General features: G+C 40.2%; 2 protein-coding genes across 2 annotated transcripts; both read left to right on the plus strand.

Moving 5' to 3' along the window:
* Positions 1-24,209: 24,209 nt before the first annotated feature.
* Positions 24,210-59,205, plus strand: LOC134633077 (protoheme IX farnesyltransferase, mitochondrial). Its single transcript, XM_063481937.1, has 7 exons — positions 24,210-24,311; positions 25,712-25,854; positions 26,041-26,437; positions 27,350-27,474; positions 52,200-52,270; positions 55,440-55,672; positions 58,146-59,205. The coding sequence occupies exons 1-7, from the start codon at positions 24,281-24,283 to the stop codon at positions 58,577-58,579; spliced, it is 1,434 nt and encodes a 477-aa protein (XP_063338007.1). The 5' UTR covers positions 24,210-24,280; the 3' UTR covers positions 58,580-59,205.
* A 3,629-nt stretch (positions 59,206-62,834) lies between these two features.
* On the plus strand, positions 62,835-79,365 carry hs3st3b1b (heparan sulfate (glucosamine) 3-O-sulfotransferase 3B1b). Its single transcript, XM_063481938.1, has 2 exons — positions 62,835-63,687; positions 78,554-79,365. Exons 1-2 carry the CDS (start codon positions 63,107-63,109, stop codon positions 79,170-79,172), a joined length of 1,200 nt encoding a protein of 399 aa, XP_063338008.1. The 5' UTR covers positions 62,835-63,106; the 3' UTR covers positions 79,173-79,365.
* The last annotated feature ends 64,814 nt before the right edge of the window (positions 79,366-144,179 follow it).

A 144,179-nucleotide genomic window follows, 5' to 3' on the forward strand; every position in this document is an offset into this window, starting at 1 on the left:
TTTGTCTCCAAAATACTCAACCTGCTGTCCTTCTGTCATTTGTCTCTATCCCCTCCAAGCTACCTGCACTCTCTTCTTCATCTCTATTGTGCACTCTTGGAGTTGGATGGTTGGTCCCATGCATTTCAACTCATCTACCATCACTACTTCTGCTTCTTGCACCTTCACTGTTACAGCAGTCTCCCCCTTATTCACACATGTATCACACACTTCTCTACCAGTTCCTTTCTCGGCACTCTATCATATGCTGAACATGCTAAATCCACAAAGTGCAACTCCATCTGCCCTTCTCTGAAGTTATCCATCAACATTCTGTTGTGCTCTTTCACAGCAAAATATTAGTACACCTTCAGTTGTTTATGCCACACTGCACCTATAGGAGGGTCTAATTACATTCAGTTCCTCCTAAAACGCCTAAAAATAGAAGAAACTGGCAACACGCCAACTCCCTTGGGTGTTTTGCGCCTTGACCACGAAACCCACAATTAACGCTTCACCCCTGCTAAGCACACCCTCTACACAGTCTCAACAAAGACAAAGAACAACTGATCTGCCCTTTCCCTGGCCACTGTGCTCATATCTGTTTATCGCCATGCTCTACCAGACCCTCCTTCTCCTGTCTGCTGTTGAAAAAGACCAAAATGATGATTAATGTCTTTACTCTAATTAATATACAGCTGCGGACTGAAAAGAACAGACTCATGCCTCCAAAGGGATTTGGAAGGTAGAACGTGTGCACATAAGTGTGTATTTGTGTGCCGAAGGGGGGATTTTGGTGTCGGTGTGTGAGGCAGACAGGTGGTGCTGATGGGGCTACGTGATTCACTTTGCTCCTTATTTGCATACATATGACAACCATCTGTGCTAATAGGCCTCCGCGATGTCTCTATTAGGCTCGATGCCACACTGTTTTGCCTGAGGACCGCGGCGTTGTACCAACATTGTGCTCATGTCCATTGGCTTTATGCAACTCACCAGCTGATGCCACCCAGTGAATGGAAATCGACAGAGATGCTCTGATTTGGTGGGACAAAAACATCAGCAAAACATATGGGCTCTAAACTCAAATCAAATTGCATTTTTAGAAGTTGTTTACGACAACTTGTAATACCAGATAAATGATGTTTTTCCTCATGGGAAAATACAGGCCAGAAAAAGGTTAAAAAGTCAGGCATTTCTTACCTTAAAACTCATCTCAGCATAATAATAAAAAAATAATTCATGGAGAAATAATGAAAACATTCCCAGCATTTAAAAAATGTTTACTACAAAAAGCTGAGGGCCTTTTCAAATACTGTATATTATGGTGCACATGCAATGTCAGCTGTTACATTAAAACACACACACACACACACACACACGCACACACACACACACACACACACACACACACACACAATCGCCTTGCATTTACCAGTGGGGAAAAAAATCCATAGCGAAGGTAAAAATAAACTGAGGGCAATGGTGGATGCCCCACACAGACCCGTGTAATAAGGCATTAGTCTGAGGAAAATGATGCGGAATTGTTCATGGCGGTGCTTTAGGAACTCCGGGGCGCTTAACTGTATTTCAGCTGAATGTGTCAGAATTGTTTTGCTATTTCAAGGTTTTCCCATAAAGTCCTTTATTACACACTGTCTGTGAACATTATGGCACTGACTGGGGAATACACACATCAGCAGTTTGCCGGTGTTAGTTAGTTAACACTGAGAAGAATCGGCATCTGTTCTTGCCTGATATCACTTGAGTTACAGGTAATTGACGATCATTCTAGTTTAGAAAGCTGATGATAATCGAAGACATCGTGCTGAGTTTTTAACCACTACTGGGCTCGTGGAGGATATATTTGGTTTTCCTGTACATTCAAGTGCATGATGCAAATGTGAGTTGTAAATTCGATTGCTTTTTCAGTACGACCTAATCTGGCTGGAAACATCTCATCAGTTACTAGACTCTTTTTATTAAATGGGTTGTTACCACAGACCATATTAAATATGGATATAGCCATGTGATATCACCCACTGAATTGGCTCTACATTTAAAAGACTGATGCAACTCACTAAAACTGATGCAACTAGTCTCTATCACACTATAAGCTATTATATTAGTTAGATAGTAATTCCATTAAAACTGCTTCAGAAGGTTCCAACAGCACAAACACAGTGGATAAGTCACTTTTAATGATTTGAATAATAGAGGTGAGGCCTAGCAGGCTCCAGCTGCCTGTGTCAGGACACCGTCAATTAAAGCAGCCACACCCCTAACTCCAGTACCCAGATGGATGGGTTATTTTAAAAAATAAATAAATAAAAAATTCCCTTCCTGAGAGTTTTTATATAGGAGACAACAATCCATAAAGTCCAAAAAGGGTTCTTGGTCCCAGGATACAAATATGTTTTTTAATACTGTAAAGGCTAGGCAGCGCCTGTACCACCTACGACAACTGGGGAAGTTCAGGATCTCTCCAGCGATCCTCAGGACTTTCTATATAGGCGCTGTGGAGAGCATCCTCACACAGAACATCACATCCTGGTATGGAAACAGCTGTGTCAAGGATAAAAAAGGTCTTCAGAGAGTGATCCGTATGGCACAATGCTGCTGCAGGACTGCTCTCTCTTCCCTACAGGACATTTACATCAGGAGATGCTGGACTAGAGCAACTCAGATTTTGAAGGACTCGTCACATCCCAGTAGCGAACTGTTCCAGCGAACTGTTCAGGCAGAAGGTTCCGCACTATCCGAACAAAAACAGAGAGGCTCAAGAGGAGTTTTTATCCTCAGGCCATTTGTGTGTTGAATTAGCACCTGCTACCACAAGTTGTTGTAGATTTTAAAAAAATTTCTGAATCCATTACTTTTTAACAATAAAAATGACTTATTTTTTTCCTTCTTTCTTGGTCTTCTAGGAAAATATCATATTCAAAAGTCACAAATAAAGAAATAATGTTCTTGAGTGATGGACTGACACACACACACACACACACACACAATCTGAGCTTCCGTATCTTGCCCGAGGACATTTTGGCAGGCAAACTGGAGGAGTCGGGATTAAACTGCCGATATTCTGATTAATGGACTCACCCACTCTACCTCATGAGCCCCAACAACCTCAGCTATCAAATGAAACGAGGACTGCGTGACGAACCTCAAAATGACGCTTGGCTAGCTGACAGTTATTGGTAGTAATGGGGCAGGTGAAACTAGTTGTGTGTGTTCACAAAGTTAAACAATGCAAGTTTGGTTTTGTAACTGTAAAGAAAATACATTTTAGCATTTGTCAGGCCTCCAGGACATAACAAGGTGTTTTATATATGAACACATTTTGTTAATATGCAACACCACAAGGAAATGGTCCTACAAGACGCCAGAAAGGTGAGGAAATAAATGTTGCTAGTCTGCTCTGGATGAGTAGTCAGACCAGTGAAACAATGGGCCAACTTATCCTCTTACAGTGAAACCTAATCTGGAAGACGGAGAACTTATTGCACACTGAACAAGATTAGTGGGGAAAGGGAAACAGCAGACAGAAAGGGAAAGAGAGAAAAAGAGAGACAGAGTACCACATAAGTGAACACTGCCAACGTCAACACTCTATTTTATAGTTGAATCCAAGCTATTTTTCTTAGATTTTCCTCCAGCGTGTAGAGAGGAAACAACTCAGAAGTGTATGTCTTGGAAATACATAAAAGTTGCTTAACTTGTTGAGATGCTGTGGCGCCTGCAAGATTCCAGGCGCTGCACTTTGAACAACTGTCCTCAGCTTTTCCATAAATTTACCAGTAGGAGCAGAGAAAAAAGAAGGGAATAATGAAATTGTGCCTGTTTTTTTTTGTTTATAGTTTTTTTTTTTTGCCACAATCTACTGTCCAAGCAGAGAGAATTAATACCAGCAGATTCATAAATCTGTGATATCAGCTGCTTCTGATAAACTGCACGGCGCTCTGTGAGAGTGCCATTTTTTGAGTGCTTAAAAAGGTCATGTAAATCACATAATTTCTCCCTTTTCTAACTTAATTACTTCCTCTGCCTGCCTCCTTGTATAGTCCAACCCAACAACATTATGACATTCTGACATTTTCATTATGAAGACAAATGAACGGGGCCGACTTTGACAGCCCTGTGCAGTTCTTGCGAGGCATTCGTGTCACGAATACTAGAAGATTTTCATCACAGTGTTTTGGTTTCATTTGCATTTTGAAGCTCTTGGTTTTCTTTCATCTTGTAGTCATGCTGTCAACGGCAAGCTGGACAGTCACAATGATCAAGTGACTATAAAAGCAAGGACCACTGAGCTAAACACAACAGTACCACAGACAATTTGCCCTCCTCGGCCTTCTTTCTCCACCTTTAATTTGCTCTTCTCTCCCCCCTCTGCTCCAGCCATTTGGCTCTTCCTCTCGCTGATTACTAAAAGCTTGCGTAGGTGTGTTCAGTACAAACACAATGGAGCCATCCCCTCATGTAATTTTCTTCCTCGCAGGTCCTCGTTCTCACTTTCCCTCCCGTAGTTTCTCTTTCCTCACTGCTAAGTTTTGACTCTTTAATTTTACCGTCCTCCTCCTTGTCCTCCCATTTATGTTAGCGCTGACAGCTTATGTAGGTGTGATTGGTTAACCCATTCTCTTTTACACTTTCCCCCTTCGTTTCCTGGGATTTTTTTCTTCCCCGGTGCTCCCCTTTGAAAATTCTCTTCTTCATCTTGCCGTTGCGAAGTGACAGCTTGCAGAAGTGGGATGAGCTTTGTGTGCAGCTGCTCCACTGGCCCCCTCCATCAGCGGCGTGATCCAGACAGCAGACTCCCAAGGCGGTAATGACCACAGAAGAGATGATGATAGTAGTAGCGAGACTACAGACACCACATAGCTCATCCTCTTCTCAATTTCACATTCTTCTTCAAACACTTGACATGTTTTGCGTATCAGTAGGATGCACCAATTGCTCCGGAAGATTCGCCTCTTGTAAAAGCAGTGTAGTTGAATAAGCTTAGACGAGGAAGGGGAGTAAACCTGCAAAGACATAAACTCTTCTAACATCCTCCTGAGTGCACCAGTGACGCATATGAAAGGCAGAATATTATTAACACTGGCCGCCAAACTCCATTTTGCTGAGGAGAGATTTAATTGGAGGTCTCCCCACCTACAACCGCAAGTGCCCCCAGGCCTCTCGTTGGCCCTAATCCTGTTGCGTAATGCTTCCTTAACGTTGTGCCTGGCTGAAAATCAATTAGTAAGTGCTGCAATCGCAGAGTGCAGGAAGACTCCTGGATGCCATCCAAACCTCTTAATTTGTTTCTAAACAGACAAGAATTATACTCTGCTTGTACTTTTGGGCATTGTATGCTTTTCCGTGTTATGGTTCAAAATGTACCAAGATGTTTTCACAGACCCTCCCACCCCAATCAGCCAATCAGTGTTGATTTTCCCCATCCAGCCATTTTCGTTCAATCACTCAAATGCCTCATCTCCTCTGTCTTCTGTCATCTCTCCCAATCCACTATGCACCGCTTTTTCCTTCGCCCAGGAGAACTGGTGCTGAACCGAGGGACTCAGAAAGAAGGTCGTATGAGGAGAGAAAGGCTGCTTAAATCCTACCCTCAGTCCAATGGGTTGTTCACTTACTGTAGAGTGAAGGACGGACAGGAGATAAATCATATCACCCAACGGATTAATATGGGTCTTTCTCGATGAGAGCAACAGACAAGGACAAGCACAATGCCTTAGGTTTACTCACTGATGTTCATCTGTTGGGAAAAAGCTTGTGCTGCTTTTTAATGGGTAAATGACAAATGAGAGTGTTGCGTGAAAATTAGCAATTAAATAAGCGAAGCAAAGTGTTGTGTAACACACCGTAATATATAACAGCTTAACATAACAGAGAGACAAACAGACTAACGCAGCCACACGTTGTCGCTGATGAGCTGAATGACCTCGCTGACACCAGGGATGCTTATCTTGGAAGTGTCATTTTTATGAGAGAAGGGATGCTGCCATTAATAAAGACAAGTGGCAGTGTCTCATTAGACTCAGAGTACCACTGCCAGCTCAGTTGGCAGCCTTGCAAAAGAACTAACAGGGTCATCAAACTGCAGGAGGACTTGGGCCTGACACAGCACGCTAACGGCCGTAATGACGTCTCCACTCAGGCAGAAGCCCAGCTGCCTCCTTGACTCAGTCTCTTCTGCGACAACATTTGTCTTTGATGACAGTCGGAAAGTAACCAAAACTGCACTACCCATAATGCAGCACTATCAAGTTTCAGTTTACAGACATTTCGCCCTCATAGATGTATGTTTTTTATTTTAACCCATAAACAAGAGAGAAGAAAATTGTTGTTCTGACTGTATGTTAAAACTCATTCTCTGTGTCTTTGCTTGTTAGAATAGTAAATCTATAGGTACGTGTATCAGTAAAGTTTTTCGTGGCAAACTGTATCCATAGCAAAATAGCGCTTAGCATTTGTTCAAGTCCTCTGTTGAGACTGAATATGAGTTACTGATGAAGCCATAGCACTGTGTAACTTTGAGCAAGCTAGTAGAAGTATGACTAAGTATGCAAGGCACACTTATTTGCCTGGTTATTTTTTCTATTTTATGCCCCAGTCTGTTAAAGTTGAGGCTTCTCTCATTTTAATTTAGATAGGGGCCTCAACATAACTGCCCAGAGGTTATTCAGGATGACAGCCGGATGGCGAGAAGCACGGCACAACTGCAACCCTAAAAATGCAGTCATTTATTTGACTCTCCATTGGTGAGATGAAAAATAAAAAAAGGCTATTTAATCTGAATCTACTGACGTCACAGTGAAAGAAAAACTTTACTATTAACTTTTCTATTTGTGTGCTTGGATTACAGACCAACCAAAATGCAGTGTGCCAATTAGTCGTCATTAGAAAGCATTTTTGAGCTTTAGAGATGGTAAAGCCCTGTTTACATGTGATTAGCATTACCAGGGGATGATGACATATTTTTGTTTCATGTTGTACAGTTACATGGGAGAAATGGAGTCTGTTATTAACTTGAAATTATCCGCATTATCCTCAGATGTGATGAAAAATATTGAGTTGGAAAGTGTGCAGTTGCTATCTATAAACCTAACCTGAGCCTACTATAAATACACAAATGATAAAAGACAGCAGAATGTTCCTTGATGCATGTTTCCATAAATATAATCCAGATGGTCATCTTCTGATATTCTGTTCTTTAGAGTTTATTTTTTCCATAAATATGTTTCCATGCTACATAGCAACCTGAATGTTCTTAATTATCAATGAGAGTGCTCTAAACTCTTAGGATAATTGCCACTGAGTTTGGTGAAACATGGTAGAAAATCTGCTTTACAAATGATAAATCAGATAAAGAATACAGATGAACTTTGCAATTTTTAGAAATTCCTAAGAGTTCCGAGCTAATACAAGTCCCATGTGACTTCAAACTGATTAATTAAGATCTTTTACAGTTTTGAATCTTTGTTTGTGAACTGGATGATTTACAGTTCAAAAGAATGTTTATTTAGCTGTTCTTTGACTGGACCTTGGTACAGTCCCTCAGTTCATCCACTGTATGAAACGAGGTATTTAGGACCATTCCTTTTAAGCAAAGCTTTTTTTTTTTTTCAAACTGGCTGTCTCTCCCAAAGAGAAGCATTGAGAAGTCAGTGTTTGGATCTGAATTATTTTCCCAGCATGACGTGTTAGGGATATCCCCTCTCTTTCATCATACAGAAAAAACTGAGAAAAAACTGTTGTCAACCAACTGTTTAGAACAGTCTGAAACCTGAGCTTTCAGCTCATATATATTACCTGAACTTTGATTTGAAAACCTGTCAATACTGCATATACCCAGAGACCAATGGCCAGTTTAAATATTCCCTTTTTACAACAAAATCAGTAAAGTCAGAACTTGGTAGTTGGTGAACTTCTCTGGTGAACAGATAAGTGTTTCAGAAGTGGGACTGGAAATGTTAAGGGGACTGCCAGACAGGAAAAGACAGGTTAGTGGCAGCAGGAAGAGTAGTCAGAATATTTTTCTTATGCAGATATTTTGAATTCCTACTTGTATTTCCTTTGCAGTTGGCACAGGTGGAATTTGACAGGCTGAGAGAATCCAACGAGCAAGAGGAGTGGAGAGTGAACAGGCAGGTGAGAAGCAGCAGAGTCGTGAATTTTTTCATTTAATTTGCAGGAGATGTGACCGACTTGAGAGCAAGAGGTGAGACCTTCGTCCACAGATGGAAGGATTTTCTTAGTCATGTCCCAAATGGGCAGTTTCACTCAGGAGATAAATGAGGGGAAAATGGAGTGAAGAGGAAAAGTTAAGGAGGCTGATTACCACCACTGGGGCAGCCATAACATATATTTAATGTAAGCCTTTAAAAAAAACATAGGTCAACTCTGTCTTGGTGCACTAATCACTTCAGCCTGATGCTGAGTAGAACTTTTAGATGTTAAGAAGAGAAATTAAACCACTTTATCAGTAAACTCAGAGTTTAAGTCACTTCTCATTTACTTAACATTGCTCTTTTCTGCACTGAAGTCAAGTTAACTTTGAAAATATATTACAGTGTGCTGTATTCTGCTGATAAGTAGAGAGGTTCCATGCAATACTGAGAGTGTCTTGCATGTGGAAAGCCTCCGCTTACCTAATGTTTGGATTAATTAGGGAATCTCATCCCTTGGCATCCTTTAGGAGGACACACTTTATCACTCCAGTCTGTGTCTGTTTACCAAAGGAGAATAAGCAATCCAAGCTGGAGGGGGGGAAAAAAGTCCTGTCCTTTCTTAGTTTTTCACCAGAGTAATTGAGCAATTAGCAGTGATTGATTGATTGGGGAGAGCGAGAAGAAGGAAAGCTGCCCGAGGACATTGAAGGAATCCATACAGTAGCTTTAAATTAGTGAGAGGAATAGCACTAAGCGACTGAGGCTGCCACACATCTGACTGCAAGTGTGGCTGGGGAGGTGCAGTCCCTTCAGCTTAGAAGGCAGATAAGAAAAATAAGACAGTGTGTTCAACACTGTGTGTGTGTGTGTGTGTGTGTGTGTGTGGACTCATGCATTTAACCACTCGTGGGAGAGATAGATGTGCGTTTAGAAAAAAGAAATCTGTGAGGAGGAGGAGAGGTGGAAGGGGAATCGACAGTGTAATTAGTCTCTGAGTGATAGCGAAGTAGCGTCCAACCCGGGAACACTGCAAGTCCAGCGTGCATTTTGGGAAGATATTGCTGTTACATGCTGTTAAATTCATTCGTTATCTGGTCAAGAGACAACTGGCACAAGGGGATTTCCTTTCTGCATAGTCGACCTGAGGCTTTAATCCCAACCTCCAGTGGACATTTTGAGGTCATTATTGATGAAAAGCTAAGAAATTCATACATTTGGTTTGTGGGGTGTTTTGTTTTTAATACCTGCCACTGAATCATGTCTAAATATGTCAGCCATTTAAAGGGACTTCGTCTTGAATATAATGCCATTATCTTTGCAAAAGAATAATAAACAGTTACACTGACTTAATGTCTAAAGAATTACACCAGCGCCATGTGATACTGATTAATATTGGTTATTTTATTAGTTGCCCAAAGAGAATGAACTAAGAGATAGAAAAAGGACTTAAATGTGCAGACAATTATCTCTAGGGATCTGTCTGAGCCTGTTCTGCATGTATGACTCCTGCCTGTTCTTTTCCAGCCAAGTATTAATATATGGGCGTATTAAATATGACACCTGTGCCAGAAACAAATCTCCCACACTGGGGTTCAACCATCGCTAGTTTATCTGCCGCTGATGGCAGCTGCGTGATAGAGATTACCTTGCAGTCCTTGGCCCACCCAGGCAGAACAATATCTATACATTAGCTGGGTCTTCACGGCTGCAGCTTCACACATACATACACTCATGCAGTCAAATGTTAACTATGTTAACACGGTAAAACGGAAAATGCCTGGATTTTACAAGGACTTGTGTCTGTAATTATGGAAAATGTGAAAATTGACCTGAAAGTTACTTTACATATGTTTAACATAACGTGATTCCAATCAGCAAGCAGGGGCAGAAATTACAGGCACTAATTCTCATTGCTGACAAAGCTCTTTGGTAATGGTCCCACTTTGAACACGCAGCAAAACTTGAAGCAAAAACAAAGTGTGTCTTAAATGGGTGATAAAGGGGTAATAAAAGTAACAGACAGTTGGCATAAAGTGTGGGTCAACAACTTTTCTGAGATTGAATTAAACATGAGAAGACTGGCTGAGTTATTCATGAACCAGGGGGGAACAACCAGAAGGCCGAGGACTCACCGTCGTGAGGATGTGCTGAGCGTTTAGCATGCAAGTGCTGCTTTTAGAGCATAATCGATATCTGGCCCAGTCAGCACTAGTGCAGATGTGCAAATATTGAATACATGGAAGGAACTCTTGTGAAATTACAAATGTTGCTCTTATTTGGCTGTAAAATTTTTTATTTGAGTTTCTTACTATATATGTACATATATTTTTTTTTTAAAAATGGAACCCTTTCTAAACAGAGTGTAGCATCAAGTCAATTAAACATCTAAGATATTGATCTGGTCAGTTAAACAGCAGAGGGGGTTACAACTCAGTTTCAGCTGCTTTGGTGTTAAGGAAGGTAAACAGGTGCACTAGAAGGACACCAATGAAACAGCCCCTAAAACAGGAATGATTTAAAAGGTGGAGGCCACTAACGCTTTTTCCTTCTTTACTTTTTCTGACTGTTTGTTCACTAGTTTTGCATTTGGCTAGTGTTAGCGTCACTACTGGAATGGTGAGGCGATCCCTGGACCCTGCTGAGGTTGCACAGGTAGCCCAACTCTTCCAGGATGGCACATCAATACATACCACTGCCAGAAGGAATTGCTGTGTCTGCCAGCACAGTCTCAAGAGCATGGAGGAGATTCCAGGAGACAGGCAGTTACTCTAATACAGTTGGACAGGGCTGTAGAAGGTCCTTAACCCATCACAAGGACCTGTATCTGTAACTTTGTGCAAAGAGGAACAGGGTGAGCACTGCCAGAGCTACAAAATGACCTCCAGCAGGCCACTACTGATGCTGATACTTTTTCACAGATGAGAGAGAGATGATTTAAGTTTTTGCTTAGTTTTGCCATTTACTGATTGACAATTGGTAGCACCATGTCCTGATCTTAGAGATATACACACAATATTTTGACATATAGACTTGGTCATGGCCTCTTGGAACCATGGTTTTTACGCAAGCTATAAACTTTTTTCTGAACCCTACTTTTGGTGTCTAAACTTAACACTAACTGAAAAAAAAGTGAAAAAGAAAAATTATGCAAAACAAACAGCTAAAAAATGTAACATTGTCTAACAGTAGAGTACAGTTAGTCTTGTGATTTACTCTGACAGTAACAGTTGTATTTAATGCCCTGAGATGAGAAGAGTAGTAATTTAAAGCTGCATTAACTGTTGCTGTTTTGTTTTTTAATTTTGGAGGCAGCACATCAAGCAACAAATACAATATTAAAATATGGATACAATAATGTAAAGATTTCATGACTTACTAGAAATAACACAGCCCATTTACCTATGTAGCTCACAGAAACATCAACGTTCACTCACATTTCTGTCCACTTGCAGCTCTGTTTGTTCTCCATCACCTCCTTATTTCTTTAAACTCCTGAGGAAAGTGTTCAACAGTTAATCTCTGACTTTATCTGTCTGTTGTTATGTAATAAGCAGATAGCATACAATCGATTTATCATTGGATTTTGGATAAAAACAATGCCTCATGCACATTTGTGGTCAGAAATTTAAATTCACAATTCTCAATTCTTACATCATGTCTGAGTTCTGGACTATCCCACAGATCTGAGTATTCATCAGTCCAGTGAGTGCTGTCAAACAAATCCTTTTCAGGCAAAGGGAATGAACCAGCTGTAGTCAATCATAATCACTAATGAGACGTTAATAGACCTAGACTGTGTCAAGGTAAAAGTAAAAAAATCTTCTGCACCAATTATTAAAAGATTTAAGTGAGTGTATGTACATATTTGAACCTGTGTGTATACTTTTGACCCTTTATGGATTGGAAAAAATCCAAAATAAATTCAAAGTTGTGCACCCAATTGTTGTTTTCTTAAGTAATTAAAGATTTATGCTGTACATTCATACTGCCATGGAACAAGAACAATTGAAAGAAATCATTAAAAGCCCAAAATTACCGTGACAATTAAGAATCAAACTGAAATGTGGGGCAGAAAACCAACACAAGAACCTCAAAGAGGCTAAAATGCACCACAAACGTTTTCATGAAAGTATTTTTCATATCAAAAATTGAAAGAACGTATATTTAGGGAATAAAAATTAATCAAAATTAAAGAATTCTGTTTGAAGACATATTGGAAATATTGGAGGTGGTGTAGTATGTTGCAGTTATTATTATTATTATTATTATTATTAATAATGTTGTTCATCCGAAGGTACGACCGTAGCTCCCAAAAGCAGTTTTGGTGTTGCCAGTTTTAACCCCAACTTTCTAGCAAAACTTTACACAAGCCAGGTGTCAGCATGGGAGGAAGGTTCTACAGCAGACAGCTCTTTAACACTCTGTTGTTTCTATTTTAAACATAACCATCTACTAAAATCTTCATTTCCTTGTCCAGACCTCTGTAGTCCTCCCTTTTGAAAGTGATACAAACCACTGGCAGAGAGTCATCCAGCACCTAATGACGGGCGAGTCCATAACAAGCTGGAATTCCAGCTGCAGTATTGCCCAATTAAACAGGCTAAACTGATCCAGTAATACCCATTTACAAACAAGCTTGCCCTTGGTTGAACCTTGTCTTTTTCATTTCTCCCATCCAAAAATCCTGTAGAAACTGTATGTATTTACTTATTTTAATTTTGCATCTGTGAAGATGCCGCATGTAATCACACCCTGCTTTGTTCTCCAGGCTGAGGTGTGACCTTGGGATGTTTTTTCTTTCCTTTTACACTTGAAATTCTTCCAATAAATAGTTTTAGTTATGGAAATATTCTTAGATGAGTGTAGCAATGAGAACCACTTAGTGAGTAAATGTTTATATAGTAAAACTGTTGAAAAATATAGTATGGTTTTGGACTTCGATATGACTAGCTACAAATAGCACAAAAGTTTTTTATTAGGTATACAAATGTTCCAGAGATAATGCAAGATAATAAAAGCATCATCTTGTCTTTCCAATTTCAGAGAAAAATATGACCCATGGGAAAAGGAAATCAATGTGTTCCCATACATCTGTGGCTGAGAAACAGCGATGGTCTGCATGTGATTAGCAACACTTGTCACTGAGGGAATGACTGACATTACTCTCGCTTAGCAGCAAGGTCAAAACAAATCTTAACAAAATATGAATGATTGTGGCTTGTGCGTCCCATCACTGATGACTTGTTTACAGGCCAGTAAAGGTCCCATAAGGGCATAATGTCCCGCATGGCCTGCAGTTGGAGGGAGAATAAATACACACCGTTCCCTCATCTTAATATCTGGACATGGATAAATCTAATTTATTATGTTAAATGGCCATGGTGGATTCAGGATTTTATCAGCAAATTTAATTTTGTGGAAGGTTTTAGATTAGAATTAAAATCAATAGGCAATATCAGGCATGAAGCAAGTTACTTAGATTGGCTTATGTAAATGGTTCAGTGGATTCACATCATTTTGCAGTTATTTGGGAGGTTGTTGGGAGGTTTAACAGTGCATGCAGTAGATTCATGTCTCCAGTTCCAGACAGTGAAAGCGTGACATTGGGTTCGTCTTTAAATACTTATCAGCAGCTCATCATTCTTCTTGTTTTAAGGGGGAAGATTATGACAAATGTTTGAACGCTCGTCTTTTCTCAGAGCTAAAGGATACAGACAGTAAAACAGCAACATCACATGGAGAAGTATAAATCACAGCTCCATTTTTAGTCATTAACATAGGAGCGGCATACCTGGATATGTGCGTGTATTCTGGACCGACTGGCAATTCTTTAAGTTTTTATAACCAGGAGGAAGCTTATATTATCAAAAGTGTCTGTATTGTGCTAAAAATGTATACAGCTGGAAATGAAGTGCCACTGGAGGCATTAGAAAAAAAACACACAGAAAAAGATTGCTTCTCAACCTGGCTACCACATCGAGCACACACATGGTTTTCATTGAGGGGTCAAAACATGTTTTCCATTTTAGTTTAAATCAAATTAGTCCGACAGTATTTATAGGCCCTTCAAAGTGTGCGTACACCTGAATCTGGATAACAGACATTTTTAACTGCGCACAGACATAAAATGGAGCATGCAACGACTTTCCTGGGCACATTTACATAAGAAAAATACAGCTTACATGAATGTGTGCTGTCTACGTCACCTCTTGTGATTTGTTGGGATACAGAATTCTGGATAAAGCTGAAACCATTTGGATTCACAGCCATTCTTTTCTTTTCCTTACATAACTCACAACTCGTTTTCTGGGCATTGTTTTTTTAGGAATGCTGATGGTTTAACATATATTTACAGCACAGCAGACCTATCGCAACAGCTCTCAAGACCTATAAAGTTTCCTGGGATTCCTGAGTACGGAATGTCCATCTAATCCTCTTGTCTTCCTTCCGCCCAAGTAACTATATAATGACTATTCCACCTGGCACAAATGGTCTAAAAAGGAGCAGAATCAAGTTGGGAATGAAAAAATAAATCAGTGTGATTCGTTATGCCGATGCTGATACAGAATCTAAAGGTATTAAGCAATTTCATATGGATTTCTCTTAAAACCATCTGTGACTGGTGACTGTCAAATGGGGGAGATTTAGGAAGGAAGGAGTAAAAACAAAACGACAGAACGTCTAAAGTGTTTGACTGACACTGTGACACATACATGCACATCATTTTTTTCCGCCCATTTGCAGAAAAAATGTTTAAAACTCAAAACGTTAGTTTAAAACTGTTTCATGTTTTTAAGTAGCAGAGCAAGCGTTTGGCATAAGGAAGCACTTGATTCAGGCAGGGTGATTCAAGTCAAGACACCGGATGGGAAGGGGACATAAAAGAGACCCTTCATGAATCCAACTGGCCCTCAGATCAAGTTTCAAACAACCATCCCCGTCTTTCTACACACTCAAACACACACACACACCCTTGTGTATACACACATTTCCCTTTAAGATGCACAATCAAACAGGCTCACACAAAATATACTCCACTGAACACCATGTGTAAAATGTCTTTAGGCTGGAGACATGTACCTCTTAATATCAGGCGATTGTAAAAACTCTTTAAAAGTCTGTAAATTAGATGAACCCACTGAGCTTTCGAAAGAACAGGAAGTTAAGGAGATAGACGACTATAGTGTTAAAGCTTGACAGTATAAAAACATTAGCTGTTCTGGGAATGTATTGTTTGCAAATCCAAAAACTGCATACTTATAGTCCAGGGACACTACTCAAGCTTGGTGCTCGCTTATTTGAGTGGTTTATTGACAATGTGTCTGTTTTTGGTAGCTAGAACATTCCTCTCTCTCTCTCTCTCTCTCTCTCTCTTCCCGTATCGGCATCTGACACTATAGCAGTGGCTAATATCTCCAGTTTTCTTCCAATTGCACATTTACAGTAGAAAATTGATGCACAGACTAAATGAATCTCATATCAAGACATAGGAGTTTGAATCCTTTCTGTGATTGCTATTTTGAGGCTACCATTTTGCTTTCATCTCCATCCAAACTGGTTTGGATTAAAAAACACCCATTCAACTTACAGAATCTCCCTAAGGGTCAAGAACCAGACATGGTTGAGTGGAAGAAATGTCTGGCTAGGGTCTGTCAGTTCTGTGCAATTGTAAAATGGCTTTCTGTCTGCTATTGCACTCTGTTGTAAAGGTAGTCCACTGTAATCTGGGCTCTGGTGGGCAGGCTGTGGTGCTCCTCTGCCATTTATTTCAACAGCAGATGACAAATTAGGCCAAGTGGGGGAGAGAGGGCATAACACTGAAGCTGATTTCAGCCACCTGTATTCCAAAGTGCCGTGCAAGATTTCCCCCAATGGTACACAGAGAACAGATAATTCCCTCTATGCAAATCTTTTTGGGTGAAAAGAAATTATTGATCATCGATCAGAGAAATGTGGCACGGTGTAGGAAATACAGAGGAGGGGCGAGGAGGCTAGGGCAGGTTGAAATGAGAAAGGCGAAATGAATTATGCAACTCTCTCGCACATCCACCTTTTCCTCATTATGTGGCGCCATCTGAGTGGTAATTAAATTCATGCACTGATAGGATTCCCTCGTTTTCTGCCACCATGCTTTTCTTATGCACTTTGTCATTGTGGCACTTTCCGAAAAAGGGAGGGGGAGTCATGTTGGAGGGTATGTTAGTAATGAAAGCAGCTATGGAAAGAGAATCGCCCTTCCATTGTTGTTCAAATTACTTACAAATAATAGTAATAGAATATTGCAGTGGACCATAATCCCAATTGGAATCTAATACAAGAGCTCTAACTCAATGTTTGCAGCGCAGGCAGATCACAAGACATCTTAACCGAGGCTTCAGTTCAACACATTAAAGAGTTATAATTAGGATTTAATTGGGTAATTTTAATAATATTGCATTTGATTGCGATGACTGCAATTAAGAGTATAATCCAATCCAATCAAATGCTATATTCATGTAAGGATAATGTTAGGGGTTGGGTAAGTGACATTTAGACCACCACCAGAGTAGCTGAGAGTGAAAGTGTAATGTGTGAAACAACTTTGTCCCCACAAGATAAGAAAGGCATCCAGGGGTGTTCAGTATTTCTCTGCCTTACAAAACCACTTAGACCACAGCTGCCAAGACTCTGTCATACACCCAGCCATGCACGCTGACCTGCAGAAAGGAAGGTCCTTATTTGGCCTTGAGGCTATCACATAGTGTGTGTAAAAGAACATTTTCTCAGAGAATAAGAGTGGGTGATAGTCATTACAGAAAGTGTATGAAAAAGACATTCGAAAGGTTAAACACTGAAAGTTTAAGCCATTTTTATGGCAGAGAGGTTGTGATAAAGCCACTTTACATGATTTGAAAAGACAGAGAGAGAAAAAATGAAGACACGAGCATGACCGTTTTGAACAATTCAGAACGAATATGCTGAATGATACAGTGGTGTGAAGAAGTATTTGCCCCCTTCTTACTTCTCATGATTTTTGCATATTTGTCACACTTGCATGTTTCAGATCATCAAATAAATGTTAATATTAGATAAATATAACCCAAGTAAATACAAAATGCAATTTTCAAATAATGATTTCATTTATGAAGGGAAAAAATATCCAAACTTAGCTGCCCCAAGGTGAAAAAGTAAATAGTTGTAATGTGATTGACTTCAGCTGCTTGATTGCTTAAGAACTTGGATGATTTGCCGCAAACGATGGAACGGCGAATATCCGGCCATCAGTTTGTGCCCAGAAGCTCAAGTACTTGTGGGTTATGCAGGAGGACAATGATCCAAAATACACCAACAAGTCCATCTTTCAATTGGTTCAATGTCCAGACTTAAATCAGATTGAGATGCTTTGAGATGACCTTAACCAGACAATTCATGCTTGAAAACCCTTTAATGAGGCTATACATTTTATTTATAAAGCGCCTTTCAAGACACCCAAGGACACTTAACAATAGAACGAAACACATAATAGAACAATGAAAAAATGATGAACAAAAAAAACAAAAGCACAAGATAAAAATAACAAACAGTGGGTTCACAGTGAACATGCAGATTTGAACAGATGGGTTTTGAGTTGAGATTTACACTAGGGGAGAGAACCAATGTTTCTTATATCTGGGTGTAGAGAGTTACACAGCCTAGGAGCAGCTAAAAGCTCTGCTTCCCGTGGTGGTGAGGCGGAAAGAAGGCACAGCAAGCTGGACAGAGCAAGAGGACCAAAGTGAGTGGGCAGAAGAGATAGTGCTTAACAGATCAGAAAGGTAAAGAGAAGCAAGGTTATAAATGACCTTGAAGGTAAGCAGAAGAAGTCTGTATATTATCCGGAATTTCACTGGGAGCCAGTGAAGTTCCTGAAGAACAGGGGTGATGTACTAGTAGGAGGGGATTCTGGTAGTTTTGAACCAGTTGAAGCTTATGGAGGGATTTTTGGGGGAGACAGTGCAAGACAGAATTACAATAGTCAAGGTGGGAGGTAACGAGACTGTGGACAAGAATGGATGTAGACTGGGTGGAAAGAGAAGGAGGTAATCTGTTAATGTTGCATAGATGGAAATAGGCAGAACGGATGAGATTATTGATGTGAGATTTAAAGGATAGTGAACTGTCTAGGCTCAAGGGAAAACTGTGGAGTTATCAATAGTGAGTGAGAAATGATTTGTCTTCAATAGGCTGGATTTAGTGCCAATAAGGAGGATTTCAGTTTTATCCTGATTGAGCTTAAGAAAATTAGAGATGAACCGAGATTTTAATTCAGATAGGCATTCTGTAAGGGAAGAATGTGGGAGGGAGGAATGACAACAATTTTGCACAAGAAAGCAGCCCAAAATTCTTCCACAGTGATTTGAAAGACCCATTGCAAACTATCACAAACACTTGATTACAGTTCTTACTTGCAAGGCTCGCACAACCAGTTATTAGGTTTAGTTAACTTTTTCACATAGAGCCAGATAGGTTTGGATAGCTTTGTTCCTTTAATAAATGAAATCATCTAAAAACTTCATTTTACATTGGCTTGGGTTATCATTGTTAAATGCTAAATTTAGTTTGATGAAACATTTAAGTGACAGATATGCAAAAAAAAAAAGAAAAGAAAAGAAAAGAAAAGAAAAGAAAACAGTGGGGAACAAATACTTTTTCACAGTCCTGAATATATAAAATATGCTTGAGGTATATTTTTATGGTATTCCTTGTTTTTAATAATTATACTTCAGAAACGGATTCAAGTCTAGGACTAAGATTCAAGTCTTCATCTGATGTTAAAAAATAGCATTTAAAACCCTGCATTATATCAGCAGGGAGGAAGAGACAGTCCATTTTGCAAATTGACTCCTTCAGGAGACGGTGGTCTTGAAATATCCTCGCTTCCCCCATATACTCCTCTGCTGAGAGATACACACAAAGCAGGAAACTGATCCCGCAAAGACGGGCATGGATTTATGATGCGAAGGCAAGTGCGACTGAACAAGGCCTATTCCCGTCTGGGCTGGGAGCCGCTGCTGCCCGGAGATTTACGACAAGGATGACACGGCTGATTACTCTTGGTTACTGAAGAGAATTGGACATGGACCAGCTACAGGGGTGTTTAGTATGTTTGTGTTTTTGAAAGGGCAAGGGGAACCACAGATTTGTTTGCAGTCCTTATCAGACTTGATCTTCAGCAAATCACCATGACCTTCATCTGTTCCCAGGGACGAACATTAGGAAAGACAGCTTGTTGTGGTGAATGAATGAATGAAAAGTATTAGTGGGGGGAAAAGGAAAAGGGAAATGGAGGAATAAATAAATAACACACCAGGACTAATGGAAAAAACACACTGAGTGTTGCGCATGTTGTCTGTGGTTGTGAAGAAATGTGGAGGCTCTGCTGTGACCCCATAAACCGCATACACTGTAGGCCTTTTTTTTTCCTCTTGACAAATTTGTGGGCTCTGCATTACACTGTGGCCAAATCATGGACTTTGAGAGTTCAGCCAAACCAAATAACTGCTGCACATTGGCTAGGGAGATGACCCATTTGACCCTGTCTGGAGTGTGCTTATGGACTGTGGTCCCAGACATGATGAACCGCTAAACTACCAAGCATCAAGTAGTTGGATGCTCTGTTACTGGGCTTTTAACTTTTCAAGCACTGCTATTCCTAAATAATTAGGTGAAAAAACAAAGTTCTTTGGTCAACACCTGGTTAACAATTCAGCCCAAGTTCAACAGAAGATAGCAAGGAAGAAAAAGCAAAGCCACAGACGTCCTCATCTGTTTTGATTGAAATCAAATGTAAATATATAATAAGATTTAGTTTATTGTTGGGGAAGGAATGTGTGCATGTCAGGAAAGACAAAGGACAGACACATACATTGCTTGACATGAGCTTGGAAAAAGCGTGGTTTTCTCACAAACCACTTGCCCCTCCCTAAGCCTACTTTTAGGCCTATGGGAGACATAGAGTCCATTCCATGGGTCTCTTTCCTCTTAGCTGTTTGGATGAGATTTTGGGTGAACGGGGTTGCTCTGTGTGATTGATGAGCCATGGCCAATTAGAAGCTTAACCGTGGAGGCCCACAAAGACACCCGCGATTTCAAACGTAAACACTGGTGGCCATAGGGCTTGAGAATACCTGTTGTTCATGGAAAGAGGGCAGGCATCCGGCAGGCAGCTGAGGATGAACACCGGTTCGTCTGAGGAGGTTTTGGATGCTTCACCAACTCAGACCGAGTCACCGTGTATTTTAAAATGGAACAAGTGTCTGTCCCAAAGGGAAATTCCATGGCTGATGTCAGTATTCCAGCATGGTGCCATCCCACTGGGGGTAGGGCAATGAATGGCTGGTACGTCTTACACTGTGTGGTTGACGAGCAACTGGGCGCCAGCCAGGAGCTCATTAGACCAACTATGACAACAAAATGTTGCCCTTGAAAATCAATTATAAACACAAAAGCGTCTCTGCATCTGTTTCTGCTTGGAGTTATGTAGCACTGTCTGCCTTTTTCAGTTTTTTTAGAAGGTCTGACTCCACAGTCATTCAGATGGCTATTCCTGTGGGATTAGTGATGGCACTAAAACCTCTGGGACAGTGCTTATAAATCCAAGCAGATGAACTGAGGTGATGACAGGTCTGTAAGACCTCTGTTATTGGACTAGGCCATTTATTGAGGCTTGGGAGGAGAGTGTTTCATTATATGTGGTCAGTTCGTGCGCCAGTGTGAAACATGTAAAACCGGGCCACATTTTTTTTCCAGCAGGCCTATTTGTAAGGAGCAACTGGCCCTTTGTTAGTAATGTCTATTAATTTTCTTTTTTCCAATTAATCTGTCAATTTTCATGTTTGTGAGTATTGAAAGCATATCCTGTGTTCTTTACTCTTACAGTAGTGCAACCACCATAGCATTTTTAATGTTTCTGGTTGCTGATGATCAGACACCAGCCAAACAAAGTTAATAGATGACTCCAAACTGTTTTCCTTCCATGTACGTGAAGGGCTGAAATGTACTCTATCCCTGGCCTACAAGGTCAGAGCCTAAAAGCTGTAATTGCAGCTGATTCAGTCAGGAATTATAGTCTGCATAGCATTGCAGGACTAAACCCTGTTGCAGTGGGTGTAGTACTTTCTTTGAAGCCTAATGTTCTCTGGCTGACATCACCCTGCACTCTGACAAACTATGTCACTCTGACAATGCAAGCCTTGACTCCTTTTGTTTTCTTGTTTCTCCCTGGAGAAGGTGTTTACAGCCACTTCATTCTTTTTTTTTTCAAAAAGCAGTGAAAGCATCATGACAAAAGCCCTCATACTGAGACCACCATCAGGGCTAGAATAACAGTAGAAATCCTTTGAAAGTCCCCAGTAGGTTGAAAAAACCCTTAGAAACCTATTGTTTCAGAACTATTCTACTCCACTTTGCCCATCTGTTCTTAAGATCCTGTCTTTTGGTCTGCCTTATGGACAGAAGGAGTTAAAAGCATGATTAGCTTTGTCTTTACCCACTGGAGTGCACCGTGCAATTATCTAAACAAGTGGAGCTTCCTGCCTTTAAGAGAACAACATCCAAAGTTTTATAAAACCTTATCAGTCTCGTTTTTCAGTATCTTAACACAAAGCCTGTATTTACCTTTAAGAAATGCCAAATTTAGCTGCCAGACTAATGATTAGGCAGAAGGCTAGGCGAGCTGGCTCCTTGGCAGTTACTCCCCTGTATCTGTGAGTTTGTACTCACTGATAGATCTTTAATATTCTCAGGTGCAATGAAAAATATTATTCAGTTCCAGTCCAGAAGAGCAGTTTGTCTTTCTTGCCTATTTGTTAATATTAGTCCCTTATATTCTATTAATAACGCTATTCACCGGTGGCATCTGTGACATTGCTGCTCCAAAGATTGAATTTGGATGCAGGGCACTGCGGTAGCTCTATACCTCAAGCATCTGTGTTCTTATAAAGCGGGCATGGAAAACTAGAGTTGTATAACTGTACCTAGATGTAAATTATAGGCCATAATATCAAGCAATAACCTCATCTTCACCCCTCACAACGAAACCAAATGTAAAGCTGCAGGATGGGTCATTGTGGAAGGAAATATTGAAGAACAGAACATAACAGTTATATCCTGTAATAAAGGTGCTCTCATGCTGGTACTTGAATGGCCTTGTGTGTACTGTTGGCATTTATCAGCCATTGCATCTTGATGGTGCATGAAGATTACACTCTATAATCTTAGGAGGGAAAGAGGAGTTGGCCGTACAGTGAAATGATTGGGATGAATCAGGAGAATTGGATGCTTAGCTTGGATTGCAGTAGGATTTCAGTCCTTCAACAATATAACAACTGCAAAGAATACTTGCATCAAGGCCATTCATAACAGAAAACATGCTTGTCAGATGAGTCTATGTACTCCAAATAATGACCCAGTCTTGTATCGTTCACAACTGCTTATAGTGCACAACTGTTAAGCAACAATGAATGTTTTTTCTTTACAATGAATATGAGCTCTACAATCAGCTGACCAATCAGTGTCCTCCTCTGTGATTAAAACTTTTTTATTAAAAAGTATTGACTAAAGCCAATCTGAAAAATAAGGGCAGTGAAGAGTACATTTGGCAGGTTTTTTAAGTTTTTTTTTTCCGTTTTCTGTCATGATGATTCCACGCTGCTTCAACACCACTCAGATCTGGGTACTGGGGAGGCCAACCCATGACTGATAGTATTCCCCAGTGTGTTTCCAGATATGGTTTTGCTGCATTGGCAGTGAGTTTGGGATCAATATCATGCTGACAAAAGAAGTCATTGCCAGTCAGACACTTGCCACATGGTGTTGTTCATCGGGATTCAAAATCTGATGGTACTTTTGCCCATTTATGATTCCATCATTTTAAACAAGACCTCCAAGTTTCAGATCTGGGTTCATTACTTTGTAAGACCTAGCATACCTCGGTCTATTCTTCCTATTTCAGTTTCCACAGCACATTATGTTAAGTTTTTGGATAACATGCCTTTCTATTTGCCTAAACCTACATAATGTGACAATGTGACAACTACAAATCTATTATCCACTAGTGAAATTGGGGTGCATGATGCTCTGTGCTGAGTCTGCATAATAAAAAGAGGGTGTGTATGAATGCAAAAACTTCAATATGAAAAAACTCTATTACTAGTTTGCTTTGTGTACAGATTTATGGAGTGGCAGGGTGATTTTCTAGTGTCTGTACTGAATAAAGCTACTTTTTATGTGCTTGATGATTTGGTGGACTGCCTCTATGTGATTAAGAAACTGAAATAATGTGCATGTTTCTCATCTGATCTGTTTTTTCTAAATAGTTATTTCTTTATACTTCTTTAATGACTGAGCCTTTGCAGGATTGATAACCAAAGGCTCCACCATAAAACGTGGAGATTAGATTGAAACGTCTGATTATTCATTCTGAATTATTCTTAGACACTAAAAGAGGTCATCCAACTAATTAGGCTGCCTTTGAGGGTAACATTGTGATGTGTATTCAACTGAATTGAGCTTTACAGATATTAAAAGAGCTGATTACATTTGCAAGTAGAATATTTCATTGATATTGATTACAAGGCACTGCATGCATGACATTATGACTGGGAACTGAGCCCGACAAGAAGTTTGAACCTAGAATCGCCCATGACATGAAACCTTACTTGCTTAAGTAATGCAGGTGTCAGAATATCAATGGGATGTTTCGCTCTCTTTATTCATATATATATATATATATATATATATATATATATTTATATATATATATATATATATATATATATTTATATATATATATACATATATATATTTATATATATATATACATATATATATAAATATATATATATATATATTTTTTAGCCTGAGTTTAAAAATATGTTACAAGTAATATATGTTAAATATTATTTGTTATACTAACTGCACCAGTTTTAGGTGAGGTTGTTGCTGTCTTAATACTAACTTCTTACGTGCCTGCGGTTCGTCCAATCTCACTTCCCTGTTTAACATCTCGTCCCCCGGAAGTACTTGTTTTTATCTAAGGAGGTCAAAATGGCGGCTCGCTGCATGTGAAGGGGTCGTAACGGGAGCCGGTTTTATGATTCGAGATCATGTATAAAACACCATGTAGCAGGCTGTCAGGTAACATGCAATAAAATTTGTATCTGGTTCAAAAGGACGTTATTTTCAGCGCCATTTTAATCTGCGGCGGCTTAAATCAGCTCTTGATGCTAAGGCATAAACTAGCTCACTAGCTTAGCATTTAGCTAACTAGATGCAACTGAGCTGTAGGCAATAGGCTAGCATTGACCTTGTTTATGGAGAGTATGCGCCCCAGGCAGAAGTCGGTCGCATCTGCAAAGGGAAAAAAGGCTAAATAGCGACTGTGGCTATTATTGCACCTGCGGTGTCAAAATACTGAAAGTTTACCCTTACGAAGAGTGAATATTGGATTTGAACATAACTTCGATGCTTCGCCAGTCGGTCTAAGGACACTGTCAACAGCAATTTAGGTTAACGTTTTATCCACAGTAGGATTTGCTGTGTTCGAGCTATCGTCTTTAATGAAAATAACATGTAATAAAAGTCATAAACATCACAATATGTAGTGAAACGATTAGATTAGACTGGCAGAGAAGTATATGAGACTACACATCCTGTTTGTTTTAGTTAATTTCAATACAATACGTGATTGCGTAGTGAGGAAGTGGAAAACAGTGAAAGTGTTATCACTAATGTGAAAGTAGTGAAAGTTTGTTGGGTCGGATTAATTTTTAGGAAGGCTAGTAGCATAACGAAATATATATCTCTGAGTTGTGGCATTGCATCAGTGGTATGAAAACCACGTCAAAGGCTGCTGATCGTGTTTTATTTTATCTGTCTGTCCATCCATTCATTTTATTTGGTCATTTCCCCCCCTGTCCATAGAGTAAATGTGCTTTTTCCTCATGGTTTCTAGTATTTCTCACAGTATTTGTGGCAGTAGGGTGTGAGCACAAAAAGATGAACACCCATGCTTTTTAAAACAAATAGTCAAAAAATAAGTAGCAATTAAGCAGTTTCCCTGCTAATTTCCAAATCCTCTTTCTTGAACTGCATGTAGCAACAAGGTTGTTTTCTGCTCTGCAGCCTTGGTTAAACATATAAACCAAGTCTCCGCCTGCTGCAAATGCAATTTAGTGATCTTAGAGCTTGCAGCAGACCTTCTGATCTTTACAGCCACCAGACAAGCGAATATGACCACAGGTAGCTGAATGACAAAGATCACCACCGCACTGAGCAGGTTACCTTGCCAGAGAAAGACACATGAGGTGGGACGGGCTAGCTGGTTAAATTTTCAAATAAGAGCAACGGGATTGTCCAGTAGTAAATTGTCTGTGGTGTTCTCTTGGATACTAAAATGCTGAAATGAGCAGCAAAATGTATCTGGGCAACAAATGTAGGAAAAATTTTGATTAAAGCATGTTTTAGTTTTTAATGACCAAGAAAATCTAACCAAACTGTGACTTTTTAATAATTTGAATGTCTTGCGTTTCTTGTAGGTTTTGTTGGTGTAAGTGTGAAACAGAAACTAGCTCGAAATGTTCCTCGATGTAACCAGATTGCTCGCAACCTTATTCAGTTGCACAGAAGAGATCCTTCAAACTGGCTGACGTATCAACATTTTAACTTCCTCAAACGTCAGGTATCATCTTGTCGTCTTCTAACGTATTGTATCTCGTAAAATCAATTTATTAAACATTTTTGCTTATCATTAATGCTGATTTATCCCAGTATTCTGAGGCTAGCAGAATTTCTTCTTTTGCCTCTTTTTTGCCATTAGAAAATATTTACCCAATAAGTCTCCTTGCTTTTGTATTTTTTCCCCCAGTATGTTTCAAAGAACACGAGTGAGCTTCACCAGCGAGCCATCCCCAAACAAGCACCTGTCCTGACTATTGTGGATGAGAGAGATGACAGCGTTGAAAGGCAAGTGGAGCGAGTACCAACCATCAATCCTGCAGCTACAGACGCTGGTCCACAGGCAGAGGATGCAACCCATAAGCCTCAAGATAAACTCTCCATCTTGAAGCACACTGCAGAAAATGCAGCAGCGCAGAATGTTTCCGTTTCCCATATGACTGGAACTCCAGATGAGCCTCCACATGTCCAGGTTGAGACTGAAGAAGAAAAACAGGCACGTCTAGATAGACAGTGGAAGCAGCTGACGGTTGATAGGGCTGACTTACCGGATATCTATGCAAGACTTTCAAAAATTAAACTAACAGGTAGAGTATTCAACACTTACTTATATATTTTATTATTACAATATTAGTTGACTCAATATTCAGGCTGTTCTTAATACTTTAAAAAGCTTTTCCTACTGTTGGATTCATATTAGGGAGGAGGGATATTTTTATGTTGTCATCTCAGGGACACAACTCTGGTTTTGAGCACAGCAAACTCACCTATCTGGTTTTGAGACCTTCTGTTTGATAGGGGCAGCCAATCAGGAGAAAGCTGAACTAAAATGGCTTGACTGGCTCCACCAAGGCCCAGTATAAGAAGATAAAGGGATTATTTACTGTGAATTGTGCAAAGCTAGAATTGATGATGAACTAAAGGAAATAACATGCAAACACTTACCCGACATGCATACAGAATCACTGACATTGTGTAAAAATTGAGTAAGTAAAGAACACCAGTCAAATAAATAGAAAAATGTACAAGATTACTGTGGATGGGCTAAATGTGCACATAGACATGACTATGTTGTTGTGCTTAGTAATATGATAAACAGGGATTCATGCCAATCATTCGGTGAGTGAGTCAATGGGACTGATCGTCTTCATGAGAATCACTGTAATTCATTTCCCTCTGTATCGCAATGGGTTATAACAATAAATCCATCATTTTACATATTTAAGTGGAACTTTGGAGCAATTGGAATTCAGTAGTTTTAATACAAGAACTTAAAGTCATTCTGTTAGTTTTTAGATAAGGTGCATGAAAAGGGGCCTAAGCTGAAATCTAATGTGTTGCAGTTTGTCTTGTCCTACTATGTGCTTTCCTTTTGTTTACACTGAATCAAACTTCTTGGGATATTAAATGTTTTACATATTATTTTGGAGAGATAATACTCCGAGAAACAATAATGGATTATGTTGTTTCTTTTCTTTTTATCACCTTCGTTATTTCAGCTCTGGTGGTTACAACTGCAGCTGCCGGCTTTGCAGTGGCTCCGGTGCCCTTTGATCCAGTCATGTTTTTCGTGTCATCTTTGGGAACAGGCCTTGCCTCTTGTGCTGCCAATTCAATTAACCAGGTTTGTTTTCTTCTTTCAAACATATATGTGTATATATATATATATATATATACACACCTTTGTACATATTAGCATGTGGTTTTTACACAAACTAAGAAATTCTAGTCACCATATATGCATTAAAATCATTTGAGCTTAAACAAACATTGTATCAGCTTTCATAGTTTGGCAGTGAATTTTAACCAACAACTCGTCAATAAATTGTCATTGAGTATGCAGTTTAACAAGCAGCAGTTACTCCTGTGTTAATCTCATATCTCAATATTAAACACATGGGCTGTTTTAACTGCTTCAGGAATCGCAGTAAACATTGCAGATGTTTGTGGTCTTGAATCACTTTGATTTTTAGTACCAATTTCCTTTTGGAACAAAAGTGACCCGTCTCAGAACTGGCCTGATATTCGTTGGCCTTGAAGTTGTGTAATATAGTTTTTTTGTAGACATGTTATGACAACATGAAAGTGCCTGTTGACCGAGACCCACATCCACCGTTTTCTTTTTAAGTTGTTTTAAGAGATGTTCCAAAAAACGCTAAACGGACCAGCACATCCCCTTATTTACCCAGCCTACATTCCTCTTTAGCTACGCATCTCAAAAATGCATTGAGCTAACTGTAATGCTATTATTAGTTCCACGCTGAAAGCTTTTTTGAAGGTTTAAACAAAGGGGAGCTAGTGTACTTAGACACTTAGAATGCCTAGAGGTAAGTAGGGCCTTCTCTTGCTCTCTAATGTTGATGTTGTACATCGGAATTCTCTCTGACTTAATAATATTCACATAATGGGTGACCTCTTCAGCCCTGGATTGAACTGTGGTTAGTGGTGTTCTTGGCCTATAATTTGACAAAGACCTTGATTACACTGCAGGTTCATGGCCTTGAAACAGACTCCCCTACCCCCACCCTGGCTTCCTAGCAGTGTGATTCAGTCATGTGTTCACTGTTTTGCAACAGTGAAATGCCAGGAAGTCAACGAGTTTGTAATAACACTGATCATCTCGAACGTAAACTTGCATTGTGCCATTTAGGTGCAGACGTCTATGAATATGAATGTGCACATGTTTACACGGTTTTGTTGCTGGGACCAGGGCCTGAATAGAGTCAATCAGTCCATTGCTAGGGTTAAAATCGTATTGTCTCTGAAACAGAACTGACTCCTCGGTACACCTCACACTAAGCAGGTGTGTAAATATCCTTGAGGTATTTGAAAAATGTCTACCTCTTTCCACGCCAAATAGTTGAGCCCAGGCTTGAGCTCCTAGACATTCATAGCGTTGAGTGATGCAAGAGGCGGCAGCCACTGTTCGTGCCACGCGAGTCCCTGTATTTGTTTGCCCTCCTTGACATCCGTCCTGTCAATCTTCATTTACTCCGCTAACTCGGCCTGAGGTTAGGCTACAACTTGGCTTCATATTTCACTGAAACTGTGGTATTTGCCTTTCAGTGCCTCGATCTACTTGCAAATTGAATAAATATGTGTTAAGACCTGAAAATACATATAATTAAGGTTTCTATTGTAAAAAATTGGAAAAGCAAAGAATAAAAGTCACAATTTAGAGGAGCAGTTGAGTATTGTCATTTTTAAACCCTAGACCCGAGAAAATGCAGTTGGATCCAAATTCCCACCCTTCTTCTGGGAGGATCTGCAAAATCTGTCATTTACTTTTAATGAATGAGTCACTTGTCTCTCATTCTACGTTTACACCACAGCCGTATCTCTGGTTGGCTTCATGGTCAGGTAGGACCTCAAGGCACTTAAAGCCTTTTGCATTCAGAACTCCCTGAATTCTTTGTGGCACAGATTCAGCAAGGTGCTGGAAACTTTCCTCTGAGATTTGGACGCCTGTTGACATGATAGAATCACACAGCTGCTGCAGATTTGTCAACTGGGATGATTTGGGCTTTGTGACATGACATATCATACTGCTGGAAACTGGCATCAGAAGATAAAGGGACAGACATGGTCACCATGGTCAGGCAGGCTATAGCATTTACACAATCCTCATTTGCTACCTAGAGGACCACACTGCCAGTATGAACCACTGAGTGTTGTAGCAGAAAGGCTCATGAGACCAGGCGATGTTTCTCCTTACTTCTGTCGCTTAAGGCAATTGTAGCTTCAGTTTTCTTGTTCTTATTGACTTACTGATTATTGACGTAGCACCCTTTGTGGTATTCTGCTCCTGTAGCCTCTCCTCTTCTTCTTGCTGATCATATGCATATATTGCTTGTGACAGGGGTTATTTGAGTTACTGTTACTGTATCTGTGCACCAACAACTATACCACTTTCAAAGTCCCTTATCTCCTTCGTTCTGATTCTTAGTTTGAACTAAATGCATTGGGTTGCTACCGTGGAATTGGCTGATTACATATTCACGTTAACAACCAGATGAACAGGCCACTAATGAAGCTACCAGTTAGCATACATTAAACATTCAGGCTTATTCATGATTCACACCATGAAAATGCTTTTCAAGTTCAGAGATCATTCTGTTTTCAATCTCCTTTTGAGCTCCTTTGTCTCTAAAGAACCACTGACTTACTATTCATGTATATTCAAAAGGTGGCTCAGGGACTTTTGTCTGGTTAACTTCACACAAGAACCTGATGATCAAAAACAGTGGCATCACTGTAGTTGATCCCTGTGTCTTTGTGTGCCACTGCTTGAGTGAGATCATTGATTTCCTACATAATGTTACAGTCCTTAGTCCCATTACTACAGGTTTGCAGAGATGTAGAGGGTGTAGAGATGCATTCAAGGATGACAGGGAAAATTGTCAAGCACTATGTTCACTGAGTGGAGCAAGAATACCCCTTGTAAGCTTGATGGCTGCACAGGTTCAGGTGGCTGCAGTCCTTCCTTCCTAGGATTCCCTACTGAGTGGCTTCTGACTGATAGATGAGAGGTATGGGATGTATATCTCTGTATGGAAGGATAAAACTGCCTCAGAAGTGTCATGCATTCCAGGTAATTGCTTTTATTGTGGCTTTCAGCTGTTTCAGCATGACCTTGAATGTGCATTCCTTGTGTTTACTTCCGCAACACATAGCAGGTACTCCCTTTTTGTCCTTTATTTTGAATGGAAAACACTGCTTCTGACAGCCTTTTGATAAACTGATCTCCCAATAGAAAGCTGAATTCCTACCCATCAATCTAATTGGCCAGATAGTCAAATATTTTGTTAAAACTCTAGACGTATAGTATATTTTTCCTGCAGCATACACTTACAAAAACACAAAATAATTGTTGATTTAAACTAATAACTCTTGAATTCAGGAATGTGAAAGAGGCTGATATAAATGGCGTAACAGATTTCCCAGTTCATTTTGCCTTATTAATGTGGGTAAAAGTGTCACATGGAAGAATGTATAGTATTTTGGAAATGCTTCACATGGTTTTTGAAGATAAATACACAATGTCGTGTAAGGCGATCCCGGTGGCAATATTACTCCTCTCTGTTTTCACAAATGGCCTTGAGTATTTAAGCCTGAAATCCATCAGTGTTTATTTTGAGCCCAAGACATCCCTTTTTGTGGCTAGATGCTGGTATATGAGCCGGATCCCTCACACAAGTTGGATTCATTCTCCTTCTTTATCCCTTGTTCTCTGTGGGCACATTTTGCATGTCATCATAGTCTTAATTGGAAGGAGTTTGAGATGAGCTTATTTTTTCAGACAAATTAACCACCTGTCTTGAAGGGAAGTTGACTTTGAAGTAGGTTGAAAGTCATGCAAGCGGAAACCTTAAAAGGTGATTTGAAAGAAGAAACACTGTCAGAAAAGCAAACCTGTTTAGTGTGGTTTGTGTTCGTTTCCCTCGGCTCGGCTGGTATAAAAAGTATGTGGCCTTCTACAGACAATCCAACAGTTGTTGTTTGTTTTGCTTTGTTTGGAGGAGAATGTAATTATATGCACAGAAGCAGCTGGGATGTTGTTTGTTATATAATTGCCAGCTGCACTGTCACTGCGGTCATACTTTACACCTCTTTCTAAGATGTAACCTCACCTGGCTGCAGTTGAGCTCAACACCTTGGTTATGCATTTGTTATTGATAATCCAGAAAATCAAGGAATGGAGAAGAAAAACATCCCATCTTCTGATCTCCTGACTTTAAAAAAAATTCTTTTCATCTTAAAAATACTGGGGCTTCACTAATAGTGTGGTTAGGTGTGATCAAAGAACTTTTTTAATATACAAAAAGTAAATCAAACAAGAGCTTGACAGACAAATCAAAGCAGATAAAAACTCTTGTGAAGATCACTTCCGATGGATTCTACCACTCTGCCCTAATCCCTTAATGTTCAGCATCTGAAGAGGCACAGCAGTATGACCACAGAATTGTTGAACCACCTTGAGGGAAGGAGGAAAGTGCCTCGAGGGAGAAAGAAATGCTTTGGCGTTTGTGCGAGGCAGAGAGAGCTTCAGCTGAGCTATCAAAAAGCAAGGCTGGTTTTTGTCCCACTTGGAAGTGCCCGTAGGGCAAACTGAAATGTTGTGGTTTCTTTTTAAGATGTTACTCTATTTAGGAAACTGACGGAAGGGTGTAAGCGCTGGAAGTCACGTAACAATGGCATTTCGTCGTCTAGAGTTTCCTGCCACAGTCAAAAGGCTTAATGCTGTCATGTCTGTCTTACAGTGTGGTCCGAGAGCAAAGGGATGTAATTATTTGACCTTCCAGTTAAAGTAGCTTAGATTTCCAATGAAGTCAGAAAATGAGGAATACTTCACACAGACTGTACTCTGTAAGGAATGACTACCTCAGAGGTTTGCAGCTTCCTCTTGAGCAGAGTGTCTGTGGTGTTTACACTGTAGCTCAGATTAGTTAAAATATGCTTATTGCCGGGGTCACGTAACTCCTGGACCCCACACCGAGAGCAGCAACTGCAGGTGTTCCAGCTGTCATCGGCTTCTAGTCTGGCCACTACTTCAGCTAATTGGATAATTGGGTCAGATGAGAGTTTGAGGCTAGAGCCTAAAATACCGAGGGGTGGTCTGAAGTCCCCGGCAGTGTAAATAATATAACCCGATATGGCCTTTTACTGTCAAATAATTACTGCTCAGCTATTTTGGCAGCATCGTCACTTTGTGTGTTTGTTTTGATGAAAATTCAAGCTGGCTTTCTCTCCGGCTGACTGGTGTCATTTCTGTCTTTGTTAAGAAGGCACAGAGTTTTCGTTTCTGCGCGTCTGCTCTGTGGTGAACTGTCTGAGGCTGGCACGCACAAGCGAGCCCCCACAAGCCCCCTGCCCATGCACTCCACACACATGAAGCTACATCCTTCTCTCATGTCCTGTGTGGGCATGCATTATTTACCCTCGCTGCATGCTTCCTTCTCGATGCATCGTGGCCAGCCCTTTTAGAGTAGATTGGTGCATGACTGAACACACGCACAGGCTGTGCAGAGAATCATGTGTTACCAGTGTATATAATACAGCTGTGTATGAATATGTGGTTAAATACGGTCTAAATCACTTTGAGTTGGTCAGAAAGGCTAAAAGAAAACTATATAAATTCCAGTCTATTTCCATTTCCGTGTAGCGGTGTGTTTGGTTTGCTTTTTCCTAAAATTTTTAAAATACAATACTGGTTAAAGGTTTTGAGCCGCACCTCATTTCTTTATATTTTCCTTCCAAGGAGCCAGACTTTCTTGGCATTTGTCGTTGTTGTCTTTCTGAAGTTCTTCCAGAAATTTTTTTTGGACATTTGCTGCTCATTTTAGTTCATCCTTGTACCTGACCAATTTTAGAGGATAACACAGTCTGACCAGCAAAAAATAGTATTTGTTTTGCACAAGCAAGGTGATTCCCAGGGCACTAGATGAACTGCCTTTGAAAGAAGAAAACCTGACACGGGACCTGAGAGATGAATCTGTCCCGTCAGTTGATCCATTACACCAGAACTGGCTTGAAAATCAGTGGCAACATATCTTATGAAATGATTATTCCAAATTTGAGATTTTTGGTTCAAATTGTCATCTACATCTACAAAAGAGGTCTGTAGAGGCACAGTAGCCATCTGTAACACATAGTAGAGGCTCTGTCATGGTTTGGAGCTGCAATGCAGTGGTGTTGGGAATTTTGTCAAAATTGATGGAATTCTCAGTGTAGAAAAGTACAATCATTTTGATCCGCTGTGCTGTACCATCTGGAAAGTGTCTGCCTGACAACAGCTTCAGCATGGCAGTCTCACTGCCAGTGCAGTAAAACCTGAACCGGATATAAAAACACCATCAGTCGTGGATTGGCCTCCACATATGCCAGACCTCTCATTATGGAATTAAAGGCAGCCGTCATCCAAAGAAGGGCTTTGAATGTCTTTCAAGAAATCCGGAGAACTGTTCGTGAATCAGAATCAGAAGACTTTATTTCTCCCCAAGGGGCAATTAACATACAACAGGGCAGCATAACGTTGAAGATAAGAACAATAAGAACAGGCAATAAGAGAGAAATAATAAATAGACAAAATATACAGTATATACAGTTTTAAAATTACACAGTTTTAAAATTAAAGTGACTGAAAGGTGAATAAATAACTGTAAGTGACTAAAAGTGAATAAAGTGTCGGTAGTATAAAAAGAGTGTAGTTTATGTTTCTGGTGTGGGAAATGGTCTTATCGGCTGGAGTTAAAAAGCCACGTGGCTTTGGGGATAAAGGTGGCTATCCTCCTCGCAGTGCTGCAGGAAATGCAGCGGAGGCGTCGCCCAGAGGGAAGCCATTGAAATGCGGGGTGAAGAATGTGAGAGGGGTCGTTGATGATTTTGGCTGCCTGTCTAAGGGCCTGTTGGCTGGAAACCTGTGCCAGAGTTCTGACAGGCAGGCCAATGATTTTAGAGCACACTGATGCAGTGTGCTGCAGTCTGTTCCTGTTCTGAAGGCTGAGGGAGTGGAACCAGCAGGTGATGGAGAAGGTCATGATGCTTTCCAGGAAGGCATAGTAAAAAGTCATCATGATGGGTGTGCTGACTCCAAAGGAGTCGTTGGTGGCACCTCCTGAGAATCTCCTCTGTGTTGGCAGAGAATTTCAGGAGATTGTCAAAGATGGTTCCCAGGTATTTGTGCTCCTCAACTACCTCCACTGGCTTCTCGTGGATGGTGGTGGTGATTGAAGCAGCCAGATCCCTCTGCCTACTGGAGAAGGTCACCACCATCTCTTTGGTTTTGCTCACGTTCAATTCAAGTTTGGAGCTGTCACACCACTCTACAAACTCCTAAAGAGTGGGCCCGTGGTGTTGTGAGGGGCCTGACAGCAGTGACAGGAGAACTGTGTCGTCAGCATATTTCACCAGGTGACAGTTGGGCTGTGTGGATCTGCAGTCATCAGTGTAGAGGATGAAGAGCAGGGGGGAGAGCACACAGCCCTGGGTGGAGCCAGTGGAGGTGGAATGGAGACCGGAAAGAGAGTTGTTGACCCGAACTTTCTGAGTCCTGTTGGTCAAAAAGTCCAATATCCAGGATTAGCTGATCATCCAGGTGAAATCGGGAGGAAAGTTTAGTGGCCAGGATATGAGGCTGCAGAGTGTTGAACGCTGATGAGAAATCATCAAACAGAAGTCTGGCGGAGGAGTCAGGGAGCTCCAGATGTTTGTGGATGGAGTCCAAGATGAAGATTTTTGCATCATCGACACCTCTGCGTGCACGGTAAGCAAACTGGAGTGGGTCCATCAGGGGGTCAGTTGCTCTTACGATGTGCTGTTTTATGATCTTCTCCATGGCCTTCATCACCAGGGAGGTGAGGGCAACAGGACGGAGATCATTCAGAGACATTGGGTTGTTTCTTTTGGGGATGGGGATGACTGTGGAGTGTTTCCACAGCTGGGGGACGGTGTGACTGTCAATTGAGTGTTGAAATAGAGTCCGGAACACACTTCCTAGTTGCCCTGCACGGTGCCTCAGAACTCGACTGCTGATGTTGTCAGGGCCGGGTGAGCTCCTCTCCCTGGTCCTCCTGAGGGCTCTCACCACGTCCTCAGTCCTGAAGGTGAGTGCAGAGCTGCCAGGTTTGAGTGAGGCTCAAACCTGAGTGAAGGCTGCTTAAAGAAACACGGGCGTACGTCACACTCTGTTTTACCTTACATACTGTATTTCCATGTAGGTTTTCAGATGTTTTAAGAAATGGCTGCACCTATTTCCTGTTTTACTAGCAAAATATAAGGAAATGGGTAATATGACAGTGGTGAGGCCTTATTCTGACCCTTTTCACGTTTCTAAATGTACCTTTTAATCAGCAGAATAACAGGAATTGATTCTAAACAATCTGTTCACACAATGAAGCGTTGTCATTTTAACCCTCCATAACAAGCAGAAGCGCATGCTTTTAACTTTGAAAGAACTCTAACGCAGTCCTCTATTTCAAACGCGTTCTTACATGCAGTCTTATTCTCTAGCTAGCATCTGTGTTTTGTTTGAAGTGGCAGTCATCTTTTTAATCATGTTTATCAAAAGCTTTGGATGTCAGATTGGTATGCTGTCACCTGTAATGTGATCTGAATCAAACCAGGAATTTCCCTTGTATTATACATATTAAATCTTGCTTTGTGGTATATCTAATGTAATCCATAATGTAATCTGAGTTTTTGAACTACTCTGGTTTAATATTTTCAAGCTGGTCCTGGTTAAAGTCTTTAAATTGTACTTAGTTAAATTCAGATAACCTCAGCATAAAAAAATGCATTTATTACAGTGTATTCACTCAATGGGTAAGTTTAAAATGCTGGCTCCTAATCTATAATTGCATCCATCTTGGAAGTATTTTGCAGAGCATGTAACTCTTTTCTGTGCATAGTCCCGCTATTGTAGTGTCCAGAAAGCAGTCAGACAAATTACTGTAGTTATGTAAAATCAGTAGATTTGAGTCCCTAAATAAAAACTATCATGCAGTTATAAACTTTAGAACAAACTAAAGTTGTCCTCTTGTCCTTTATATCCCAGTACATTCTTGCATTTTCTTTGGGAGGATCGCTGAAGCTAACATAACTAAACACTAAGTCTGTGTGTCAGAAGGGCTGTATGCTGTTGTAATACCAGGATTTCAGCTGATACATTGTCCAACTGCCTGCTGGGTATAATGATTGGGGAATTTTTTTTAAATGTAATTTTAAGATATTTGCTAGACATGTTATTAGACTACTCTTGCCATGGGCTATACTTAAATATATAAAAATATCTCAAAATCACACAGTGAGCATTGCTCAAGCAAAGCATATAGTCTGCAGGTGGTCTTTTTTTTTTTTTATTGTGCTTCTGTGTCTGACTTCCTGTCTTCCTAATTTGCCCTGTGCAGCAAGATGTGACACGTATTTAAAAGAAGAAAATAAAGCAAGAAAGGCAAAAGTCTCCTATTTTTAAGAATACAAAATGTATAGCTGCAAGTGGAATAATCCTAAAACACAGTGTAGCACATCGGGTGAAATTGCAAGGATTGTTGTTCCATCCCTGCAGTTTTGAGGATTGGAAATAGAAAGCAGCCAAACCTGTTTTTTTCCCAGGGTTACCCTCGGTTGTTAAGCTGATTTCTGTTCATTTATTTTTGATAATTACAAGAGGCCTAAACATTTATCATTTATATGCATATATGTAAACATGCAACTGTGGTTCAGTAGACTCCACTTGGTATAACCTTTATTAGTTTTGCTGTGTCGACACAGAATAAGCATCGCTCTTCTGTCTGTGTCATGTAGCAGGTTTTATGATGGGTGGATAGACCAAAGGATCTTTCCTCTGTCGACAGTATGACTCAAACAGTGACACACTCAGCTGTCGGTCATTAGATCTGCTTGATAGCTTTGGCGATACAGGTGAAGAGGAGTCTTAATCTCTCTCATCCTGTGATGATGCTGTTGTTGTCCTTTTCTGCATCAGTTCAGAATTGTGACTGTGTTTATATCGTCATCTGCTAAAAACAACAACAATAATAGTTATACAATCATAATACAAGCATGAAAAGAGAATTTGAGTCAAAACTACTCGTTTTACTGCAGTTGTAGATTCATTGTATTTATTGTATGGGCTGAATGTTCATTTATTGTCTGTCAAATGATTTAGTTTGTAACATTTTGTTGACTGCTTTTACTAAGTTAGAGGTCAAATGCATTGAGGCTTTTGCTAAGAGTGCATTTTAACAACAGTGGAAAGACACCCCCCACAGATAAACCACAGCTGCCATTCGTAAGATCTTGTTTTCCACCAGTGCATTTAAGACAAAAGAGAAAGCTGATCTTTGACATACATACTTTTTGGCTTTTCCTTTCGACGGTCCCCTCCAAGCTGTTAATTCAGCCCGAGAGAAAGAATGAAAATTCCTTTTTAATTGCCTAGCAAGATGGGACCAAAAGGACTAGATGGGTATCTCTCTGTTAGCGCTGGATTAAAATGAATATTTAACTAGACAGCCCTGTTTAATAGTTAATTTCTTAAAGCCTTTTGTCTTTGTCAACTGTGGGGTGCCAGTCCATTTCAAACTGTACAAATGGATCTCTTGTAGCCTCAGATGGGAAACAGATGCTATCCTCTGATAAAGTCACGAAGGCTAAATCCATCTATTATATGCCCCAGAGATAATGAACGAGATCAGGCACCAGCATATACTGCTGCCAGGCTAAGTATTTGTTAGGCTTAGATACAAGAATTGATAAAATTCTGGTGTCTAGTAATGTCCATGGTTTGTTTGTGAGTTTGTTCCTTTCTTTTAGAAGAATTTGCCGGCGTTGCAGATCCAACAGTACCTTCAAAAGCTTATATCCCATTACCTGACTGTGTTGTGTGCGTGTGGCCAAGAAGTTGTCTGTGTTATTACAAAAGCCTAATATACTCCGTGTTTCTCATTTTAAAGTTACATTTAGCCGGAAGCTTTAAAAATGCATGTTATTTATGATGTGGCTGTTACATTTTCTGTTCTTCTTGTGTATCTTTCATCCACTGTGGAGAGAATTAATTGGTAAGTAGGCAAACCAAACTTAATGAAGTAAATGAACTGTAGGAAAGGTTCATTTATAAGGGCTTTGGCAGGCAACAGCCTTACTCTAATGAAGCACTTGTGCGGTGTTAATCTGAGGTGCTTTTCTATTGATGTGAATCCCTAAAAAACTACATTTTTGAGTCAGTTGAAAGCTGCCTCATTAAAGGAGATCAGTGCAAGAGTGAATTTAAAGAAGTACTGAAGGCAGCTAAAGAAATCTCTTTGTTGGTATCAGGTTTCTTCAAGTTGTCTGTTTTGTTTTGTTTTCCTGCTTGAATCAAATACGACTTAATTCAATATTAAAAACCCAAACTTTACATTTATCTGGTTGACAGACTTGTGAGTTTACACATTGGTCAGGCATTCGTCATCCATCCCTCAACAATTCACAAGTCAATAGTTAATTTTATGTCATTTTATGGGCACTTTTCCATTTTCACAAGAATCATTTCTCTGCCCAGAGTATTGATCAAATTTTAGTTAAATGACTTCTTAGTGGGTTTAATTCTCATGAGTTTCTACATCACAGTTAAACTTCAGAGTAAAACTTACAAACATACACTGATATATAATGTATTTCACTTCTTCACTTCTTCTTGTGAACAACCTATGAAAGAAAAAGATTCTTAGCAGAAGCGACAACAACACGTCGCCTTTTGTCCAGATCACACTTGGGTGATGCACAAACACTCACATCTGAAGGGCTTTCAGTGCCACAGCCTGTTAGTTTAAACACACGTCTCCACAATAGTTGACTTCACTCCACGGGATAACTGATGGGCAGGTGGAGCACCTCCTCTCCACCTTCCTGATTATCCTTTAGTTTTGAACAAAACACTGTGATTATGGGCTTCAATGACCAACATGGCAAGATGCCGACACAGACAGACCCACACGCACACACCCACCTCAACACCGTCTGGCACCAATGAGCCTTTTTCCACTCCTCAAGCACACACATACTTTTGGATTCATTTAGCAGTGACAGACCTAACACGAGAGTAAATATTTTTAACACCAACTGTAACACTCCATCTGTTGTGTTTAATTTCTCAGTTGCTATTAATGCTTGCAGTTGAGATAGGGTTGTTGTTTTTTTTGCAGATCGTAGTATCTGTGGTATCTTGAAAAGAAGAAACTGAAAGAAGCCCTTGAGATCTGTTTATTGTGTTGGTGCTACTACAGATATTGTCATGTGCATTCATAAAAATCAAAAACCACACCTGATTTGTAGAGGTCTTATATGTCTGCTATACGAGACCATTCCTCAATTTCACCACACTGAAATAGATTGAGGACAGTCCTGGCGGGCTCCTCATTTTTAGAAATGACCCTCTCTGCATTGCTGAACATTTGCAAGTTGGAGGCCAGAGAGTTGCATGCCTATTTATTGAATGTAATGTCACTGGAAGACAACTATCCCCAGCCCAAGTGTTTTTTGTTAAGCTGAGCTCAAAATTACCCATTATGGCATGAACCAAGTGAAAGTATCATGACAGAAAAAGCAATGGCTTTGCAATGATGTGGAACGTCTTTGAGACTAATGTTAGTCAGATGAGAACATACTGTGTGGTGATATGTACTGCAGCACTTTCAAAACTGTGACAGAGAAGTGAATAATAAATTTGATGGAATGACCTGCTGTTTTCAGTTGAGTTTTTGTTCTTTTCTTTTCCTTACTGTGTTTAGTTGCTGGAGGGATAATTGAACATGTGGATATAAAGACAACTCCAAAGCTCACTGATATTTATGCTCTTTATATTAATATGTTACAGGCTTTTGGTCTTATTTAGACATGAGGCAGAGAAATAATTCTTTAAAAAACTGCTTTGTGCATGATTCTTTCTGGTTTTACGGCTAAGAAAAAAAGAATTGTTGTTTTGGAAGGCTAATTAAAGTAAGGAGGCTGGGAAACGCATATTTAGAGTATCAGTTTTCTTAATACATCACATTTATGTATTTGTGTGTTCTATTTTTTCACCTTTAAATGCAAGTTTTCCCTCTCTGTTTGAACGTAACTTAGCCAAAGGCAAGTAGGAACACTCTTTGTAATGCTGAGATCCATGGATAATTAACAAAAGCAGCCCTGTTTATGGCGTGCCCGTGAGCCAACACTGCATGCTAATTTGATTCAAACCGAGAAGCTTTTGGGGCAAGGGCATCGTTGCTGGAAAACAAAATGGTTCCCAACATGCACCAAGATTTTCCCCTATGTTTATGGTGTTGTCTTACATTCTCCAGCTTTTTTGCATTTTTCTCTAAATGTGATAAAGAGTGCATTTTTTTTCCTTTTTAAATACAACACGGAGGGTTAAATTTCCAGCCGTTTTCACAAAGAGGCATTTATTATATTTAATATTAAGATAAATGAAGCTATGCCATGCAGATTGACACCAAAAGATAGCCAAGTCATCTCAGACAGGGTCTACAAAACCCTGAGTTGACCCACGTCGGACCGTTTCCTATACAGCTGTTGCTCTGCTTCTCACTGTCAGCAAAGAAACTATTGCATCTATTGGAGAAAAGTCCTCAGAGATCTTTTTGCTTTGCTGTTGCACAGTGCACTCTGTCTGCTAAGCATTATGAAGACATCGCATTATTATCAGGAACCCCAGATATAGACTAGCTGTCTTTTATTACTATTCTGTAGTTTGAATAATTGTTTTGTGTGCTTTCAGCTCCTGCACATATTTGAAATTTAAAAAGGTCTCATGCCCGGTCTACAATGACTGTTATTCTGGCCATATTCACCCAAAGTCTTCAGTACTTCATTATGTAATCACAAAGGATAAACTGAACAGCTGAAAAATGCCACAGCTGATATTTTGCATATAAAAAGGTTGTTTTATGTGATCATGGATGCCCTTTTAGTTTTGCTCATAATGGTCTCATTTAAAAGCAGAAATATCCTCCAGGTCTACTTTGTCATTACAGTTATTACCATGCTAAAACTTAACAAAATATGGGGCAAGAAACAAAAGAGAAAAAGGTCTGATAATTTGGAAAGCCTTTGAGTATATAAACTTCATTAGCGCTTGTGTATACTTTAAAATCCATGGATATTGACAATGTTATACAATTACCCACCACTTCTTGCTTACTTACTGCTGGGATGGAGCTACTTTTGCCTTGAAACTGTCTTAATTTTAGCACAGACCCAGCAAGGTGCAGCAAACTTTCTCCAGAGAATTGTGTTCATATTGATATGATGGCATCCCACAGTTGCTACAGATGTTTTGGATGCACAGATCTCCTGTTCCACGACATCCCGGAGTTCGATTGAGATCTGGTGACTCTGGGGGTCATTTGAGTACAGTGAACTCGTCATGTTCAAGAAACCAGTTTGACATGATTTGAGCTTGGTGCATTATCCTGCTGGAGACTGTTTTTCAAGTACGTACGCTGTGATCGTAAAGGGATGGACGTGATCAGTAACAATACTATGGCGTTTAAATGATACTCAGCTGGTACTAAGGAGCTTAAAGCGTTTAAAGAAAATATCCCACATGCCATTAAACCTCCAACACCAGCCTGAACCATTGATAAAAGCTAGATGGGTCCATGCTTTCATGTTGTTTGCACCAAATTCTCACCCTGACGTCTGAATGTCACCGCAGAAGTCATCAGACCAGGCAGTGGTTTCCTATTGTTCAATTCTGGTAAGCCGTGCAAATCGTGGCCTCAATTTCCTGTTCTTCGCTGGCAGGGGTGGTGCCTGCTGTGGTCTTCTGCTGCTGTAGCTGATCTGTTCCAAGGAAACAAGTGGTTGTTTGAGTGTCTGTTGCCTTCCTATCAGCTTGAAACAGTTTGGCCAATCTCCTCTGACCTCTGGCATCCACAATGCATTTTCACCTTTTTACTGACAATGGTCTGCACACCTTGAGCGTGTTTGCGAGGAACAAAATGCTCTGTTTGACCTTCATACGGTTGTCTGAACTATGTCTACATGACTAAATGTATTAAGTTGGTTAGATGTTTGCATTAACAAGCAGTTGAAGTGGCTTTTTTTGGGCATGTATCTCGTGCCACGCAGCAAATGCTACGATTTATGTGGGTGGTAGCACTGCAAGGGCAGACACAAGACTAAGTCTGTCATGCTTGTGCTCGGATATGACATTTTAGAGACGCGTCAGTTCACCTCCTTATCCTCCACCCGTCATTCCTCTCACCCGAGGAAGCTATTATTCTGTGTTGGGTGTGTGATAGTTAAAAGGATCTTTGGGCATTTGATGACACGGCAGCCTAGCAGACTGTCATGTAGTAACTGCTGATTACTGCTTACAATACAGTTCAAAGTGTGCGTCCCTGGGTGTGTACGTACATATTTGCTCAGGCTTTGACGTCTCCATTCATTTCTTTCAACACCTTATATGAGGCAACACTTTTTGTTTTCCCCTCACCTGGGAATCACAAAGGGATGGTGAAATCAAACTTGCTTTTTTTTCGTCTCTACACTATAATATCACTTGATTGCTCGTTGCTGTACATCGCAATAACCATTTTCTCTCTTTCTAGTCTCGACCGTAAGCATCACTTTTTCATCCCACAAACAAAACTGGTGTAATCGCTCAATGTAGCCCCCATAACATAACTCTGCTTTGAAGGGGCTTCTGTAATTAAGGCTTTGTTGTCATAGACGTTCCCCTAAATGAATGCTCATGGCGGTTTGTGTTATAAGAGAGCTCATGTGATCGTTCAGATTTAATTCAGCAAAGAGTCTATCTGTGTGTGATTATGCGTGCCTACATGCTTCCAAAGCAAAAAATGTGAATGCATAAAAAAGGGCTTTTAACTGTAAAGGCTGCACCATTAATATAACCTTGTAGCGACTCATTCAAGCAGAAGGACGTAGCAGCTGCTGTGTTCCCATTCATTTTACACCCACTCAACTGTAATGAGTTTCAGAATGATAGACATCTAAAAAAGTACCCTTAGGTGGTTATACCCTATATGTGTGTGTGCATTACATGCAAAATGTATCAGATCCGGTGAATTAAACATTTATTATCTATAGGCTGGAATTGGTACTAATGATACCCGGTAATAATTGCTTACCATGAGACAGGGTGAGTAGGGGAAATATGGGTCTGATTTTTACCAGCATACAATCATAATGGCACTTTTTTAAATGTGTCATTGGGATTTTATTAATACTATTATTCAACATTATGGTTTTAATGATAGGTATTGACTTACAGTTTTTAACTTAACCAATGGTTTAGTGGCCCAGGGCTAGTAAAAAAAAAAAAAGGAATAGTTGGCAAATTGATTGGCCATCTACTGGCCCTTCTCAGATAGTGATGGAGTTTCCATTTATCAGTTCACCTTTGAAGTAAGCTAACCTTGAATAGCAAGTAATTTTGAGAGACAGTGTTTTTACATTAAAGTATCACTAAAATACTTCAATATAACACCCATGGTTTAATTGAGAAGATTAGCAAGCGTTTTAGCTGATCCCATTCATTCCTCAGTTGTTTCACACAATGATTGCAGAACTAATTTAACAAGCAGCTTAACTAAGTTAGTCTGTAGATGAACTACATGATCATTGAGATAGCTTGGAGCAGAGTTGGAAAAAAAGGTGTTTATGTTGAACACAGCTTAATTTATTATCCATACTCTGTGCCCTTTAATGCTATTGTGTTTTTTTCAAATTCAAATCAATTATTGAGTCAGGCACAGTAGTTTCATATCTGGCTTTTACTGTATGACACCTAACTAGTGACTGGCTGTCTCACGTGGACATACTGACAGAGATTTTGGGGGGAAAAACAGCATTTAAATGTGTTTAAAAGACTAAAATTGAATGCTGGTGAGCAGATATGCTGTCTCTTTGGTTAGCCAGCTTTGGCGTTGTTGCAGCCAAGTGTTTATGTAGCATTCATTCTAGGGTTCTTTATATTGTGTACCAGTTGACATGTTAAACCCCTTTTCCTAGTAAAAATTAAAGCCTGTAAATTGACATTTTCTTATAATTCGATGACAGTTAGACAATTAGACACATTTTTGCAGTCATGATTTTAACTTCTCCTTGAGAACCTGTGCTAGGGCTCATACACTCTACAAGTTGTGTTTTGCCACATCCTGACAGGAAGAATATTTGTTGCTTTCACAGGACAGATAGTTGACAGCTCACTTCTAACCCATCAAGATGCTAACTGGTTGCTTTTCCACTTGAGAGGATAGTGAGGGAGATGAGGAGGCACAGATACAGAGACACAGTGAGAAGGGATGGGTCTCGGGGGTAAAGCTCTGGTAGTGGAGGAGGACAGACTCTGACAGGAACTTTGTTACCCTGTTTACACGCTTTCCTCCTATTTGCTCCAGCAAACAAGATTGTCACTCACGGATAAATAATTTAGTGCCGCTGCTTCTTGCCACTGTTTACTGTCAGATCCCTTGCATTGCGTGTATCTGCATATGTTCTGCCTCCAAATACACATAGTTCAGCTTTTTCCTATTGTGTTTCCTGTCGCTTTAGAAATGTCAAACTGAAAAGAAGGGGGGGAGCATGCCAGGTGTTATCTAAGACTGAAAACCACAACTTTTTGTGGTTTATAAGCATGTATGTAGCAGTTGGGTTATGCTAAACATATTGACGCTGGTATGGCTAACTAGGTATAGCTGTCAACCTATACACTGTAAGGTGAATGTAGAGGCCCGGGTTCCAGCCTGGCCCTGTCTTTCCCCTGCTCTTCCTCTCACCTTTCTTGTCCTCTTTCCAAAGTTCTTTTCCAGCAAAGATAAAAAGAAATGTATAAAAGACTAAAAAATATATACATCCTGCCTTTTCTTCACAAATGTGACCAGTTTTCAGTTTTTCTTTAAAACCTGTATCATCTTCCACCTAAACTGAAATTTCATGTCCTTAAAGGGAATGCTATGGGTGAGTAGGGAAGTACGGCTGTAAATAAAGGTCTATACCCTGCCTTGTCTTCTTCTCGTCCTCATTTTGATTTGAAAGGCTTGTTGAATGAACCTGTCTAGAGATGAAGAATGGATTTTACCACAGGTCACTGCCACAAATACAAATCTACCAGAGGATGGTGATGGTTCCTGTCATATTTTAGAGAAGAGCGAGGGCTTTCATATGTGTCCGTTCCCTATCACGTCTATGTTCCCAGCATGCATTTCTTCCAGATCGAGCCATATCAGAGCCTTATTGAAGCAGCCACACACACGAACACCCATTCACACTCATTCCAGTCTTCCTGTGGTCAGACACAGCTGCGGACGAAAAATCTAAACACTCACATTCTCTCAAACATACACATGGTCATGCACATGTCTCTTTTTCAACTGCACCCGAACTGTTGAGAGGCTTTCAAACTGCATGTCATGTCAGTCACACCCTCACAGTTACTTCCAAATGCACACTGATGGCGGAAAGGACTGTTTATTTCTTTTTAAACAAGTGACCACACACACACACACACACACACACACACACACACAGCCCAGTTCTATGAATTCAGCTTTCACTATTTTATTTTCCCACACTTTGTGAGACTGAATAGAAAGCAGTCAAGTGTGCCCAAAGTTAATGGTAATCAGAAACTGGACTGAAATACCCTCATTAGTAAGAATGTTAACTTATCAGGCTGAGACTAGAGATATGGCTGGCCAGCTTTCCAAAGGAATTCCTCTTGTTTGCATAGTTATGTGTACTGTAGAGTGAAAGTAAGGGTCTCACCCAGCGTGGTAAATATCTAGTTCTGTGAGAAATTATACCAACCCCTTTCTACTTTTCTACTTGGAAAACTACTGGGAAATTCATCAAAGGATAGAGCTGTAAGTCCAAGTATAAAGATTTTATATTGTATGATATTTTAATGATCTGAACGTATCACTAGAATTGCAAGTTTACTGATCTTGGGTGCTATGCACTCTTTCTGAAATCTGTTTGTGAGAGTGGATGCTTTAATCCCAAAGATTTTCTCCTCTTCACCTTCTCCCAGCAAGAGTCAGTCTTGTAATCTGAACCCTCCTTCACACTAGGAGGCACTGTGGCCTAGTCATAATACAGTGTAAAAGATGAAAATATTGATAGTTTATGACATGCAGGGAAAGTAAGATGAACTATGCCATCACTTCTAAACCCATATTCCCAAAAGGCTGGGTCCTAGCAGCTTAAACCGGTCTCCTGCGCACAACAGAAATGGATAACACTCATTCATCTTTAGTTGTGCAGCAAAAACTTTCCTTCTGGAGGCAAAGCAGCAGCTGTCAAAGCCTCCTTTGATCAAATGAATTAGAAGAAAAACATGTATTAAAAAAAAACCCCTGCATTTTCTTTCCTTTTTTTTTTTTTGTTAAAGTTGCAACACTCCATCCTTCTTCATGCTCCAGGCACTGAGTACAGCATGCCTCTGCCCTGCAGTAAGATTTCCCAGATCCTGCCCATATCTTCACAGGCAACGGGACTGATTATCGGCAGGGCAGAGGTAATGCAGCTCTGCTCGGCATTAATTGGCTGATTAACATGGGGACAGTTTAGCGCTTCACTGTCCCACACTCGGCCCATTAATCAAGAGGGATGCTGTGCCAGCTGAACCGCTGCCAACAGCTCCACACAGACCACTATAAAGAGAGCTGGAAGAGGTGTGGGTTCAGCACACAGCTGAAAGGGAGACGTGATCCACACTTTGGCCAGACAGAGTACTGCAGTCTGTAAAGTGGTGCGTGGGAAGAGATTACGGCATACAGCAGCACTGAGTGCGGCTGGATTTCAGAAGGCTAAGAATTATGGGATGTTTCATTTGGGGTAGTTGCATGCTTTTAGAAGGCTAAAGCTAATAGTCTAATTCTGAACACATACGTGTAACAAGGGAAAGCAATCAGGGCTTTTTATTTTTAATCGGACAAGCTCGTCTAGCGCCATTGATCACATGAAGAGCCTCAGACACATCTGCCAGCTGTTCATATGCAGCATTCCAGACTCCGGAAGACATTTTTATCTTTCCCTTTCACTGCAGATAGTCTGATCTAAATACTGCTATATACAGAAATGGAGTAAGGGAGATGCCCTAAGGTGACGCAAACATTAAAAGTGCTGCGCTTCTCAAGCAGTTTTTTTTTTCGGGGGGGGGGGGGGTAGCATTAAAGAAAATCTTGCATTTACATTTTCTGGAAACGAATCTTTTCTCTAGCTGAACGTGTGTAGCTGAATTCATATTAGGACAGTTGTCTCTTCTGGTGTGTCTCCTTTGCCACCTCGGGCTGTGGCTCAGGAAGTAGAGCAGGTTATCTACTAATCGGAAGGTTGGTGGTTTGATCCTTGGCTGATACAGTCTGCATGCATAAAGTATCCTTGGGCAAGACACTGAACTCCAAGTATGAATGTGTGTGAATGTTGGAAAGAAAACGCTTAGATTGAAGTGCTTGTGTGAATGGTGAATGGCATGTTGTATAAAGCACCTGGAGTGCTCAAGTAGAGTAGAAAAGTGCTATATATAAGAATCATTTCATTTACCTTTTTTTTCCAACTAGTTATAAACCACCAACAACCCATCTGTATCAAGGCTTTGCTGTCCTCACAGACATTCACAAAGGGTTCATCTTTGCAGTACTAATAAGCACTTTGGCAGTGTATAACAGGTTTTTCAGGGAAGCAGTGTAAAATTAGAGCATTACTCAAATAGTTCCAAGCCACTTTATTTGCCTCTGAAGAGATCAGTTGCATTTTTTGTGACAGCACAGCTCATTCGCTGGAGGTGGAAACCCCTTGAAATAACCTTGATCTTCCATACCATTGTTTAGTGTTGTGACTAGTCAGGTCGAATGCCCTTTCTGTTTTGTTCTTTTTCTTTTCTTTCATTTGACTTCCAAACATCGCGAATGTCTGCCAGAAACATTGAATTGACTTCTGAGGAAAGCTTAATCTATGTAAATCTTCGGCTGCTTGTTTGTCAAGTGGCTGATCAGAGACAGTTCACAGTTGGTGCTGAAAGGGCTTTTAAAAGCTCTGATGCTTTTCTTTTTTTTTTTTAAGTAGACTTGGCTCGCATGCAGCGGAGCACCACCCACCCCTGTGGATGTTTGACTCTGCTATTCAACTGCAGTGCGCAAACAGGTGACAGTCTTGACAAGTGATGACTTGCGATTGTTGGGCTTACCCGTGCACCTGGGTTTTTTTTCGCCAGAACAAGAGAGGGAGACGCTGTTGATGGCCAGCTGATGTTTCTGTGAGCCAAAGCCATACAGCTGCTTAGTTGTGTCTTTTCCCCCTGTGTCTGTGTTTAGGCACACTTTTGCCTCCTGAGTAAACAGAGTGTACTTACTGTAGCACTCCTCTCTTAACCATCGCTGCACTTCCTATTGTTGTTTTTGCTTTCAGATCAGAGATGTGTAAGCGGTCAGTTAACATCTAAATTTGTCCTCTGTTGTTCATTCTTCTTAATTAATTGTTTTACAGGCCAACTTCATGAAAGGATTTTTTTTTTGAATGTTTTGTTAAACTATGGCCTTAAATTATGCTGCCTGAGTGTTTAAATTACAGTCATCAAACAGATACACTTCTGCACAAGAATAGGAAATGCCTCCCCCAAGCCTGTTATCAATTGAGCCCTGGTGGTTGGCGGTGGATCACGTTCTGTCTTTGATAGCTCAAAGGATCTGGCAGCTGAACACCCCCTCTCCTTTGCCTTTTTTCTCTTTGGTCTCTCCTGCTCTCCATCCTCATCGTCTGGCAGATAATTGTCCCTACAGTTAGGGGTTTTGTGTGTGCGTGTGCGTTCATAATTGAAAGCAGCACTCATGTCCATAGCTTCCGGTCCTACACCAGTCTTTTATTGTATATCCCTAAGCTGATCCATAGGGTTGGAAATGTTGTCAGTTTAGTCATTTCTTTAGCTGGAGCTAAAGATGCAGTTTATTTGTTGCAGCTACGCAGATTATTATAAATGGCCTATTTTCCTACACTGTTCAGCATTGTCAGGAAATGAATGATGAGTGAACAGTGGCGCTCTTAAAATAAACAGAAACCATCCATTTCAATTAGACGTCATAGTGTATCAATGAGTGATGTGAGCAGAGCTGCATGAGGTTAAAAACAAACAAAAAAATCCCCCCAAAACTCAAAGATCTGTTTATATCTTCTTCTGAGGCATTGTCCACATGCATCACAACTCAAAATGTACTTTATGCATTAGCATATTGCTCATACCAAAAATAAAAAGAGGCTATCAAAGTCCTTTCCAAACCTTGTCACAACAATCAACACTCTCTTCTTTTTACTTTTTTTTTTAAATCTGGGGGGCATAAATTTTTATTCAAAGCGGGGTATTTTTATATATCTCACCACTAAACACGTTTTTATTTTTAAATATAAACCCTACTCTGGTCTTAAAGTGGAGTTTGAAATGGTTTCTAAATGCTATAACCGTCATCCACAGTCAGTTAATTACACAATCAAGGTCTCGGTGTAGTCGAAGACCTGTCAACAATTACAAATCATTACAAACTCTGGACCTACCTGTAGCAGCACACGCGCACACACACAAAACACAACTGGCCCAGTTATTTTAATGCCACCACTGTAACACATGGCGATGTTGGGCGGAAATAATGACATGGGTTGTGAAGGCCGCTAATGCGAACCAGATGAGGCAATTCGACTTAAAAGGCAGAGAGGGAGGAACACGAGCAGGACTGGACAAACTGTGAAATGACAACACGGCTCACGGAGCAGGATCGGCCGAGTGACATTTACATATCAGTCTCTGCAAATGCACACGACAGCATGATCCAAGCAACGGGAGAGAGATAATTTACTTCACTTCATATGCACAGTACAGGTGTGTTGTTACGCCTGTGGCTGAACAAAAGACACAGTCCTGTTGCGCACAGAATTTGGGCTTTTTTTCTTTTTTTAAACCATGTGGGATGATGTTATTGGAAACTAAGTGGGTCCTTTTTATGTGAGCAGTGTTGCAGTGAGCTTGGCCCTGGGCCTGCCTGAGGCCAGCTTCAGTCCTGTTATGTTCTAGCCTGGCCGCAAAGTGCATTTCTCTCTCATGCGGCCCCTGACCTCCTGACGCATTTCCTGACCCAGGAAATAGAATTAACACCTTGGCCTGGGCCTTCGGGTCCTACAGCGGCATACGCAGCTGTGCCTTAGCCTAGTACAGTCCAAAACCAAGCAGACCAGTAAAGCTGAACCAAAGATGGAAAACAGAAGACAGAAGTTTTCTTTTGAGTGCATGAAGATGGATTATTATTAATTATAGGCTCAGTTTCCCAGACATGGATTAAGCCTAGTCCAAGTCCCTTTTTTTAAGTTTCAGACTAGGCCTAATCCAAGTGTAAGAAACTTGTTCTTGACTGTTAAACATTTTTATTGGACAGTTTTATTGCATTGCAATTTAGCAGTAACTGCATCCAAATAAGGAACTAAACTTTACCCTCAGTTCCAGTTTTGTTCTTTTATCTTGAAATGGGATGTAAAATTGTGACTAAAGGATAGCTGTATCATGTGACAACAGGCGAAATGAAATACTTGTATTATATTGTACTATTTAAAATGTGTGTAGTATTCGCAGCCCTCATCTGAATGGCTTAGTGTGCCTCCCAACACCAAACATAGTGCAAACTGATGTAAGGGGACCACATTGTTATCAAAGATGTTTGATCTTTCCATCAGTGCTTTTTACTCCAAATTACAGTCGTCTATTATGAGAGATCTTCTATATCAGAGATTGATGGTGTGGCCCACTCCCTAATGATTTTAGAAAAGAAAATCTATATGATACCAAGGGTGGCACATTCCTCCAATTTTTTTTATGATATGATTTTAATGACTGCAGTAAATTTGGTAACTGGGGTTTAAGACGAGAAAAGTGGATTATCTGTTTATTAGATATTTTATGTGAAGCATATATCAGGAGAGATGGACCTCGATATTCCATAGTTTACATGCTTTATCTGCTTTTTTCGTTAGTCAGAGGCTTTATCAGACAAGAAACACACACGTATGTTCATTTTCTCACTTGCACACAGATACGTGCGCACACAGATTAGCCAGTTCCTGCATTTAAGCACCCCATATGTTTGCGTTTTAGTCACACATTGCCAATCTCATGGGAGCACTTTGAAGCTTACTCCTCCAGAGCAGATCATAAAACAGGAGTATAAGTAGTTTTTCACATAGTTGTATCCCAGAACACTCCCACCACTACCACCTCCCACCCAACAGCTAGCTCACTGCCTCCACCTTCCACCTCCAGTCCATTTACTCTTAAAATGCAGTGTGAGCTTTCGATTCAGAGAGTTGCTGTGACCGTACATAAAGCGGGTCCCATCACATCGGTTCTGTTCCTATGCTGCAGTAGAAAGGCTCACATTAGCAGTAATAGTGAAAGTCTCCCATGTTTGCTCTATGAGGCACACTATATTATGTACATTTCTGTGAAAGCTTAACCAGTATGGGGTTTAGGCTTTTTTTCTCTCCTTTTTGCATCTGCACAATGTTTGAATTAAAAAACAAATAAAAACATGTTTGTCTGGGTCTCAGCCCAACCTTTGCATCTCAACAATATATTGAAAACTCATTTTAGTTTGACAAGCTGCATCTTTTGAATTGCAGTGTAGAAAGTGTGCAAGAATTTACCTTAAACATTTTGCAAAAGTTCTAATTTCATAGACTGATAAATATTCTCCGCTGCATGCCGTACAGAATATAATGTCTCACAGGACAGCTGGTGTCTGGTGTCTTGTATCTGGAACTTGACTGTCACTTTCCTGCACTAACCCACTTGTTCTTCTGTCTCCACAGTACTTCGAGGTGCCCTTTGACTCCAACATGAACAGAACGAAGAACCGTCCGCTCGTCAGAGGACAGATCAGGTAATATTTTCCTTCCTGCATATTAAACACTGTATGATTGATTTGGTATAGAACTACCATCGGTACGTTTTATCCCTTTAGAAAGACTGTAAAACAAATTGCCAGAGAATGCACATGAGGAGTGAAGTGCACCAGCTCACCACGAGTTTGGGTTGAGTTTAGTGCAGCGACACTGTGTGACAGCTGCTCAGCCACCCTGACTAACTCTTGTACATCTCACTGGGTGAATGACAAAGTGTGTTACTGTTTTCTTGCTCACTGACCTGATCCTTACCTTGTGCCTTAGCTGGATACTTTTCCTGGGGTGAAACATGATCTAGCAGCTTGTGATGTCAGAGCCTCTGCGCACTTGCAGGCGATATGATGATTACTGCTTAAATAAAACAGTAGCACATATTAATTTACACCTTTCAGTTCCAGCTTTCCTTTTTGAGTTATTGTGGTGTTGAACCAGAGCAATAGCTGTTATGTAGAGAGGCCGTAGCTGCCAGGAACAGAAATGCATGCCAGCACTGATGCGCCTCTGCTCTCCACCTGTCAGGTGTAATTTGAACTTGTCAGCAGGTTGGAAAGGAGGGTGATGAGGTTGAGATGAGGTGTAGGTTACCTGACCACCCTCACTGTGCTACCTCTGCTCTTTAGATATCAGATAACCTCTGTTTTGGTGCTCAGTGAACTATGTGGATTGCCACGCTCCTACAAATCTTACTCAGTGACTGGATATGCTGGTCTCTGCTTGCCCCTTTTGAAAGACTAGCACCTTTAAGCAGCAGGCAAACACATGGATTTTCACTGATGCATAAACCCAAACCGACTACAGGTCTTCTTCAACCATTATCATTGCCAGGAAATTGCCTCATTTGCCGTTCATTCTTACAGGATGAACAGCTCCCCAAGAAACAAATCAACCTGTTGATGTGCAGCTCTCTAAATATAGACTGAATGTCCACACGACCTTTTTTTTTTGTTTAACTAAAGATTCTGTTAGTACCATGACTGGTTCTTCACCCACACTACAGCTATCTCATCCCAGTTTAAAGAATTCTCCATTGACATGCTGTTTAAAAGTGTACTCATGCTGCTGAGGTGGTTATTGGAAGTGCTCTCCCTCTGTCTAAACACAGCCTCTCTTCTCTGGCTTTTAGCCTTCGTTTGACAAGAGGAGGTGTACGTCTGTCTCCGAGATTCACAAAATAGCTGCATCTCTTGCTCATTGTTTCTAGCACGTCTCCCTTCTCCTCATTCACACATACAATCTCGTGTGGAGACAGAGAGCAGATGGCAGGCCGGACTGTCCTGTCAAACAAGCCATCAGGAAGCCACATTTTACACATCTCTGTGTTGCCTTTAGGACAGCGCTTTGTATGAGTTAAATTGTGTTACCCAGCTTTGTTTGTCCTTACTGCAAAACCTGCTCCGCCTAGTGTGATGTCAGTATTGGATGGAGTTTGTTGTGTTACATCAGGACAATACTAGTATATCATCTTTCCCACCTTTTTTTTTTCTTTTGGGAAATGTGAATGACAGTCACCCTTTCTTAGTTGTGGTCTTGTCAAATTTGAGGCTTCCAGATGTGGTGAGGCAGTAGATCATTTTGAGTCTCTCTAAGGAGAGCAATTCAAATTGCAACTGTTACAGCCAGAGATGGTTACAGTGTGGAAATCAGCACATACTTAAGTCAGAGTGGGATTTCAAAGTTTCAAAGTTCAAAGTTTTAATGGATCTGAGACTAATTACTAGCTTTTATAAAGCCATCAATGCATCTCAGTTTTACCAACAGATTTTTTTCAAACAACTATTTTAGTAACGTGAACTAAACTAAGTAATTTAATCATATTTACAGAACTTTTATATCACTTAGCAGGAAGAGTATTACATTTATTTAAATGCTAGTAATAGCAAGGTAACTGAAGCATGGTCACCCTCAGTGCTTTTTCAACTAAATATTCAATTTTTATGTGTAAATTTCAACAAAATGAGTAAGAAAAACAGCTTTTGAATGTTTTCTTGAGATTTTTGTGGCAGATTTCATGTCAGTGGATCAGTAGGCTGTTTTTTTTTATGTATTCAGTATTTGCTAAAAAGAAATCTTGAAATATTTTTAGTAATATGTGAGTGGTGTTGAGTCTTAGAAGGTTCCATAAATCTGTATTCAGTTTCCAGTTTTACACCAGTCCCTCAAGCCGCTTTATTTCTGGTCAGGCTTGAATACAGAAGGTTTGCTTTCCACAGTTTACTTTGCGCTCTCTGACCGTTTGAGTGCTTCACAGATTACAGGGCTTTAAGTAGATTCATCTTGTTTCTTCAACCTTATGGGTGTTTTACATTTGGATCCATGACCTTGATTGTGGTCTAACCAAAAGGAAACCTGTTGGGCTTTCTGTATTGACATTAAGAGCCTGACGTTATGACTGCGGCTGTGTCGAGCTGTAAGCACAGGACACTAAACCCACCTCAGGCCATGTGACGCACTCCCTTCCCTGACCCCCACTGAGCCAGCCCAGAGCCAGGCTGTCAGCTGCCCAAAGCCAGCCTGCACGGCCCCATCTCAGCCCACATAAAAAAGACATAACACCACTAATCACATTAATGCTCCAATCCTCCTGTATGGCCACACCACCAAAATAAAAGCCCCGTTTGCTTTCTGAAGAAAAAAGGCCTGCGTTTGGTCAAGATTTTAATCTCCTCCCTCTTTAATTCATGAAGCATTTACTGGTGAATTTGAACCAGACGTTGCCATCGCTGCTTTCAGTTAAAGATGAGGGGTGGAGGAAGAGGAGGAGGAAGCCTTCATCCAGCTAAAAGCCTGAGCCACAGTGGTTTCCTTCAGCTAGTTTTGATCTCTGGTGCGTGCACATGCTCTTCATCTTGCGGCGCTACTTTTATCCCTGACAAACTCTTATCAGATGAGTGTCCTCCACGCCTCCCGTTTTGAGACTCAGCCATGCTCGGCTGCTGACTGCTGGCCCCCACGGGTCTGCGTGTGTTTGTACTGAACATTTGAAGCTATTATTGTCTTATCTGGTGTCTGTTAGAAAGACATGGGAAACATTATCAGCACACTGTTCCCATGCTTTCACCTGAGCTTGAAAAAAAACCTGGTGTAGTCTTTCTTTGTCTAGTCGATATAGCTGACTCCCTCTCTGTTTGTCTCCCTTCCTTATATCAGCCCCCTCCACGCAGTGTCCTTTGCTCTGGCCTGTGGAGTGCCAGGAGTCGCTCTGCTCACACTGGCAGTAAACCCCTTGACAGGCTTCCTGGGCGCCCTCAACATCTTTCTCTACACCTGTTGCTACACACCGCTCAAGAGACTCAGCATCACCAACACGTGGGTGGGAGCAGTTGTGGGGGCGATACCTCCTGTGATGGGCTGGACTGCGGCCACAGGTTGTCTGGAGCCAGGTATGAATGTAGCATTGTACTGTTCTGAACTTCTTACATATTTACCCTTCTTAAATAACACCCATATTATCATTTTTTTAAGGTTCTGTAATTCCAACCTTTCCCATAGGTGTTCAGTTGGGGTGAAATCTGGAGACTCTGAAGCCCAGAGAATATGATTCACATAGTTGTAATATTCAAAATTACACTGTTGTGTCCCCGAATGAAGGGACACTTTGCAAGCCTAGTAGAGACCACTCCTCTCTGCAGATATTTCATCACGTATTGATTTGTCGTCCGACATGCTCTAACAGCATAAGCGAGTCTTCTGATCCCATCACTTAGTCGGGGTCAAAGGTTTGCATCTGTATTTTTGATACTAGTGTAGACATTTTGAAGTTAGTTGTAGGAAAACCTGCAGCTTGAATAGATTTATCAAACACACATGCCAAATATCTGCTGCACACACAGCTCTTCAAATGTGATTTCGATTTACTGCAGATCTCTGTTTTATATCATTGTAAATCAAATATGTTCTGGTTTTAGACAGTTGAACAGGATGGAACAAGTCATTTGAAAACATCTCAAGTATAATGCACCCCCCCCTATTATGGGACATTTGATATAACTAAATAATTAATCGATGGATTATTAAAAGATTAATTGCAGGCTTACTGCACAATGAAACCCATACTGCGCCTCAGTATTACTGTCATAACGTCACTGTTCACTTTTCACTTGTGCCAAACTGTGATGCGATACAAACCCAGCATGTTATTCCAAACTAAAGGCGCGTACTGTTTCGTGTCTTCAGCCAGTCTGTAGGAAAAAAGGCTGCATATACAGTACACAGACATGGCTTCCTGGACTGCCGTCTTCTAAGTTTTTTAGTCATGACAAAATTATAGTTTCACTTACATCCATTTCAGCTTTAAACCAGAATGCCCCAAAACAACAGATTTGAGCTTTCCTTCATAATACTAATAACATTACATGAACTACATAAATCTTGATGAAAATAATTATTTGTTGCAGTAGGTAATTTGATCATGTGGCTGTGCTCTTGTGCTAACTTATTTTAGTGTGAGGCCGGGCCTGATTTTAAAGCACATAAAGCTCGATTTACATAATGCCCAGGGCCCCTGTAGCATTATTAGTGCTTTTGTTCGTGTGGAGTTTAAATGCAAAGTGTCAAATGAATTTGGTATTAAATGAAGATGTTGGAAAGATGGAACCTGAGGCAGGTTATTCAGCATGTTTGGTGACACATCAAGTGTTCGGTTATGACATCTGTGTGAGATATGGCGTTATGCTGCTGCTCTGTTGTCTTAGAAATGTTCGTCTTCACATTTGTCCTACTTATTGAGGTTTTTTTCTGTTTTTACTTTTAGTTTGAAGTTATTCATCATGAAGTAATAAATAGGCCAGAGTTATTTAAGTGGTTACGTGACCTCTCAAAGTAAAGTGCACTCATTTCCGTTCATAGTCATACCAAAGGTGTGTTGCTCTCTTTTATTACGGGACTTAACATCATAGAGAGAATTTAGTAAACATGTATTGTGCTGTGTTTTGTGCTGAGAAAGCACAAAGACCCACAGGTCTGTTTTTTATGGTTTTTTAAATTTTTTTAAACACTTTTGCAGGATGTAAAATACAAGCCACTGCCACTTAAACAAAGTCTTGTGGCGAGGGAATTAGATCAAGTATTTTCCCTTCCTGTCAGTTTGTGTGCTTCTTCTGGTTTGACTCACTAATTACGACGAAATGGAATAATACTTATGAGAAAAGCTGCCTCTAAGCAGAAAAAGAAACCACTTATTTTACTTTTGTCCTCTTTTATTAACCGTTCGCTTCGTTTCTATTTTAGAAGTAGACCTGAATGTTTGTTTTCTTGTAAATGAGAATTGTATTTATTTATTTATATATTTTAAGCAAAAGCCATTAAAAAGTAATACAGTACTGGCTTGGACCCATTTTTGCTTTTAGGCCTTTAGATATGCTCAGCAATAATACTAAGGTAGGCCATAGCATTTAAACTGTTCTCACTTAGTAGTAAAGCGGTTCAAAGTGTGAGAAGCAAATATCCCCACACCATGACACCACCACCACCAGTCTAGCTGAAATAAGGGTGGATTTATGGTTTCATTCCAAATTGTGACCCAATCATCTAAATGTCACAACAGTAATTGGGACTCATCAGACCAGGCAACATTTTCCGGTCTTCTGATGTCAAGTTTTGATGAGCCTGTTTGAACTGTAGTCTCAGTTTCCGGTTCTTAGCTGACAGGAGTAGCACCCGGTGTTTTGGAAGTACATGTAGGTGTACCTAATAAAGTGCATGGAAGTACTGTCTCTTATCGCTTTTTTAAGATTAAAAATATGTGGTTTTATTTTACACCTTGACCACAATTGAGTAATCTGAGTGTGAATTAAATAAGCACCGCATCAGTTAAACATTTATGTCTCTCTCTCACCCCCCCATCACTCCGTCTAGGTGCTTTGTTGCTGGGTGGTTTCCTGTACAGCTGGCAGTTTCCCCACTTCAACGCCCTCAGCTGGAACTTGAGGGAAGACTACTCCCGTGGTGGCTATCGAATGATGTCCGTCACCCACCCTGCCATGTGCAAGCGTGTGGCCCTACGGCACAGCCTCGGTCTGATCGGTCTGTCAACCTTAGCGCCCGTGCTGGATGTCACCACCTGGACCTTCCCCATCATCTCCTTACCCATCAACCTGTACATCAGCTACCTGGCCTTCCGGTTCTACCACAAGGGAGACCGCAGCAGCGCCCGAAAGCTGTTCTTTTGCAGCCTCTGGCACCTGCCCATGCTGCTGCTGCTGGTACTCACTTGTAAAAAGTATAGCAGTAATCAGGAGGGCGCCGCTCTACCTCGGGCCTCTTTACCCCTCACATTTCCAGCCAGCTAATTTCATAGATAACCCATGGCATCAAAGACAGCTGTGGGACCCTCATTTTAACCACAATACTCCTTTAGTGTCTTACTTCAGTTGGACAGGAATGTGATCGGTGCTGACTTCATATCAGGACATGAGCTGGAAGCGGTAGCTGAATTACAGAAAACACACTGAATTATTACATCAGGTTGTAATCATTTGAATGTGTGTGTACTGTATATATATATTCTGTATTTATTTATAACGGGGCCCACTAGTTGATCTCTCTTTTACATGACTGATGTTGACATACTGCAGAGTATCAATTGCAATGCATTGTACAAATGCAAAAATCAAATCATCAAACGAAATGTTTTATTCTCAGTCAGTGTGTATAAAAACAGGACGAATCAAAGTTTATCCGGCAGCTGCAGCATAGCAGTTATGTCGACTGTTGCTCGACTTTCACTTGATCCCTGATACTTGACGGTTAATAGGCCTTGTTGCGTTTTGCTTTTACACTGATGGGTCTCGATTCGTTAACACGATGCTTTAATTCCACATGGTTTGCCTGCACCAAAACAAAGGGAATGCTTTCACCCCTGTAAGGAACAAGGGCAAATGCTCTCTGACAATAAATAGTCATGATCGTGATTCTATCTTTTGTGTCATCATTTACTGTGTGTTAATAACTGTGCATGCAGTTGGTTTCTCTGTACATATTTAAAGAACACACACGAACTGCTAGCACACCTCGTTAGGTGTTGCTGCCTCCATGATGTATGGATTTAGGTTTCAATTAAAGCCTTAGTGGGTATGCTCACTTTCAGAACAAATCGCAATCCCTCCAATGAGCTCCATTTAGCAGACCACCTCTGCACCTGTCAGTCAGCATGTGCTCCCCTTCCGCCTTTTACCCCTAGTTTTGGTATTTGGTTACATTTCCATCACCGCAGTCGGTGAAACAAGTGCCCCCTTCCCCTCGCTGCCATCCTCCTGCCATAAAAGGGGGCTGTAGGATTTAGCTGTGGCCGAGAGACCTGAAACGGCTCGACATCCTCGTAAAGCGTCTGACCGGATACAGAGTTTCATATCAGAGGGCTGAAGGAGAGCGATTGAGCCAGCTGCTACAGTTGGGGTGGGGTGCGGGGGCACACAACCTGTGTGGAGATTGAATGTCTTTACCAAACCTCACGGCTCAAAGTGATGGCCTGTTGTGGTTTACACGTGTTCTTATAGAGCTCGAGTGGTGAACCTCGCCTTGTACCATCAGGCAATATAGTTGAAGTCTTAATTGCTTTTTGTGTTATTATGTCCAGCCGTTTATCCAAGAACAGTTTTTGAGTTTCTCTTCAGATATAAGGTAAAAGAAAAGAAAAATGTTTAGTAATTATTCATAGTAATTACCACTGAAAATCTAGGGAAAGTTCATTCTCAGGAGGAAATGTATAGAAGCTATTTAAAATTGCAGAAAATTAAAATAAACCTACTAGCTAGATTTTAAAAGACTTCATCTCGTTAACTTTCTCCTTAACTTTCTGGAACTTTATTGGTTTTTTAACATTTTCTCAGCAAAATTATATATGTGCCTGACTTTTTTTTTTTTTCATTCCTGTGTGTCACCTTAAATATAATTTCAAATATTCGATTGTATCCAATAATGTAAGTTCTGTAGGGTTTAATTGCTGTAGCTTTAATGGAGGGTGGTTTTAAGCAGACTTTATTGTGGTAAAACTTACAGTAGACATAAAAAAAGAAAAGACTTTTCAAAGCAGGAGAATTAAGATGTCTAAAGCGAAGCTAGAGCAGCTCTTTAAGTATTTGATTTCCAAGAACACCACAAGCTCCTGTTAGTAATAATACTTTACATAAAAGCTGACTCCTATATTACATAATAGAGTACATAAAAGCTGACTCCTATGTTACCAGGCATTTTAAACTTTAGATTTATCACATTTACTCAAATGTAGAATGAAGAAAAACTTCAAAAAGGCTGTGTCTATTATTATTTTATAAGTCAACAATATTTTATGAGTACTCTTCTCCCTTATTTCACTCCTCTCCATGCATAAAAACATGGAGGTCTCTCTTCTTCCCCATTGCTGATATCAGCCATTAAATCATTCATGTGATTTGCCAGTTCAGCGCGAGTGGGAGCTTTCATGCCAGAGTCAACAAAGTGAAGAGCGAAATATGCATCTGTAAACAGGGGAGACTCCCTGAGCAGCAATCTGCAGTCCAGCCCGGTGCAGAAAGCTTTCATATCCAGACTGAGACTCGGATCAGAGGAGGAGGGAAACGCTGTACAACAGCTCGGATTCCAGGACTCTTCAAACCAAGCGCAGAAATCTCAGTTTGAAGGATGACCTCTGGCCTCTTTTCAAAGGTTGGTTGTTGCAAAACAGAATCCAAATAGCTGCATTAATCCTAAAGAAATATTTAGAGTGAAACTATACATCCAGCGCAGTAAAACTACATCCAAAAAGTCCCCGCAGGAATATGCTATTAGAGTAAAAAGTGACTCTGATGCCATGGGGAGAAAATATTCAGTAGGCTACGATAAACTCGCCGTGGAGCATCAACACAAGCAACAGGTCCCTTTACTGCAATGCCATATTTTTTTCCACCAGGAAAATTACTCATATATATATATTTTTTTTAAAAAAGTAGATCTGTTCTTAGAAATGCTCTGTTTATGCGTGACGTTGCGGGCTCGGGATGATTAGATTATCTTCTGTTCTTATAACAATTCAGGCCGTTGTTGCGACGTGGCTTTGACTCTTGCAGTCAAAACTTTAAGGGGGGAAATGAATCGTGCTTGTTCATGTGTAATAACACGCATGAAAAAGAAGGCTGCACAAATCATTAAAACCCCCCACAATAGTTTATCAGTGGGTTGGCTGATTCATAAAAGGGGCTAAAATACCGCGAGGTTTAAATTACCGATCTGTTTTGAGTCATCTCCAATCGAAAAGCACTCGGTGTCCCTGTTCTCCTCTCTTTTTCTCTAAAATGAAAATTTAATGCATGTTTCCGATACTCGATGCGTTTTATTTTCTGAGTTTGCTGAGCTTTGGAAGTTCTCAGATAGAAAAAAAAATCATAATAAAAAATAAATAAAAAAAATAAAAAGCATGCCTGGGTTTGGAAGATGGCTGAACTATGACCAAAAAACCTCTCCAAACAAACTATATTTTAAAAGTTTGCCTACATTAATGCGAGGGATACTTTTTTTCATGAATAAATTAATAAAGACACCTTCATGGCATACTTTCTTTAAAAGTAAAATAAAATAAACACACGAAAAAAAGATTAATAAATGCAGATTAAAATCGTGATTTTCTGCTTCTCAAGCTTTTGTCAGAAGCAGGATATTAGAATAACAAAGCCCCGGAGAGCACTGCCTCCATCATGTTGGATTATCGAAGTATTGTTTCCTGCTTTGCATCGTTAATTAGCGTGCTGAGTACTGAAAAAAATTGCAAAACTAAGTTGGAGAACTAAGAAAAGTTATTGTAATGCGCGAAAAAAATCCAGTTAGACGCACGTTTAATACAAAGGAAATTAAAATACCTGGGAATTATAGGCTAACTATTATTATTATTATTATTGTTATTATTATTATTATTGTTATTATTATTATTGTTATTATTATTTAGTATGTCATTGTTAATAGGTTCTATTGCTCTTTATGGGGGGGATAAATTGTAATTTTGATAATATGTACAAAATGTCAACTAAATAATGAAGTAACGCTTCCTGTTTCCAGTTCTAACCGCCAGCACTGTGCCCTCCTCATTTCTTCGCATTCACTCACAGTCAGTGTCATTCAAATTATGTAGTTTGTGAACTGAGATTATTTTGCATTGTTTATGTAGCCTATAGACATTTTTTCACCACCTTTTTTCATATTTCTGACAACATTAGCTTTGGAAATTGTAGTTGAAAAAAAAACATTTTGAAAATAGATGAAAAAAAACTGTGTGAACGATGTTCTGTTAACTTGAGTGAAACATTTAAAACTTCAGCTAATTGAACTCTTTGCCCGGTGTGAAAGTTTTCCAAACTCTCAGCAGAGTCCCGCACACACGCCTCATTTCCATACCCAGGATCCCACGGCCGGACTCGCCCATGCTCCCACCTGATTGGCCCGCTTGTGTCAACATAAGCCTTGCATATTTATCTCCCTCGCGGCTATTGGCCGTTGCCGCCGTCATTCTCGCGCGCGTCTCTGTATAAGGTCTCGCGCTCACCCAGGAGCTCGAGCAAACCTGAGATGAGGCTAGCGCGGGGCTGTGCTGCGCCTGTCGCAACTCAACACTTTCCCCAAATTTAAGCACCCTTGTGATTATCGTTTCCTCCATGCCTTCTCATTCCTGGATACACCGATCCCTCCGCTTTTATTTAGGCTAGTTTATTTGTTTGTTTTATTTGTAGGGTTTATTTATTTTTAGTTTTTTTCATGAGCATGTGCTTAATTTTGCAAGGATTGCAAAGGTGCCACCGGGAGTGAGTTAGGCAATATGCGCCGCTGGGATATGGTTTTCAACCGAAAGGCTTATGGAATATAGCCTGATTTTCCACAACCTGTATGCCTTCTGGTCCAGCCCCGTGAAGAAGAAACTAATACTGCTCAGCATCATGTTTTTAATCTGGGTATACATGCTGTACTCCTGCGTGGGCTACTGTTCCACCATGCCAAGTTTGGTCGTGGAGAGTTACCGGGGCAAGGAGACTGGTTCTGCGGTGGGCAAGAGGACAGAGAGCAGCAGGACGGACCTGGTGTCCAGACTGCTGGCCAAACCGCAGCCCTGGGAGGATATAGAGAGTGACTATGAGGAGCCGTCCATCAGGACCGCTGCGTCCAGAGACCTGCTCAATAACGAGCTGGACTCTGACAGAGCCGAAGACTGGGACGAGATGCACGGGGAGCACCAAAGAGCCCCGGAGCCCAGCGCCATGTCCAGCTTCTCCAACGGCTCCGGGAGCAAGAAGCTGCCGCAGGCGATCATCATCGGGGTGAAGAAAGGAGGGACCCGGGCTCTGCTGGAGTTTCTCCGGGTCCATCCTGACATCAGAGCCGTGGGAGCGGAGCCTCACTTCTTCGACCGCAACTATGACAACGGGCTGGAGTGGTACAGGTAAAACTAATCACCGGGCGTTTGTTTATCTGGATGCAGGGCGAATACACTTTTCCGGGGGAAGAAACTGTACGAAAGAATTTGCAATGCAGTGCAGAACAGCGATGCTGAAATTTATTCAGTAAGCCAGACAAACAAGGGTCCGGACGGCTGTAGATTTTCTTTAAAGTGCCTCAGATTTAGAGGTTGCACACAATTTTTGTAAGCTTGTTAATTTTTCAATCCAACAGCATTTAAGCCATTTTTCTTTTTTAAACACAGCTTAATCTATTTACTCATAAATTGATTTATATGTCACTTATTTGGAGCCCATCAAAGCACACCAAATTCTAACAATTATCCAGCAGGTTTTGAGTTTATTTCACAACTTAAACCTTTAAATAAACACACAGGTTGTTACCTCCGCTTTGTTCTGTCTGTTTACGTCCTTTTGGATGTCGGCAGCACAGATTAGGCATTTTTAATTAACTGTTAATTTTGAGGATTAATGGCTTTCCGATTTTTTTCCTTTCCATCGCGTGCGTAATTTTGTTTTTGAAAGAATCGAAGAATTGAAAGCGCATTATGTAGCCGGATAGAGATTACGGTGAGATTGGCGTGTTTCTGCGATGTGCAGTGATCTCTGTTGGACACAGTGCAATATTGCACCTCCACGGGGATGCGTACTCATGCTTGTATGTCAGATTCAAACCTACTTTTCCCAGTTTCTTTGATTGAGTCGTGTTATTTTACGACTAAGGAGAGGTTTTAATTAAATTATTTCTCATTTATTACGTTTGTACGGGGTACAATCAGGTCCTGACCGACCTTTCTCTTTCGCTTATAATGAGCAAATACGGACAAATTTCAGACTACTCAGCTACAACGCCTCATGAAAAGAGTCTTGAAGCGCAATTCAAGCAAATCTGACCAACCTCACTGTGTTAAGACCCAGTTAAAAAAAGGTAAAGATCAGTTGATTTGTTAGATCAGGTTTGGAAAATTAAAAAATCTCAATATTATTACATGTTTGTCCCGTGGAATATTTTACCTAATAGTGTTTGTTGCTCTGAAAGGGGTTGAACTATTGTTATGTCAATGGGCTTAAATGCAAGAAAATGGCATGTAAAAGACAATGAAACGATTCTTTATAGAACAAAAGCCATTTAACATCTTCAGAGGTCCAGTCTGAGATTATCCTGGTCACTTAAGTGTTAATATGAGGAGCTGAGGGACTATTGAGCTTAATGACCATACTTGGCAGGTCACAGCACAGACAGACTTAAAAAATATATTCTAATACTAGTTTTACACATATTTTGTTTCGTTTTAGTTATATTTTACTTATCTTATTTTTTATCAGTGCTCAGTTATTTTTTGTAAGCTATTTTCAAAATGCAGGTAAAGTTCCAGCTGTTCATTTACCAATGGTCAACTGATTTTATTGATTTATTATCATTTACTAATTGATAAAACGACACCTACAGATACAATGTGAGAAATTACCAGTTATTGTTAACGTTATAATCACGCTTTCAAAAACATTTACCCAATGTGGTTAATTACCATCTTTATTTATTTATTTATTTTTTACAAGTTTTGTATGAATATTAAAAAAAAGCAAAGTTCATTAAAAGATTTTAAACTTTAAATTATGATCACGTCTTTGTGATTTGTTTTTCATGTGCTTGCTTTGATAGAAGCACTGATTTACTGCAGCCAGATTAACTGGTTTGGGAAGGTTGTTATTTAACTGACTTCCAGCAACTGCATGCCCAACTTTTCTTGTATGGGGAAATGTGGAAAAGTACAGTCAGCTTTTAGACCATGAAATTCAATACTTTTTCAAAACCATGTAAAGAAGTCAGGACTCTAGGTTTTGTGATAGAATTTTATTATTTGTTGATTATTTTGCATTGGAAACACAAGCTATTCGACAACACTGGAGCAGTGTACACTCCACATTATTTTTCTTTCTTTTCTTTTTTTGTGGTAAAGGCGTTTTATGCTTTAGAGGCACATCTAAACAGCGCTTATGTTAAACAAAAATCCATGAACTTTTTGTTCAAGTTCATTCAGATTGGTAACAGCAAAACCTGTTATGAAATACTTCTATTAAAGAACTGCAGTGAGGAGTGCACATTACAGTGAAACAGCTGGTGTAAGCAGTCCCTGTAGTGAAAAAAGGGTTTCTTTTTCGAGGGTGAGGATGGACAGAGAAGGGAAATTATACTTAATTCATTGCTGATCCCCCTCACTGTCCCATTAGAATAAAATACTGGAGATGATTTGGCAATTTGGGAGGGGAATACTGACATTTTCCAGACAGAAGCAAAATTGTGTGGCATTGAAATATTTTCTGTGGGAATGTGATCAGAGATCATGGTCATTTATGGAGACAGTTATGTGTGTGTGTTTGTGTCTGAGTTGTGTAACGTACCTCTCATTGTTTGTTGATTTGCACAATCTCCCTGTCATGCACTATTGTAACTAGCTTGCACCATCCTCGCCTCCCCCAATGGGCACGCATTTAGCCTTGGAATTCCACCAAGTAAATGCAGCCGCAGAGAGAGATAGAGAGAGCAGAAAAGACTCGGGGAGGCAGCGGGAAGAGAAGTTTCAAAATGAAAGGAAGTGGAGATAACAAGTCCTTTTGTGGATTTCTGATGTTCTTTGACAGTTTTTAGTTGTGCCAAAGACAAACACATGATTCATGCTTTTGACCGAGGGGTCCTTGTATCAGGAGGTACACATTTTCGCAGTGAGGTCATGCATGAACTAGCCCCGACGAACACACACGCACACACACACACAGAAAGAGTGACTCAGAATTAAGCAGGCCACTGTGACTGAATGTGAAGAGGAACGTTGGTTCTTTATTTTCTATTTGCACCTGTTCCCTGGAGTAGTGTAAGCGAAACCGGTGTTATCTGATAATAATTTTAAAAACATGTATGCCTCTCTATAACACACACAGTAATGGCGTAATTGCAATAAGGTAATTCATAAAATAAACAACTGTAATAGCTCCCAAAGAATAATCAGAGTTAAAACAGTGCAAGTGCTTTTTTTTTAATTAACCACTTTCATTTTTGTATGATTTTTCACAGACTGGTATGTAATAAAGATATTTAGCAAGCAAACGTTTGTAACTGTGTTTCACTTGATGGAATAAAACAATCAGAGAGAAGTGACAGGAACGATCATAAAAAATTGGAGCGATTTGGCTTTTTTGAGAGTTTATAGAAGTTTGTATTGAAGTTTTTAAGAAACTGTGAATAGCTTAAATCAGTTTTTCCCCCAGTTTGTATGATCTTGTATGTCATCTTGAAACATGCTTTAACTCATGCACATTAGCTGAAGGCCTCTCTCCTTTCACACCGACTTTGTTTTCTTCAACTCGCAGTATTTCATTTATTCCTAACTCTTGTTGACTACAGTCCTCATCTCGCCCTGTCAGTCTGTGGTGCATATTGCTCTCTTCATATCCCATTTAGCCGTATTTGCTATGAAGGGGCTTTGATATGTAATTACTGTGCTGTGGTTTTGCTGTCGTGTCGCGGGCTCTGGTCTTAGCTCACTGTCAGGGCCAGGCACTGTTGACGCTGTCGCTCCTCCCTCGGAGTGGCTTTAGCATTAAACGAGAAGCTGTACACATGTCGGGCAGGGTGCAGTAACATAGTTTACGGCCGTTTGGTGGTATGTGTCTTAGGTTTTCATATTGTGGTGTTAACTTGTGCTATTACTAAGCTCGTTTTAATTAGAAACTATCAGAGGCTGTCAGCTGTTTGTTCTCCGCATGAGAATTTTTAAAAAGGTTTGCTTTTGGTTGTGAGTTTAAAGAAGTGGTGTGTCAAAGTAAAGTAATATAACAGTTAGATCGCACACTTCATGTGATTTGCAATCAAAGGTGATTCCAGTTCTGTAGAGATTGTTCTGTCTGAATGGGTGCCTTCCCTGAGCAGGATGTCTCGCTGGTCAACCTTTGTATCGAGTCTGTGATAAAACACCGTGGAGGTAAACGGACTTAAAAAGCAGTGTCAGTAAAAGCTACTTACAGCACCACAAAAGGACAAGTGGAGCATTGTTGAAAATGGACCTTCCTTTAAAAAAAAGAAAAGAAACCAAGTTCCTCTATCAGACTTAGGATGCTTGCGGAAGTCTGCACTGTTTGAAAGCCGTTATTTATCTCTACCCCCACTGCTGGTTCTTGAGTTGGAGTCAGACTGCATCTCTTGACCATGTCAGAGACGGTTCTGGATGGGTGCACGTCCTTTATCTGCTCGCCACAGGGGAGCTCCTCTTTCCATGTAGGTGACCCATCCACTTTCTGTTGCCACTGACCTCACCCTTCTTTCTTCCTCTCAATGGCCAAAAGGGCCACCTGGTTCTATAGAGCATCATTTGACCAACAAAACATCGAAGGCTAATGTTTGCATACACGGGATGTTTTAAGGAAAGTCAGTGGGTACATGGAAGTGTTTTTCATTCAATGCATACAGCGTTATTGTAATAGGCTCAGCTGTGAAACCACAAATAATGTTCAGTTGATGTCACAGAAGACTGAAACTGTCAGACATCATAAACAAATGTCTCCATGGCCTGACTCCTCTGGGATAGCCAGTATTGATTGGTCAGGCTTGATTGGAGGTAATGTGTAGAGGTGGGTTAAGAGCCTTTGACTGAGGTCAGACCCACGTCTGCTTGCTGACGGGGTCTGTGTGTTGACCATCTGCGGAGCTACAGAAAGCTGCTGGAAGCTACAAGCCCCACAGGGGATCTTACAACGCTTCATAAACAATCGTACGACAGCAGAAAACCTACTGAGTTATGTACAGGAAGATTTAAAAAAAACATTATTTTTAAACTGTGTTTGATAAAAATCAAGTACTGAAAGTTTAAGTGGCTCTCATTTAGATGGAGCTGCAGTGAAGACAATGCCAGATTCATGATTAGATACTTTGGCCCTCTGATTGTTTCCTGATTCCTGGAACTCCACAGTTCCTCTGGGAATGAGCGCCCGGCCAGCCAACCGTACAGCTGACAGCAGGTTCACATCCTCTGCTCAAATCCTCAATAGCAGTGGCCAACGTGAAAACAAGCAGTTTGAAACTGTGCCTCCGTGTTGGCTAAACTTCCACCTTCAGTTCCCATATGGGTGGATTATCCGTCAGTGGCACCCTGTTTCTCATCGGTGCCTCCCAGTTCTTCCCCCAAACATCATCCTCAAATCTCTTCCTTCTTTTCCAGTTTTCCAGCTGTGCACTTGTGTTGCTGATGTGCAAGAATGGTGTCACATGTCATACTTGGTTTTTACAATTCTGGGTGGGGCTCACTGCAGGCCTCGCTGACCAGACGTGACCCACTACCAGAGGAGGCTTTGGTCAGTGTAGAGGGGCGAGGAAAGCCCTCTCCTCTTTGCCTAAGCTGGCGTAGCCCGGTCAAGAATACAGAGTGACCTTGGGGGAGGTGGAGAAGCAGGGAAAAAAGGCAGCTTTTATCCCCAAATTACAACCGGTTAATAGTGAAAGGGGAGACCTGTGGAGAAGGGAGTGGCAGCGCTGTGCCGTGGTGGTTTGCATCCCCCATCCTTCTCCTGTTGGTGTGCAGAGAACACTAGCCACACCAGTGAAGACAATATAGCTGCAACAGACAGCAACCTCCTGCTGAATCAGAGGATAAAAGAGGAGGCTGACAGGAAGTTGCTGTCAACATTCGACTCAAATGGATGATGCAAAGAATAAGAAGACAAAGCCATTCAAACAAACACAAATAAACCCACACAAACACATTTTTAAAAGACACATTTTGTGGCATTGTTTTTTTTGCAGTTCTATATAAAAGGAAGGTTGGATTGGGGGCTATGTTGGAGTGACTTAAGCATTGCAGTGCATGTAGTAACATCTGTGTAAGTCAGGACTGGCGCCGCTTTGTTAGATGTCAAACTCCTCTGGTTACACAATGCCAGCGTGCTATGCAAAATCACACACCGGGGCGGCATTACACTGGCTTGTGTCAATGTAAATAAACAATGGCATCATAAAAAGAGGCTTGAATGACATTGAGGTAAAATCTCTCTGTTTATAATGCCAGAGTAATTCAGGCCCACCAACAATAAAATGCAAAGAATTCAAATGAAGTGGTCTTGGAGCGAGGAGAAAGGAAGCTTATGATGGAGAAAGCAGTATACAAACCCTCCCTCTGTGCTACGTGTGAATTAGACCCTTTTTAACGAGGTGATAATTTGGATGTTGTTTTACATGTCAGAACAGAACCAGACATCCTCCCTCCAGAGTTAATGGTCAGTCATTGCTGCTAAATAAACACTTTCTGGCACATTAAAAAGGTTCCCCTGGAGGCTGCTGGAGACAGACACCCGTATACCATTTTGTTAATTATTTACTGTTACTCTTCTAAAGGTAGGTTAATCAGGTGAGTCTTATGTCCTTTCCAAAGGAAAAGAAAAGTAGTTTAGGAGTGGGAGGAACGGAAAAAAAACTGATGACAGTAGACCTTTACAGCTTCACTTGTCCCAGGTATTAAGTCCCAGAGGTAGCCATTAGGGTGTTGGAGAGCGAGCCTGCCTGTGGGAGAAAGGAGGACACGCTTTCTCTCTTACACTCACACACACACACACACACATACATACAACACACATAGAAAAAGAACGCAAGGAAGGTCTCCCGAGGTTTCCATTAGCCTGGCAGTAAAAGAGCAGAGCTCATTAGAAACCTCGAGCTGTCTCCCTCCACCTTGGCTGCTCGACACTAGTCACTCTCTCCATTTAGATGTACTCCCAGTGCTGTTGGGCTCTCTCGTAAGAGCTGTAAGAACACTTCAGCTCACCTCTAAGACAACCTGGCCAAACTCTACTCAATGCCAATTATTTTTCCAGCACGTGCAGTTTTTCTCTTCCTTGTTTAACTGATCTCAAGCTAAAAACTGCACTCAGTTACTTTGGAAGCAAAAACTACTCCACCACTATCTGTAAGTTATATTAATATTACTGTAGAGGTTATGTGCTAATTTAACACCAAAACACTCCAACAGGAAGCCAGATGTTAAGATCTTAGTGATGTTTATTTATGAAAGGTGGACTACATTTTATTTGCTGAAAAAAAGATGAAAAGCCTCATGATTTCTATCTTTGTGTGAAGAGTGCCATCGAAATAAGACTAAAGATAGTTTCCAAATTGGAAAATTTAGAGCATTCTGTGTTTTGGCATGTCTGTTAAATTATGGATGTGCGCTGGCATTTGGAAGCCAGAAATACATCAAAGTGAGCTTATCACGAATGTGTTTAATCGCAACATTCTTTTTTTCCTCTTAAATACTGCAAAATTATTAATTGCATGGCTATTTTTAGACACTGGCAGCACTGGAAGCACTTGCAGAATTCAGGAAGGTGACTTGATTTTTTAGATACATGTTTATTTACATGTATCTAAAACCATGGTATTTCTTTAACCCTAGCAAAGCATAAAACATAACCACCAGTTGGAATCTGGATGGAAACCCTGCTCTTTTTTGTATTGAGAGCTCTGTTTGCTCACCTCCTTAGCGAAAAATGCCTCTGAATGGAATTTATAGCAAACAATGCAGCAAAACATAACTTAGTTCTATAATGCAGAAGACAGAGTTATTGCTTGGAGATGTTATTGCATATTTATATAAAAAAATCTATGCTTCAGACCAAGGAAAAGAGAGAGATTAAAGGATAAAAACTGCTTCTGCCACTGTTTCCATCTCGGAAAGGAGTAGGTTAATTGTCATGCTATCCCTACTCAGTATAGCTAATTATATGTTTGCTTGGGAGGCAGGCTGTCTTTAGGAATTTGTAAACCATTAACCTGCAGCAACAGCTGCAGTGTGAGTAATAGAAGCAAAATGATAGAGCCCAAACACACGCAGAGATGGTTTTGGGCTCGGTGAGTGACATACAGTAGAGAGGAAATCCCCTCTTTCTTGCACACACACTTTGTAGTTCACCTGTCTTCAAAAAGGTGTGCAGGCAGTTACGGATGACAGCCAATTCAAACAGGATGCAAAGTAGCTTGCTCGCTCCCTCTGTCTCTCTGTGTGTGACTGCGTGTGCGCCTAGGGAGTGGGGGTGGTGGCATGTAAGTTCTTCTTGAGTCTGTTTCATCTTTTATTCATCTCTGCTGTAGCTAGATCAAGGAGTCATGTGCCTCTTGGTGCATGTCAAGCGTCAGGAAAGCAGTCAGAATGGCTGATTCTGACTGCACACCCACACATCAACACCCAGATATGCTTAGACACACATAGAGTACGCAAACACTTGCTCCTATACACAAACCGAGTCTTCACCTGCAGCTCCCCGTTGTTGTTTGCCCCGTTGTTTTTTCTTTCACGGTTCATCGGTTTATTTCATCCCAGCTGTCATCCAGTCGCACCCTGATACTGATGGAGTGGTGGAATGCGTGGCTAGCTCCGGGGTAACACCTTCAGCAAACACCCCAAGCAAACACATTGATTAAAGAGGATTACTAGTGCTAAACAAATTTTGTCTAGCACCACAAAGTGGAGGCTTTCACAGCGTGTCCGTCTGATGGCTGACGCACACGCAGCGAGTAGCTTGATCGCTGTGGCGGTGTCAGGTGAATCATCTCGTATCACATGTCAAACAAAGTGATGAGATGTAGTCTTAAGTGATGCTCAGATGATGGGATCTTTCACTTCTTTAAGGTTGGCCAATTAAAGCTTTTTACTTTTTTTCTTCCTGGCCGATGCTTTTAAAAGCCTGAAGGAGGAAAAATAGGACAGCACTTGTGAAGAGTTGCCCATTCAAAGCGGGAGGAGTTACTGCTACTTTCTTCTCTCCGCCATGCCTTTCACCAACTCCTCTGTTTTATTTATGCCACATGGTGGGCTCCCTCGCTTCGCTGCAGGGTTATTAACACTCAGTAATTCTAGGCAGCCGCCTATGGCCACAGGCCGGTGTGGTTCCAGGCCTGAATAATCCCTGCGGCTCCACACATTCCAGTGTTGTTTTCCGAAGGTGCCAAATAGCAACAAATGCACTTGAAAACAGATTTTCCGAGTAGGAAAACTTATAGTTAGTTTTAAAATTGAATAATTTGTGCTTGTCACGCCTCTGCAGCGCTACCCATCATAAGGTAACCACGACAGCATCAGAGAAGAATGTCTCAACCTCACTTAAGTATTTTCAGGACATTACAGAGGGGGGTAAACATGAAGCCCATGGCATTATATGTGGTGGTTTGTTCTCTATTTATTTATTCTGCTTTACTAGTGTCTGATGTTGCCTCCAAAACCGGGCTGGGTATGAGCCCAAACCAGTGTGCATGGTCTGCAAACCGCAAGGCCTGATTCCCCTTCTTCCCCACTTTCTGTCTTTCCCTCTCTTGTCGATTCACATTGTCTCTGTCATTCATGCTCCCACTCCTACACACTGTTTTACACACACATTCCTTCTGTAAGAGGCGCTAAAATGAAGAGAAAAAAAAAAGCTCCACATCAGTGAAGTGCAACTCCCTGACTTCAGCTTAAAATGATGGATGGACGGGTTGCGACGGTTGGGTTAACTGTTTTGTTTACTTGGAGGGTCAGGATATTCCCAGGCTGCTTTGACATAGCGCAATGTCTTGATGGAGTTCAGGGCCGAGGAGTTACATTTATCAACCAAATCAGGACTTCAAGCCCAGAATTTCTGTGTCAAAGTGTCACAGAGCTCTGACCAGTTTGTCCTCTGCAATCTGTGCTGCTCTGAGAAAGATTAAAATGCTAGTGTCTTAATTACACCCTGACCTTTTAGACCCAGCTGTGGAATCTTTGGCTATTTCCTTTTTGTCCTTCCTTCTGTTCTTGATAAGACCTTGTTAGCAGAAATGCTGTGATAAATGTTCTAGGTATGACAGTGAGTCAAGACCATGGGTACTATTGTTGGTGAGACGGTGGGACTTTCTAAACAGAATCGCTTTTTAGTAGAGGAACAGAGATAGGGGTGGAAAGTGGTCTGCAGTAACTCCATTAATACTGACAGGCACTCTTGACAACAGCATTCCCAGCAATTCGGAGGAGGAATTTTGCTTTCAAGCAGCACTCCTCCTTTTAGCTGCAAGATATGCCCCATCCCATGCAGGGTCCTGCTCTCAAGGTCTGAGTGTGTGATACTAGGCTAGCCTGCATTATTAATCCCTTTAGCAGACAGAAGATTTGGAGGGGCTTCCACTCAGCCACCTTCTCTTTACAGTGAAACCATTATGCACTGAAGCCAGGCTGTTAATTTGAGGCTGTAGCATGACTTTGGTGCCTTTTTATGTACTAATTTGCAAGCATGTGTGAAATGTACATGCACATATGGAGACTTACTCAATAGTATGGCCAAAGGAATGTATATTTTTTGGGGTTCCCAAAGACATATCACCATCAAACTGTAAGATAAAGATGCACACAGACACCTTTCAGCCTATACTCCTGCAAGATCTCATCTTTAAGCAGGGGTGTCTGGCTCTTCTCAGCCAGGAAATGAGCTGTCAAAAAGCTCTAAGTGGCCACATACTAACACCTGGACTCCTCTTCGAGTGCTTGAAAGAGAGACCAGATGAAGCTTCTGCGACTCCATTCAGAGCACTCCTCCCTCTCTGCATTGGAGTGGCCATAAACCATCTTCTTTATTCTTTTAATTTACAGCCAAAGCCATGCTCTGTGGTAAATATAATGTCAGACTCCAGGCATGGTGGAGTGTATTTCAAAATGTCTGACTTCTGTATGTACTTAAATGCTACTTTGAAAATGTTTTGTGAACCAGCAGGGCCGTGCATGCTTGCCTCCCTCAGTAGCATCTGTGGTGCGCGTGTCGTGTAAACATGTTGCTTACTGCTGTTTCATAGCATGCAGGCTACTATGAACAAAACCCTCATCCATGAATTCTTTCATATGCGTTCGTGATGCACATGTAATGTCCTGCATTTCCAAATCAGGCTCAAATGCTTGTTGTCTCCAGGGTTGAAAAGATGGAAATAGGAACACTTTGGACTGTGAACGAACAAATGGCTTTCGAGATCCTTATCATCAAGTAAGGAATAAAGATGTGTCTTTGTATTTCCTGAAAATGCTTGTACGTTCAGCGCATTGGTTCATGAGAGGGTCTCGGAAGGAGGCCCTTGGAAAAGAAAGGGAGCCTTTCAGTACCTCTTCCCTCATTTCCTCCCTCTCCTGCTTTCCACTCGTGAAGTGTCACTTTGCTATCGGACTTCAAGGCCTGATTGCCAAGGGTCGAGTGAACCTTCTTAGATCACTGGAAAAGAGACCGGAGTGAATGCAAAGAAAACTCAGCACAAAGTTAAGTGCTTGATTTCTCTGAAGTGCCCGATTTGTTTGATTTTCTTACACTGGTGTATTCTGACAGGTTAACTGAGCCTGTACATAAACATGCTTAGAGCACTGTACAGTGTATACTGTTGTTGTGGGTGTTGTTACCTCCCATGAGATGGTAATACTCACTCCAGGGTATTCAAGCCATAGAAAGCAGAGTGCATTAGCTTTAAATGCCCACGCGAGTAAAGCCACACCCTCCCTTTTTATGGTCGATACAGAATGCCCTCCGATTTGTCTGTATTCAAATAAACAAACCCTAATTTGAGATTCAAATGCTTTCAACATCCAGACATGTGAGATAATTGAAAACCTTTTGTATCAAATATAAAATCGACAGACGCACGCCAAATAGCTTTTTTCCTTTTGTCTATGAGCAAACCAGTCATTTTGTCAGGGATGCTGTGACACAGACAGCTCAGTGGCAGCCCGTTATCATTGAATCAAATGTGACAGGAGGGAGGCAGAAACATCAGATCGAAATAACCCTCATTCTGAGCTCCGATGGGATGAGGGCTCTTTAAAACGCAGGCCAAAGGGCCGCTCCGCTGGCCCTTCTTTGATGCTGTCATGTGACAGCGGCTTCTGCTTTCTGTCTTATCACTGTTTTTGGCTTACCTGTCAACTTGGAATTATTCTTAATGGAAAACGATGTCCACACACACACACACACATAAGTATATATATGTATATAACAATTTCAAAGTGCCACCAAGCAAAGAATCCTTTGTGATATACTATATGAGGTCCAATAAGTTATTTGGAGTGTTATTGTTTCCTATAAAAGACAAGAGTTGCTGTTATCTAAAGGGGACAGGGTGATGTTTGCAGGGCAATTTTGGCACACGTTTCACTTAAGAGCTCTCCAAACAGCTTCTCTTGAGGTTGAGAAGGATGGCGAAGTGCTCCACTCAGGCCCCAGTAAGCACCCACCCTCCACTTTCTGCCCCCTCTCTACCCTGCCCCCATCCCCGCCCCTGTGCCCTGACCACTGCCCTGCTCACCCCTCCGCTCAGGGACAAAGGCTCACTTTCAAAGAAAAGGAGGAAAAAAGAGGAGCCTGGTGTCACAGAATTGCCTGTTTGCTGACGGAATCTTTAAAAGCAGCACCTCATAAATCAAAAGAGAGCATAATAGGCATTGTTTTTCCAAGAGCTACTTGTCCCACTTAAATTCCCCTCCTTTTCTCTCTTTTCTCCTTTCCTGCCTTTTTTCCCCCCGGCTTCTTTGGCAGAGAGAGTGGGCAAAGTCTGAGTTGGAGATTTTTTATTAGGGGGGCCCTCTTCTTGTGGATTTGGCGCCTTTTAGGGGTTTCCTCGCCACTTTCTGACCATCCCCTAGTTTTATGCTCCTTCAACCCCCAACACTTGATTTTTTTTAGGATTCCCTGAGCTTGGATCAGCATAATCTATCACTATGCACATTGTAACTCAGGCCTCCTCCCTATCTCCATGCCACATTGTCGTGTTGAAATCGGATTAGCTCGGGAGCCATTTGCCTCTTCTGTTTGGCTCTGAACTCTTTTTGTATGTTAGCACAAGGAATGACAAAAAGCTTGCAGGCAGTATCACCATTGTGCATCGAGAGAATGAAGAATGGCATTCAGTTTGACTCAAGCATGTTTGGTTTATACTCCTTGAGGAGATTCAAGAGGTGCTTTTCAAAAACGTAGCGTGTGCTCATGTGCTGTTTGCATTTATACATCCAGAAATGGCTTGCTGGCATGCACGTTCTAATTTCAACAGGCTATTAATGTTTGGAAATAAGCTCGCTTTTCCCTCTCGTTTGCTCTGTTCACTCTACTGATGTGTCAGCAATCAAGACGATATCATCATAATTAGATCACAAGCACTGCATTAAGATTACACAAATGCCAACATTTCCATGAGACATTTTAGTGATTACCTAACATTACCCTGGCTATTTTATTTTTTTACTTTTCCCTCCCCACTTTTCAACCTCGTGCGCACTGATATGTGCATTGACGACAGAGAACTGATGTTACATGAATTAACCACGAGCTAAATGGACATGAACTAGATTCCAGCCTTTAGAGTATATTCCTGAGGAGCAGATGGAGGTCTGGGGAAGAATCAAGCATTACAAATATCTAAATGTACAGAATGTGTTCAGCCTTTGTCACCTGTAAACATTTTGTGTAGGATTACAAAGTGTTTGAATGGGATCTGCTACCATAGTACTGTCTACACAATGGGCTATTAGTGTTCTGGCCTTAACAACAAAGGCGAGCTTCAGGCTACAACAGCCTAACAGGAACCTTATCTGTGAGAGTGTTTTCCCTGATAGATCAATGCCCTCAGTTATCTCTCCCTTCCTTTGAATGATTTCAACTGCTTTTTCTTCATTCTTTGTTGGGATTTTTTATGTCTTGAATTTCAGCTGATTTTGAGTGTGTGTGTTTGTGTGTGTGTGTGTGTGTGTGTGTGTGTGTGTGTGTGTGTGTGTGTGTGTGTGTGTGTGTGTGTATAACAGTCCTTTGAATCCTTTCCATCCAGTAAAAAACAAACATATTTGATCTCATGTACATTACACAGGCTACTTTTTCTCCTGGTCTGGGGGCCAAACAGGGAAAAGCGATCCAAATCCCAATGTCAGTCAAACCGCTCTTATCGCCTCCGCCATAATCTAGACTCTGAGTTTGGCCACTACTTCTGAAATCTGATGCGGAGAGAGCGGAGTGCGTTCACTTTTCCTTCAAAACCAGTTGTTCCCATGTACCTCTTGATTATATGTCTGCATGTAACATATATGTTTAAAGCCCATTTGCCAGTTTTCGCACAAAACCAAAGCCATTCTTGTAAAAAAAAAACCTTTCTGAAACAAGCATCATCATCTTTCAGTGGTGCTGCATTTACTGGGGGTCCAGTAGGGTGGTAGAGAACCATGGCCATCTATACCTGAATCAGCAAGGCAAATTTTTTGTGCCCGTTTGCTCCATTGGGCATATCAAGGGATTTTGATTAAATGTGACCACTTTGAAACATTATATCCAGCAGTGAGGTTTGGGGAAAGGCAACTCAGGGAAGACACATCAGATAATGGAATCTGCACATGCTGTGAGTTAATTTGGAAAGAAAATACACTGTAAGGCTCATCAGAATTATTCACAATGAAATGAAATGAAATCTTGCCCCATCTAGGTGATCTAGGTGTTGCATTTGTCTTCTCATCCATGCAAGTCTGTGCAAGGCTTAGAAAACCTAATATGGTTAACGAGAGGATTGGTCACGTTTAGAAATTCCTCTAGTTGTTTGATTCTGGAGTAAATAAAGGTTTTCTGTTTTTTCTCAAAAGTGAGATATCTCATGAGTGAGTGAGCCTGTTGATGTTGGAGAGCTGCCTGCACTAATAGGTTTTCAAGCCCTATAATAAGGCTTTACAGGCTTAGTGAGTCATTGATTGCAGAGCACAGTACACTCCATCAACTTGATTACATTATGCAAGAACTTACTGCATCTTACCCTTCTCCTAACCTTCTTTTTGGGCCTGCTTTCTTTTTTTTCTGCAGGGAGTTGATGCCCAAGACCCTGGAGGGCCAAATCACAATGGAGAAAACTCCCAGCTACTTTGTGACCAGGGAAGCTCCTGCCCGAATCTCCGCCATGTCCCGGGACACCAAGCTGATCGTCGTAGTGAGGGACCCTGTCACTAGAGCTATCTCCGACTACACACAGACACTGTCTAAGAAGCCTGACATTCCCTCGTTTGAGAGCCTCACCTTTAAAAACAGGACTACAGGGCTCATTGACACGTCATGGAGCGCCATCCAGATTGGCATCTACGCCAAGCACCTGGACAACTGGCTGCAGTACTTCCCCATGGAGCAGATCCTGTTTGTGAGCGGCGAGCGTTTGATCAGCGACCCAGCTGGAGAGCTGGGCCGTGTGCAAGACTTTCTCGGGCTCAAGAGGATCATCACAGACAAACATTTTTATTTCAACCAGACCAAGGGATTCCCGTGCCTGAAGAAAGCAGAAGGCAGCAGCAAGCCCCACTGCCTTGGAAAAACCAAAGGGCGAACCCATCCAAACATTAACCCTGAGGTGGTGCAGAGACTACGAGACTTCTACAGACCCTTCAACATGAAGTTCTACCAGATGACAGGACATAACTTTGGCTGGGATTGATGTGAAAATGACTTTTTTTTTTGGTTTAATTTGTTGAGAAGTTGTCTTTTTTCCTCTGTAATTCAAAGGCAAGATGTGGAGATATTGCTATATATATGTAAAATGTACAGAAAATCTATTTTATAATAATTTATTTTTATTTCTAAGCAATTAATTCACTAAGCTGCCTAACCATATTTGTACATAACATCTGACCCACATGTTGTTTTTAACATTCCTCATTTGTATTTTGAATTCTCATGCTCCTCGCTTGTGGTCCTGTAAACTCAGTGGATTTACTGGTGCTTCATAATGCAGATAATCAGCGAAGATTGAAGCAGAAACTAGGGCGGAAAGTGTAGAGGCACCATATTACGGGTACAGAGTGCTCACGGAGAAGTGGAGAATCTTCATGTATACTTACATCACACACTTTACCTTCATCCTCTTCATACCCTTTCTGAAAGCGATTCTTTTTTAAGGTGTTTCACATCCTTCTAGGTTTTTCATGGTGCAATTTTCCTGCTCTGTCATTGACCCTAAGCAGCACATCTCTTGTCCCATTCCACTCAATAACAGGTAGATCAATAGACCTAATTGATACTCATTGTGTCACTCATGCTTAAAGTATACAGCTGCCCTTTCATTCTCAGTGCTCCTGCTGCCTGCTCTAATGAATGGCCCATCCATCAAATGTTAAATCCTATCCCGGACCACATAAGGGCCCATGTTAACGTTATGCTAATCAAGTAAAGGTAACTGGCAGATCGATCGAGCCTCTGCTCTCTAACTCCGCATTTGAAGTAGTGTTGGCTGGTAGCCAGGCCTTTCCCCTATCTACTCAGTTCAAAGGTCACACAAAGTCTCAATCAAATTTCCTTGAGAGGCATTTGATTTGTTGAGGAAAAGAGGAGTTGGTTCACAGCGGGTCACAGGGACAGCGTGTCCTATTTTCTTTTCTTCTTCTTTGCGTGAGGTAGCAGAGGCATATCTGCCAGAAATCGAGCATAAAGATAGAAAAGATGACAGAGAGACGACGGCAAGGTTTCGCCTCACTGAAATGGCACTTCTTCAAACAGAAGTCCACCAGGCCCCATCTTAGATCCCAGACTAAACAGATCAAAGGAACAGGAAAGGTTTTTGTGAAGCACTCATAGCACAGCAAGAATTGCCTCAGGCAGGGTTTCGGTGTCTAACCTCTTGTGTCATCAGAAAACCTCATGTGCCATCATCCATGGCCGTTATACTTTATGCCTTATTCACTCTTCTCAAGTCTCATCTCTTCAATCTTAACACTCGTTGCCAAAAAAAACTTCATGTCGATATCATGTTTCACACGGCTTAGTCGCGATCTGCTTTTGTCCCCGGCGTTGCTTCTTAGTTTTTGTCTTTCTACTTGAATTCTTGATATGCAAGAGTGAGAAAATGTGTGGTGATCATCTTTGAAGTGATGTCTTTGCAGCGGATGGTGCACCATCATAAGGGCACGGGGCTGCTTTCAAGCTATGCTATGCTACGCTGTGCTATACTAAGCTATGCATGCTCGGTGTGGCAGCAGTTATGAAAATGCAGGCATGATGGAAATGAATTATTAGCGCCCAGAGAAGGGTTTTAATGCGTTTATGCAGAGCTCAGACTGAATGTAGACAACCTATCCACACAAGAAAACTCATTCAAGTCAGACTGCCATTTAGTGAAAAGTCAAATCTGATTGTCCTTATTAAAATAAGAAAATGTTGTGCCTCTTCAACTGTTGGATCCAACACAGTTAGCCTGCTTGCGTTAAAACAGGCAACCACTTATTCTGCTATTTCTCTTATTTTCCATTTGAAACTAGCTACCTGGTTTCACCTCAAACCAATGGTTGCTAGCAGGGGTGATTGAGGCTTGCTTTTATTCTGCCTGAGCGATGGTACTCCTAGTGAGAACGTGTTTGAAGAAAGCCTTCATCGCCTCATCTCTCTCCTTAGTGCAATGTTTGATTATTAAAAGCATTTATGGTGACCTCTTTCAGCAAGCTGTCACGTTGTTGAAGAAAAGTCTGACATTTTCCTGTAAGCTGATGGGAGTATTGCATTTGACTTCTGTTCATTTTTACTGAGGGGATATCTGAAAAAGAAGAAACAAGAAAAAAATAAATAAAACCCTTGCACCCATGGGTTTACTCCCATGTTGCTGCATCTGTTATGGTTGAGTTTTATTCAGCCTGTTTTCAGATCTAAAAATGTTAGAAATGTTTGTCTTATCCACATATTATATGTATTTAGTCTAGCAGATCTGTATGTACAAAAATGAAAAAGACATGTAAATCAAGTATTTTGTGGTATGTACATCAAAGGAATTAATTTTACACAATGCAAGAGCAACATGGAGCAGATGTTTCTAGATGATTAAATACTGAACATTCATAATATTTCTTTGTATGAAGAAATAAATAAAAAATATATATTTTACCAAATCCTCTGGTGCTTGACTTGTATCCTTGATTCTATTCAAGGACTACACAATCTACATAAAGTACTCTCATGAATACTGCATATTCTACTACATACTACATCTTTTGCATCAAGTGGTTTTATCTGTGTATATAGTTTTAAATAGAGTAATTCACCAAGCTATGTTATTTATTTAGTATTTTCAGTGGCATGAGGTCAGACAAGACAAGCATAGTGGAAAAGAAATGAGAAAAACAGAGCATCAAAAAAGGCGTAGTAGGTACACAAAAACTGATTTTATGGTTAAATGTCCTTTTAAAGTTTAACTGCCTTATTTTTACAGTTTCTTTTTCACGAGTCAGCTCCAGCCAGTCATGATATGTTCTAAGTATATGGCTTAGCTAGCTACAATTGTGAAAATTCAAAGCCAACTTTGTTGTCAGTTCTGTAATATGTACAGAACTTACACAGGATTGTAATGTCGTTTCCATGTGCGACTAGAACGAATCAAAATAAGAAAACAGAGCACTGCAAGAATATGAGGTATAGCTATAAGAGATCAACACATAAATATGAATTACACAAAATATATTAAAGCCTCTTTATTAAATTATTGCTGTCTATGTATAAAAATTGGAGGTGTACAGGCATGCTCAAAGTTACATTCATTACTGCAATTCTTTGTATAGAAATACAGAGTATAAATGAAATGGTTTCTTTGTTTAGAATGGCCTGACTCTGTGATGGCATTCATAAGAAGTTATTTCCTGTACAGCAGCAAACACAATACACTGCCTGCTATTACTATACAGCAATGTAAACAACCTGCAGATGCTCTTCAGTTCTTTGTGTAAGATGTTCTTGAGAATATTTTAAACAAACTGTGCGGGGATAAATCCAGGCATTTTAAGATGTAGTGAGGACAAGCCTCCTGTTATGACACCTACTTTATATTCTTCATAGATTTGTGTCTAATATTTCTTGGTCGCTGCTGCTATAATTGATGATTGCCTGAATTTCAGTTGCTTACATTTAAAATTCAAAATAAAGTCTGTAGTGCATATTTAGAGTAACCACACATACCAGATTTTTAAAAGAATATTCACATCTGTTCAGCTTTACTTTATGTGGTGAAAGGAGATATTTCATATTTGCAGTTTCTGTGAACTGACCCTTTAATTTAATGGCGCCACTTTGAGTTTTGGTACCCCACAACAACTGCCAGCAGACATTAGGTGGCCATTTTCTAAGAAATATATGAAACACACTTTTAATAATGCAGGACTTTATTATCAAGCTGTTCCCCTAACAGTTCAATTATGGAGAGTTTGTGGAAGGAATGAGCGCATTTGTTAGTTACTGGCTTTCTTGGGCTTCCATATACATCGGCTTTGGACAGGAAGTAGCTGTTGTCTGGTCATAATATTGCAGCTTTGGATCAGGATGCAAACATGCGTAATCTGCTGAAAAGTCAAAGACCGATGCTTCACGTCTCTTAGGTAGGTCATTCATGCATGTTTCTAGTTGAATGAGCTGTCACTACCGCATGGATACAATGCGTGGATGTTGTTTGTGGATTCAGGGGGTTCTTTTTAGCTTACGGCAATGTAGTTTTAAATAGACTAAACAGAATAGACTTCTACAATTGCACTCAGCTCTTTGGCATTTTACCGAAATGTAAAAGTTTGATGAGAAACTCAGTTTATCTTGTCCCGTGCATGGTAGATATAAACTAAACGTAACACAAATAGTGTTAAACTCAAGTGGCATTACTTTATTATTCTTCATTCGTGTTAGATGTTTAATTGTAAACTCTAGGCTTGTCCTCTACTTCTTATCAGCGCTTTGTTTGCCTCAGACAATTATACTTACGAATGTAAAATACAGAAGAACTGCTGCTGCTCTTATACTTCATAGAATGGAAGGTCCACCTATCTTTGTGGAATACATATCATATTCCAGTGTTTTGGTGATGGCAAGCCTTATGATTATGAGATACAGTAGATGGTAAATTACCCGCACTTTTACAGTTCTGTACCTTCTAGCCTGCCAAGCTCTCTGTAATGTTTTTCATTCACTCATTTACACACGTGCAAAAAAAGGTGCTGCCCTGCCATCAGGAGCTACTTGGGGTGAGGCGTCTAGGCCAAAAACACTATTGCATGTGCAGGGGTTACAGATTTAACCACTAACTTTCTCGCGCGCATCAGATATGAAGGCAGGAAAACATCTGTACCATAGTACATACCCCTAATGCTTTCAGTAGATTCTGTATTCAGAATAGTTTTGTCAGGGAGCTTATAACTTTCTTCATTCTCTGCTGTGTGCTTGCTTTGTATTTTTTGTTCCCTGTATTCATATATCAATTACTTATAATTTTATTTACTTAATCACCCATGTTTTAAATATGAATTTAAGCCTAAGTAGGAGTACAAAGTACATCAAAATCCTAGCTTTGAACACGGTTACATTTCAGTGCACAGCATGGGCAAGGGCTGTTTAATTGTTAATGTTAATTCTTATTTACTCTTCCTATAAAACACACAAAAACTGAAATAAAGACCTATCAAATTCACTGATTGCATTTGGTGTGAGACACAGTGTTGTAGGATGATTTTCTGTGGAAGGGGTGGGAAAGTGGGGTAGGGTGGATGCGGGGCATCCTGGTGAATTTTTTCTTTTTCTGTTTCCTTCTCAGCGTGGCGCTGTGGTTATAGAAGTGGGGGGCATGTGTGGTTTCATGTGACCCATAGCTGTGTGGGAGGTTTGGCTGCTGGCAGCGGTGGGTCTGCTTGCCTTATCGGAAATGCCCTTTCTCCCTACCCACACCCTCACTCCCTGTAAAAGCAGGCAGTGTTTCCTCATGGCTCATAATGAGATATACCTCCAGGGCAGTTTATTTACAAGGCTGTGAAACACCTCCTTGTATCAACAGGGCTCTCATTCACAATATCAGAGGTGATTTATTTACATACCTGTCCAGAGGAAAGGAATGTGGCATCTGTGGCAAACTGTGACTGAATTTACTTGGTCTTCCAAAATTTTCTCAATTTATAAGCCTCTACATGTTCCGACCATATAGTGCAAGCAAAGGATGGACAATTGTGCCATCACCAAGTGGTTTATGAGGCCATTATCTTAAGACTTTTGGACCATCACTTTTTTGGAGAGAAAAGAAAAAGGTAAATTGTCAGTAACAGTAGCAAGCTTGGATGCCCGCTAATTAGTGCCTGGAACGCAGACTTAATGGATGGATTTTCAGTTCCAATTAACCACACAGCAAGCCATGTTATTTATAAGGCAATCGTAATGAAAAATCTCCAAAGGGCATCTGCACAGATGTGGTGATGCCTACCAGATAGCTACCAACTATAGCTGTCTGTGTCACAGACAGTTAACCTTAATGCAGTTAACCCATTAGAAACTTTAAAAAAAAAAATGAACTAGTGAGTAGTAGTCATGGAAGAGAAAATTTCCCTACAGCAGGGGTAGGGAAATCCAGGCCTCGAGAGCCGGTGTCCTGAAGGTTTTAGATGTGTCGTTGATCCAACACAGCTGATTTAAATAGCTAAATTAGCTCTTCAACATGTCTTGAAGTTCTCCAGAAGCCTGGTAATGAACTAATCATTTGATTCAGGTGTGTTGATCCAGGGTGAGATCTAAAACCCGCAGGACATTGGCTCTCGAGTCCTGGAGTTCCCTACCCCTGCCCTAAAGGGACCAGGCTGTTTATTATGGAAGCCCGTCTCCGCCACTAAAATATATGTATGTGTGTGTATATATATATATATATATATATATATATATATATATATATATATATAATCCATAATATGAGAAAAATAACTCAAAATTTTGAGTTAGCATTGCCAATCAGTAATCTATGTGAATGATGTCATTTCCTTGTTACCTGGAAGCTGAGGCCCTCAGCTACAAATGCTGAGTTAATAAGTCGAAATTTCGACAAAATAACTCGAAATTTTGAGGTATGGATACTTTTTTTTTTTTTTTTTTAAGTGGTGGAAACGGGCTTCCATAGTTTATTCATGCTGTAAAGCTGAGCATTTTACCATTAGAGTCAATGGGGACTGATTCACTTTTGAGGCTCAAGTTAACATTTAAAGACTTGTACTTCTTAACAATTTTAAATTGGGTTAAGTTTTAACCACCAAAGTCTGCAGGTTGCTTCTAACAGATGAAATATCATGCCAATATGACAGTGTGGTATAGTGTAGCCTTCTGTTTTGTCGTCAAGTTGTTGTCAGAGTTTTGGATTTAAATATGTGCTTACCTTATATCAAGTTAATAGCAAGTAATATGAAATTTAAGATTATACCTCGGCAAAATACTGTTTTTAATGTGTTTTTTTTAAATGGTGTTTGTAGCCTCAACTAAACCAGTTACTTTTAGCATTGACCAAAATATGTTTTACACATAAAATAAGAAATTTAAATGGCTTTGCAAGTTAAATTGATAAAAAAAGATTCTGCGGCTTTGTGGCCAAATCTGAGATATTTAGCATTACTTTACCACTACATTTTTAAAGTTAAAATTAGTTGTGAATCATTGTTTTCTCTTTGTGGTATCAGGGGTATAGATGCTCTATATATGACTGACACATCCTGTTATTTGTTGTGTTCCAGTTTGGTTACTCAGCGCAACAAAGGACCCCTGCTGCAACACAACTAAAAATACTACTTATTCAAATATGGGAGCGTTAATACTTGGAAATATTTCAGTAAATTTACCAAAATGCAACAGTAAATCTTAAGCCTGAATTCATTCCACTGGTACAGCCTCAGATGGAAAAGAACATTTTTCAATGCAATTACACTTCCCATACCAATTTGTATTTGCTGAACACACCAAATGGGCCTCGTCATGATTTCCAGTCCCCCGAGGAACACGTGGGCTGTAATGAGTGGAACATAGCAGAAATCCCTGCCGAATGCTCGCTGTGATGTAGTGGCAAATAAAAAGGTGGGCAAGCAGTGTCTGTTTCCTGTCAGTCACAGACATCCTCTTGGGACGATAAAGACGGATATAAAAATGTGTATCGTGGGCGGTTCTGCATTACTTCAGTGCATAAAAACTTGACTTTCAATAAGACAAGTGAGGCCTTGTATTAGTAGGGTTACATATGAAGACTCATCCACAGATAAAAAATATGTGCGGTGGCTGAACTGACATTAATGTATGGCAGCGTGATGGTGTCCAACCAATGATAAAGATGTGACTCAGACATTATTAGTCATAAATATCAGCTAATACCACTGTGGGAGTGATGTATGCTTCTGGCATTGCGTTTCTATTAAGCCACCGAACCTCAATGGAAAACGTATCACACCAAGTAAACAGAAGTCCATGTCATATGATGGCGTACAAACAGAGCCATCAGTAAGCAATTGAAGCTAAGCAGCATGTGGTTTTCATACCAAGCCCATTTCCCTGTCCTGAAGCAGGTAGTGACTTGCTTCTCATCAGAAAATCATCGTTGATATTTACAAGTCTGGAGCTGGGTAATTGCTCAGCTGGAGCACTGAAAGACATGCTAGAGAGGAAGGTAAACAGGATGTGGTGTGAGTGACGGAAAAAAATACTTTGAAAAAGCCCCAGCCGGGCAGGTTTAAGTGGAGCATGTACTTTTGGCGTACACCCAGGTTGTCCCCTGAATCTAAGCCACCTGTATTAACTCGTGACTAACCTGATTAACCTGTTCATGGATCCGACTGATGCAGATACAAGAATGATAGATTTCTGGGCTAGCAGCCAAGCGAGCCATCTTGAAGGAAATGGTTTGTGTAATTAACAGAGAAGCTCAGCAGAATGACAGGGGGTAATTGTTGAGTTTGCAGATGATCTCTTATTGTCATCGAGGGTGCCTCCTGGGCTGTTATGGGTACAGGCGGCTGCTGCTTTGGGTTTTGGGATGGGAACAGACACCTGGCAGCACTAGACACGGGAACCCCTGTTGACTCTTCCCATTCATCACCTCCTCTAGATTCAACTCCCCCTTTCCCCCCACCCTTCCTGTCCCTTGACACTATACCTCCAAAGCAGTTTACTGTGTGGTGTGTTTGATCATATTAGCTTCAAGCTGCTGCAAAACAAATGCACAATATCCAAACAACCTTGTCAGAATGGCTAGAAACATGGCAGAGGAGCTGGGTGGGGGGTATTAAAAATTTAGTTGTCTGCCTTGCTCGCAGCATGGAGCAGCTCTTTGAAAAAGAAAGGAAATGAACTTGGTGGATCTTAGACATTGTCCTTTGCCGTACCTTATCATAGGCCTGCATCCTGATATTTAATTTGGGTTTCGACTCACCCAAGATAGCTATTTACTGTGAGAAAACTGTTTTTGTCACTTAGCTCTACTGATATATGACTATTTGGATATTTGGAGGGTTTTCTTAACTAAGACCTTGAGACACTGGTCCACGTGTAGAATTATATTTAGCTTTCCAGAAATATGAATCCAGTGGCAGGTCTTCACAGGTTTCCTTTATCAGTGACCAAAGCCAGAACTTGAGTTGAGCTGGGTAACATCCTCATATTTTTTGACATTTAATAGTGCCAATTTAACAGTGTCAACCACTGAGAGGCTGTATTTCAGTATCAGACCTTGTTTTACATCCTGTGTGGGGATAATTGAGTTTTTAAAGGTTTGTGTAAAAATCAGAAGCCAAAACCAACAAACCCAGATAACGCTGAAAAAGTGGCCTTATTTTGGCAATCTGCACAGACCAGGCTTCTGGTCATCTGCCTTTCCTGATGCCAGTGGATAAGTGTTGTTCAAGGTTCTTTATTCGTCACATGCATAGTTATACAGGTATAACACAGTGAAATGTAACCTGACACGCTCCTCGACTTGTGCAAAAAGGGGGGGGGCAAAAAATAAGTAAAAAACTAAAAAGGTGCATAGTCAGAGCGGAGCAGTCAGGAAGGCGTCTGGACGTGGCCGCGCCATCTTTTGTTGTGCGGGGAAGCATGGGTGTGGGAAGCTAGGCTAAGTCTTTAGGTAGTCAGTTGCCCTGCTAATTCTGTTTTCCAATGGTCTCTTGCCAATAGCTTGAGCTACTGTTCGTTATACAGTTTCTTTCATGGTGGCCCAAGGATAAACTGGACATTACACTAGCCGACTAGCCCATTTGTATGTACAAAGTAGGCTGGGGGCTTGCCGGTTAGCATGCTAACCTCTATTGATTGCTATTTATTCCACATATCATAAAAACTATTTCAGGTTGTTTTAATGTTTTAAGCTATTGCACCATTAATACAAACACTGGACCTGGATCCAGTTTTAACGGACTGTAGAAAACCTTTAATGATCCTGCATTTTAAATTACTGATATATTCCTCTATTGTTACCATGCTGCTGTTTACCGGTTTTGGCTATAGCCTACGGTTATAACTGACTGTGATGTTGCACAGCCTGAATTAATGTAGCTTTTTATAGTAAATATTATATTGGGTTATAAACTAGAATGAGTGACATCGAGCAATAAAAATAGAAATAGCATACAGTAAATTTAGACACACATCCACACGTGTCAGTGGAATTAAGCAGGAGAAGAAGATAAAGAAGAGTGTGCTTACATCTAAAAAGGCTTCACTGTCTCAGTGGAATTCCCCACAGTCTACAAAACCGCAGTAGAGATCAAAAGTGACCTACTGAAAAATACACTTCACTCAGTTTTCACTGGGATTTTGCAGTTATTTATTTTATTAATTTTTCTTTTCTGTGCTGGATACTGAGCTTCAATCTCGATTTTACCCATAATGACATCTGATGGTTTGTTAACTCTTTCAGAAAACAGAGAGTGGATTTCAATTGGATATAAGGTCTGCAAAATGCCAAATACAGTGCTGCATCTGAGGCTGGCGATGATCAAGGCTTTCCCCCCTCACCTAGCGCCCCTCCTCCTCGTCCACTGTTTCCTCTGTCTGACAGATGTCAGACATGCTGCAACAGGCTCAGCCCCAGAGATGTTACAGTGAGAGGAAACTGAGGGATCAAGAGGTATATCACAGGTATGAAGGGAGATTAGCCCTTGCACAGAAGAAGTCAGTGCTAGTTTACATGCAGGTAATGACCGTTAAAAAAAAAAAAAAAAAAAGGTGGTTGGATTGGGCTCCTATGCTTTTCGGCATTGATTTTCTCAGATTAGTCAGTTATCCTTTACCTTTGTTGACTTTAAAGCCACAATCAGATTTTGGCTTTGGCTTATACTCTTTTTCATAACCAATACAGTGAAGTTGGATATTGACTCACTGGAAACCCTAGAATCACAACAAATGTAATGCAGAATTTTGCAAAAGTAATCAAAATACAGTGACTGAAGAGTAAGAGATTGGGATGGATACAGCATTATGGGATTATGTTTTCTACCACACTCATTTATGAATGTAGGTTCATCTTTGCTCTATCATGTAACAAAGAACAGTATGCTATACAAGTTTAAACCCACCCTTCAGGTCACATTAATCCCCTCCTGGCTCTATAGATGTATCTCTATTACCAGCAGACACAGGAAGCAGCAAGCTGCCTCACGCACCTGTCTGTCTCAAGATTGCCAAGAGGGGGGTTATTTCTTTCCCCCCCCCCTTTTTTTTTTGAATTAGGAAATGTAAAGGCAGAGTAGAAGGCAGGTGGGTTCCACTGATTAAAGAGAATGAATAAAACAACTGTATGTAAGACAGATGTTTTGACTGGTGCTGATACACCTGTGAGAGCTGCCTCAGTACCAGTGATCAGTACTGCTAGTGTTTTTCTTATTTTTCATGGCATCTGGATTTTCTGATTGTGTTTGTGTTTTTTACAGTCTTTTGCAGTCCATTCTGACTCCTCCTCCGAGTCGGCTGCAAAGCTCGGAAAGCTGCTTTTGCTTTGTTACCTTTAAAACACTTTATAGCCATTACCCCATGTTAGTTCTAGCGTGCGCCTCAAGTCCATAAGTAATGCTGTTTTTATGTTAGGTTGTAGATTTATACATGATGCAGGCTTGCTGCTTATGCAGTAGTTGGTGCTGCTTTCTGTATCTGTATAATGTGATCCTAAAAAACAAATAAACAAAAGCACTTCATCTGAATTTTCTTTCGTCTCTGTAGCCTGTGTGTGGGTAAATGGTACCCAAATGAAAAAAATAAGGAATGCATGAAACAAAACACACATTTTACAACTTGTAAATCCTAAACATATAATGTTTATGAATTTGGCAGACTGAAATAATGCCAGGAGTTCTAGTTCACCAACTACTCACTGAGCAGTGGTGAAACCTGAAGAAGTTTTTTTGCAAACATTCGCCTTGGAATACAAATCAATAAATTTTAAAGGGTGCAACTTTTATGTTTGGAGAAAACAGTTGCAATTTGTGATTAGCTGGTGAGTGTGGATGGGAGAAAAGCTGAAATCTGACAAGAACAATCACAGTTGGGTTTTTGGTGCAGCACTGTATGCATCTTTGGCTATAGACAGCTGGCAACCTCCAGCACCAACAGACTAACCAGTCAGGTGTAGACATTATTCCCTAGTTACCTAGTGGATTTTAAACTTAAATAAAAAATTTAGTGTATTGAAGACAAATGACTGACTTTAGAAGAGTTGAGTTTGTTGAGTGATTTCAGTTGAAAGCATTACTTGATTATAGGATTGACAGACCTGCAGAGATATAGATAATTCTTTCAGCCATTGTGCAAAAAAGAGAAACATTTACTGTTTAATTTTCTCAAAGTGCTGCTTTTCTGTTTTAGATCATTGCAAATTGAATATCTTTGGGCTTTGTGTAATATGCAGTGACAGCAGATATAACAGACTTCTCTAATACATCTTGACATTGTTGTGCCTGCCTCTTTTCCCGCTTAATGTCATGCTGCTCCTCTGTTTAACATGCCTGGCGTGTCTGGGGCGGGGGTATACATATGTCCTCCACATGGTTTTGCTTGTTGCGTTTCACCTCGCCCTCTGCATCATCAAGCTTCTGATTAAAAACACCACAGGGTAGATGTGGATTACATGAGCAAAATACATTAATTAATTAAAACAAAAGCCATTTTAAGTGGGAAGTGCTAATTAAATGCCACAAGAAGTCTCGTATTAATTATGTAGTCTTGTCACATTCTCTTGCATATGATTGCGTGATGGTTCACGGGGACACATGACCTTTTTTGATGAGATTTGCTGAGATTATAAGATGCAGAAAGTAAAGAAAAATAGGTTACCATCCAAAGCAATCAGACTGTTTACCAGTCTACGGTACACGCCAGTGCGGCGCATCCCTCGTGTGTATTTGTTTGCATGAACACATCACTTGCAAGTGCCAGTTCCAATCCGTTGTGCACACTACATGATGAACTACGTGAGAGGGTGTTATCAAGCAGGAGACAGTGCTGTGTGTATGTGTATTTTGATTACTGCACCACCCCCCTGCTGAGACACTTAAATGTGGTCAGACACACGCCGACTGATGGCCATCAATAATGCACATGGAGGGAGGATCCAGCAACCCATGTTATCATCAGGGACTATTGGTCTGTCCCTGCTGGAAGCCTCCATCTCAACAGACGGATGGCTTCAATTTTCTATCTGATGAGGGAGAAAAGTAGGAAAAAAAAACTTTCATTGCCAGACTAGACTGGCTGAAGTCTATGAATGAGTATCATCAGTCCATCTAATACATGATTATTAACATTAGGGGGAAAATGGGTCCTTGTAATGGTTAAAGCATTCGCTGACAGATGAGGCAATACCTCAGAGTTTATCACTAGGGGTCCTAGCCCAGCTGTTAGCATGATAATGTGTGGGAGAGAAGGATGCTGTGTGTGAGAAAGTGGGGAGGCGAAGAGACAAAGTCAGAAGTGTGGTGTTGATTTGTTTGTGTTTAGAGCAAAGAAAATCGAAAGCGATCAGGACATCACTTAAGCTTCAGTGGCTCTTACATCTAATGGTTATCATTCTGTCATCAGGAATTACTCAGTTTGTCAAGTGTCAAAGAAATTGGAAATAATATGAAAGGAGATTTTGGAAGTGGAAATCTTGGCTGATTTATATCTTATGAAAGATATTTCTCTTCTTTGTCAAAGCCGACTGCGGTTGCAATGTTGGGTATGTGTGTGCATCAAAGAACAGAGGAAAAATGTGGGCATAGCTGTGTGGGCACGTGCATGTGTGCACAATATCGTTTTCACATGTGGCTGCAGTGGCATCACCACAACCTCTGCCTCAAGGAGAGCATTTCATCTTTGTTTAGGTGATGTCACATTCAGACTTCAATGGTGGTACTTCCACAAAAGCAAAGTGAATAGCTACCACTCTTTAGTCTGGAAGCCATTGGCTTTCCACTTCCTTCTGCCGGTCCATGACCAACAGCCCACTCACAGCCCTAATGAAGCCATGATGAGTGGCCCAGCCTACCGCCCAGCATTTCTACATGGCAGAAGGGGCTGTTTGAGGTGGTTAGCTGGTGATGGAGGTGGTGGAAACTCCTTTGCCGCCATGCGTTCCCAATCCTGGCATGGAAATGGGCCCCATTTGAGGTTTTCCTTCGGAGACGTGCGGACAAAGCAGACGCAGTGCAAGCGTGTGTGGTAAGATGCCCAGTGAGAGAAGAATGGAGACGTATCACGAGCAATTTTTCCTGCATATATTCAACCTTTCCTTAATGGCTATTACAACAATTGCCTGCATCACCGTTTGAACGTCACTTACAGTTTTAGGGTCGCTACATTAGTGTAATAAATTTATTCATAGCTGTCTCTCAGCTCCAGGGGCTGGTGGGCATCCTCTTTAATAAGGCGCTGACATCTGTCTGCAGAGATTGCCCACTGAGCATCATCTCGCACAAATGGGGGCCAGAGACCCGGAGTGTGTGTGTGTGTGTGCGCCTGTCATTGTGTCTCCAAACAACACATATACTCGGGGTGTAATTTTTGGCTGCATGCCATCAATGCACCAGGAACACGGAAATGAAATGAACACATTAGCTCAAGTCATTGAGCAGTCTCCCACCCATAAGCAGTCGTACCTGTGTGTAGCGCCTTGTTCACATATGTGCCCACTGATTCTTCCCATGGTACTGAATTCTAATACATTTTTTGCTCCATCACACACACGTTACTTGCCATCAACAAGTAATTTGAAACATGCAATCACTTCATTACATGCTAGACTGTATTTCTTCTTTTTTCCATCCCCAATCTTTCCACTGCTGCTTCCTGCCATTATAATTGCATTGAAACTGCAAGCAGCGTTTCTGAGCAGACACTTGTAGGCTATATGTGACGTGCACAGATAAAAGGCAATTCTTCCTCCCCCTATATCATTAGTTACCATTCTGATCAAACTGCCAGGGTCATGGATAGTTCACCAGACTAAATTTACCTACTCCAGTTTTGAACCCATGTTCAAACGTTTCAGTTTTTTGTCCTCAGGGCAGTAAGTTCTTCATGGTTGTTCAAAGACATACACGCAGACGCATATACACACAGAAACGGAATGAGGATTATGCGTTTGATTGTATCTTCATCACAGAGAATCAAATCATGTCATTGTGCATGTGTAAGTGCGACAGCTGATATGCAAAAGGAAACCAGCACAAAGGAATAGTGTAACATCTTAGGGAGAAAAGAAACCGATACTGGTTAGCGGTAACGCTGCATTCAGAGTCAGAAATGTCCGCTAGCGTTTGCTGTATTAATATTAAACTGTTGCGGTGATGTTAAAGTTTGTTACAGTTTTATAACTTGGAAAGTTCCCATATGGAAAAGAAGCTGAAACAAAGCTCGCAGTCAGTGTTTATGTTTTATACATACTGCATGTCTCAAAGATTTATGTCTCATACTGTGATTTACACAGGAGTGTGGTTCCTTTCACATTTTTCTCTTGCAACATAATGTTTACTTGATTTATGTATAATTCTTATAATTATGTTGCATGAGAAAAATGTGAAAGGGCACACTTTCCTATGTAAATCATAGCAGAAATAAATGTCTTGTAAGACTTGTACATAAAACATAAACATTTAGTAGGAGAAGGAAATGGGGAGTTCTTACCCTCGTTTTTTTTTCACACGTGGTTCGCAAGCTCCTGTCTAGCTAAAGTAAAAAAAATGAGGCTGGAAGCATTTAACCTTTTTAATAAATAAATAACATTATTTTATTTTTTATTTTAAAATAGAAAAAAAAAGTTTGCTCTTTTCAAAAGGTTTTTTTGGAAACTCTATTTTCATGTGGAAAAGCATAGAACATATTAAACCCCATCTCAAGGTCTTTAACACATAATTCTTTTGTTAAAAATGACCTTATTACAAATGTATTTTGTATTCTCTTGGTTTCTATTGGATTTAATGATAACAGCCAATGAATCAGGCCAATAAATGTATTAAAGTCAATGTTATACACATTTATTGTGTGATGATGTGCTGATGTTCACACAGAGCATCAGAATAAGAAAGAGAGGGGACTTAAGTCACTTTGAATGTGGCACTGTTCTGTTTTGGTGATCCATCTCTAGGATTTGGTCTGACAAAAAGAAAACATCCAGTAAGTGGCAGTTCTCTGGGTAGAAATGCCCTTTTAATGTCAGAAGTCAGGAGAGAATTGCCAAAACTCTTCAGGTTTATAAAGTAACAGTAATTCACCTTGAAGCAGTAGGCTACAGCAGCAGAAGACCATACCAGGTGCCTCTGCTGTCAGCTAAGAACAGGAAACTGAGGCTACAATTTACACAAGCTCAGCAAAATTACAGAAGACTGGAAAAATGTTGGAAAAATGCAAAGACTAAAATGGTTATGATGGTTGCTGAGTAGTCTAGTAAGGCTACTGCGAGGTATAATGTTAATTACAATATGCTAGCTTAAGCGTTTTTGTAACGTTAGCCACTGCAAACAATTTCAAATCTGGAGCATTGTTAATTTTAAAACGGCAGGATATATTTGTGGATAACATGAGAAGAGTAATGCTTTGTGTGTTGTTGGATATATATTAACAAGTCAGGTTGGCACTATTACACTAGCTGCACTAATCACCATCATATGGACTTTTTGTCGTGCAGAGTGCAGTTTTACCCATGCTTATGGCCGCCTTTCTTCTTCTACAGCATATACGGATAGACTGGAACACTTTTAGGCACATGTTACTCCCATAAACAACATGACAGCATGGATTTTTCCTGCCTTATAGAAACCTTTCTGGCTGGCTGTTGATGTGGGGGATATTTTTTTGGACCCCTTAAAAAACCTGAATATTGCTGCAGACCATGGCCATCCCTTTATGATGACAGTGACAGTCACAACGCTCATCTTAAACTGGTTTCTTGAACATGAGAATGAGTAATCTGCACTCAGATGGCCTCCACAGTTACCAGATCTCAATCCAACGTAGCATCTTTGGTATGTGGTGGAATGAGAGAGTCACGTCAGGGATGTGCAGTTGATGAATCTGTTGAGTTTTTGCTATAAAGAATTAAGGCACTTCTGAAGGAAAAAGGTCACTAGCAAAGGGTATCTAAGAAAGCGACAGATGAGTTTGTATGCTATTTATGTTATCAGTATGCTCGCAACCTGTTTGGCTTTTGCTTGCCTATCTCGTCTCTAATATGTATTTTAAATAGAGAATTCATTCAAATTCTAATAATGAAAAACAAAAACAATACATGAATGAGACCCAAAAATCTGCTCTATGGCTTTGCTGGAAAACACTTTGGCATATTTCCACCACTACCTTTTGATGCCTTCAGCATTACAGTTATAAGTGATGTTACGAAACCAGCAGCAAGAAGTATGAGTTTTTCCCAATGGAATGCAGGTCATGTGGTATAAATGCGGAGGTCCTAGTCACATTTTTAGTAGCCTGATAAAATTTTAATGTGCTTTTTTAAGATCACAGGAATCATGTAAATAAGGAAAAAAATTGGAATTACACAGTCTATATATACATGATATAAAAATGAAAGTGACAAGTGAGAGTCTGGGAGCAAACTTGGAAAGGACACCAGGGAGACCATGCTAACCTCAACGCTGCTAAAGTTCATGTGCTTTTTAATAAGCGCCAATAAAAGCAAACAGCCAGACTGGTGATATAATGGGTTCCATTCAATTGTCCTTCAGCAAGGCTAAAAAGGTGAAGGGTAGATAAAGGGTGGGGGTGTTTTTTTCCTCTTTCTTTTTATGTTTTTATAGGTGTCACATGGTGCAATTGTAATGTGCATTAAAGAAACCCTGGAAACCCAACCAACGAGCAAATATATGTTGCCATGCATATTTTACAGCTGCTAGAGAGTGCATACGGCTTACAAGGGTGTAAGTGGTGAGAAGACACTGTAGAGGTGCCTTATGCTTTTTTTTTCTTCTTTTCATCCAGAGTGTTGGCAAAAATCACTCTGGAAGAAAGTGAGGACGTTAGTAAAAAGAGGAGGAATGGGAAATGGGGTTGAGAGTTTAGAGGAGAGACTCTTCAGAACATTTTCCCTCCTTGGTACCATATTCTGTCCATTAGTGCGAGTGGTGCTTTTCCACACTGGTTACTGCACTCTTCAGGTTGACTTATCCCTCTTGAAGCATGTGAGAGTGGGGAGGATGGGGGGTAGGCATCAGGTGGAGAGGAAGATAGAAGCAATTGATGCAGAGGTGGGTGGTAATTACAAACATTACAGTCATGGCAGGGTTATCTGTCCATCTTTTCTGCTCTTCTGTTATTTTTTTTTTCTTGTTCATTCTGTTGAGTGTTATGAAGCAAAATTACACTGGCAGCCAATTAAAGGGCCCTTCCTGTCTCTCTGATAAGAGGGCTATTAATATTGCAGCAATGGTTGACACTTAACCAGCGATGAATGGCTGTTGATGAGCACAGAAAGTTTATCGACTCGTCTGTGGGCTCAAACTCTTTCTTAGTAAAAAGAGAGAATTAACTGATACCACAAGGGGCTAAGCTCCCGGCATCTTATCAGCTGATTACTCTAAAACCATCAAGTGTATTTTCATTGGAAAAAGAGGAAAGAGTTGATTCTTCTGTGAAATATGAAAATAGCTCCGGGCGAACAGTGTAAAAGCTCAGTCATAAATTATAACAACCGTGTTGAGGTTTTTTTAATCTCATCTCTCGTTCAAATAGCTGGTTTGAGGCACTGTGTGTGTGACTATGTACTTTTCTGAAGGATTTTCCCTCCCTCCAGGAATGGACAGGATTTTTCAACACACTGCCTCCTTGAAGACTTCTTTTTTTCTCAAACACCTTTCCCTGGTTTGGTCTGTGCCAAAGAGGAAGGGTGTGTAGGAGAGTGTATAGCTCCACAAGAACTGGGTTCATGCCAAATCCTACACGCACAATAAAGAAAAGTAATATTGCTCATATTGTGTTTGACAGACATTCCTATAATGGTGACGTTAAACATATTTTCTTTGATTTTGTAGACTTTATTTAAAATTCCCCTAGTATTACAGTAACTGTAATTACTTGTTTAGGTGAAACACTTAATCGTAACACTAAGTTTTGTTTGTTTGCTTACTGATGCATTTCAGGCCCAAGTACCCTCATAGCAAAATTGGTATGGCCCAGATCTGGCCCACACAATGGGCTTACACATGGCCCACATACCGCAAAGAATGACGGCCCTTTGGTGGCCCAGATCTGATTTGCCAGAGGTGGCCCACACATGGGCCAGCACAAGGCCAGTTGCAGACACACTGGTGGTCCTGTTCTGGCCCATGTGTGGATTACCTCTGGCAAACCAGATCTGGGCCACCAAAGGGCCGTCATTCTTTGCGGTATGTTGGCCATGTGTAAATTGTGTGCAGCCATGGGCCAGGTACAGACACACTGCTGGCCCTGATGTCAGCCTAATGTGTACCTTAATCAAGCCATGTAATACCAACATGTGCCGGAACATGATAGCCCAAAAGAAATATGACAAAACTCTGTTCATACAGTGAATGGACTAATTCTGATATAGAGCTTTTCTAACCTTCCAATCAATAGGTGACCTGCTCTACCTCCTGAGCTACAGCCACCCGCTGGCAAACATGAGCAAACCATCACTAGGTTTTGGATAAAGTGTACACTCACAAACCTGTCAAACCTGCATTTGAAACATTGGCTACCATAGCAGTATAGTATTCCAACATGGCATTTGGGTCTTCTAACTAAAATAGGAAAATAAATAGCACCATCATTGCCAGACCTGGCCCACATCTGGTTGACATACACTCTGCCATGACACCAGTCAGTCAGAAGAGCCAGATTGATGCCGGATCCGGGCTAGACCTGTTTTCTATGAGCCTTGGGCAGATAAACCAAACCGCAATCGGGCCAGCTGTGGCGTGCCATCATATAAATAGTGCCATCTATGCCAGGCATGGCCAATATCTGAATGACATACCACTTACCATGCCAGAAGTCAGCCAGCAGCGCCGGCTTGACACCAGATCCGGGCCAGACCTGTCTGCTATGTGGGTAGTCTGTGGAAATTCTGGTGACCTTGGCACAAATCCTGAAAAGATGGACAGAACCGCTGTAATGTCAGTGTCATGTGGACTTCTGTTTTTGAGCATTTTTGCCATCACCATGCTGAATCCAGAAGATGACTTTATTTTGGAGCTAGAAGCGATTATAAGAGAGGGGGGTGCTTAGTCATCATGTATTGCTAGAGTGTACTTAGACAGCATGGCTGCCTTAAATAGTACTACTTAGCAAATATCTCTTTCTAACATCAGTCTAAATGCCTAATAAAAAGCTGTGAGCACAGAATCCTTTGGCAGTCTATCCATACAGTTAACAGCACCTCATGTTGCAATACTGGGTAAAAGTCTTGAGCACCCTCTCATATCTTCATATTTTTCTTCCAAAGAGCCAGACTTTCTTGTAATTTAAAAAAACCGCTCTTGAGCTTTTTCACTAATTTTCAGTCCAGTGATTGTACTTGACGGATGTTTTTTTTTTTGTTTGTTTGTTTGTTTGTTTTTTTTGTTGAACCCCTTAACACTGAGCTATAAATCATTCAACCATACAAACAAAGGCGCCTAACTCAAGGGATGAACCAGTGTTGTGGCTACACAAAACAGGCAGTCTGTTGGGGAAAAACATATAATTTGTTCCCATTTCTTTAGTTGGATCTATACAAAATGACAATGGTAACACAGTCCAAGTGGCATAACATAGTGGTTTTTTTGTACAGACTTGACATATCTCAGACTGGTGCGTAGTGTGTCCTTAAAAAATTAGGAAGAAGTGTCATGTCTAAAAATCTTTTGTGGATAGTCAGTATCTGAAAGTTATGTGCTTAAGAAAAGACCTGATACAGAACACTTATCAGTCATGGATTGGCCTCCCCAGAGCCTAGCCCTCAACTTTATTGGGTTTATCTTTACAGACAACAAAATGCAGACAACTTTCAAGGGAGGGCTTTGGGATGTCCTTCAATAAGTACTTATAGAAATTCCAAAAAAGCTTGCCTAAGAGTTCAAGAATAAAGGTGGTCAAACCAAATTATTGACTTTTAAGCTTGTTAGATTTGACCAAAAAACAATACTTTTGCCTTTTATACTGTATTTCCATTTATTTTTGTGGATGCTTCAAAGTGTGGCTCAAGACTTTTGCACAACACTAAAGTACAAAGGCCACTCCACACAATCGCAGTTCAATAATTCCTAGTGCTGACACGTCCACCAGACTGTGCTGGCACTATAACTGTATAAGGCCTTATTATAACTATACCTCCTTATACAATTTAAACAGAAGACTTGCAGCTTCAGCAATCAGCATTTCATCTCCATTTTAAGGGGAAGTATTATGCAATATGAGGCCTACTTTTATTCATTAGTTACTGTCATTGTGTCTTTTGGTTATGATGACTTACTCAGCTGCTGGAGTGCAGGGAATGAAAATTCAGATAAGTCAAGCGTAATCTAAATGCTTTATCTATCCATCCATCCATACATGCATACATACATTTATCTGGCTTTGGCTAAATGCCTTGTTCTGAGGTGAAGGCAAAATGTGAAACATTACAACATACAAGCCTGTGTTATGTATGTGCTCTCCATCTTATCATAGTAATGTAAAAATCAAGTAGATAGACCTGCATAAATAAACTGAAACACAACATTTGGGTTTGAGTTTGAGAGGAAAAATATTCATGTTGGTGAGCAGTTTTTGCAGTTTGGATCATAATTTTAAAGCTCAGTTTAGTTTTTCTTAAGGTTAACTATCCAGGAAGGAGATTTATTTCTAACCTGCCTGAGTGAGTGATTGTTGCCCCACTGGTCCTGTTCTTAAGGATTTTGCTGGGTTCTTATGTCAGCCATAGATTGTGTATAAAGAATGGCCAGTCTTCAGGGTTGAAAAGTAAAGTCAATGTGAAGGTCTTTTAACCTGCATTCTTTCTAGTGTCCAGCAAACTAATATATTATCCTTCAGTATATGTGCTAGTCTTAGTTTACCTTTTAATCCCTCAAACAATATTTTTTTGTTGAAAGACACCACTGAACATCCTAATATGGTAACTCTGATGTATTTCATGCAAAAATGATGCTCCACTTCTACCGTGACTAAAGTAAAAGCTAAAATGCCATCTCAAAACTTCCAAAAATAAACAGAAACTGTGACTCTAACCTGCTGCCTTGGAGAATAACACAGAATTGACCCTTTTTGAAGCGATAGAGAAGGAATACAGCTAAATATACATGATTTCGGGACGCAATGCAGGACCTAGCTTGTTATGATAGAAGGTATTTAAAACCAAGAGTGTGATATTAAAAATTCCCTGTATCACATCAAGCTTTGTCAGTGTATGCTGGTGAACAGACAGGGCTGGTAATTTATGAGTCAGGCATGATAGGATTGTGTTTCAGTGTCGCTCACTGGCTTAAACATGACACCGACAGTTAGGATGTTGATTTCCACTGGGAATGTTGACACTGAAATATCCACTCAAGGTTCTAAGTCACTTTGTACTCGTGGGGCCCACGCCTCTCCTCAGCTGCTAGCGAGGTGAACAAATGAGTCCAGATGTAACGCAGTAAATAGCCCCATCAAGATGGAGCAGAGTGGCCTGTCAGTGTGTGCGCTTTCTCTGGCTGACTTTTTTTCTGCCTGGGGTTCTATTTATTCCTCTGTAAATGTATGTATGTGTGCGTGTGTTTGTGTGTTACCAGTCACTTTGTGCATCCCGGTATATGTTTATGCTCCTACAAGTCTGCATGTGAGTGAGAGAATGAGGCTAGCTTCGCAAACTTGCCAGCAGAGAGAGAGAGAGTAGCGAGAGACAGTAAAAGCAAGAGTGACCCGTTGGAAGAGAGGAGAAGGAGGCGAAAGACAGAGCTCGAATGTACATTTGCGGATGAAATTTTCATGACACTAAATCTAGACAGACTTTTAGTGTCAGTCAGGATTACGGCAGCAGCCCGAACATTCATGAATTATTAAACCGGGAGAGAGATCCCTGGGTGCTTGGACCTGGAGCAGATGAGATGAGAGCGAACGAAGAAGGCGAGAAGAGGAATCGAGTTGGAAGTAAATAAATAAATAGATCGATACATGCACAGGCGAATGAAAAGTCAGTTGGCATTAAACCTGGACGGCGCCTTCGTGGGGGTCACTTAGGGGCATGGTGTTGGGTATAAACTCGGGCTTTCGCACGTCAGTGCTTTTCTGTGTCTGCTCAGCTTTCAGAGTGAAAGCTCAGTGTGACAAGATGAGGAACTTGGTAGGGCTCATGCCTACAATTTGGGGGGAGGGGGCTGGCAGAGAGATCTTATACGAAAAGCTGTGTCATAAAAAAAAATCAGTGTTATGCCATGACAAGCATCAATTATATGAAAATTAGCTCAACCAAGTGATTTATGCTAATAGTGGGAAAGTGCCATGACAGAACTGAATGCCTTAATGACGATACATAACATAGAGCTTAACCAGCATTCTACTGTGCAGGTATACACACTGTTTTCCAATGTGAAGGAAGCGATAGGCAAGATTTATATGGTGATAAAAGAAGTATATATTTGTTGGCACCCATCTTTTGCATTATGCTAATGATACACTGGCTTGATACAGTATAACAAGATTTTGTAGTGGTGCTTATCAAATAAGAAGGGTAAAGTGAAATAAAATATAAAATAAACAGACACAAATGTAATTCATCAGGATGGTGAGAACGGAATTTGGCCATATCACAAACATCATTTGCTAATTCTGATAAAGGTTCACGCAAATGTGGATTAGGATTCAAGTAGGAAGTGATAAAAGTTTTGCTTTACTTTTCTTACAATTGTTGACAGCCATAACTTAGGAACAGAGGGGAAGATTGTGAGGTCTTCCTGCCCTCACCACAACCAGCTGCGCCACTCCCTGAGCCTGGTTCTGCCGGAGGTTTCTTCTGTCCCACTGTTGCCAAAGCGCTTGCTCACAGGGGTCATATGATTGTTGGGGTTTTCTCTGTCATATTATTGTAGGGTTTAACTTACTATATAAAGTGCCTTGAGGTGCCTGTTGTTGTGATTCAGTGCTGTATAAATAAAATTGAACTAAACTGAATTGAATTAAAGTGTAGACTGTAACTCGACTGGCTGGCAGAGGCAGACAATTACAGCATGGTCATTTTGAAATGCTACTTGCTTGTATATACCATGGCTCACAGTGCTTTAAGCTAGGAGTAAGTGACCTGAAAATCATGTCTCAATTACATCAAACTGTCATGTATCATGTGGCTATTTCAGCTTTACTGTTTTAAATCATTTCTTCTTGGTATGCACTTTGGAAAGAAGTTCTTTGTATCTGGAAGAATTGTTGTGGGCTTTTTACATTGCATTCTTACAAGTTAATGGGTAAAAAAATAAATCACTGAATAACAACATATTGTTTTCAGTGGTGTTTGTTTGTCCTTTTGGGAGCAAGATCATCCAAAAACTATGAGGCTGAATTTTGTGAAACTTGTGAAACTTCATGAAACAGAAAATCCTCTTAAATTTTCCGTATCGCTTTCTTTACAATTGCAAGGACGTCTTTGATGGAGTGTCCTTCTAGGGGAAACTGTGGTTTTCAGAAATGCTAGGCCAAAGACAAGAAAAATAATCCTTCATATTTCAGTGTCCCAGTGTTAGCAGTGGCCTGGCAAAACATTTTGCAAAACATTGGGGTAAATGAAGACATCGCTGACACCGGGAACAGCTAAACAAATATTGTGGACAGCCGCACTGCTCCCCTACTGTCCTTCGCTATGCCACACAGCCAAAACCAGGTGAGATGACACCCCCGTATCTCTCTCACTGTTGGAATGTCAAGGGGTGCACTGTTGACCCAGACGGAGCTGCCACTCAGTGTGTGTGAGTGTGTATGTGGGATGGGGGGTGGGATTTTTGCGGGGGTTTGGCAGGCTTTAGCCTCATGCTTCATAGGAACCGTCTGCTTTTCCTTGGTGGCAGAGGGACCCCAGCGGAGAAGGGACAGGTGCAGGGTCTGGCTCTTGGTTTGGTGTATCCACTGTCCCTATACTGTAACGTATTCTTTCTCACACGCTGTATTGAAAACATTCCTTTTACTCATTCCACATTTACATCTACTCCTGAGATGAAATCCTTCCTTTACTTACTCCTTCTTTTTTACTGGATTTAACTTTGAAGAAACAAAAAGAATGAAGCAGCATCATAAAAATATAAAATAACTCAATCCCTTGCTATTTCTACTGTCTGCCTGCTTTTGTGCGACCTAGAGTACACAGAAAGCAAACAGTTCACCTCTATACTTTATACTTATTTGCAGCTCTAGTTTCAAATTCACCTGCTTCAAATCTATAATTAATTAATACTTTTTTCTGTTATTGCAGCTTTTGTAGGTTTTTGAAAAAATTTCTTTGGACATAGGCTCTGTTTTTATTTTATTTTATTTTTTATTTTCAATCCTTGTATCCTTGTAGTCCTGAGAATTTTCACTGAAATGTCTTTATTTTGGGTTGTTTTGTTAAGCCACTTAACAATGACATGAATCATTCAAGTATAAAAAAGCCTCTAATTCATGGGATGGACAAGTGATGAGTCTACACATAACAAACAACTTGTCCTTTTGCAAAAACATATATTTGTTCTCCTCGCTTTAAGTCGAATCTCTGAAAAATACCAAAGATAACAAAATTTGGTGGTACAAAATAGTATTTTTCCAACAACAAAGTGATTCCCTGAGAGCTGTTAGCCAAAAACTTAACTCAGTATGATGTGCTGAGAAATGTGTCCTTAAATAAACAGAGAAAACTGGACGTGTGGAGGACAAAAGGAGAAGTGACAGGCCTACGAATAGGATCTGAAAGCCGTGTCCTTTGGAAATCGGAAAAAAATTCGCAAAAACCTGACAAGGGACCTGAGCGATGTATTTTCACTGGCCTTTAGGTTGATCCATCTACTGTTCAACAAAACCTCATCAGAGATGGTTTCAGTAGAAGGGTTCCTGCCAAGAAGCCATTCTAAAGGAAGTGAAACGGGGAGAAAAAACAGAGACATGCCAAATTACACATGAACTGGACTGAAAATCAATGACAACAGATCTTATGGTCCCAAATTGTCAGCAGTTTGTACGGAGGAGGTCGGGCATGAGGTACAACAGTCCTCAGTCAACTGTAAAAAAAAACAAAAAAAACGATGCTGTACCATTTGGAAAGTATTTGATTGGTAATTAATTTTTTTAGCATGACAGTGATCCCAAACTGACTGCCATTACAGTAAAAGGAACATTGTGAGTCAACTGGCTTCTCCAGAGTCCAGAAATCAACATTATAGTGGGATCATTAAGACAAAAAATGGAACAAAAGGCAGAATGTCTTTCAAGAAGCCTGGGCAACTATTCCTTAGGACTACTTAAAGAACTTACAAGAAAACTAAAACGGTTCATGTTGTGTTAAAGAATAAAGATGATCATAACATTTTTTTTATTTTTGAGCTCATTAGAAATGTCTAAACTTTGCTTTTGCCTTATGTGATATGTTTCCATGTATGTTTGCACACATTTCAATAACTCATCTCACCTATTTCCCATTTTCCTTTAAAAATATAAAGGCCTTTTGTGCAGCGCTGTACAAGTAACCCATTTTTGTTCTGCCAAAACATTTTTGTTATTGTTCTTTGAAAGAGTTCATACTTATTGTAATGGTCATTGAAGATTAAATAGTCATGCATTGGCTTTAAATTGATCCATTTTGACGTTTATATAGTTCGCAGAATTCAGGCACATGTAAGATCACTTGTTTATTAGCCAACTCTAAGCACATACCAATAAATCAACAGGGAGGACATAAGCAGGACCTGGACAGATGAGATCTGCCAAACACAGGAAGAAGTAAGGGTTTTTTAATTGGTTACAGCTACTACATTTCAACATAAAGCAAAACATGTCTACTTCAGGTTAAAGCTTATTAAAAACTCATTACAATTACTCAAAACCTAAAGTGATGTCTTCCAGTTGCTTATTTCTTCTAGGCAACAGTTCCAAACACAAGTATATTCCTATTGTGATGACATTTAACAGAAACAGCCAGTTGCTTGATAAATGATGGATTGGTATATTATCCAAAATTGTTGATTAATTGTCTGATTAATCTATTAAACACAATTATTTTTTCAGTTGGTTTCATGCATTGAATTTCTGCCATTTTCTATAGTTGGTTTATAATTTCCAAGGCCCTGAGATACATAGCCTTGCCAGCTGTCATTCATGGCTTAATGACACTAGAGGCGTTTAAAGTCTAGGCTAGATTGCAAGATATGATAGGACAGTAAAAGACTTAATGGGGGGTAATCCTGTGGATAATTTCAGAAGCCAAGACAGAGCGCTGGTGCAGCGGGTGACACAAGCCTGAGACGCACGGGGCACATATGTGTCTATCTCGTGCCATCTGCCATGCTGATCATTAGAAAGGATGTCACACTGAGTTGGGACTTGAAGATGCATGTGCCCCTCTTTGTACGTCTCCCCAACTCGGTTACCCCTTTGTTGTCTTCCGGACATAATTTCGTGGGTAGATATGAGATCGGAGGATTTGCAGGCGAGTTGATTATTTTTACTCAGCAAAGGAATCCCCTAAAGATGCCGCGGTTGTGTCGAAAGACCACAGGGCCTCCTCCCATGTGACTTGGCATGAAAGGTCAGATGATGCCCATCCCTGTGTATTGTCTCACACGCAAAACACTTGCATATTTATTCAATTTTACACTTTGTTTTATTGAGCGTACCTTTGTCTCGTGGGTCATTTGCATCTCCATAGCACAGTCGAGGCCCCTCGGTTGCCTCATCTAAGGATGTGCTTGCTTTTTAATACTTCTCTACATGTGTTCACTGAGCCAGCCTCCCTCTCAAAGCTGTAACACCACGCCCCACATGTACATCTTAGATGTGCAACAGTCTGAATCTGTATCAAATTCTCAAAAGTTTATACAGTGTCAAAAATTACTACAACACTTGCTCAGTAATGAGTTTAAATAACATATGGACCATGGTATATTTGCTTATCAGCAGTATCTTGATGATCAACAGGCTTGTGAATGTGTGCGCTTGTATTTGCATCTTCAGATACCAGAGATTCAATTTCTGACCTAAGGGATGGGGGCCTGCCTCAAGGGGCCTTGTGCTCCTGCAAGCTTCAGCCTGGACTCCTAACAGCTTGAAAGATACATATCTAATCAATATACAGCTATATTTGCATAGGGGGCAGAACCTATAGTGCAGAATGAGAGGGGTGAAGAAACCCAGTTATATACTGGTTTGGCCAAACAGCAGACTGAGTCAATTTTTGTCTTGAACCAATATTTTTCAAAAGCTATAATTCCTCTATATTTAGATAAAAGGTACAATTGTTAAAGTCTTGTTTTTAGTGCCTCAATTACGTTGGATAGCAAAGACATGAGGTCACTGGTAGAAGCCAAGAATGCTTCCTACTCCAGGTTATAAACAAACCAAGACAGTTGCTGGGAGATAGAAGGAAGGAAGGAGCTCAACAAGCTGCAGGACATGCTGAATAAATCTTTAAATTAAATAAATCTTCTGCCCCTTGTGACAAACTGGGTGACACCCTGACCACAGAGGTCTGATGTGAGACACAGAAAGGAAGCTGATGAAAGAGAACACCATCCACTAATTTGCTCACTTCCCTTCAAAAAACACCTTGCACACATCCAATCACATTACCTTGTTATTGTCACATATTCGTGTATATGTGTGAAATGATCAACCAAAAAGCTGTAGGAAAGCTAAACACAAAATAATATATGTATTAAAAAAAAAAAAAAAAAGTATTTGGGCTCAGCTTGCTGTGCCATGTGTGATCTGTGATGTCAGTGGGCTTGTGTGACCCATAGAGACTTGCCTGAGTGGCGTTGCTCAGACCTTTGTCCAATAGAAGGTCAAGTGAGGGAACACAGTCGATGCTTTGTGTGTCAGTGGTTCAATCTGTCATGTCAAACCTGAGCTCCCACTTGATCTTTGATGGATATGGATGTTATACAGGCCCAACATGAAGGCTTTCTAGTCCTTTCTGTTAGCAGAACAAAAGGACAAAGGCAAAACAGAAAAGATAAAAAATAATATAATGTAATAAATGGCTGGCTGAAAATAGATTTATGAATATATATGCTGCTTTTTTATTGCAGAAAACCCCCCAAATTGATTCACTTCAGTGTGTAAAGGTTAGAGCTGTATCTCTTTGTTGAATGTTTTTACTTTTTCCCCCACTCAAACCCTTACACAACCCATCCAGAATATCCTCAGTGGCTTTAGTAAGTTCTTTCTTTCACGCGCAGAGAAACACGATGAGGGCAAGGGAAAGAGCTCGTGTTTATTTTTTGAAGTGTCCCTTGATAAAGGTGCTAGAGTGTATGACAGGGTGCAAGAGAGAGATGGAGTGAGAAAACGAGGATGCAAAGAGAAATGGGGGAGAAGTAAACTACAAGCTGGTTGACAGCCCGGGGGTTTCTCCATCACTTTGCAGCCATGTATGGAGTTAGAAGGGAGCCGTGCAGTACCCTGTAGAGTAGCCCCGATGACAGGACCTGGGAGAGGTGTTGTCACCCCTTTAAGCACGCAGAGTAAAAGGCATTAGTGGCTGAAGGGGAAGAGTGGTGACAGTTCTCTCCAGGACAGGAGACAGAGCAGATAGGAGGTGATGGAAGCTTCTCCTTAAGGACTTCCTCAGGTGGGGGGTGTAGAGGTTAAGAGTCTTAGAAATTACAAGGAAATTACATATTACCAAAAAAAGCCCTGGAGGAAGAAGATCTCTTTGGTAAAAGGATGCAATGTATCACTCCAACTGATAGGACAATGGATATTAAGTGGATTTATAAGAACACGAGAACAGTGAAAGGATGGTGGGAATATGTGATTTAGAAGGGGAGGAAAAGGAATAATGACACAAAGGTGATACAAAAGCAAAATAACACTGCAGTCCGATTAATAAAAAGAAGAGGAGGCTAAAGAACAAGAAAAAAAGATGGAAGATACAAGGTGATGAAAAGCAACATGGACAATGAGCAGAAGGAAAAAGACAGGAAGAAGAAGTGAGTTGAAAAGAAATAAGGTTAAGGAAAAGAAGAATGGAGAAATGGGAACAATGAATAACAGAATATGACAAAAATGGAAAGGGCAAAGAAGGGAACAGATTGGGATTGAGGGAAGTTGGCAGGAGAGGAGGAAAAAGCACAAAGCAAAAGATGTAACGATAAAGGAGAGGAGGAAGAAATAAAAGCCCTAACACAATAGATCAAAGAACACGAGGAAAAGAAGAGCAGAAAGGAAAGAATGAATTATAAAACCCAAGGAAAAGAATATGACGAAGGAAGATGAACAGAAAACAGGAGAAACAACTATGAAAGGGGACGTGAAGAAAAAGGGCAAAATGGAAATGAAAGAAGGAAGAAGACAGCAAAAATACAGCCCAAAACTTGGAGATGATTGAACGTTCACTATTCAGTCTGTGGCCTATGGTGGTGGGAGATAAGGATAGCTAAAGGGACAAATTGAGGATATTGTCCCCCAGAACATCTTGGACAGGCCACTGCTGAGGTCAGGCCAGCATCAATCACTGAGAGTTGGCCACACAGATCTCATGCCTCTCTGGAGACCATTACAATGGGTTCACAATAGGCTGTGGTCAGCCTTGTCCTGGCCAGTGGAGCCAATGGGGGGTGGGGTGGGGTCGGAGTGTCTTGAATGGACAGTGGCCATCAGTGACCTACTCTTTATTGGTATGCAACAAAATGGACAGTGGTCAGTGATGTGGGGGGTTGTGGGAACAGATTTAGTACTGGAGATGATCTTGGTCATGACGGTTTGTTTCACAATGAATGGAGGATTTTTATTTTAAACATTGTTGTATGTGTGTGAATTCTTTTTTTTTTTAATCTATACAAGTGTCCAAGTGTACCTTTAACACCATAAACTGGCTGTTTTCCCCTTTGTTCATAAAATTACCATCATTTCACATCCTGTCTTAGAGAAGCTACACAGAATGAGATTAAACATTGAAACCCAGAAATGCACGATAGACTATCATGAAATGACTCATCATTTCCTCAAAATATTTCTTCCTGTTTTTCCTTGAAAAACACTTAAACACTTAAAAACACTTAATTTGAAATAAAGAGTAGTCTTAATAAATGTTGCCTGTGATGAATCATTTATGAACTATTAGCACCTATCAAGCCATGTAGGTTTGTGCAGAATCAGTAAAAATACTCTAAAGTTCAAAAACCAGTTGACTTAGTATTTCACAATACTATCACTCCCTCGTTTGGTCGGTAACATAATATTATGATTGGTATTATACTGGAAACAGGAAACATTAAGTAACATTTTTAAATGCAGGGACTTTCTATTTGGATTCCATGTTTAAGTGATTGCATGTGAACACAAAAGATCCACTCAGCCCCACTGGATTTTCTCCCACACTATGTCCGTCACTCCTAATGGGAATACCAACCGATTTGCAAGTCATGCTATAATTCCTGCCGTTTCACCTTTCCAGTCTTCCAGCTCTCATAATGGATAAAACACCTATGAACCCCCCCTGATTCGTGCTCCCCTGGGGCTCAGACATTTAGGTCCCGGCCCAGTGTTTCACTGTACCCTCTTTGTATTCTGTGAATTCCTTAAACAGTGTTTCCTGTTTTGTCAAACTTTAACATCCTCTGTATGTCATGCAGACAATGCTTTACATTTATTCAAAAAAAAATGCTTTTCCTCATGTTCTTGTTCCTCAGCCTTGTGTAAGTTACAAGTTAAGCAGATTTTAAGACATCTTAAGTCTAAAAAAAGGGGTATTCACTATCACAGTGTAAAGATGAATGAAAGTGCTGTGCAAAAGTCTTGAGCCATCTCTCACGTATTCTAGGCTTGGACAGGCTTGGCTGCTTTTTCACTCATTTTCAGTCCAGTCCTTGTACCTGACCATTGTCAGAAAATGTTCTCCTTTCTTTTGTTTGCTAAACTACTTAAGACTGACCTTTGAATCATTCAAACATAATAGGGCACCTAACTCCAGGGATGAATACTTTTTGTGTCTATGCATAACATATAACTTTGCAAAGAACCAATTTTGAAATCGCAGCTTTAGGCACTTTGTTACTAAAGATTCAAAGATGTTGTGAAAATGGTTGATTTCTTTTCTTATTTCTTTAGTTGAAAAAAACACCAAGGATAACACAGTTTGAGAGGCATAAAATAGTATTATTGCACCAACAAGATGATTCCCAAAGAGCTGTTAGCTGAAAAGCTGACAGATCTTGGCCTTAAGAAATAGGAAAAAAAAATACGGCAAAGATCTGACACAGGACCCAAGATGCATCTGGCTCTTCAGTTGATCCATTTATTGTTCACCAAAGCCTTATCAAAAATGGCCTCAGGGAAGAATAGCTGTCAAGAAGCTATTTTTAAGGAAGGGAAAGAGGGAGAAAAGGCTGAGGTATGCCATATTGCATAAGAACTGAACTGAAAGTCAATAACAACAGGTCTCATGGAGTGATAAATCCAAATTTGAAATGTTTGGCTTAAATGGATTAACAAAGGAGGTCAGAAGTGAAGGATACCACTGAGTGTTTACAGTCATCTGGAAACATATGGTGGAGGCTCTGTCATGGTTTGGGGCTGCTATTCAGCTAAAAATCTTTCTATCCACATTACAATACCTTGACTCCAAACACAGTGCTATTGTGGTAAAAACATACCAGGACAGAAAATCATGCAAATACTGTTAGTCATGGATTGGCCTCCCCAGAGCCAGGACCTTGAGATTGATGCAATGTGGAATCATCTACACAGAAAATGGAGCCAAAGACAACCAAAATCCAAAGAAAGGCTTTGGAATGTATTTAAAGAACTTGGAGAACTATTCCTGAAGACTACTTAAAGAACTCGGAGAGTCTCAGAGAGTTAAAGCAATGATGTAGGATAAAGGTGCTCATACCACTTTTTGATCTTCATGCTTTTTTGCCATTTATGCTGTGTATAATTGCAGATTTCAGTATATCACTGCAATTATTTCTCATTTTAGTTGAAAAATATAAGGAAGTGAGGTGTAGCTCAAGACTTTTGCATGACATTGTCTTTAAACAAGTTATTGTCTTCACAATTTCTTTCTCTTGCAGGAAAGATGGCAAAACCTATGAGTTAAAAAGACCTTACGGTGGCAACGTTGTGTTATTTGAATAAGGGTGATCGTGGCTCAAGAGTTGGGCGTTCGCCTTGTAATCGGAAGGTTGCCGGTTCGAGCCCCAGCTTGGACAGTCTTGGTCATTGGGTCCTTAGGGACCAGTAAGGTGCTATACAAATACAGGCCATTTACCATAATTTCTGGATTATCTTTAGTCTTCTTTCATTGCATTTATCATGGCTCATCTTTAGTTGCTTTCTCTGCTTTAGTTTTATCTGGTTCTTTTCTGCTATCTCCCCCTTGCAAGCATCATTGCAGTGGGGTGAAATATCTAATCTCATCTATTAGAGCAATCTGAAGCCAGAAGCAGGAAACCATCGCAAAATGTGGCCCATCTTCAAACATAGTCACTTTACAGTGTTTTCAACAGCTAAAATCAGATCAGTCATTAAATGTGAAGGCGACTTTCATGTGGCTCATTACTATCTGGCTGTGTGATGGATCACTAAGAGTTGCACAAAAAGTTATTTTATGGTGATTGGAATTAGCTACGCTGTGACTTTCCATATACAAATTACTTTGCCATCACAGACGTTGGAATTAACTGGTCATTTCTGACTGCCTTTAGCTAAATTATCATGAGTAAGAAAAGAAAGAAAGAAAGGAAACCCCAAATATTTTTTTTTAACTTTTGCATGGTTCTGATTTTCCACCTCATTTAACATCTTGGAACTAATAGAGTAAGCAGTTCATGTTCAAGGGGAATACATTTAGATTTATTTGAGTGTTGATAGACAGAACTTAATGCTAATCAGTTCCTTACTGAAGAGCTCATTGCTCCGTGGCTTTTAAGTTTTCTTCAAATCCGTTCATGGGCTTATTGTCGCATGAACGTTTGTGAGTTCATTTGAAAAAGGAAGAGTGCTGGTATTTAGCTTTAAGAGCTCAACTCTGACCCTTAACTTGTTCCCTTTGAGCTGATTGCATTAATGATGCCTTGCATTTTACTAATGCATTTTTCTCATCAGTAGAATATAATGCATGCTTCCAATTACTAGTCAGCCTCCAAACAGCTGTAAAATGCATCTGGATGAGAAAGCCATACACCTGTCAGGCTAAATTCCTAAATGTACTTGCTACTAGTGTAATTGGTTTTGTAGCTGCTAGAATACATCACATTATCTTCTTCTAGGCAAGAATGCAAAGATACTGCTTTCAGCCTCTTAGAGTTCAGCATAAAATTATTTTAGTTCTTTGTAAGTTGGCATTAGTGTCTAAATTGTGTTGAATTGTTACCAGCTGTAGACTCGACCATACCTAAGAATGAATACAAGCCTCGATGAAAAGGTGCTTCTGCTGGTATTTACACAAGATTAATTTGTTAAAACTAATTTCTTTCACATTTCTGACCTTCTAATAACAAGGAAGCTGACTGTGTGAGGTGATGGCACTCGATGTTGTGTATCTGTGTACACTCTGTTCATGGCTAGCAGTGCAGACTGTTCTAAATTGTCAGATCGCTTTACTCAAGTAGTATTATGACCTCTTCAGTGCAGCCTCAGAACTCCAACATGAAAGGTGTTTGAAGAAAATGTGACTGAACTGACCTCAAACCAAGGTAAGAATTCTGTGGTTGATAGCATGAGACAAAGTTGGCTTTGCTTTGTAACATCTCTTTAGGTCTTCGTATTATGTGGAGGGCCAGAAGTGCCAAAATTAAATAAGCAAATAGATCATGAAATAAGTAATTGAATGTGTCATAATTAATTAAAATGTAAAAAATAATTAAATACCTATTGACTTAAATATTTATTATTAATTTTTAGCTGAGAATGTAGTGACCTAGTCTTCAGATATCTGCTTGATGTGTCAAAATACAACCTATTTGCAAAAGTGCTCCAGTGTTTTTAGAGATGTCAGGTCTCATTAGCCAGCTTGTCTTACCAGCTATCAGCTGACTGGGCAGTTGGAACCCATGATACCTGCCAAGAACAGCCTCCTCCCAGTATGCTGATTTCAAAACTCTCAATGGAGGGTGAAACACTGTATATAACAGCAGCAACAACTACTAACTGATGGTCATCCAGGAAGTGACAAAGTTGTTGCTTCAGTCACTTCAGTTTAACTCAGGACCGATCCACTGTTTGTTTGTTGTCACTTGAAGTCACCTACCGTCATTGACTTTCATGGTAACAACTTTGCTGAAAATCACTTCCCTTTATGTCCCTTTAGTCTAAGCACATGGTAATATTTTTTAACTACAAGACCATTTACCCAAGAGGAATATTATCAAACACCCTCTCACCTGCTTAGCATTAAAATGAACTTGCCACTGTGAAAGTAGCCATAGCCATATCAAGGTTGATGTCTTCATGCCTTGAGGCGACTGTTGTTGTGATTTGGCGCTATATAAATAAAATTGAATTGAATTGAATTGAATGTTACACAAAAAATGAGCAAGATGTAGCCACGGGACTTTCGAGTATCACCGTCAGTTAAATACTAATGATACCCATCCTTGTTTTGAAGGTTCTGATGAGTGTGTGAAATATTTCCTTATACCATCCTTTACTTTGATGCATCATTGCCTCATCTGCATTCAGACCTGTCAGTGAAATTTGTTGGCTTCTCTGTAAATTTCCATGCAAAGTTTGAAGTTGAAGAGAAAGTGAGGCTCGCTGAAATATTTATATAGAGCATGCTGTTACTTCTGCATGAGCGGACCCTTCAAGATGAGTTGCAGTTAATTTGAGCAGAAAATACATTGCCTATTAATATGTGTATACTATGAATATTTAAATGCTTCTCTCAGTTGTGTCTGACACTGGGGGCAGGTGATGTAAGCCTAACATGGAGTAGGAGCAAATAAAGGAAGCTCTTTTCTCTCTGTCTGCATAAGGAGTTTCTCATTTGAACTTCTTTGACATTTAGGCTAAAAGAAGCACGCTGAGTATCTGCTAAGCCAAAACCTGTACGTCATTTTGTTGGCAGAAAGCATTTGAGGAGGCTAATGTAAGGCATACCAGCAGAGTGGGCCTAGGGCCCTTCCAAATGAGATTAGAGAACCTCACATATGGCTGCTAATCCTCATGATTTAAGGGCCAGTTAAAGCATTTCCCATTAACATGTTTCCCGTTCCTTTTAGATAAAGCCGTTTTTATGTTATTATTCACTGGAGGCAAGTCAATTTCATTAATTAAAGTAGGCCTGGTTCTTACACTTTGCCTCTCATGTATTCCCTTTATCAAATCAAACAAAAGCAAACAAGAGGCAACTGCAGAAAGTATCGCCTTTAATAAGATTGCAAATGATAGCATACACATACATACATACACATGTCCAAGATTAGCATACTGCAATAAATCCTGTTCCCGATTGTGTTGATACATCGCATGAAACACTCACATAATCATTAAATGTGCATAAATTATTTCTCACTAAAAATAGGAAATTTTGAACTGACATGTTCAAATTTTCTGGGAGAAACTGGCACTCCAAGAGGAAAAACATGTGCAAGCACAGTGAAAACACCTCCGCACAGAATGGCCCAGCCCACTTTGAAACCCAACAGTATACTGCTGTAAAGCAGGACAGCTAACCACTGAGCCACCGTGCTGCTATATATGGTGTTTGACGGTTGTTAGTTTTAAAGCACAAATAAACTCGCCTACATCAGCGTACAGCCCACTGCCAGATTTCGTGTGAATGCAGCACTTTAGTATTTGTGTTCCTCACATAAAATGACCATTACTGATAATGATAAGTAACAAATCGTAGACTATTTTCTGGCTTTATTGTACATTCTCACACATTATTTAATAGGAAAGCTGCAAAATATCAAATTCCTAACTGTCCAGCATCCTTATTTAAAAACTTAATGGGTTTGTTTTTCTAACTTCCAATATTAGTTCATTGATCCCTGTTGGCAAACCATGAGACACAAACAGAGGGAAGAGGAAGGAAAAAACATAGAAACTTCCAAATCGACCAAAGAAACAAAACAAAAAAAGAGTGGGGTGTAACAGAACATATCCAGCTCATTGGTCATGCATTTCCTGACAGGCAGCTGTGTGATGAGCAGCTGGTTAGGCCTGCGCACTGACACTGATCACAACCTGGCTACAGGCAAGTATTTCCTGTCACAAGCTGAAATTACTGAAAGGTGGACAGCCATCTGGCCAGGCCTGCAGGCACCTATGGGCTTATTGGACCAAAATATACTTATTTACTCACTCCAGAGAACATAATGGCAACTTCAACTTGTTTTATTTTTGCCTAGCAACAGACTCCTAACAAATCATTAGAAATTTTTTTACTTTAACCTGCAAATTTAACTCTTGGTATATCTTCATGATCTTGTGTAATAATATAAACAATAATTTGGTTGATGGATTTCCCTATATTTTTGGTTTCAACACAAACGGGGTCAGAATAGCAGATCCTAACTTTCTGCTTGCATCATCTAAAGGATTATCGGGACCGTAATGGGAAAGAATTTGATTCCTGTGAGGGAAAAATGAAAAGAGATCTGAAATTTTGCTCTTTTGGCACTTGTTTTGGTATATGTTTTGACAAAGATAAAATTTCCCAGCACTGGTGTTTTATCCTTGGATCATTTACACTCAAATTAAAATAAGCATACGTGCCTGTATACAGATCAAAAACAGCCAGAGGCTCAAAATGTGTTTCAAATAAACAATTCCATTTTTATATTAATGAAGATTAACAGCATAATGAGACATCTTCTGAAATAATAACCAGAGCACGTTATCTGCAATTATCAGTGTTCTCCCTCTTTTGATTATTCAATTATTCAATGTGAACAAAGAATATGGATAATGAAACTCACTGAGGGTAAACAGGTTCAAATGCCAACCTGCCAGTACATGTAGGAAGTAACACGGTGCAGATGGAAAAGCAGAGGGACACTGGCTAATCTTTGCCCCCCGCACATTTAGCCATGTAGTGCAATCTGTGAGCCAACAGCTACAGAATTAAATGGAACACTACAAGCTCTTTTTAATGTTAAATCTGTATCAGTAATCCTCTCACATTCCTTCTGCTGTTGGATAAGTGGAAATGGGTATGCTTTTTTGTTTTTGTTTTTGAAGTTTTCCTTTTTCACATTTTGAAAACACACAGTTTGATTTCAGAAAATAAGCATAAACTCAGTATCATTTAAATTTACTTTGCATTTTAAGAGTTACGTAAGGTAGCAACACAGAATTTTTTGATCCACCTAATCTTCCCAGACTGTCCTTTTATGAATTCCTCAAAGTCTTTGCTCTTCCCCGTCCCTGAACTTTAAATCCTGGCATTGAGATAAACCTAGGAGGAAGTTTGGCTTTCTTGCACAGAACCTTTTGACCACTGATTACTATTAGTAAGTCTTCCTTTTTTTAACCTTTTCTGCACATTTCCCCTTTGTTCTTGTTCTACTGAGTCACTCCTTCTCTTATCTGTCAACCAAAGTCATGAGCAAACTTTGTCATTCTCCCATCTTAATCCTCCCCCTCCTTCTCTTGCATCATTTCAGACTCAATGGAGGAAACAGTCGTCACTGCCTTCTCTTGGTGATTACAGCATGTCTCTGTCTCCTGTCTCCTGTCTCCTGTCTGGCTGTCTCCCCCTTTCGACCCCCATCTTCTTACCCCCACAGCCCAAGACTCTTACCTCAGCTCTCCTGGCTGGCCTTATTAGACCCCTGCTGGAGCAGGGGTGTGGGTTTAATGGGTCACTTTAATTGTGGGCTATCCAGTCTTATTAATGTGGAGAAACTATGTTATGGAAAGTTCAGAGCAGATTTTGTTAGTTTGTTTTAAAAAAAAAAATCACAGCTTTATGATATACAAAATTATAAGGTGGTGGTGGTGGTAGCAGTAGTATTTACAATAAAACTTCTGAAGACGGAGGGGTGTTTTGACTGAACAAATAGTTTGTTCAAGAAGCCTCCACACTGACCAAGAAGCACCTTTTAGTTCAGTGCAATAACATCTGCCGAGTTAGAGATACAGGATGGAAATGTTGAGCCAACATTGCTAGAAAAGAGCAGGGGAACTGAACTAGATGCCACCTGCAGTGACATGCAGTGGATGAAGATTGTGGACAAACTCAGGGTAGGCACCCAACCAAGAGCACGACTCCCCCAGCTCAGCGAGTCCCATCAATGTGAACACTGCCTTTTGCACCATCCCTCGAACCAGTGTAACTGAAGTGGCTGAGCTTATATACCCCACTGCCACAGTAATTCTAGAAGCACTTGGATCAAGGATGCAAGTAGAGGAAGCCCCCCCATGGACAATAAGACTGGAAGCCAAAATCAGAGAAGAGAATGTTAGTCAGGTACCGTAATTCCCGGACTACAGAGCGCACCTGATTAAAAGCCGCATGCTCTAATTTTAGAAAGAAAATCAATTTTGTACTTGTACAGGCCGCACCGGATTTTAAGCCGTATGTGTTTCACTCGTAATATGAGATATTTACACAGAAATATTACACGTGAGGATTTTTAACGTTTAATTTAATCCGTAAGGTAACATAAACATGGTAACATAAACGTTATGGTAACATACAAAAATACATACTGCAAATGCTTTTTTTCCTCAAACGGCGCCTGTAACACGGCTACCTTTAAGTCTACCTACGTATTGGTAACACACAAATTACATTGCTTATGGTTTTTTTACGGAACAGTGCACAAACAACATTACAACGTCTCTTAACAACCGGTAAAAATATATACCGTATATATACTACTTATCAATTTTATTGGTCTACTGTTACCAGGCAAAATGTTTTTGGCTGCATGAAAAAAATAAAATGCATTAGCCGCACGTCAGTATAAGCCACAGTGTTCACAGTGTGGAAAAAAGTAGCGGCTTATAACCCGAAAACTACGGTAACTGAGTTGGAGAAGGGTGTCATGAGAGACAGGTACTGGATGAAAAAGAGGTACAGGGTGATGTAACCGAGGCTCTAGAAACTGCCAAACAAAGGCTCACAGCTCTGGCTGTTTTTAATAATTTAATTTAATTTTAATTTTAATCTGTCTGACATTTATTAGATGTCTCCTCTGACTGTGTGCTATGTGTGTTAAACTAAAAATATGTTTTTTTCTGATTTGAAGTTTAGCAGTCCTTTTTTTAAAAAAATCTCTATCTCTCTCTCTATCTCTCTCGCTCTCTCTCTCTCTCGCGCTCTCTCTCTCTCACTGTCTATCTCTCTCTCTCTATCTCTCTATATAGCAGGGATAGTCTATCTATCTGTCTATCTAAATACATATGGCTCCTGGTAAACTTTTTCCTAGTTTTTTATGAGCTTAAATTTGTGAAGTTGTGCACTGCTGCACATGTGAAGCAGAAGAATTTCGAGCTCCCAGAAGAAAGCTGGCCATTAATGCTGTTTGGTATCATTAGGCCACATAGGAGGATTGTCCCCCTTTTGCCTTAGGGAATTATAGTCACCGGTAAAAGGGCTAGTTATGGGAATCTGGGGAATCCCAGAGATTGTTTTTGGTATGAAGGGGATTCTGAGGGCTTCTACAGGTGGTACTGTAAAGCACCACACCTGGCAATACAGGTTAGACAGAAGTGCCATAGATAATGCAGCTGGTAGCAGTATAATAAAATAAGTGAGTTTACAATGTGAATGTAAAACAAAGAAAACCTCAAACAGCCATTTGTGCTTCTAAACTTTAGTTCTGGATTTTGCATACAAGGGGATGTAAATCTGTGTCACATTGCCTTGCGTATATATTTCCACAAGTTAATCAGAAAATGAACTGCATGAACAGCTCCCTGCAGACCTGTTAAAACCCTCAGTGTGACCATTAATCAAATTAGCAGGGCTGGTGTCTGATTTGATAAAGTGTGTTCACCCTTTTCTGGGGAGCAATTACCTTCACATGTTACATGATGTAATTTCATCAGCCTTTCAAAACAGTTCTCTTTTTTTGGTCTTTCCAAGTGAACTGGATGAAAGTTGGCATGTCGTAAAGGCCTGACACAAGATGAATGTTTCAGTTTCAAAACATCTGCTTCATTTTCATCAGCCGTTGAATCACATCCATCACGCATCACAAGCATGTTATTGGCTCATCCTAAGGGAAATTCCTTCTATTCAAGGGAAACTGCAGAGTACTTTCAGGTGAACGAGGAAATCATTCATCTGTACCTTTATTCCTGATTACCTAATTAGTTTTTCAAACTTGTGGAGCCAACTTTATCAGTGTAATTACAATGTGCTAACTTAAATTATTATTATTATTATTATTATTATTTTTTACTCAATCCATATTCTTTGAATCTTTTCTTATTCATTTTTCTTTAGTTTTTGCAAACATATTTTAATTATATTTTTAATGTTTGATTTACAATATTTAAGTTGTTTTGGATCAGACAAAACTCAGCGGACCGATATAAAAAAATTATGTAAAAAATAAGCTCTGATCATTCAACTATGTTGTGTTTTAACTCTGATTATTGATTAATTTGATTATTCGATTGTGTGTGTTTGTGGTTTTTTTTTAAAATTATCTGCTTGGTGGAGAATTAAGGTTCAGGCCTCAGTTCAATTCAATTCAATTCAATTTTATTTTATTTATATAACACCAAATCACAACAAAAGTCGCCTCAAGGCGCTTTATATTGTACAGTAGATACAGAGATAAGCCAAACAATCATATGACCCCCTATGAGCAAGCACTTTGGCGACAGTGGGAAGGAAAAACTCCCTTTTAACAGGAAGAAACCTCCAGCAGAACCAGGCTCAGGGAGGGGCGGGGCCATCTGCTGCGACTGGTTGGGGTGGGAGAAGGAAAACAGGATAAAGACATGCTGTGGAAGAGAGACAGAGATTAATAACAGATATGATTCAATGCAGAGAGGTCTATTAACACATAGTGAGTGAGAAAGGTGACTGGAAAGGAAAAACTCAATGCATCATGGGAATCCCCGGCAGCCTACGTCTATTGCAGCAACAGGCATAGCCACTAGCCTAGTGACCACCTGGTAACCACTTGTTTCTAGGGAAAAATGTGTATTCTCCAGCCAGCTGCACGGTGGTTGTTAGCTGTCACCAGGTTTAACTCATCACAAAAAATGTGCGGCACCAAAAACCTCCTTGTAATTGTGTTTCAGATTGCCATAGCCACTCGAATAGTTTGCATGGATGATGCTACTGTTTGGTGAGGTAAACACTTATCTTCCACGCAAACTACAGGCTGACTGAAGCAACCTGCCTAGCGAGAAGAGCAATCACAACAAGGTTTTTTTGGAGCACCAACTTCCTTGTGACCAATTTCTCCCAGTGACAACCTTCAGCAACCACTTTCTAAAATGGCTGGTTAATATGCATTTTTCCCTGGCAACTGTTAGTTGGCAGGGGGTCATCAACTGGTCTCCAGGTCCGTGTGACTGGTGCCTTGGCTGGCAACGTGTCACATGGACTGCAACTTAACTCTTCAGGGTTGCTATTTCAGTGTTAATTAAAGCAGGGTTCGTGTAACGAGTCAGTACTTAACTTTCTAGAAGTACTACATAATTAAAGTAATGTAAATTCAGAGTAAACAGCTTCTTTGACTTAATTTTTTTAAAGGTCGATGAGCTTGGACACCTTTTTAAAACAGTAACAGCTAGTTACATTTTATAAAAATTCATATTGGGAAACATAGAACAGGAATTGTCTTTTCCAACACCTACTTGACTTTGTGTGTTCCCACAACAAACATTACTGCATTCATCTCCAAAAGTTGATTCTGTTCATCAGATGAACAGAATCAACTTTTGGAGATTTACTTTCCTGGATGATTGAGAATGCATCAAGACATTACTGCATTCATCTTGTAAAGGCTTTTGTGTAAATCCACCAAGTTTCCCGGTTTTACATCAGTCTTTATGGATTATTTAGTGAGTTGCCTGCATCTAATTTAGGCCTGCTTTAAAACGTGATCAATGTACTCATTAGGCAATTGAGCATGTCCACAAGTCCTCCAGCTGAGGCTGAGTGAAACATTTTCCTGGGCAGCTGTGCCTGCATTGTTATGGTGCTGGTCTTCATTCCAATGTCTTATTCTTTAATCCTCATAGTCTCAAGTTCGTTCTTCCCAAAACTATTTTGGGCTTACTGCCACTTTTTGATGACAGAACATTAAAAGATGGGCTTACTGTTTTTTTTTTTTTTTTTTCATAGAAAGTATTTCCCTACTAAACCCTGGTAGTGAGCATGAAGAGCAAAGTATTTTTGTTTGTCACAGTGGGACTCGGGGGTCTATCCATCACCCCTGTCAGTGGCCAAACTGCAACCTCGCATGAGTTACCACAGACACATCTGCAGAAAATACGCCATGAAATTGTGTGGCTCCTTCACCAGTGGGGCCATCTGCTCCCCTCCCACCTTCAGCCTTCTTTCCTGCAGTCCACTGGGGCTCTATGACAGTGGGATGGCTTTGCTCAGCCTTTTGCTTCAATTTGGTTGCTTATATTATTACTGCCAACTAGTTTAAACACACACCTGGCTACAGTCCATGTCCACTACATGGCTGTGGGTCTCTGAAAGATACATTAGTGGGATTTCTTTTCTTTTTTTAAAGAAGGACTTAAGTTAATGTGGAAGTTATTCAAACAGAATTCTACATTTCTTACACCCATCTTTAGGTGATTCTACTGTGGTTGATTCTTTGTGCAATCATGTTTTTTGGCATTAACTGTGTGGGTAAACTGGATGATGTAAACAAATGGGCAGTGACTGATAAAAGTTGGACTTTCCATCAAATTGCTGAATTAACATAAACCAAATCTAATTTTACTCACTGAATTATTAATGAATTAATTTTCTTAACAAAGTGTAGTTTAGTTTAAATACTAAACTACACTTTGTAGTTTAAGTACGAAGAAGAATTTTGCTACTCAAAGGTAAATTAGATTGTAAAAGAAAAGGTGTAGTCTTCATTCTCTACTACCCATTTGGTGCAGTGGCTAGCACCATTACCTCACAACAAGAAGGTGCCAGGTTCCACTCCACCATCTGGTGGCATTTACAAATTTTCCCAGTATCTAATTGGGTTCTTTCCAGATATTCGGCTTCCTTCCACAGTCCAAAGACATGCAGTTAGTGGGGTTAGGTTAAATGGTCATTCTAAGTCTGAATGCGAGTGTGAGTGGTTGCCTGTCTCTGTGTTACCCGTGCAACAGACTGGCAACATGTCCAGGTTGTAGCCTGCCTCTTGCCCTGTCACATTTGATCATTGATATGCATTATGTGCTTATTTCTGCTCATGTTAAAAAACTTTCCGCAAAAATTCCTGCACACTCTAAACGTGTCACTCTTTATTATATATCGTTTAGGATTTTTGGAAATCATGCACATATCAGCTATGTTATTGATTCTCACTGAAAATAGAATGGGCAGGCATCATTATCTTACCAGTAGGTAGCAAACCAGCAACAACACTTCAAAAAGTGGAAAGCAGTGACTCACACCTTACATGTTTTTCAAACATGTTGAGGAAAAAAAAAGTCCAAATATTGGACCACCTCCCACTTTTTTTCCTTCTGGATTCCCCATTGTAATCAACCTGCCTGCATGAGGACGGCACCAGGGGAGAGGCTTTTCAGCCACTGACTGAGATCACAACACCCAACTCTGTGTGTATGTGGCAGGGATATTCGTGTTTGCCAGAGACGATTCATTTGTTGGGAGCAATAAAACCCCTCCAAAAATGCTAAAGAAATAGAAATGTCTGAGCCATTTCTCACTGTCGTGTCTAGTCCTAGGAGACCATCCTACACTCATCTGAGATGATCATCCGCTTGGTCTCATTTTGCTTCTGGAACCAGCCACTCCATCCCCAGTGTCCTCTCTTGCTGGTGGCTATAGGCTCAGGTTGTCTCACCTCCTGGCCCCTTGTTTCACTCCCCATGCATTTATAAGTCACATGACATTAACCTTTGTCAGCTTTCTTGCATAGTTTGTGCGTGATTTGTGGTTTCCTCTTTTCTGACCTCTTTTTTTTTTCGTCTCACTCCAGTCGTGGCTCTCCCTTACTGGTTCTGCTGGAGGACTACTCCTGTCAAATGGGAGTACTTACTCCCCACTGATTACTCATAAAGGATCTTATGATACTTGGGCTTCTCTCTGTGTTTTAATCTTAAAGTACACATCTTAAGTTAGCTCTTATTGTAAACTAGTGCCTTATAAATAATGAATGACAAGGGTTTAGAATCATACCCATTGTCGGCTGTATTCACAATTTAAAGCTACAACATCTTCCTATGTTGGACGAAGGTCAGACTGGACACTGCAGTCACATACTCTATTGGCATTTTGCTGCATAGCATGAGACATTTTTGGCATACTCTAATGTCAGATTGCTTATTTCTTCATATTCTGTTTCTAATTGTAGATAAATAAACGTCTACGCATCATACAATTTGTTTTACAAAAGACACTTGTTTTTTTCCTCTCCCTACACAGAAAACATTTGGATTTTTCACGGTGGTACACATTCCTTTTTTCATCTGGTTTTCAGCATTTTTGTGTCTTTTTCCAGGAACCCTTCATTTACCCGTTTGTGTAGTTAGGTTTATTTGATTGTTATGGTGTGACAAGTTGTGGTTTGGTCTCATTTGTGATTTCCTCTAACAGCCTTATGTGGTGCAGCTGTAGCCATTTCACCATCACTTTTGTAAAAATGTGACTTTTACTTGGAAAAAAATCTGCATTTTTAACCTTTTGTCTCTGTCAGACCTTATTAGTTATTCACATGGCCTAATCTGTCTTCGATCCTTATGGAAGACAGATTCTCTGCATGTGCTATGTGCCCATCTTTGTCTTGGCAAAAGTGCAGCGCTACTGCGAATAATTGATGTCCTAATAGAGTGGAGTAATTGAATAATGGTCCCAGGTAATGAATTTAACACATTTGGTCTGAGACACCCCTCTTAGACAGACAGTTATTATCTGCTCAAAGATCCTGAGGCCAGAGTTGCCAATTACATGCCACACAACTCTCCAAACCAACGACGGAAAAAAGAAAGAAAAAAATGAAACAACTGCCAGCCGTTTTTACTGCCTGTCTCAGAGGACAGGCACCATGTCCGTCTTTATGCGTGTGTGACAGAAAGAGGGGAGGGGCAAGAAAGAGCGATTGAAATGAAACAATCTGCCCCTTATGTCAAATCAGATTGGAACATTCTTGCCATTTCACACCGTCTAGCCTATATTATTTGGAGGACTTACGAAAGGCAATCCAGTGTAGCTGCAGGCACTGCATGTGGAGAATGCAATCGTTGTGATGCGAGCTCAACCTTAACCAAGCCAATGACTGAATTCCCCAATGCCTCTATATGTGAATGTTACGAGCATGCTTGCCCTTATTCTTAACAAGGTTAGGCATTTTTATTATTCCTTCTTAAACAGTCTGTGTTTTAGCTGGAACTGGAGAGATCTCCAGGGCACACACCTCCCCTGCTCAGGTGTCTCTCCTTTGGGGGTTTTGGCTCCCCCCCGATCGATGGTTTGCTCCTTGCTGGAACGTGGAGTGGTATTTGCGGTTTTGTAACAGGATCAAAACTCACCGGCCAACCAAAACAAAGGGGAAAACCCTAATCCAAATTTACTGTCTGAACAGATAATTCAAATTCTCATTTCTTTCAAGCATTTTTTGATGTTTTTTTCTCCCTATCAGTTAACTACTGTGTCAGAGAACTATGCGGTGCGATTTATCAGAGGGCTGGAGTTGGCGTGCTTTTCTTTTGATCATATCAGGGGAAATTGAGTGCGTATGCTGATATACGTGATATTGATAATTTAATTAAATTTATAACCTCTTGTTTGAAAAACATTGTGGGGTAAAAACCCCAGTAAAACATCACAGTATATTAACGTTTGCAAATGTAGTGCTAATGGGGTAAAGCTGAGTATATATGTTGAGACCAGATTGGATTTTTTGAAGAAAATAGGTCTTGATAGTACATTGATCTTGGTGGATTAGCTCAGTTTTAATTTATTTTCAATGTACAGACTTGAGATTCTCACTTTTTCAGAACTTTAAAGTTATATTTGAATAAAGACACTACTTATTAGTGGATTGAATCTACAATGTAATATCAAAAATGAAGAAATGCACAGACATTATCTGCCTTTTTCATTTCACCTAAAGCTATAAATGAACAGAAGCTCTTTCCAGGTTAAATCTGCATTAATGAGTTATACACAAAGTGCTGAGATTTCCTTTATAGATCGCTATCAGTCCCACATCTTTTCTGAACACCTGGCGAAACACAAATACAACCCACACACAGACTGCCCCCACCCATTACGAGTCGGTGCCTTTCAACTCCAAACGCACATAGATTCGTCACAGCTGAGGTTGTTTTCGCCCTCCTCCCCCCTGCGCCTTCCACAGTGCAGCTGAGGTAACTGCATTCCACTTGTTGCCACATTTCCTGTCTGCACCTGTCAGTCAAAATCCCTGAAGTGTCACATTGTGTGCAGCCCGGCCTTCACATTAACACCGCCCACTCTCGCCACCCTTCATATGATTCTGATATACCTTCACCATAACCTCAATGTGGAACCTGAAAGACTCACGCATGTGAGGAGGTCAGCTATTTTGTAACACACTCTCTGATAACCCGTCATGTTTTCTGTGCTTTCTTTTGGGAAGTCCAAAGTGATGGATGAATAAAAAACATGTATAAAAGGGATGGAAAAGGCAGTGGTTGATTCCTGAGTGATTTCATTCTCTTGAGCTCTGTCCCAGTACAATAATGCGGTTGTTTTTTCATTGGTTACTGTGCTTTGATGCTACCCGGCAGGCTTGTCCTAAAAATTCCATTGAATGCAAATGAAAAGTGTCTTTTTCTTTTCTTTCTGTCTTTTTTCATTTTTATTTTGTCCTTTTTTGTTGTAGCACAAAAACACAAACCATAAAAATGTCGTTTTACCTCCAGTTGTTTATAAGTCTTTTAAAAAAAGGTCATTGGTTAGACGCATGTAAAGAGCCTGGCAGCACTTGTAGTAAACAAACAACAGAGCCTGAATGGGTATGGAGATGGGGTGGGAAAAGCAGCCAAAACATTCATTTGTTTGAAACTCACTCCTTTATAAGTATAACTGTCATAAGTAATTCTTTTGAACTTGGCAGGGAGTTTAAGTTGTTCAAGCTTTACAATGAAAATACTGAAAATATATGTTTTTTATTGCACTCACATGTCATTCCAAGTATGTATGTATGTTACTAAGTAAATCAAACCAAATGAACTGAATATATATTTAGAGCTTGTATGTACAGTAAGAACAGAAAGTTTGTTTGATACACATTGACAACCTTGAAATATGCAAACCAGAAGGCCACTTCATTATGATCTATTATGTCTCCTGAGCTGTTTCTCAGGTTTATGTGGTTTCGATAAACCGCAGAGTGAAAACGTGATTGGCAGCAAAGCAAACACAGGTTGAAACAGCAGCGGATCGCTTTCTGCCTGACTTTACATTATGTTTAGTAGCACATTGCAAGTATTCAGCTGCACGGGCACAGAGAGTTGTGTAGTGGTCATTTTTGCCTGCTTGCATGTGAGGTTTTGTGTCCCCCATATGCCTTGTGGAGCATATGAAAACAGATGGTTTTAATTTTGGGTATGTCATCGAGAAATACATGAATGATATTCCCTAAATAATCACATTAATACCAATTTCAAGATATTCTGACTTTCCAAGAGGCACACGATCAGCTCTTTGCCTCGTATTTGTGCTCTGTTTTCAAATAATTGTATTGCAGAATGTGAAAACAATGCAACTAATGATGAGAGTGGAAAAGCAGGCAGCTCTGGCCCAACAGGTAGACTGAGTCATCACCTAATTGGCAGGTTGATGTTTTGATCCTAAACCCCTTGAGTCAGCTAAAGTGTCTTTCAGTGCCCCAAATGTGTCAGTGATAAGTCTGTGTGATAGTTAACATGTGGTATTGATGGCCTCTACAGTGAAAGCATAGTATGAATTTGTGCATATAATGGTGAATGTCAATTTTAGAGTAAAGCACTTTGACAAGGCTGTTTAAATTTCAATTTATCCTTTAACATTCAATTCAATTCTATTTACACAGCAACAAATCACAGCAACAGTTGCCTCAAGGCGCTTTTATTGTAAAGTAGACCCTACAATAATACATACAGAGAAAAACCCAACAATCATATGACCCACTATGAGCACCCACTTTGGCGACAGTGGGAAGGAAAACTCCCTTTTAACAGGAAGAAACCTCCAGCAGAACCAGGCTCAGGGAGGGACAGCAGTTGGGGTGACATTCACTAACATAATCATTTCTAGTTCTCATAATGGAAAATAAATGAGTTAAATACCTGAAAATGTTATTTAGACTACATTTATTTTTTGCAAATATTACCTAGATTTACTCGATCCAGCTTTTTACATCTGAATCTTTTTATTTTCTTGGTTTTTCTGCAGCTGATTGCTGATCTTGGCTATGTTTTGGACTGTTGATCAGACAAAAGTAGAAATTATTAAAGGTATCAGTCATATTTCTAATGTAATTACCAAAACAATTTAGTATTTATTATAGAAAAGCACAAAACAAAGCAGCATAAAAATGTTTACGCACATCTGTCTAATACACTTTTTGTCTTCTAGAATGACATCGGTGGTGATTTTCATTGTAACGCACTTTTGAGTCATGACTTTTTTCTTTGTTGCTTTGCAATAAGCAGTATTTTCACACAGTGCACACACAAGCGCATGCACATCTGCAGTGTAATAAAAAAATTAGAATTAAAATTTTTTAGTACGGTTGCTGCCAAAGTTTGGAAACTCTATTTCACTGATGTGCTTGGATCTGTTTTATATTAAAACTTTCTTAGAGAGGGAGAGCTCGTGTATCATTCAGGAAACCCAAAACATACATTTCATATTTTATGAATTTGCGCCCCATGGTTACCTTTGTCGATCTGCTGAGTCGACACCAGTGCAAAAACATCTCATGCCCTAAAGACTAACAATTGGTTATGATCACTAATGAACCTTTTTCATTCCTAATCATAAATAGTCACTCCAGGGGACCAATCGGTGATACCTCATGTGTAAACATTCACTATACAGTAAAATCTGATATTCAGCACATTATCTGATTAGGGCTAAGCTTGCAGGAAAGAAACTCTGTAGAATTAAAGAAGACAGAGAAGTAGCCCAAAAGCAAAAGTAAGACCGTTTCAACCTGGAAGTGAGCTTTGCTGACTTTGCAGCCAAAGTGAAATTGCTACACCTTCATCTACTTCTGAGGAGCACTGGTTTTCCTTTTGTTGTTGCTACGCCACACATCGCTGTGTGTTTTCAGGTTTCAAGTGAAAGTACAATTATCAATTTCATTCACTTGCTAGGATCCAGGAAATGTGCAAAGACAGTAGTGTGCAACAGAAACTGGACTCGCTCAAAGGACTGAAGAGGGTGTTGTTTTGATGTTCAGTCATGTAAAAAAAAAAAAAAAGTCTTCACAACAAGTAATTGTTTTATCAGTCTCTCACATCATTGTGGAGGAATTTAGGCTTGCTCTTCTTAATGACATTGCTCTAAATCATTGAAGTCTGCAAGCATTTGTTCATGTACAGCTCTTTTAAGTTCATGCCACAGTAATTCAATCATGTTAAGGCCTGGACTTTGACCTTTGGAACAACTTGAATATTTTCCTTTTGAGCCATTCTGTTGCATATTTGAAGGTGTGGTTGGGATCATTGTCCAGTTGCATGACCCAGTTTGCACCAAGCTTTATCTGTCAGACAAAGACCCTCATATTTGACTCTAAAATACTTTGGTATAGAAAGGAGTTTGTGGTCAACTCAATGACTGCAAGGTGCCCAGGTCCCGTGGTTTCAAATCAAACCCAAATCATCATCCCTCCACCACTGCTCTTGACATTTGGCATGAGGTGTTTGTGCTGATGTGCTGTGTTTGGTTTTTACCAAACGTGGCACTGTGTATTCTGGCCAGACTTTGGTCTTCTGTTGCAGAATCTTGTGGTTTGTTCAGAAGCAGCTTTACAACCCTAAGCCATGCTGCTATATTATTTTCAGAGACAAGATGTTTTCTCCTGGCAACCATTCCAAATAAGCCATACAGTGGGTTTTTTTGTTTTGTTTTGTTTTGTTTTCCACTGAAAATTGTTATGACCTTTGTAATTTATCATGCTAACTGAGGACTGTAAAGTTTGAACTGTAGTTCTTGTTTGTCTATCCATCCATTCAGTCATCATCCACTTTCCCTTTCAGTGCTGGAACCAGTGAAGTTCCATTCACATTTATTGTGTGGAGAAATGGAGAAAATTAAAATAAAATTGTCAGTAAATAACAAACAAACAAATAAACTATAATAACAATAGCTTAATTATTAGCAGTGCTGAAAACAGACAAAGAGTAAGTGGTGAGCATTCATGGCTTGCCAGGCAACTTTAACTTATCACTAATATCCGCTTCATGTTTGGTGATGACCCACAGCTGCCAAGTGCAGATAGTGATGGAAGGGAAAGAGGCAAGGAGCCTAGAGGATATAGACTGAAGGCTGTGGTCTGGTTGGCATAATACTGACATGCCTTACAGGGATGCCCACCTGGCTAGCCTTGGCTCCTTCTCTGTACCTCTGGGTGAAGGGGAGATAAGCCCTGAGAGGCAGTCTTTATCCTCTCCAGAGCCCTTAGGCCCTGAGAGTTTCAGAGCTTCCTAGAAGGAGCCAGAGGTTCTTATCGGCCTGATAAGCCCAAGCAGGAGCCAATTGCTCCAGGACCTAAATGAACATGAGAAGAGAGAAGGTCAACGGGACTAAGAAGGCCGGGTGTGATCAGGCTTGTCAGAAAGTGCATATGTTGAAAAGACAGGAGGAATTATCAGAGGAGGATAGTTATTTTATGTAACACACAAACTTAAAAAGTCACATTAAGCTGGAGGTCATGTAGCAACTCAACTGAAAAGGATAACTGTAGCTGTATCCATCTTTATACTTACCCTTCATTTGAATGCCAACTACATACCTGCAAAATCTGTGACTCTATCTGGGATGATCACAGCTCTATTGCACTGAGGAATTCTTGACATTTAATAATCCCACAGTGGTCAAAAGTACTCCAAATATCCCAAATATCAGTGTTCCCAGGACTATATATATATATTAAAAGCGATTTCTTTATTTAACGTTTATTTTTCCTGGCACAAAAGGGAGAATAACAAACCCAAAATGAGTACATTTTGGCATTCTGGATGGCTTCTCATTAAAAAAAAAATGGTGAAAATTCTCAGAAGGAACAGTGCTCTGCCGTGTCTGTCAGAGCAAGTATAAATGTGTCTATTATGATTTTTGGGGTTCCACTAGCTTGGAACAGCCAAACCCACAGATAATTTAGGATTTTCATCAAGTGATTGATGGATTTTGTCTAATGTTGTGGACACTTTCAGACAAGTCATTTTCTCTGTGGATGTGCCCACCAATACAATTGATAAGGTATGAGATCTTTTTTTCATCATGAAATGGATATAGTAAATGAAGCTGACACAGACTCAAAGCCGGGGCACTAGCACATGACTGTACCCCAGACATATGTTTAGCTGCAATAAATCATGATATTAGAAGTTGTCATGGAGTTAACATCACTTTCATACACCATTCATTCACTTTTCTGACATTTGGAATTGGAGCCAGATACATTTTCCCCAATGCCAGACAAGTAGAAGCGGAGAGAAATGGTAATGATAAAAAGAAGTTGGACTTGGGAATTACCAGACATGTGGAGGAAGTAAAAGTGAAACAGGTGAGCCATACTTCAAGTGAAAGTGGCCGGTGAGATGAGCTGAAATGGCAGTCTGTATTCAATTTTAAATGCAAGTCTGTTCTATTATTGTTGCTCTGTTTGGACTGGGATGTCAGCAGATATTACTCTGGTGCATCTGTATGGCAATGAAGACTAAGTGCTTTCCACTGTTAACACCTACTGCACGCTTACTTAGTGGACATTTCTTTGCATTTGAAAATGTTACATAAACTGTATGTACTGTATGGTCTCTCTCGTTCTATTTGACTTGCTTCGGATAAACAGAAGCAGGTGTATTTACTGATATACATTTTGTGACATTAAAAAAAATCTTTATATAGGGTTAGGCTTCCAACAACATACAAACTGCATGTTGTTGCTGATATGCTGAACTACCTTAAAAGCCAAAATATTTTCAGATTTTAAGATTCTCACATGGTGATATTAGCAATTCCCTAAGTGAAGTAAACCTCTCTTCACTTGAGGGATTAGAGTTATGATTAGTGGCAATAAGGGAAAAAGTGTAGGAGGGAATAGGGTGAGGGATGGGGGGGGGGGGGGGGGGGGGGGGGTGAACTAAAGGTGGCTTCCTTTGGTCTTGAAAAAATATTCTTCAAATTATTTAATTACAAATAAGCCCCTTTAGCAAACTCCTCTGAATTCTTTTGTGGGGTTCCCTTTTCCCCCCTCTAAAGTCAAAGCTGGTAATGATTCCCCTCAGCCATTTCAGCTCTTGTTTTTCATCTCATACCCAACTCCCTGTACACACCTCCCAACTATTGAAGTCTTATGTATGATTCATTTTGGTAAAATAAGAATTGGAAGAAAATGTTGCTATGTAAAGCGTATACTCAAGGGGATATAGTGACTGCTTGTGCTTCTGTAGTTATAGTTATTATACGAGGGGTGCAACGTTAAAGAAGTCAGAACTTACACTTGTTTGCTTTCTGGTGATCCAACATAGATATTTCTCTGAAGACTGCTCTGATGAGGTTGGGCCTAAATGTATGTGGCTTCAAAACCAGTCCTTTTTCTCTAATCTTTGGAGCGGCATTGAGAGAAACGATCTCCTCTCCAGGCTCTTTATTCTCTCCCACATGTGAAACTTCACCGTAACTATGAGGTATCTGTAAATCATCTTCTTGTTTGGGTTTGTCTGCAGGAGGCTCTTTGCTTCTGTAACTTTAAATCGCCTTCTGAAAAACACATTCTCAGATCTTTGAGGATCCTAAATATGACAAGTAAGGGATTTAGCTTTCCATCTCCATTTACTGTGTGAAAAAAGAAAGAGCCATAGCAGGTATTTCATCAAAGGATTTTCTTACATACACTATCATTATAATGCTCTTACAATAATTTTTAGATGACATATTTTTACAGAAATGTATCCAAAGAAGTGTTTTGACTACTAAGGTTTTCTATTTTTTAGCTACCAGGGATGAGTGTCTTTCAGATCAGTGGCAGCTATTAAACGATCAGTGCTGATAGTCATCTTTATAACATGGTTAATGTGTTTCCTGGCACTTCTACCACCAAACTACATCATTCCTGTCCTGATTTCTTGACATGCATGTTTTCGATTAATGGAATGACTGAGCACTAGCATGACCTTTGCCAAATGCCAGCTGTTTAACTGTTGTGTGTTACAACAACAAAAGATTTCTTGTGTATGCATTTGTTAAATATAAAAACTTTCAAGAGAGGATGTGATAAAGAGATTACACTAACAGCCATTCTTCGATCTCTGAGTTAAAATAATAAATACATCTCTATATTTATATGAATAAATACATCTTCAGAGTTGAGTAGACATCCATCTATCCAATTGTTAAGGGATGATGTATGAACCCTGCTTCCGGGTCCAAACTATTCTGCGTTTATTAAGGCTGTTGTGATTTTAACATGTTTTAATGCTTTGTATCTTGTTCAGTTTAATCTAAACAAGCCCCTAAAAAAAGGCAGTGATCACTGTCGGCCTCTTTCATTTTTTATTACCACTATTCATTTTAAAGCTCATTTTTAAAACCTTACGATGTAACTACAGCCCAGCCCATGCAGCAGTATACTAATGCCTAACCTCGTATTGTGGATGGATTATCTCAGTCGTTCTCCTGGCTGAAGTTTGGTCCGTTTACAGCATCCTGTCATGCGATTTCATTTGTCCCTAACCATTGGGAACCCTCACGTTAACATTTATTGAGTGGAAAAAGTTGATGTTCATCCTCCAGCTTCACTGTGATAATGTGTTTATATTATACTAACCATAGTTGTGTAGCTAGCCACCATGTAGCACATCATTATACACCAGCTAGTCCAACTTCAATAACCCTACAAACGTCACTGTTTAGTTTTCTGTTTTCATTTATGTTGGAAGTGATAGCAGAGCTGTACGTTTTAATTTTTTCAGAAATCCCTCAGTCAGAACATGGTATATCATCTTTCAATGGAAACTAGCGAGCTAATTCATTGCTAACTTCGAACTAAGTAAAACTTCATAAATTCTGTTTTCATGGATACATGGATGTTAAACTTAATTGTAGAGCAACTGGTCGAGCAGCCATGCGGATCAATCTAGATGAAAGATGAAAGAATTTAGACCGTTTATAACTCTGTTATGCTGCAGTGTTTGTTTGACTTTGGGACCAGAAGCGGAGTTTGGACGCGGAAATGACTAATGACATCAGACTTAAAGACTGGATAGCATTAATTGTATAGAATTTGAAAGTGTTATTTGTTATGTGAGATTTTCTCAGGTTCGAAACTAACCAACCTCTCTGTTGAGTCATTTGTATACTTTTTTGTCAGCTAGGATAATAGACAATCAAAAATGTTTATTCACAGGTCAGGGCTGTTGATTCAGTAAAACTTATTCACACTAGCATTAATTTCATAGATAAATGCCTAATCACACAAAGTTTTACATGTATAGGTTGGCAGTTGCATACAGGATAAGGTATCCATCTCCGTAAATCTCCTGTTATTGAGACAACTGAGGAGCTACTGTCTGTTCTGATGTCTGGCTTAGTCATCAGAGGATGAGTATGAAAGCTGTATTGTAACTGAAGAATGCAGCTAAGCGGAGCTGTGTTGCGTGCAGTAGGATGATGAATGGAGTGGCAGTCAGGAAAGTGGATGAGCAGTCTGACAGTAGATGTCTGGAGATGAGGCACTACCCACTAGACCCTTAAAATGCCTGATCATTTCAGATAACTTACAGGACAATTGGGTGGTAGATAGTCGTGTATAAATTGAATTTTACAGTATAACTTTGACTTTAGGTTATAACCTGTCTAAATACTCTGTCTAAATGCTTAAATGCAGTTTTCTGTTGTATTCTCATGTGCACATGCATCTAATAGGTTGTTTTGCTTATGTGTATGGTGATGTGCGCATTTGCGTGATCTAAAAGAGGAGGCCTGCGCCTGATGTGCCTCATCTGGTCTCAGAGATCATTAGGCTCCTGTTCACTGGGTCCTGGGGGAAAAGGAAGCCATTAGGGTTCACAGTAACCATCATTCGCTCTCACTTCAGGTCCAACAAAAGCATTAGGGTGCATTTCAGGTTTGCATTTTACTCAAGAAGAAAACTTGGATGAGCTTAAATTTCCTAGACTACAGGTAGTGGATCGTTATAATTTAGTGTAACCAGCTACATTGTACAGTTTTCATTGAGAATGTGTGGGTTTTTTATTCTTTAAACTGCATTATTTTCCAAATATTAGCCAAAATTATATTTTATTGATGGTCTTGTATAACCTTTAAAATTCAAACAGGATCTGTCTTCTATGGAAGATGCATTCATCTTGTAATTAAATTCAAATGGCTGGTAGCTGTTACTATCTCTCACTTACACATACACACTCTTTCTCACACACACATACACACACACACACACACACACACACACACACACACACACACACACACACACACACACACACACACAGAATATATGTATAAACAGATCCACGGTGCTTTCACAGAATACGCACGTGCTCTATTCAAGTCAAGTGACAGTTCAAAGGAGAGATGAACAGGAGTTAATGGAGATTAATTACGTGACATCCCCTCCACGTCATCACTGACGCTTGCCAGATTCCATGCCACATCTCCATGTCTTCATCACACTGAAGCATGGAAGGGTCTCTCCACTGTGGCAGATCTCCATACTCTTATGTGAACTCCCATCCCTCCCTTCTTTCTGTGGCTGGATTGCATTATTTTCTCCTTAGAGCAAAATGGGATCTTTCAGTCTGTGCTACAGTCGACTGGCCTGTATCAAAGGCGCTGCATGCTCTAAAACCCAATGGCAGTTTGATCATTCTTTTCCTTTCTTCCATTTCCATCGTAAAAGGGGGTATTTGTGCTGGGTGGCCAGGATGTAATGCAGTTGGATCATCTCTTGAGTTACGGTGCAGGTTTTAGCTGTGCCAGTGATATATAGCCTGCAGTTTCAGAGTAAGAAATGTCATGGCCGTGCAAAGGGTCCAAGGAGCCCTTTCTCCCAACTGACACAAGACAACGCGCACACACGCACACACTACACTGTAACTGTAGTGTGTGCGTGTGTGTGTAAGCATAGTGAAAAAAAAAAGACAATTTAATGCACCTTGCACTTAATATGAGCCATGATGTTTATGGATTGCTTTTGATCTATCCCAGTGGAGATATTTCACTAATGTGCTATATAGCCATGAGTTCTAGCCGAGGAAAATGGTATTTGCAGACAATTCGTGGATTTGCTTCAACCTGTTTGAGTATCGAATTTGCCACACATGACCGTGCCAGAAAGCAGAACGTATTTTTTACTTTTGTCCTGGAAAATCGCTTTATTTTTACTGTTTTTTGATTGGAAACGTCATCCGATATCCAAAATGTACCGAGTCTGAGGAATATTGCCACATACTCATTTTGACCAGTGTTCTATATGCTAACTGTAGACAGATTTGTATTTTTTCTCGTCATTCTGCACAGGTTGAAATGTGATAGAAGCTCCCTGAGGTCCTAACCAACATCCTACAATACTGTGCATGTGTGTGTTATTCTATTAAAATGTGATAAAGATTTTATTTTCCTGTCGCAGGAGGGTAGAAATGATTAAAATGGAACTTTTTTCCCAGCTTTGCTCTCAAATTCCACCCCAAAAGCTGCTTCTGGATTTTATTTCCCAGTCTGATTTTTAATGGCTGGAGAATATAAAGGATGGATATGGGCTTTGGGCTTTGGGGTGAATTCCAAACGGGAATGTGAACTTCTCTGTTTCTGTTTCCTGTGGCCTACTGTGCCAATAAGTATGAACAAACTTCTGTTTCTTTTTTAGAAAGTATCCCTTCCACAGTTGTGAATGTGTTTTCATTTTCAAGAGGTTTAACAGACTGAAAATCTTTCCACACAAATGCTCAGTTTCTTACATGACTGTGTACACATATTTCAGTATCACTGTTCAGGGTCAAATTATGAAGGGGTGACAGCCGAATACTATTCAATGTTAGGAAAAAGAATATAGTTTGATGCCTTCAATGCCAAAGGGTGTCCATCTGTGGGTTAGTATCGTGCCTGTGCCTCACTGACTGTCATCTATTTCTTGAATGATAAATGAGTGTGGAGGTAAATGAGCTGTGAGGTATCAGCTTTGAAACAGACTTTTGCTCTGAATTGATGTGGTGTGACTCCTGAAACCAGTATGGGATTTTTTTTGGATCATCTCCAACTTTTTTATCTCTGGAATCACTAACTAGTTATGTTTCATTTCAGAGCAACACTCTCAGAGAGACAACTCACCCACACACCCACACACATATAAGTAGTAGTGACCTTAAGGTAGCACCTCTGCTTAAAAGAGGTCATCCAATCAGTGGATATTAAGATATTACTGCAGACTGTTAAAAAATATGGCTTGAGTGATGAATGGATAGATTAGAGATGCTGTATATCACAAGTCTTTATGTATCTCACAAACTAGGCCAGATGGATAATAGAAAGAACTCAAGATTTGTGGTTTTCCCTGGCAGCAGGGAATAAAAGTTTAATTGACAGTTCAATATTAAATATTCCACTGAATAACAGTTTAGTAGCTATGAAACAAAAAAGAAGGCAACCTTCATCGTTTTTGGCCCATAAGAAGTTTGGTCACTGGTGATGTCATACTGACTGACAATCAGTCTACGCTCAAATTGAAATGGTTTGTCGCGTCAGTGTGAGTTCAGACTGCTTTGGCAATGAAACAGACAAGCTCATTTTCTATTCTTTCCCTAAAAAGATTTAAAAGTTTAGCAATTTCTCTGGCTGGCCAGGAAAACTATATTTTTGTCTTACTTGTGTCAAGACTGATTACATCTCATTGAATGGTACCTTTCATAGTTTCCCCAAGGAGAATTAAATCTGAACCTGTCATTTCAGCGATTCTGGTTAAATCTGTGTCAGAGGTATTCATATTTTTCCTTTGACGTATATTTTCCCCATTTTTCTTTTCTGCATCACTACTCATATCGTTTTGGCCTATGCGATATAATCCAGCAGATGACTGTGTGTATGCAGTTGCAAGAAAAACCTTTGTGAACCCTTGGGGTTTAACACAACTGATAAAATGTGGTCTGATCTTCTTTTAAAACACAATGATAGACAGAGGTCATCTGAGTAAATTAATAATACATAAAAAGAGTTGAGCTTTTCATTTCGTTATCAAACACTCTGGATAATAACAGATAGTGGGGGGAAAAAATCTGTGAACTTATGGGTAAGGACTTTTCCACAAGTGGTTACTGATAAAGTATGATCTTCTCAAGAAAGACTGTGTGAAATATCATAAATTACAACTTTCACATGACCTTAGAATAAGCATTATAGAAGTGCACATAGCCTGCAAAAGCCGTTCTGATAACCTAGTAGGACTTCATTTATCCACAACAAGCCAAAATGTCTACAACTGGAAGTTCCACACTTACTGTCTTAGATGAAGATCAGATGTTGCCGCTCTGTGTTACTTCCTCTTAAAAACACAGCACAAAGAGCACAAAATGCAATTCTAAAAGAGGTGAAAAAGGGCAAAAAGTCTGCAGATATTTCTATGAGTTGCGCAAATCTTGACTTATCCCATATGAAAAGATATATATAAATCTTATAAAGTTTGTATCTGTCTTGTGTGAAACTTGTATGAAAAGCATACAAGAGTGAAAACAGATATAAGATCCCTAGAAAAATTATATAAATGAAACTTGTATGTTTTGGATACTTCCTAAAACAATATATGAAAGTGGCCACTTTCATGAGTAAATCATATAAGCCTTATATGATTCACTATATGAAGTAGGCCACATCTGATGCAAATCTTTTATAAGTTTTTTCTATTTCTTTTCCATATGGGATTATTTGTTCACTATACGAAAAGCACTGAATGAGAAGACTGTTATTGGAAGAATACCACTAATAAAGAAAGGTTAGAGTACTGACCTTAAAACACTGGAGATGTTGTGGCGTGACGATATTGATGACAATATTTTAATAAATGTATATATTAAAAATTAATGAATTAATAAAAAAAAATCCTCATTATCATTGGGAAAGTCTCAGTAAGTCAAAGAAAAACATTTCATGGAGGTTTTACTTGTAAAGGAGGATCTATGAATTACAATCAAGAGTTTGATTACTTTTTACAGCCTGCACAGCAACTGATTATTCGTACTACTTTGTTCAGTAAAGACATGAAAAATACAAATGTTTTAATTTGTGTTGTAGTTATTGAATCTGTGCTGCATATCAATATGACTTGGATGAAGATCACATGATAGTTTATAAACAGTGCCTTTAACAATTTCTGTATGAGTTTGTGCGCTCATCTATGGGCCTACCTCTTTTGTAATGTTTCTGGGTGTCTGCTTGTTAGAAACCATCATTTGGCCTCGTGCTGTTTCCTTGAAGCTTTTCTAACAGCGCTTCTGTGATTAATGACCACTCAGTGCTTAATAAAAGCATGTAAAAGCAAGGAAGTATGTCAACATGGCACAGCACATGCAAAGAGCAAGGACCGGGTGGTTGCATTCAAACTCAAAAACATGACACACTGCCCTGTCCAGGCCTGTGCATTTCACAAATGTTTGACTTGTAGTTACTCATTAGCCCATTTGAACTTGCTTTTGTCTGACTGTTTGTTGTCCTTGGAGTCTGTTATGCCACTATTATCATCTCCAAAGCAAGATAAACATTTCTCTCGTTGCTATGTTCGGTAGGAGTAAACAAGTTTGCAGACACGAGCAGAGAACTGGTATTAGCCTTTTTTTTGACAAGGTATATTTGTCATACTTTGATTTTATATTACTTTGGCACACTGAAATGTGCAGTGGAATAGAATTTAATTATGAAAAAAACAAACTTGTCACCAGAGGTTCTTAGGTGGGGAGTTTTCTTATATATTGCTTTGAATTACAATCAATAAGGCCATTTATTTCCTATTACTTTTGTATGTTTTAAGATTTTTTTTATGTCCTTGTGTTTCTACTTTTATGTACCTTGGTGTCTTAAAATAAAACGTGTGAATGTATGTGGTTGTCAAATCTCATTGTTAATGATAAATACTAAAATTTTAAGATTTCCTCTGGTTCTTTGCATTTTAATGAAACAGAGACTGGTTGGAATGGCCCAATACATAATGAGAATGCACATTTGACTGTCAGTGATTATTATCAAAGACGTGTGTCTACCATGTGTCCACCACAGTGTGTTTCTGGCTCTTCCTGGTAACATGTGGCAGACCATTAGCAGGGCACTCTGACTGAATAGAAAGCCATGAGAAGCATGCTGTGGACTGGATCATCTGCAGCTGCACTTAACCTATCACCAAGCCAGGAATGTCCAGTATAGCTGGTAAGCAGCATGAAAACAGCAGCTAAAGTCTGCCTCATCCTGGCTTTGGTGTGGGAAGGAACTGAGTGGCCAAGGGTGGGGAAGGGCTCTGATGTCACGCTCCTGCTGATTGATAGTTGCAAAGCTGGCCCACATTGAAACCTTTTTTGAAAAGCAAGGGCATGGAAAGACCGTTTAGAATGTGGTAGTGTCCTATAAAAGCTCTGTGATGACATTTTTCATTTTTTGTAAATCTGATTTTTAAAATGCAACACCACAAGGTGACTTTGTTGATCCCTCTACTAGCATCATAGCCATCTGAAATCACCTGGGCATGTTTGCTGTAATTTTTCATAGGCGAAGAAAGGCATAGGGAAAGACACTTGGGGTCTGTGTGATTTGTAGTGCAGCTGACTTATTATAGTGTAGGGACAGACAGATGCATACATATTTTAGATGAGGCCAGTATCAAAGATGAAGGGGTAGCTTGGTAATCGGGACAGATTGTGCGCTTTGGCGGAGGCACAGGATGTTGTTGGGTAGGGAATGGGGGGAGCATATGGGCCGAATTCTGAGGGGTCTTGGCCCACCTTAACATGTTGGGCACGCAAAGATGGCCCCCTGAAGACATGTAGGCAATGCCAGGATTCTTAAGCCATGTAGTTGTGCCAAGAGCTTGCTATTGAAATCCTCCCCGCTGCCTTGGCTACGACATAGCATCTTTTCCCCTCACATCTACTTTCCTCCAATCGTCTTTCTACCCTCTTCATTTTGTCTCTGTGCACTTCTTCAAAGTGGACCCCTCTGGTGATTAATCCATTTGAATAAGTATCTTTTTCCACAGGACAAGATGAGCTAAGTGGCCATAGGGGCACAAGATGTGAGTAGAAGACTGAACCAACTGGCTGTCACAGGTTGAAATAATGTATGGCACAGCCTAAAGTAGAAACGCTGGCAAGAAAAAAGCAAAAGATGCACATTTAAAAGAAAAGCATGTAGAGAGTCATTTTAATATCTTTGATTTTATTGCTGTGGTTTGTGCTTGTTGACATCAGTGAACGAAGACTGCACATATTTTTTTCTTTTTAATCACAGGACATTTTTCTCATGATGGTCTAGACAAAAGCACCCATGATTGGTTGGCGTGCATTTGATCAAGCTTTATTAAATGATTTGTATGTGTTTGCAGAATCTATGACCGATTTGCCCACTCAGCAGAACTGGAGTTCAGTGGGTCTGTCCAAGCGATGACTCATCTAATACTCATATCCCAATAGCCACAGCAAACACATTTCGTCATGCATGTGGGAAATGACACAACAGTGTCTAACATATATCAAAGTCATAGGCCAAATTATTGTTCTTTTATGTAATGAAGGTTTTAACCTTAGAGACAAAATGCAGACCATTTGCGTTTGCCATCCTTGCATGAATTCAAATTTAATAGCATTAGCTGTGAGGAAAAAACTCCATGAAACCCCATTGTAACTTAGACCATGTCCACAGTAATACGTTTTCATTTGAAAATGCATCTTTTTCTCTCCGTTTTGGCCTTCCATCTACACTGAGACAGTGTTTTTGGTCAAGGATAATGGAGCTTTCTGAAAACGCTCTCCAAAGTGATACATTTGAAAACGCCATTTTTGCGGTGCAGTGTAGACTGCGTAAATGGAGACTTTTTAAAATGATGAGGCATTTTAGTCATATGATGCAGTCATGTGACCAATTAAACTAAGCGGAGGGCATTATACAGCAGTTGTTTTGTTTGCTCTCAATTTTGACAGCCCTATTAAAGATTAATATCAGTTTGCACATGCTCCAGATAGCTTTTCTTCAGATTCTTTAATTCTCAATCGCTTTTGCAACTTTGTACTTTTGTGTTACTCGCAGCAACAACTCCACCTCATCGTTAGTCCATTTAAAAAACTCTTTGCTTTTCCTCAACATTTTGCCATGACGTTTCAAAGAGCCGGAAAGGAAATAAATGGCAGACAGAAATGAGGCAGGTTGAATCATCTTAGCGTTTTCAGTCGTTTCAGTGTGGATGAACAACTGTTCGGAAACGATTGAAAACGATAATGTGGACGTGGAGCGTTTTTAGATGAAAACACCGTTTTCAAATTTATCCGGATTAGACGTAGCCTTAGACTTGCATGCAGATGAAAACAGCATGCTGAATATAGTGATTCATGAGGCATGCGTCTTTATAACCTACAAATAAGATAAGCTACCACTTATTGTGTGTTCATTTTATTATAATTGGAACCATTGCTACTGCTATTGTTGCTATTAGTAGATCTTAAAATGTTTTGAATAGACAGGCTTTGTAGTTATGACGAGTATTTAACTGAAAAAAATGCAGTTCATAGTGCAAGTGAGTTTTTACTTTGCCTATATTCAGAACAGTGAAATATTAGAGGTTAAGTCTACAGGGCTACACCAAGTCTACAGGGATACACCAATATCCAAGATGGCATTCAGGATCAATTTACTTTTATTCTCCCAGCTCTTATTTTGTAAGTTCAGTCATCGCTTACCAGTTTGCCCTTGCCCTTCTCATGTCCTCTTTTCAGGCTGACCAGTCACTGTTGTGTTGATATAATTTAGCTGCCTCCCCATTGATTCTCTCGTCCGTTGCTGGATGGAATCCAGTCTGCTGTCTTAGACTGCAGCTGGCGACCTTAGTCCTAGTTCTGCTCTGGAGATCTCCTGTGAGCAGGAGGCCACGTGCTGTTATGCCAGGCTCACTGAAGCTGCAGAACAGAAGTAGAGCTATTGTTGCCAGCTGCAGTCCGAGACTGTGGAGGTGGAGTCCATCAGCAGGATGAGGGACTATATAGATTGATTATATTGCTCCATTCTTTATTTTGCCACAAAATGGGCTGCTTGGCAATTAAAACGCTTGCAGATTAGCACTTTTGGTATGGTATTAATATTTAATATTTTTAGACACACTTTTAGCTTCTTTCTGCTGATTAAACATTCAATTTAGTGTTTTTCTGTATGTGTTTTTTTTTCTACCTACCCCTACTACCCCTTCTAAAAATGGTTATATTTTTTCTGTGCACATTCCTTTAGCTACATGCCAATGCCTAATTCCAATCCATGGCCAGCTTTGCTCAAGGAAAATGTTTTTTTAAGTTCCTAACATCATCAAGTTCTCTGATAGGAACTTTTGTATGATTTCAACAGCAGAATTTGACCCTAAGTGGAAACAATTGCTTTAAGTTTTTTATTGAATTATTTGAATGAGTGCACTTGCTGAACGCTGAAATTGTGCAGCAGTCATTACACTAGTGGTGAAATCTCACAAATGTGCACTTCTTCATACTCATGTGGCTTTCCGTG

This window comes from Pelmatolapia mariae, linkage group LG8 (assembly GCF_036321145.2).
Source record: "Pelmatolapia mariae isolate MD_Pm_ZW linkage group LG8, Pm_UMD_F_2, whole genome shotgun sequence".
In the NCBI taxonomy this organism is placed as follows: Eukaryota; Metazoa; Chordata; class Actinopteri; order Cichliformes; family Cichlidae; genus Pelmatolapia; species Pelmatolapia mariae.

Excerpts from the sequence above, each read along its gene's own strand:
- LOC134633077 (XM_063481937.1), top strand. The coding sequence starts at position 24,281 with ATGTATAAAACACCATGTAGCAGGCTGTCAG. Across the intron at positions 24,312-25,711 it reads ACCATGTAGCAGGCTGTCAG|GTTTTGTTGGTGTAAGTGTG; the intron begins GTAACATGCAAT and ends CGTTTCTTGTAG. Across the intron at positions 26,438-27,349 it reads TTCAAAAATTAAACTAACAG|CTCTGGTGGTTACAACTGCA; the intron begins GTAGAGTATTCA and ends TCGTTATTTCAG.
- hs3st3b1b (XM_063481938.1), top strand. The coding sequence starts at position 63,107 with ATGGAATATAGCCTGATTTTCCACAACCTGTATGCCTTCTGGTCCAGC. Across the intron at positions 63,688-78,553 it reads AACGGGCTGGAGTGGTACAG|GGAGTTGATGCCCAAGACCC; the intron begins GTAAAACTAATC and ends TTTTTTCTGCAG.